The following is a 115,947-nucleotide window of genomic DNA, read 5'->3' on the forward strand; positions in this document are numbered from 1 at the left end:
GTTTTGTTTTGTTTGTTTGTTTTTAATCAATCAGTAACCAAGACTGTCCATAAAGCAAAGATATCTTACAAGGTGAGAATAAAGTCAGCATGCTGACTTGAACAGAAGAAAAATTTTATAGGCATCTAATTTTATAATACACTCAATATTAAGAAAGCAAGACTGAGCTTCTCAACTTCATGAAGTTATTTGCAAGCTTACCTTTTCCTCTTTTCCTTTATTTTGCTGATCCTTTTTTTCCCGGCTGCGGACTGCCTTCCCTTTATCATTAGGATTTCGAGAGGATGGACGGTGAGGGCCTCTGACAGCTGCACTTATACGATTATTGTGACCTCTGCAATCACTGCACTGAGCAGACTGACGTTTTCTGGGTCCTGGCGAAGGTCTAATTAGTTGTAACATATGCAAAAAGCCTCAGTGTAAAGTCACTGGTGAGCACTACATAACCAAATCAAGTGGTTACAAACTGAAAAGCCATTTTGCTCAAGACAAAAATCTGTATGTCAGAAACAAGACAGACATTTTTAGACAGTCACTAAAAATCCATTTTCCCTTTGCCACAAGCTCAGGGGTCGTTTGCTTAAAACAAGCTCCTTGCTTCGTATATTTCATAAATAAAAGTAATCTTAGTATTATGGAGCTTAGGAAAAAAACAAACCAAACCAATATATTTTCTCCTTATCACAATGGTCCTCACTCTCCTACCCAAAGAAATGTAAAGGTTTCTTGGGAATGACAATTTTGTTTTCACTTCCTTTTATTTTCACTTCTTGGGAAAGAAAATATATATGTGAGGCCTACAGCTGTTTGAAACTAAACTACTTTCAGAAGTGTATATGAATAAACCAGTATCGTCATTGGTACTTTGGATTTCCTTTTTGAAATTCAGTTTCTTCCCCATACAAATCCGTTACACTCTCAGACATACTTTTTCCATGGGCCTTCCTAAAATTACAGCATTAATAAGCTATCAGTAAAGCTTAAGTTCAAGGATATTTCTGGAGAACAGAAAATAGAAGACTCTGATTTGGAAAGCATTTACTTGAACTAGAAGATGTGTTTTGACATATAATTCAAGATATATCAGGATCCAGTACCTTTGTAAAAGTTATCTTTAATTGATTCATAGCAGCAAGTTTGTCAGAACTGTACATATCTCTTCAGGGTGAAATGCATATTGCGAAACATGAATATGCTAATGATAAGATCATGAGTGTTAAAGTCTTGTCACTCTTCAAATGGAGTATCTACCAACCTATACTTTTATTTATGAACACTTAGCCACCTATGAATTCCACCCCAATGCTCAAAATAAAGAAATAGTATGATTACACACTTAATTTCCACCTAAATTTGTGAGCTCTGCTATCTCAGTATAGGATTTTACTGTGGTTATTCCAATACAACATGGCCCAAGTTTTCACCATGGCTTTTTCATATTATCACAACTCAATACTTCACCAGCTGGCAAGATAAATGGAACGGAAAGAGTCCTCTCAAGTCTTTCCCTTTTTAGAAACATGAGTTTGTGTATCTCTAGAAAGCTTCAAAACATTAGGAAAGTTCTACCTCCCAGACTCTATTCGTCCAGAAGGTTTGAATGAGATTGGCTAGCAGTGTTCCAAAGTTATTAAATGAGAGAAACAGAAACAGTGTGATCACACAAGACCCATTTCTTTCAGAAAGCAGACTTAAAATAAATCAAAAAAAGTAAAAATGTACCCGTAAAGACTGAAGTTATCCATCTGTGAGAAACAGCTTCTAAGTTCAAAACCTCAAAGAACAGTTTGACAGTACAGCTAAGCTGATCGAATAGTCACTTTCTGTCAAAGTGCACAGTTCCATGTCTGCTTTGCATGCATTCCTGTTGCCTCCTTCATGCTACCACTGGCATGTGTTAGAACCTCCAATTAACCACTTCAGATAGCTAATCTCAGGGAAAACAAAACAAAACAAAAAACAAAACCCAAACAAACTAAAAGCCAAACAAAAAGCCACTAGCCTCACAAAACAATGTCTTCTTTGCCAGTTTAGCGTCCTGAACCAGCTAATGAATGCCAACAAAGACAAAAGTGAAAAAAACTCAGGCAACTGTGGAGGGTAGGACTATCCTTTCAGGAGCAGCTACATTGTCAAACCACACTGCAGGGCCTCGGTTTCACAGACACTAAGCCAGCATAATCTAAAACTACTTCTGAAATAAGCAGACTTGCCTGCAGCTGCTTGTTCCCACCCCTCCCCTTGAGCTTATGCTAGCCTAACTGACCAGTTCATGAAGGAGATCAGGGAACCACCTTGCTACACAGAAGGAACTGAGCTTGGACACTTCTAGATTTTACTGTTACTCAGATAATACTTCTTCATCCTTCTCATATGAGCTACATGCAGAATAATTTTAAAGTTGATGAGAAGACCAATTCAGGAACAGAGTTGAGCTTCCATAGAATGAGAAGTTTATCTTAAGTTTGGGAGGGGAAAGCTTGACATTAGTCAAGCCTATATAAGATAAAAGCCCCAGAACGTTCTGAAGTAGGCTGCCTCAAAATGGCATCTCCTTCACCACAAATGGTGGCAAGCTGCTGGTGTTAAGTGTTACACATTTAAGTTCTAGAACAAAAAATACACAGGAACAGGCTGAAGTCAAAGCACACTTTGCCCTGATAAACATTAATTTAGGTCTTCAGGTTCTCTTACCTACGTTCAGCAGGTACTGGCAAAGACCAGACTTCTGCATCATGAGCTGGTAATTCTTGTTGTGAAGCTTTCAATGGAGTACTGTCTAGTTTAAAACTCTCTAATGTTTTCATTATATCTTTCACATGCTTAGCTTCCACACTTATCTCCTGCCAAACCTGATTAAAAAAAAAAAGTAGATTAAGCACGTTGCAAATAAGTTTGTAACAGTCCTCTGTTCAAGCCCACGTAATGCCTGGATGGATTCCACAAGGTTTCACAAGCTACCTGATTCCACTTCAATAGACAAGAATAACGCACATCAGATATTAAGAGGGTTTTTCTGCCTTCCTCATCACATTTAAAGAATAAACAAATAAATTTTGGATTTAACACCAAAGAGACTTTTGACAAATTTTGCATATTAAACAAGCACGACAGAAAAGAGCGCAACCTAATAGATTGAATGTCAATGAAAAAAAATGATGGTTTGTGCTAAGGATAAATTAACATGGTAGCCACAACTCAGTTTCTATTAAGGATCTGTAAGTCACACTACTAAAACACTGAGAGGGAAATAAGACTATTCAAAATGGCACCAGCCTAAAAAAAGTCAGCATCACAGGGGCACTCATCAGCAAGAAGCTGACAAGCCAGACAGTGCACTGGCTCCCCAGGGCTGTGTTCCATTCCCTGTTTTGTCATCATCAGCGCAAGAAGTCATAAAGAAGACTCAAATAAGTCTATATAATAACAAAAGAGCCTATATATATATAACAGCACTACAGTTTATCAGAGAATGGTGTAAGTATTTTTAGACTTTTCTTTACCATAGGATAGCCAATTTTTGCTACTTTAATGCTTTTCCCTCAAAATGTCCCAAAAAAAGTACTATTTACCTGTTGCCATTTCTGTTGCAGATACGTATCTCTGACAGAGTAGAGGTACTTATTCATTTGGTCAAGAACTCCCTGGTAGTAGACCATCGCAGAGTCATAATTTCCCAGTAAGGCATATTCACGGGCCAGCTTTACATTCTCACTGATCATAACAAGGCTCATGTTCAACATGAAGCTGAAAAAAATAGGAAATATTAAGGAAAAAAAAAATCCCAGGACCAGAACAAATTTTTGTGACTATTTTCATACGCTCATTACCTCATTTGGCATATAAAAATATAGAAGCTGGAAATGTACTGGTTAGAAAAAGGTCCTAGAATGAATGTCATCCATATAAAGAGATAATTGTTTCTCTATTACTAGAAATGAAACTCTCGACTTCATAGAATTGTTCCATGCAACGAAGATTCTGTTGAAAAGCATATACAAGATATGCAGATTTAAATGCACCATTACAAGACACAATTGCATACTCTCCCTCCCTCTTTATTCTATTGTAAGATAAACCGGTGTTTTACTGTTAGCACTACTACATCGTCCATACTATAATGGCCTATGGCTTAAAAACACCCCAACAGACAATAAACCAAAGCCCTTCTTCCAGATGCATTAAGTTTTTTTTTAATTTTTTTACCTTAACATTCCATGCATACAAGTTTAACAATCTGATTTTTGCCTTGTGGGGAACACTATTTTTCCATTCATTTATTTTACAATTCTTCAGATTTATTTAATGTTTCTTCGAAACAAATATCCACCTTCCATGCCCAGCTTACACCTTCCTATCACCTTTGTTTTTACACTTAAAAAGAGATTCTTGAAAAACCTTGAGCCTGCTAAGTTATCACTGAAAGGTAAGGAAAGGCCACAATTAAACATTTAGAGTGTAGCTACCCACTTTATTTAACATATTGTTCAAACCACGCTACTTTTCCCCACCGGTGGTTTTTTTGTTGTTGTTTTGTTGTTGGTGTTTTTTTTTTTTTTTTTTTTGAGCAAACATTATGGACTGTGACCACTTCCACTTTGTAGCATTAGCAGAATTACGATTTATACAAATACAGTAATAAGTAGAAGCAGTACACTTATTCTTTATGATACAGCCACTGTCCATATAGCAGTCATCCTATGTTCTTATTTGTTACCTATACATCCCAATCCCCTTCTTCTCTAAGATACCTGCACTGTCTCCACTTTTCCTGTCTCTTGCATACCAAGAATTTCCCCACTCTTCTTCTAATTTCCTAGAACCAAGCACAGAAAACATCAAAATAAACAAATAAACATGCCTGCAAGACAGTCGTCTTGCTCTCATTTCAGTACCTGTACCCCGTACCAGTAACAAGCAATTGCAGACAAGCAATTACGGCTAAGCCCTGGGATGAAGCGTACTTGATACAGATCAACTATTTAAAGAATGCAAGAGGTACTAAACTCACATGCGCAATAAACAGACTTAAGACTGAACACATTTCAAGACCAGGTCACGGTCAAATTTGGACGCATTTATCAGAGGTTTCAGAAGCCACACTTTGCACACATTAGACAACCTATTGCTAGAATATTAGCTCCCCATTGTAAAGAGGGGCTGCTAAGTACAAATCAAACATTTTAAGACTTCCACTCCTTTTTCTGTCCCTTTCCCAAGTAGCTTTATGCCCAGGCACACAGCTGATCCATTCCTGAGTCAACATCCTCTTCTTTTTCCTTCCTTGCTCCTCCTTCCCCAGTTTCCCTTGAAGCAGACAGCTGCTGTGAAAAGCTACAGCCCAAACAGCAGAACTCTGGCAGCAGCAGAGCTGAAGACAGGCTGCTGACAGCCCACACCCATCCACACAGAAGGGACCCACGGGGCTGAGTCTGGAAACCTGCTATCACAAGAACCTACGCTATATAATCTCACTCCGGCCAGAGACTCGCTGAGCTGGCCAAAACGATGCCTACAAGCTGATACAGTTAATGTGACCACCAACTACAAAGACTACCATATCCCAGTCTAATTAGGCTTTGGAGACACAGTTTGACTTGGGAGTTGTGTTGGTTTTTACCTCAGGAGAAAGAGCCTGAAGATGTTTCTCAACTGCTATATGGATCATCACACAGCTATTACCAAAGTTTTCCCTGCTATATTTAGGAGCAAGCTTTTCCACTCCTGCTCATCCTACCAGATACACCTGTTTGCCTGTCCTGAGAATTCAAACTGATGACTAACACCACCAAAATCACAAGTTGAGCAAGATGCTAATAAATGTTTTAAAAATCAAGTAATAGCAAGTTACTAACGCCAAACTAGATTTTCAAACACAGAGAGAAGAAATAGATAACTTTTTTACACTGAATGCTGTAGAGCAATCAAAGCAGAACAGCAATTCGGTTTAAATATCTAGGAAAAAGAAAAGCTTGTAAGAGTAGTTTTCATCTGGAAATGCGAAAATAGCAAGAATGGAAAAAAAAAAAATCTAAAGAGGCTAAGTCAGAAAGATATGAAAGCTTGGGACCAAAATGACAGTATTGCACATAACAAAAGAGTAAATGTGATTTTCAGGTGAGAGAAGACAGAGAAAGGAAGGATAGAAAAGAGAAACAGACACAGAAGAAGAATGAGCTAATATCTCATGCGGCAGGGGGGAGGAAGGAGAGGGAGAAGGTGCTCACTTAAACTTATAATGCTTCCAACATAACCAAAAGTAGTAATTCCAACAAAAAAACAGGAATCCATCTGTTTCATCAGTGGTACTGAAAATGCAAGAGAATTTAGTTTAAACTAGAAAAACAATTTAATTTGTTGCTTCTTGTTGAGTCATAAGAGCAGAAGAGCTTGAAGTGGCTTCCAAATACAAGGCTCTCCTGTACAAGTGGGGCAGAAAAAGCTGCTGGCTCTCCTTCTGTCTGGACATGCCTCTGCTGCTGCCACTTGAATACAGGTAGTGTCAGAGCTGATACACTAATGTGAGTCTATAGGCTTACAGTACCTGTAACTGAAAATGCCGAAGCAGTTTTAAGACAGGGAAAAAAAAATGGAGTTAGAGTACTAATCTGAAACCAGATTAAAGTTTGCAGCAGAAAGTCATAGTAGACTGTGGCAGCTCAGAGCAGGGTGTAAGACACATGGGAGAGGCATGAGTATACACAAATCCAGAGTTGAACTAGACCCGAAGGAATTAAAAAAACAAACAAACAACCCCCCCCCCAAAAACCAAAACCAAACCACAAAACTGATCCTGTACCACTTAAAAATTTTTAAAGTATTTACAAATATCTAGTACCCTCACATAACAGGATGTCAAAGCAGCAAGGCTGCACTTATCAGCTAGGACCTCTCCATGAATCGTGCCCAGTGAAGCTATCTATGTTCCAACAGCAACTGAAATAGTAATGAGCTTGTAAAGTTTACAGTGAATAGGATATAAGGACAATAACCTAAGCACTTTGCCTTGCAAGTTTAACTCTACACTGTGTACAAACACACACACTTCACCATCAGAATACTCATTCTCTACACTAGCTGTGAGTATAGATCGTCCCCTGAAATTAACACAATAGAAACCCATCAAATTAACCCATCTCTAGTATCAGAATACATTTTATCATTTGTTCCAAGCACCTAAAATACCTCTAGAGTTTGGAACAGCCAAGAGCAGCAGGGGCTGAAATGTAACAAAGGTTCAAGATACCTACAACTTTAGAGAATGAGGTTTTAGAACTTATTTTTATACTTTATTTCAAAGATAACAGGCTGACCATCATCAAGAAAACACTGGGGATACATCATGTTTTCCACAATGACTTTAAGGAATTATCATAAGGAACAAATATAAGTAATTTCGGCTCACATTCGTACATTAGAATTTGGGAAGCCGTAACTGAATACAATACCAATCCTGCTTCACAAAGAAATCCCCAACTTGAAAAAATAAAAGAAGAGATCGATATGCAAATGTTGGGACAGAAGATTAAAGTTGGTGTCTATCAGTTACTACGGGGGACCCACCAGCTACTCTGCAGACCCAGAGAACAGCACAAGCCATACAAGGAAAACACTTCCAAAGAGTCCTTCAGTCCAGCCTTAATGTTTGGATTAAGCCAGAGCTTGAATTTTGGCAGACTGTACACATTTCCATTATTTCAGCCTGCTATACAGGCTCTGACATCAAAGTAACCATGTAAAATTCAGAAAGTTCTCTCAACAAGCTAGAAGAGAAAAAACCCCCCGAAGTCCCAGCTTTCAGGAATCGCTTTTTAGTGATCACAGTGGCCTGTCATCGGACTGCATCACCTCCGAGCTCCCTTCCAGTCTCAGTACTCTTCTTCACAACATCCACTCCTAGCAACATTTGGTATCAACAAGCAATTGTGTTAATTACTTGGGAAACAGAAGAGTTGCCAGACTTATTGGACACTAAACAAACTGGTTCTCATCCACTTATTGTATGTAACAGTAACGGTAGCAAAAGAAAAACCACCAGCAACCACGAACATAAGCATACTTAGCTGTTTAAGCACAAAAAAAAAAAAAAAACCAAACCAAAAAACAACAACAAAAAAAATCATTAGATAGATACACTGTTGGCAGATGCTTTCAAGGCTAAACCTTTCAAAAGACTAAAAAAAAAAAAAAAAAATATTACTTACTCCCCATTTCACAGGAGCTGGCATTCTTTTAGACAGCCAATGTTAAATTAGCAAATTTCTCAGAAAATTTAGAAGGGTCTGCAGCAGAATGGATATCTAGAATTGATACCAACTGCTTCTCTCTGTTTGGAGAGACAACTAGCATAATTGCAAAAAGCTTACTTCATTAAGTTGGACTCGATGATCTTAAGGGTCTTTTCCAACCTTAACGATTCTATGATTCTGTGATTAAGAAAACCAAACAAACAAACAGGTGGAGGGGAAGGGAGAAGTAGGAACCAAAGTTCGGCGTTGGAAACGGTGCCATGCCAGAGCAGCCCACCCAGCCGGACTCCCCAGGGGCAGGCTGCTGAGCAGCCATACACCCGCCGGCAGGCGCCTTTCGACGGCTTCAGGGACGCCACGGCGATGCCCCGTGCGGCTCCGAGCACGTACAAGCTGCAGCAGTGACCTAAGACCGACGAGCACGGTGTAAGAGTCACGGGTGTCAACGACGGCAACGACCGCGGCGACTCACGCCCTGCGAACCAGCGCCGGGTCCCCGGGCCGCGGGACAGAGGAGCCGAAACTCTCCTCCCGCCCGGGCGGAGGGGTGCCCGGCTCCCCTCCGGGCGGCCCGCGGGGCGCGGGCGTCGCCCCTCGCCTCAGGCCGGGGCGGGGGGAGGTGCGCCCCGCAACGGCCACACTGCGGGAGAGGGACGGACATCCCGGCCGCCATAAGGAGGGAAAACACCGCGCGTCACTTACTCCTCTCCAGAGCTCGGCCCCACCGCGGCAGCAGCTCCCAGCAGCCACGACCCCGCCGCTTCTTCTCCCTTCCTCCTCCTCCTCCTCCTCCAGCGGCACTAACCCCGCCCCCGGCCTTGCCCGCCTCCTGCCGCCGCCGCCGGCAGTTTGAAGGCAAATCCGGTTGCGTCACTTCCAGCCTGGCGAAGCGGGGGGTGAAGGTTCGCCCGTATAGGCCGATAACACGTAGGCGTCTTTTTTAGCGTTATTACGAACAGCGATAAGCTTTTTGCTTTTTAATTTTTAAGTAAAAAAAAAAAAAAAAAAATAGGCTGGGGGAATAAGAGCGGGAAAAGAAAAGTGTAATTGCATTGGCCGGGAATCGAACCCGGGCCTCCCGCGTGGCAGGCGAGAATTCTACCACTGAACCACCAATGCTGCTACGAAAACAGATGCTCCGCCTCCCTCAGTTCAAGGTGAGAAGGGCGGACTGCGCCTGCGCCGCCGCGGGCTTTCAAACGGTCGCGGCGGGGCGGGCCCGCCCCGCCGCGACCGTTTGAAAGCCCGCGGCGGCGGTTGAGGGGAACGGCCGCATTTTCAAAGGGAGCATTACAAGAAGCAGAAGTTGGATCAATCGCTTGGCTTCATTTAGCTCTTTACTTTCCATAATTCGCAACGATGGGGTTTGCCAAGTGAAGATGACGTATCCATTTATATTTCCACATCATTCATTGCTTTGTGACAGTCTCCAGCTCTTCAAACTGTTCTAAAGGGTGGTGTTCTGGGAAAGAAAACAGCATCGTGTACCACGGGGCTTAGGAAAACCAGATCCTGACCTTAGAAAGCCACAGGAAACTGTCCTTGATGCTATCCATTTAACGAGCGTCTGAATTTAAAACAATCATTTCTATATTGCTGTTGATGAGTGTTTAAAATTCTAAGTGTTGCTGTATCGCATCACTTGGTTGATTAGAGCTGGAGGGATTACCCTTCTTCCTTCCACAGGTTGCTCGTGAATGAAAAATGGTGCCGTACTTCCACCCTGTGTCGTGTCCCCCCACCAAAGGTAGAAGAATTAGGATATAAAATAGTCTCTGCAATAAGACACTGGTTTCTGCATCAGCAGTTTGAGATGCGCACTTCAAAGTGGACTTTCTCAGAAACAGTTTTCCCTCCTAACAAACATGAAAGCTGTGATATATTGTCATATCTCTCTTAAGGAATAGCTTCACAATACATAATGTGTGCATAATAAATAACTAAGATTTAATTATTTTGATGGAAGAGGCAGCAGAGGACAGGGAAAGAGCACCAATAAATAGAACTCTTTAACATCAAAATGTATACTCTTGAGAACAGGTTACAAACATGAGGTGACAGCTAAGTACAATAACATTACTGATATTAAACATATGCAATTTTTTTGTTAATTGGTAGAGCTGTTGCAGCGTAAAGGGGACTTGGGGGGAAAGGGGTGTGAAGGAGAAGGAAAGAAGAATACATGCATTTGGGCAACTGATGTTTACATTTCATATTTGATTAGCCAAAACAAGAACTTGATTTTCACTTTTTATAAAGATTCATTGTTTGTTTGTTTTTTTTATTACCCCAGCAGGTGTTACACTACAGAAACCGATTCTGAGAAACCAGAAAGCTTCTAAAACTCAGAAGGAATGTCACGGATTACCAGCAGCTGATGATTCACTTAGGCTGTTCACAAGTGCCCTTATTCTGAAGTAACTTTTAAGTAAGCGTCAGTGCAACCATCCACTCACATCCCCTAGGTCAAACACGCAGGCTGCACTAACAGTTCAGTCAGCAGGGGCAGGGAAGCCTCAGCTCCTCAATCATCGGGCACAGAGAGGCAGACAGGACACCTGGCGCTCCTGCACGAAGGGGACGGACGCTCTGGGGCACCGACTGGGAAAGTCAACGTAAAAGAGGCACATTCTGTTCATACGAACTTCAGGGGACCCAGAGATTACGGTCCAAGCCGCCCCCCACCACGTAACCCTATAAAACCCAAACACACCAGCCAGCATCCAGAGATCACATACCACACATGCAGCTGGACTACAGGTATGCAGAGACCTGGCAAAGGGGATGCCCATGTCGTGACAGACACAAATACCCAATACTCCAAGGACCGGTCAGTAACTTACTACGGGCGTGAGATAACGCGAGACTGTTAAGTTCACTAACTAGGCACGTCATAAATGAATAATTTGCTTAAGCACAATTGTGCGGTGGTCTATGTATTTAATTGGAGGATCCAAAAGAACTGACAGTCAGAAGGATATTTATAATACAAAAAAGACATTATATATACATATAAACACATGGAATATATCTATCTATATCTATATAGATATATATAAATCAGTAAACTTGAATAGTGCCTTTATCAAGAGCATCTTAAGGCATTCAAACATTTTACTACGACATTGACCCAATTTATTATCTTTTTGCTTCAGCTGAATTAAAGCAAAGATTAAAGGTCTGCTCTGAAACACCAAAGACATCTGAAACCAAAGCCTAATAGCATCTCGGGTGACAGCAGCATCATTTAAGAACCCACCCACTGCACTGCCTATTAGCTGAATAATATTAAAAGGAGTCTAAATAAATCATTCCCACTCACAGCTTTGCAACAGCAGAAGATACGCCAGTCTCGAAGAGACTTTCTAGCCATATATTCTATAGATTCCATTACAAATTGAGGATAGAAAAGATACAGCAAGAGGGCCTGCCCTAGGATAGAATGCCACTGAATATCAAATAGTATTTACAGTACAGTTACGGGACTATAGAACATTTTATAAATACAATTAATATGTGTACAAGGGCACATAAAAGAGAAATTTATTTTCATGCTTTACAAAGTGAAAGCAACCTGAACTAAAACTTACTGCAGAATTCCACAGCTGCTGGTCAGGGGCTTCTCTTCTCAACTGCCTGTACAAACCAATCCCCATCATAGGTCACCAGCGAAATACCCATGTTTTAAGCAGCAGCTATGAAGAATCTCAACAGACTCTGAACCTACGTATGAAACGTGAAGTTTCAAAACATGGGTAAGGCAATAGCATGTTGGAGAGTTGTGACAGCATTTATGTATAACTAACTTTCTCAGAGAACTTGGACTGTAACACACTGCATTTTTGCAAGGAAATACATAATACTGCAGCATATAGGTGGTAAAATTCAAACAATGTACATTACAACTTCTAACACAAGATAACAGAAAACGCCAGAAGCATCTACCAAATTCTAAAGATGTGAACTCTTCCTATATTTAAAATGGTAAAATAATATTTAATATTTCAGTACTTGCACATGTCCTTAAAAGACTCAATAATTTCCTTGAATAAAAGCAATTGGTTTTGCTTGTATAGAACTGTGGTGTCTTTACAGACTTTTTCTTTTTTCCTTTTTTTTTTTTTTTTTTAAACACATTGGCTAAAGACCAGTTATAGCATTAAACAGGAATATAACATAATACAATGCAGGCAGAGGAGAAATATGCTCAGATAAAAAGGCAATTTTAAGTCAATTTAATGAAGAACTGACATTATTTTCTCTGCACACTTCACAAATGGTAAGGCAGGCTTGATTAAATTACCTTTAACCAGTAATATATTATACTTTACTCCAAGACAAGTAGACCAGTTTTACTGGGATACTTACTATGAAGGAGGATAACATTTAAAGGTTTATTTACATGGAAAACAATCTTTTTTACATAATATATAAAATGGAGTAGTTATACGCTGCAGCCATTTTATAATACTCAAGCTAAATGAAATGCATCTTAAAAAAAACTATTCTATTTCAACAGCTGTGGAACAGGCAGACAGAACATGAATTGTTTTATTAAGCTACAAACCCATTTTCGTTATAGAAAGTAACTAACTACCTGCTTGAGGGAAAAAAAAAACCAAACAATTTTTCGTAACCATCTTCTAACCACGATAAGCATTTCACAGTAGAGGGGTGAACTTCCACAAATGTTTTCTCCCGTGACAAAGTCTGTTTAAGAAGCTTCCACGCTGCCAACTCTCTTTACTGCAGTTCACTCCTTCCTCAGTTACGCCAGTATAAATGATTTTCTGGACCACACTGGAAACCGGATCGCTCCAATGAACACGCTTACAAACCTCCACATGCTAACCACCAAGCAGTTTTTTCACTGACCCGGTATTTAGCACAGTGCTACGGACAGCTGCACTGGCACAAGGAGGGACGCTGAACTGCAGCACCGAAAGGCAACAAACAGCCAGAAGCGCACACGAGTTTCTTAAACCAGCTTGGTGAGAAAAGTAAACTAGTTACTGGCGTTTGCTGCGAGAACAGCTATGAACACCAATTTCATCATGTTTAGATAGTCACAATGCCAGTGCAATGGCACAAATAATAACTTAAGAAAGCAGTAATGCTTACGGGCACATTATTAGATTATCCATCGGAATTCAATTCCAAGAAGGAGGAAATGTTTTAAAAGACATGACGTTTACTAAAAATAGTGCATTTTCTTTACCATTGTGTTAGCCTCAGGAGACAGGCAGAGGGAGAGAGATAAAAACCATAATTCTTTCTGCCTCTCACCGGTGACTCCTGGCCTTGCCTCAGGGAAGCTGCTTAGAGGGCTGCCCCCCTCCCTGCTCCCAGTAGCCCCAACAGGCTCAGTACCCTCCCACCAGCAGACCCAAGGGGATGCCTGCTCACCTGCTGCGGGAAGCTATGAAAACCATCACGCAGAAGGCAGCAGACACAGCCCTAAGGTCCTAATCCCGTTCTGAACTGGGCCGTGAAAGACGGACCACTGAAACTGTACCGACGGCTCAGGTGGACTGGTGCGCGACATTGCTCCGCACCGTCTGTGCAATAGGAGAGCAACTGTTAAAGCCAAGTGAAACTGGTCTCCGCAGCAACAGTCTCAAAAGCCGTAATTTATAACCTTTTCCCATTACTATCTCAAACATATAACAAAGAAACTATACTAAAATTTATTTTTCAAACTAAAAACTCCAACTAAAGCAGAACTGTACACACTTTAGAGTTTGGTTGTAGTCAGAAAATTAAACTAGATTTCAGAAAGTGTTTTTTCCCTAAAGCTCTTTTCCTCTCATAACTATAGGAGAACTGATGACAGGAGACAATCAAGTTGTTTCTGAGTGAGCAGTCCTTCTGCTTTGAGAGTACCAGTCACATGCTGCAGTGTTACCGATGTCAAATTCAATTACTATTTAATAAAATACTAGTTCTGATGCTTTACCACTTTACAATCATGCTGTAGCCAAGACTGACACTTTCTTGTTCCAAAGCTGAGAACTATGCCACTACCACAGCAGCTGGAAACGTTTCACCAGATAGATGGCTCAGTTTTTCCAACACTGTGAATAATTAGGCTAAATACAGCGAGAAGTGAGGGTACAGCAGCCTTTTTTTTTTTTTTTCCCCCTCTTCAGAAATGTATCAGAGAGCTTTATTAGTGTCAAGTAGGTTTTATATTTGGTCAATGCAAGGAAAAACTGTCATTAAAAATTCTGAAGCAGAGATTTGTTTACTAAAATTATTCAGTATATGTACAAATAGATACCAGGCATCATCTTAGGGGGAAAAAAAAATAATCATCACTATTTCCTATTTTGAGTACTTAGAGTACAGAGAACTGATAACAAACTTCAAGTGATACTTTTTTGCACCTAACATCAAATCTCTTCTAAATTAAACAATTAATAATGCTGAAATAAATTAACATTTGAGAAGGATTTCCCCGTATTCTGGGGAAACAAAATGTACAGAGAGGGTAAAAGAAGACACAATTTTCTTAGTGTTTTTTAAAAAAAAAAAAAATGTGCATGTATTTATCCTAGCAATCTTCTCTCAATTCTCTTAAGAGACTTTTCAAAAACTGCAGCTGCAAAATAAGTTTATTTAGTTTTTAATATTTAGTCCTCTACTAAACATAAACCAGGTCACGATTTTGAACTCCTCTACCTGCCTGTTCATCATCATCATCATCATCTGACTGGTGTTCTGAGTTTCGGGAACTACCATACTCATACTCAATAGGCTTTGGATTGTTGTATGGGTAGCCATTGTCATCAAAAAACCTTCGGAAGGTGAACTCATAAAAAGCATGCTCAGGATGTTTTCCATTTTTATACCACCCATTAAGTGTATCATTTCTGTTCCCTTCCTTATCATCATCGCTCCACAATTTATCTGGATCAACTGGATCAAAGTTTGACGTGTCCGTAGGATGAGCAATTTTAGGAATGTAGAAAGCAGACTGCCGTCGTAGATCGCTCGAAAAATCAATTGTTTTAAAAAATGGATGAGCTTTTATTTCATCTGCACCATTTTTGCCTAAACGATCTTCTGGCCCTCGGCAGAGTTTAATAATAAGGTCGGAGGCCTCTGGAGTCAGTTTAGCCTGAGGTGGAATATGAAGTGCAGTTTGCCAGTTGATAACCTTTAAAGCAAAAAGAGGTGTTATTTATTTACAATTTCATAAAAAAGAAAAAACACAGTGAAAATTAAAACAACACAACAACAAAAAAACCAAACAGCCACAAAGTAATCATTCAACATATTTAAGTGTTTTCACACTAGAGAGGGGAAAACAGGAAGCTGCTCTTTCAGATACACAAGGAATATTTTGTCTGGAAATCTGGCAAAATCCAGGTGAAGTTTATTCACATTCCAAATCTAAACTAGAGTCTGGCACAGAATACCCCAGCTATAAACCAAGAAAGATACCATAAAATCCAGCACCTGGAACCTGAGATTAGGCACATAGCTTACAATCTTAAACAGAAGGTGAGGCAAACGACTTTTGATTTATTTGATGCACTGGAAAGATTAACATATTTGGAGTTAAAAAAAAAAAAATCAATACTACACTACATTTGAGCCAACTAGTATCTTGCAAGTTGAATGTAGTTTTGCAAAATGGCACCTGCAGAAGACTGCCCTGGTGGCTTCTCTGAAACAGCTGGGGCTCAGGAAGGACCAATGCCCTGAGCTGCCAATAACCCTGAGCAGCCAGAGTCATCTGCTGCTCCTTCACCTTTGCATGCTGAGCACCTGCAGGTACATCACCAAAGGAAATCCTCTGCAGGTGAGCGGGTACGTAAGCCAAGTGGTGGGAAAAGAACACTCAGATGCTGGAAGAGGAGACGGAAATAAAGTGGAAATAATAACTGGAACAGGTGCAAAAAGTGAAAGGGAACGGCTGAGATCTGAAAAGCGATTTTTAGTTGGCATGTTTACCGTACGACCAGATAAAAGATATGAACGCGATCCCTGAAGTCCCTTTACAAATGTCGTGCACTGCCACAATAATGTAAAGTTTAAAATTTTGTTAGTTTATAACGTGCTTGGATAGAGCAGCACTCTCAAAAGTCACCTCTGATTCCACTGCAAATTAGAAAGACTATGTAAATTTCAAGCCTGCTTTTTCACACTCTTAATACCCGACTTTTAAAGTTACCTTCATTTGTGTTTCCAGTGGTGTCTGTGCCAGGAATGGAGGCTGCCCGACTAACATTTCAAAGAGAATTACTCCAACACTCCACCAGTCACACAACTGTGTGTAACCTGAAATGAAGTCAAAACAAGGTAGTCAAAGCCTTAGAATAATTTTAATCTTGTATTTCTAAGAATAAAATGGTTCACAAGAGAATTCTATTCAATACTTGTTTAAGATTTCCATATTAACAACTATTTATTTTTTGTCAAAATATTATATGCTTGGGAAAAGTGGCCGTGTAAAAAGGTGAAGCAAGCTACCTGAATATCAGTTACTTTTCAAGCGAGATTACAGTACAAAAACGCATTACCTGTTCGTAACAATACTTCTGGCGCAATGTAATTGGGTGTGCCAACAAGGGAATGTGCCAGACAGCGCTGATGCTGACGTGCAGCCCTGCGTTCCAGTGGCTTCAGCCGATCTCCACACCTGCAATTTGCTGGGTCACCCCATTCATTGCTGAAATCCATACTGTCTTGACGTGCATGATCGCCTATAATTGTGTGAGAAAGATGCCAAAAATGAGGAAGATTACCTTAGTTCTTAACTAGTACGAAATTTTCTTTATCCGTTAACATTTCTTGTTATAAGACAGAATCTGTTTCAATTTCAACACTCAATTTGAGAGCTAAAAAGGTCATCAACATCAGGATTTTGACTTTTTGCTTAAGATATAAAATACCAACTTTTGAGGACATTGGGTTTTTAAGTTAATTTTTTACGTATTTATGAGAAAGTACAGAGTTTGATCTTTTCTCAGTTTTTCCTTAACATAACCACATTGCGGGTACAGGGTGTATATTGTTCTTGCTCTTATGTAAACAGAAAAACCCCCAGTATTTAAACCATCAAAAAATAAAATCAGATTTTAAATCTTCAACTTCTCTCCAGAGACTGTGTAACAGCCTGGCCCAAGATACATGATATTTTGATAAAAACATGTCAAAAGTAATCTAAAAATTGTTTTTGAAGGTATGTTCTTATTTTTGAAAATTAAAAATAGGTTATTACAAAATCTGTATTTTATCACTCTCAATTTTTTTTGCTCTAACCTTTTTTTAGCTGTTGTTTTAGGTAATCAAGTAGGATTTTTAAAAGCCTACTTAAACCTTTCTCAGAAATCAACAGGTTACACTAAAAGGCAGGACATGAGACACTCAGAACTTGGGGCAAGGTTTTTAAGAACAATTACATATAAAACATCAGTCCTATCTTCAAAACAGCGTTAGGGCTGTTGTCTATGTAATTATCTTGCTACCGTGGCGATTTTCTCTGTCCTAATTTCAGAAACCACTAATGGGACAAACTTACAGCAGCACAGCTCATTCCTTCTCCCTTAAGGAATCAATGCTCACACTTACAAACCCTCCCTAACTAAACATTGCTTTCTCTAATTTGAGTGGTGTGCAGACATATTGTTTCCTTTCTGAATAAGGAAAGAAATTCAGAAAGGAAACAGCACAATCCTCTTTCTACTCATTTATTATTTAATTCCTTGCAAAGAACGACACGTCGACAAAATAAAAAAGAAACCTTTTGTACTTCTCTTACCACTCTGGTAGTATTTTGAATCGTGGGTCCATCGAAAACCTGTACAGAGCCCGAAGTCAGTCAATTTAATATGACCATCGCGATCTATCAAGATATTGTCAGGTTTAATATCTCTGTGGATGAAGCCCATTTTATGAACACTTTCAACTGCGCAGGTCAGTTCTGCTGTGTAGAACCGTGCCAGATTTTCTGGAAAGACACCCATTCTAATTAGGAGACTCATCATATCACCTCCTGGAATGTAGTCCATTACAAAGTACAAATTGTCCTTATCTTGGAATGAATAGTACAGGCGAACCACCCATTCATTATCAGCTTCTGCAAGGATATCCCGCTCAGCTTTAACATGAGCCACTTGATTTCTGAGCAATACATCTTTTTTCCTCAGAGTTTTTGTTGCATATAAAGCATTAGTATCCACTTTTCTTGCTAGGCAAACTTCTCCAAATGCACCAACTCCCAGGGTTTTAATTTTTACAAACATCGACTTGTCCATTTTAGCTCTTCTTAGCCGAATATAATTAGACTCTTTCTGGCACAACATTTTCCTCATTTGATCTCGGGCTTCTGGTGACAATCCAACCTGTGGAGCAAACAGAAAGAAATCTGAAAAGCGAACAGTACTCTTGATTCTTGGTGATTTTGTAATTACAAGGCTTAGGCAAAGCAAACGAAATACTTATGTACAGCATGGGAAGTAATACTTTAGGGTTTTTGTTTTCCTTTTTTTTTAATTTACACATTAGGATTCTATGAAAACATATAGGAGTGATATAAAACAAAACGTGATCACTTTCAACAGCAAAATGCACAAGGTGCCATGCACCAGAAGGTTCTTGAGAAGGGAGTATGTTCTCAAGCACAGAAAGGGTAATTTACAAACCACTGATTAAAACCCCTGCAAATAATACTTATCAGAGTAACAGCGTGCATCAACTGCCTCCCTGATTCTCTTCGCAGAGCTAAAAGAAGCCAAGACATGCCTAGGAGCAGTAAGTCGCTGAGGGCTAACTAAGGAGCTGCAGTGGGAAAGGCTTCCACTCTCTAGACGAGGTAGAGCAGAAGTCACTGAACTTCTTGACCACATCAGTGGAACTTCAGCTGCAGGAGAGAGTATGCAACTCTCGCTCTCATGCTTCCCTGCGTACCTACACAAACCAGATCCACGTGGCGCTGTTTCCTACTGTCCACCCACACCAAGCGCATGCCTCTGCCACAAGCCAAGACCTGATCTTCCCTCTTACCACATAACCCACCTCTTCCTAACAGGACTTCAGTCATACTCCCTCTACTGCTCTCCACTCCACATACCAACAAGTTGAGCAGAGCAATTTCTTTGAAGTGGCTCGCTTCTCCCCACGGTATCAGTTCTTGGCTCCCATCTGTGCACACACCCCTGTCTTGAAGGGACACCCCTGCTGTTCTGGCCCACACCACTAACATTCTGACAGCTGAAACACTCACAGGCCACACATAGCTCATCACCTACAGCGTGGAAACCCTTATCTGCAAGAACCACGCTAAGCATTCTCTTCGTATTCCAGCCTGGGTTCCTCCTAGTGTACTTTTGCTGGCTTCAGTTCCTTTAAAGTGCCGTTCAATCCCAGTGCCATCTTTCTCGGCAAATTTCAGGCCCTGGAATCAGAATATCCCCTCTTTTTGGTTTTAATGTGAGCAGAATCTTTTTTCTATTCATATTCTTTTCTCTGTGACACTACCCACACACAGGTTTATGTTCATTTCTTCTTCTGCTTTCTGTCAGCATTTTCAAAATCTTGTATGTTCCCTTTCTCACAGCATCTCAACTATTTTATCTGCCTACCTGGCTTGATATCACCATCCTACAGCAATGACTTCCAACTTCAACCTACAATATATTTCCTTATTTTTTCCTGGACATTCTGATCATAAAATTGAACATGGCCAAATTGAATCCCTGCAAACATCACAACTGTTACTCAAGCACTATTCTAGAAGATTTCTATTTCTTATTGTCACATCTTATCGATTCCTGATACCAAATCTTGCTGCTTCCACCTCCTTAATGTTTCAAATGCTTAAGATACCGTCTGCGTAACAGTACTCAGGACCATCATCAGGATTAGGTAACTGCTAGTCTAGGCCTGTATAAACTGCATGTTAATAGATGACTTCTACTTTGCCTAACTTAAAACATAACTTGAAACAAATTATAACATATGTGACTGAGAAAAACAGCAAGATAAAAGATCAATTAGATATCATTCAGTATCTTAAAATGCTTTCAGTACACTATATGTCATCTATTAAAGAAAACACTGTTAGAACACAGATTTCTTACAGGCATCATAACAAAAATGGATCCAAAGGAGATGCAATTAGAAAAATGCATACAAAATGCTTGTCTACTCACATGGAATATCAATTCAGTAAGATTTAAAGGGGGAAGGCCGTCTCAAATTTGAGACAAAATTTTTTGCTGACATCAGACAGGCAATAGTTAGGACTAGGTAGTAGTAGTTTCAAGACTGGATGTGGGAAATCGGTTCAACTCCCTACTCCGAATCAAGAAATTGTCTTTCTCAACACATGACCGCAGGAATACCTGGGCACTGTCTTCCAGGACAGAAACATCTCAAGTTTTCTGTGAATGAACATGCTTAAGGCACATTTCAATGCAGAAGTTCGGACAACGGTGGGTCACCTTCTCAAGTCCCATCTGAACCACGAAGTCTGCTTCAGTACAGCCCCACTTGCACACAAACTGAGCCCCACTGATCAGTCAGAAAACTGGCAAAAAGTATAATCTAGATGGCAACAAAACCCTAGAAGGAGTGAGACCCAACACAGTAATTAATCACTGCAAGACATACAGAGTCTCCCAACACCTTGTAGCTTTACCTTCTACAACCTGCTCTCTAGCTGTTGCATCCTAACAATTTTGCTGTAAAAAATAGCTCCAGTGCCCTAATTTTTCATCTCTTCCCGCAACTCATCTTCACTTTTTCCTATGGCATCCACTAAAATAAATGTTCATCACAAACTCATCATTCCCTGCATTGCTGTTATTTTCCCTAGAACTCTCCTCAGCTACAGCCTTTACCAAAAATTAACCAACTTTGTCAGCTGCACAAACACTCATGCACATACACCTCCAATTAGTTCCAGTCAATGCCAGACAGGAGAGCTTCCTGAACTGATGTACGATATCACACATGTCACTCTCATTTTGGTCCCTTCTTATCTTTCTGCGCCTTAAATCATGACTTAAGTTTCTCTGTGCGGCAAAGACATCTAGCATAATTCTTGGGCAAATTCACACATCTAAATTAAACATTTCTGACACAGCTCCACTCTATTCCCTAGGAAACCTGATAGCATAGAAATATGTCACCTATGCTAGAAATACAGCATCCTGTGAAGGTAAGTATTTCTGCAGGGATGCATTCTGGTATTTTTTTTTCTTTCAAAATTCCTACCAAAGCAGAGAAAAGAAGGGATTTAATACTTGTTTAATCCTCTTAAACTTCCTGAAATAAGTAACGAGCTGGTTTCCCTTTCTCCTTCTCATAAAGACCCAAAATATACTTCACTATTGCAGGATTCCTCTTCTATACCCTGATGAAAAAGGAGAGGTTTGCTGCAGCATAATAGCCCATTTTCCACCCTTCGGCCTGTAATTAAACACCCCAGCTTTAAATCTAGTATAAATATTATAAATTGCATTTCATATAAGAAAAGAGATTTATTAGGGTGTTTTAAATGCACAAGAAAAATATCAAGAAAAGGTGTATCAGTGCTTTCATATACATAATACTTATGCTTACTATGGAACACAACACAGTAAGAAGGGAAAGTGAAATTTGCAAATCAACATGAATTATAATCTTACATTTAAGTACTCAAAAATAGTCAAAATAAATTCATGCTTAATTTTGATGCAGGATTGCATGCAAAGCCCTCTAAAAAGGCATCATGCTATTCTTAATAAATACTGTTGCTCCAAAATCTTACTTGTCTACACAGGGATGGAGGCTACAGAGTTCAGGAAAGCTTCCCACACCTTAACAGTTTAAATCAGCTGTTAGTGGAAGTGAAAAGGAAAGAGAGAAGACTAAGAATGAAGATCTAGAAAGAGTTCCAGGAAGAAATCTTGCTAACATTTACATATTCGTGATTAGGCAAACACTTATAAAACACTACAGCTCACAGTAAGGATTTTCAGAGAGTAGAAAACATGGATTTAAAAAAACAGCACTTCAAGAAAGTGGCATAACTTAAATACATTCTTTCATAGAATAAATTAAAAGGTACATTGTACTTATGTCAAATTTTCAACTACAATTGTTAAGAAATATAAGTAATACATCTCAAATTTCCATTTCTGCAAATCTTAATTTCACTAATTCTCACTGTTTTCTCTTTTGAAATGACGTATGTATACATCAGCTCCAGTTTTTACCCTTTTGATTTGGTTTAGTACAACACTGAAATCCCAGAAATAGATCACTGACTTCATGTAGGCACAAAGAAGTTGATTTTACATGGTTTTGTTGACATCTGTTTTTTATTATCCCTTTCAATTACTCCTTGTTTAAACAGACACCCTTACAGCCTGGATTATAAAATACTTAGGCAAAACGTACCACGTCTCCCTCATTTTAAAATATAACTTTTAAATACTGATTTTTTGGATTTGAACTTAAAAAAACCCTATCGCTACTGTAAATAAACTGCAGAATGTAAAAGGTATCACTGTTTGGGTGACTGTATAAACTCACTAACCAGCCTACCACTTGTCCCTGCTTTGCTACTTGTACCTGCAGTGTTTATTTTTTAAAAATAAAAATATTTTAAAACTAATCATTAAAATATTGTATATAACTCACTCAAAAATCAGGATTAAATAGAACGCGTAACAAAAAGCTATGAGCCATGTAGTTAAATCTCAGTTCGCGCAACAATGATTTTGCTTCTGCTGCCTTATCATACATGAGCCAGATGAGCTACATATAGACACGCAAAAATCTTACTTAAAAAAATTAATTTCTAAGAAGACAATGAAGTACGTAAACAAAGCAATGAAGAATTTACCACAGCTCAAACAAAAAAAATAAAAATAGACTCCAATACCACGATATACCACATGTTCTATTTATCTGTACTATTTAAGCATTCTACAAATAAGACATATTTCTTAACATGGGAACAGTTCTCTAGTCATAGATTTAGAAAGAAGAAAGAGTTTACCCGCATCATTTCATTCTCCAGTTGTTTTTTCCGATGCAAACGCTGCTGATGCGACTTGAGTATATTCTCCACGTGCTGCTCCATGAAGAATTTAAAGGCCTGAGGGGAATAGCTTTGAATGCGAGACTCTCTTCTTTCTTCATCTTTCTTGTTTTTTCTAACAGGAACAGGTGATGTTGTAATTTGTTTCTTTTCTTTATCTGTTGAATCAACACATTCATAATTCCTCTCATTCTCATCCTCCTTGGATAAAATAGGTGGCTCCTCCTTGTTGAGCTTGGGTCCTGTCTCATACAGAGTGACAGAGGGATTCTGGTGTAACAAGTGTTTTGGGTAAGGTGGTGGGGGACCCTGGTAATTTGGAGCCTCTGCAACAGGAGACATAACTGCCATATTTGTCGATGGACCCTCGGAGAAGGGAATGGTCTGAACGGTTTGCACTGGTTGTGGCATCCAGGAAGGGTGAGTGGGCGCTAAGGCAGTCTGTAGCTCTGGTTTTAACACACGCATGCTTTTTACTGGTTGCTGAATGGGAGCTGGCGTTATAGCTGTTACTGTCGTAGCCGAAGGCTGAGAGCTGCTAGAGTGACTCTGCCGATTTCCATGATGGCTGTTGAAAGAATTTGACCGCGCAGGAACGTTGGGTTGCCACGCAGGCATGTCATGCCCATTGCCAGGTGACGACTGCGGTTGCACAGGGGAAGGCTGCGACCAGGACGCAGGTATTCCAGCCACATTTGTATTATAAAGTTCCATGTTGTGACTATTTCTATTTGGCACCATCATTGCCTGAGGAAGGTTCCCATTGGTGTATGCTGAAGGAGGAGCAGATCCTCCTGCCTGCATCTGTAGTGCTGTGGGACTTTGCCTGTTAGTTGGATTCATGGGGTACGGGGGTGGCTGGCGACTCACTGAGTTCCCAGGCACCACATTCTGGTGAACTATGAATTCTGCCTGACAATTGCCGTTTTGCATTCCAGCTCTTCCTGAGGGAAAACTAAATTTGCTGTTGGCAGAACTCTGCATGATTATCGGTTGCCTGCCAATGGGGACAGCGCTCATGCCTCTCTGACCCTGCGTGGAAGAATTTACAGGTGGAGGATTCATAGGTGGAGGGGGATAACCATCCTGCCACGCTCCTGGTGGCACTGGAGAAATACGGGAGATCACGTATTCCATGTTTCCAGAGTAACGCTTTGTTTGAGAGTTTGGTTCCCAGGAAGGAGGTGGAGGAGTAGTTCCCCTTGGAGGGGGTGTCTGTCCTCGAGGAGGCGGAGGAGGAGGAGTGACACTCCTTATCTGTGGTAGAGGCGGGGGATTCACTCTTTGTCCGTTGCCAGGATGAGCCTGAGCAAACGCTGCAATGCCAGATCCAGATAACGGCCTTCCTACATCAGCCTGAGAGCTGGGACTTTCTGAGCGATAAACTACACCGTCTCCCAGGGAAGGGCCGTGCCTCTGAGGAACCAAGGACTCCTTAGAACCCTTCCAGCTCTGCTTGCGGTTAACTGACTGCTGTACAGTCCCTGCTTTTACAAGAAGAAAAACACAGCACTTATATTATTAGAAATTATTTCTATTTCCTGCTTTGAATATTTTATTCTTCTGCATTCATTACTACAGAAATAGGATGGGAATTCTCCAACATAGCACAATCCACTGTATTTCACATGAAAAATTTATCTTTATCTAGTAATACACGGCATGCTATGGTAGTATGCTCAGTACACAGTACAAGAGCAAAAAAATGCAATGAAATTATAGTTTCAGAGTTTTTAGAAATCACTTTTCTGAAGGTGAATTTTGCTTCAATTACAGATGCACTTAATTTTTAATTGAAAAAATGGTAATATGCAGAATTATTAGGCATACTACGTATTTTTAATCATGCATACAAGCAACACTCAGAAGAGATGTTCGGTACAAACATAAAAAAGCAACAGCATGAAAAAACAGGTTTATTCCTGTTGCTATTCCTTCCAGTTTAACACTTATAATAAATGAAGTGTTTTTCAACTAAAATTTAACTGAATGTTGTAAAATCAAACAGCCCACTTACACCCTCGTATGCCTACAGTTCATCCAAAATTGTTATACTCCTTGCATGCAAAATTTGATTAAGTAATTTTAAAAGTTATGTCTTTATGGGTAAAAATGTTGTATAGAGGCAAGAATTAAAACTCTATGAAAGTAAAACTTACAGAGCCAAACTCTACAATACATTTACTTTACAGATGTTACTTTGCATCATATAAACAAAGTAACATGCAAGGAACTGACAGTCCATGCAGTCTTGCTGTGCTTTTTACAATGTTATTACTGAGATACTTCCAAACACATACAGTACTGTAACTGCTGAAAGTCACTATATCTTCAGTAAAAGAATGTGTTAATTACTATCTCTTTGCAGATAACAATGAAAATCATGGCTAAATGGTGGCATTTAGCTAGCAGCTTCACACAAGCACCGACTAACCTTGCTTCACAGACTAAATGAGAATAATGCTGTACTTTGCTACTCTTGACTACTATTTTTCCTCATACCTATATGGTCGATTCAATGTCACTTTACAGAGCTAGCAGCTCAGCACTCAACTTCAGTCAAACAGATGTTCAGTATTTCTGCTGCATTTGAAAGTTACTGTTTGTTTAGGTGTATGCTACTAAAACCCGGTAAAAAAAGAAAAACGTCAAGAGGTACTAAAAATGCGCTTGCATGTGTTAAGAAAGCAATAATAGCAAGCAGTAAAATTCTGACTCTGTTGCTACTAAAGCTATAGTCTGTCCTCTAACTTCTATAAAAACATGAAGTCTGCCTTAAAAATCATAGAAACAAAATCTGGAATCAGGCAGAAAATTAAGTAGAGAGAGGGGTCTTGAAACAGAACATCCTAAAATACAAATATTGTAGCCATATGGTACATAAATACATATACACACACAAAAATAATATATACACACAAAAGTACACATACATAGTGCTGCTGCGTGGGAGAGTGTGTGAAAAGAGAGACAAAAAAATTAAAATAAGAATTCAGTGCTCACCACTGACTTCTAAATGGCACCTGACACTGGCAACAAAATATGAGCATCACACCAATGAGGGACAAAAATTACTAAAAGGAGATCTGAATGCCATTCCTTGTATAAAATGCTTACATACAATACCAAACCCATGCAGTTATAGAAAGAAACACCTTAAAAATTCGTGTCAAACACACCTATCTTTCAGAAGAATTGCATTATATACTTTACATGCTATTTTTAAAAGCAAAAAACTGTATCTCAACATCTCCTCTGTTCCATTGTGCACACATGAAGGAGGAATGTGCTATTTTATATTTTTCACCTCTAAGAATACACGCAGCGAGTTACTGAGTTGCCATGGATACACCTACCTGGCGGTTTCATACCTGCGTTTACAGGTCTTGCTGCTGCTGCAACCATCTGTTCCCGACGAGGATCCTGGTAGCTCATTTTACTTATAAATTCGATGGCAGCTTCTATACTACGGTTGTTAGTTTGTCTAAGAGCTTGTATAACCATATCCTAAAGAGAAAATTACATACAAAAAATAAATCACAAGAAAATGGCAAAAATACCAAAAATCATGGCTCTTTAGCCAAATATCCTCCAGTAATTTTACCAAAGTACATAACTGATGTCTCTCAATCATTTTAAACTAATTTTAAAATGTTTTCTCCACAACAGATCCTCCAAAACACTAATACAGTCTGGATCTTCAGGAAAAAAAAGTTAACTTGTTGAAGCACTATAGTTTGATGAAAATCGTGTCACTTTGCTATTCGTACAGTTTGCTTACATGCACTGATACACACTACCCAGGTAACAGCTAGTTACATGATGACCAGAGGTCCCTTCCAACCTCAGTTATTCTATGAAAGATACCCTAATGTGAGACTCAGAACTTTGGTTTTTGCTCATTTTCCTTCAACTTAGCATGACTTTTTGTCAATAAACATCCATTAGTTTCTCCCTAAGAATTCTTCCTGATGAAGACAACATTATTGGCAGAAATTCTCTTAATTTTGTGGTAGATTTAGGGTCTGTGTTCTTAGAGATCCAAATGCAAGTTTTGATCTGATGGCCAATCCCAGCTCTGTCAATTATGGACCAGTGGTTTTTCCACTGACTTGAATGAGATCAAGGTCAAGCAACAGAGGCAGAATTTCAGAGATGGTTAGAAGTTAGGCACTGCTCTCCCAGTTATATTGCACAGGATTTGTGCAGTTCACTCAACAAATCTGAAACAAATACACAGCACAACTCCCTGTAATTGAGCTCACTGTCTTTAGTGATTTGTTAGGGCCACACTTTGTCATATCGAAGCAATCACTTCAGTTCACATTATGTTTGAACAGGTTACCTACAGACGACAGCATTCACCTCCTACTAAAATCCATGGGAAACCAAAGAGGGCTCACAAGGGAAACAGTTAGTATCAATTTCAAATTCAAACCCACATTTATACTTTCACCATGCCTGTTCTACATTTTTAACACTACAAACATACAAAATTACATACAGCCTTCAGAAACAATAATTAAATTCAGTGAACGAAGCAGAACCTTAAAAAAGGATTTTACAATAAAGAAATACATATAACAAGTTTGTCGCAAGTTTACAGACCAGCTGACATTGTTGAAAAAAGCAGATACGACTTTTGATCTCATAGCTCCTTCGTGAGACAGTTACGTCTGCAACACTTCTACTATTGTAGGCAAGACTGATCTGTTGCAAAGAAGTACATTTTCAGCAGCAGTACGCTAATTAATCATTGTGAAAACAGAAGGTTAAGTTGTCCAGAGTATTTAATTTCCAATTTGAATACACTTCTATAGGACCCATCATTCATTTCTACCTACTGACTACTGTTTTCATCTTAATCAGTTTCAAACCCAAATTTACTGTCTTTTAGCCAAGTAATTCTACAATATATAAACCTAAACCTACAAGTTCACATCACCAAGCCACAAAGACACACAGAATCTCAAAGTACAGAACCAGCAATATTTTAAGAGATTAAATTTAGTTCCCTCTCCCCTAACCAGAGGACCTGAGCAAGAGCCACAGGATCTCTCTCCCCTCTCACTGAAGAACAAAAACCTTGGGCACCTATGTAACATGAAGTATTCAATGTCTTGAAGAGCATCACCTTACACACAACATGAGGACTGCACTTGAATCCCAATAAGCAAGAGAGATTTCCTGTAAGCTATTTAGGGTGTTTAAAACAAACAAACAAACCAAGAAACAACAAAAAAAACACAACAAAAAACAAAACACAATGAACTGCATTCTCCCATAATTACTATACATATATATATTACTGTCTATGTACACACTATATATATACACCTGATACTTATAGATACCTATCTCTCCATTCAGCTTTAACCCTGAATCCTGCCTACTACTTGAGGGGTGGGGGGGAATAACCAGAACATTTGTGACATTCAATATATTAAAAAAAGGAAGGGGGTAAAAAAGCTGGCCAACACACCCCAGCTATGATCCAGTCCATAAAACAATCTCAGCTCAAAATATATTCTCATTTCATTCCTATGTACTATCTCAAACAGTGCCCACCAAGAAGAACGCTTTCCTACTTCAGCTGTATCTGTTCCCGGTGCTGTTCAGGGGCCAATGCCATATGGACTATTGTGGCCACACAACTGTGGGTTAACACATGGCAGAAACGGCTTACGCTGGCACTGTGCCTGAAAAAAGGTCCATATAACCACAGGTGTCCTGGGAATTCTCAGCAGCATCCAAGAACAAAGGGTAGGAGCAAAAGGCTTCAAGATACAAAGGATCCAACAAAAATACCAACTTAAGATACCTTTCTAGGTTATTATCCAGCCACATACTATTCTTCAGTCTGCAAAAATGACTGCAGGTTCGATCTGTAAAAATAGATCTGAAAACTGACCTACTTAAAACAAAAACAAAACCACAACAACAAACAAACAAAAAACCAACCTCAGCAACAAACCACAGAGCAGGAACAAATTATTACAAATCCGTTATCATTATAAAATTCTTACTGAAAACACAGCCTGCACTGTGTATCTGAGTGAGCGAAAGGAACGTGAAAAACCACTATCAGCACCTGACACTGGGACACTGTTGAGGAAAAGCCACTTGATAGTTTTGGAGAAGCTCACTCTTGGTAGAGGTAGATCCCTGCAAATACCAAAGTATCACAGCCAGCAGAACTCGTGAGCTGGTCACTACTACAAGCAGCGCACTCCTGTGAAGGCAATCCCTGTTGTGGTACTGTGCCTTTTTCCTTTGGAAAGATGAGTTCTTTGGTATTTCTTTTTTCAACCTGCTTTTGTACTCAGGTTTACAGAGAAGGCACGAAAACAGGTGTAATTTACTTTGATGTGCAAATCCCAGTAAAAACACAGGAGCTGTAAGTGTATTCATTTTTTATTCCTGGCAACCACTTTTGAGACTCCTTTCACTTATTAAAATTAATTAATGGAAATAAGTTTAGTCAACAATTTAAAAAATAAATTGAACAATTATTTAGTTCCCTGTTCTTATAATGAAAATAATAGTAGAATAATTACTTATGTCCAAGATTTTCAAGAGACTTGACATTTTTGTCTTGAGAGTATACTGCAAAGACACTCTGCAACTGGTATTGTCATGTACCTTGTTATTTTATCTGTATCTGACCAAGCGCATAAAGTAAGGATAGCCAAATTTCTTTCTCCATAAAGTCTGAGCTTCTATAAGCCACAGATGTAAGAAGCTCATTAAAATTCATTTCTGAAATATTTGGTACTGCCTTTCAATCTAGAATGGCCATATTTTATCAACATATTTTATCTGAGCACAATCCAAAATTCCGTTGAGTATCAGAGGCAAAATCCATGTTCTAGAGAGTCCAGTTCTCTCTGCCTAAAGTTATATAAATAATTAAAACAACCTACCCCTACCACATAAGAACAAACTGTACAAGATGCTTAAAAAAGGAAAAAAAAAAGCCAAGCCTCTCCAAATCCTTCTATTCCTCTTCATCCCCCATTATTACCAGTTTCACCACATCCTAATTTCTAATTATTAATTTCTAACCTACCAGATTTTGAAGCTATTTTACTTATATGCTGTTCAAACATTCCATGATCAACACGCCCTCCGACATGTACTAATAGTTTATAGTTAGCAGAACACCAAATCTTGAAAACAAAATATTTCACCTCATCAAAGCCAGCAGCTTGTAAGTCTTGCAGCATTTGTCGATTAACTTCTGATGTTCCTTTGACAGCTGAGGTTGTTTCATTTGCAAAAGGCAGAAGTGAGTTTCTTATCTCCTGCAAAACTTTATGATATGTTACAAATTTGGGGGGATTTCGGCCTTGTCTAGGATCTTCAGATAACATTTTGCCCATGCTGTGTTCAGCTTTAGCAGCATCTGAGGGTTTAGGTAAATTCCTGAGGCTCTCTCGTATTTCCTGTAGCATCTGCTGACTGCTGCCAGTATAGTTACTGGCAGGAAAAGTCTTAGGCCTCATTTGTCTATAACCTTCTGGCTTCTCGCTTCTCTTCATGAAAACATGTATATATGCAACCTCCTCCAAGGACTCACACACCAAAATTCAAGGAAGACTGGCTGGTAGTTTCAGAACTTGTGAAAGCAGCAGCTCTTCACTGCGAAACCGTGGTTCCCGTAGTGCTGGAGTTTGTCACAACCCAAAACTGCTATCCTGTTAAAAAAACAAAAAAAAATCCCATTATCCGTACAGCAGTGAAAAAGTTCACGACGTAGCACTGGTGGCAGTGAAACGTTCAGGTGCAGCACCGCCTTTACAGTTATTAAAAGCATGCTAAGCAACTTCTTCAGGCAGTCTTTACTCAACCTAAATTACAAACTGTGCTGGGCTTCTAACAGTCCATTAACAAAAAATGTTTTATGCGCCTCAAGTCCAAACTGTCCTGAATTGCAAAGGATGTGGACAGAGTGAAGAGGAACTCAGTGCGGTGGACACGGCTTTCAAGAGCAGGTATGAACTGCTGTGTGCGCTGCCCCACCACTGCTTCTTCGCCTTCCCTCTCTGATGGGTGCCGTCGCCATTCGTCACCCGCGTTCTCCCCATCGACACTTTTACAGCTGAAGGTGCCAACTCTGCTATCCCCTTAGCTGGGATATGGACCACACGCCCTAGCTGTTCAACGATTCTGACATCAAGCTCCACGAATAGATGGAAGTGAGAAGGACAAAGTACACCAGTGACAGTATATAATTACCACGTTATCCATTCTTTAGCTGTCACATATGTAAACACTTGCCTAGCTCATCGCACGCAACTTCATGATTTCTTGTACCATCTGCCATTTAAACCTGTCTAAAGGTTCAGTTTTCTAAGGCTGTCACAGTCTCTTAGCTTGAGTCTCCTTGAACCAGTCTTTGTCAATAGTTAAGTAATTTTTAAATTTATTTTACATAAGGGAAGATGAGAGCAGGGGGGGAAAAAAAGAAACAAAGAAAATTTAATCAAAGTTTTTTACTGTAAAATTGTTTAACAACTCAAGCATCAAATTCACTGAGAGCATAGCTGTGACATTTGGTAAGGGAAACAGAACTTTCTGCCAGAAACAAATAAATAACGTTTGCATTTTGAAGGTGCTGACTCATCAGGGAGAGAACCCTGTGTCTGCAGAGAACTCAGATCTCCGCATTCGTGCTGTGCACTACTTAGTACTGTAACTACTGCAACTGGTACGGCAAAGGATGGAGCAACTAAGGTGAAACGCTGAAGAAGTTACAGAGCATCTGCCTCGTTAGAGTATCATGAAATAAAACTTTTGCAGTCTCTACTGCTCCACAGAGGAAGACCAGTTGCTAAGATAGTGCAAGATACAAAATTTACATATTTTAGCACTGTCTTTTCTTCACAGGCAACTAGAAGAATGGTAAAGCTCAACTCACACTGTTCCTTTACTATAATGCAATGTCTAACTGAAATGTTCTTATTTTCTTGTTTCTGTTTCTCAAAGTGTTAAAAATTTGCATTCCTAGTTTTCTGAAGGATTATTTTTGAGGATTCAGATGTCTGCAAGCACCTTTTGTCTCTTGAAGAAGTAGTGTGTAGACAAGTGTTTCTCATATTAGACATGAATTAAACAGGTGTCTAAGTTTTACACAGTCTACATAAAAGTCGCTCTTTCTTCATCCAGGTTTCACTTCTAGAACATTTGCACTGTCATAAACCAATTAATGATTCAGTGATCGAGGAAGAATATGACAAGAAGTTAATAGGAAAAAAAGAACCCTCTAATATACGCGCAAATAATATGAATTAAATACACATGCTACCCACATATGAAGAAAACCTGAAAGCTTGAAGTAGTACATAAATAAGGACTGCGAAAAGAAACACAAGAGACATCCACTTAATCCCATTCTCCTTGGAGAATCACTTAAGAAATAATATAATTTGTCTAATGGAACTATCTAAATCTTAGGCGCTATAACTGCACCCACAAGCTTTCTTTGCCCTGTGATAGGTTTGAAACTTCAAACAAATGTAATTTGGTAGTTATAGTAAAGGTTTTTCCCGCAGTCTAGTACCATACAATTCTTCAGTGCTCACTGAATAAGGAAAAGACCATCAGACATGTAAGTGAATTTTAATAATAAAGGGTGAAGTTTTGCTCAAAGTATTAAGAAATCTAGATTTAGCAAGAAGTACATCATGAGAGCAATTAAAATGTAATTTAATTCTGGACACTTTCAAAGTCATTTTCAAAACATGCCATATTTAAGACCACATGGAAAATACTTTGTCAAAAACACTTTTTCCAAAGAAAAGGGAGTAACTATATTTAGACCATTTTACTAGAATTTAGTTTTGCCATGGATGTTCCTTTTCTTTCCAATAGACGTGCTTCAAAACACACACGTGTTGGACACCCAAGTGTGAGGATATATGCTAATAACACTTAAGAGAATCAGCACCTCCAGAAAAGTGAAACATTTAGCATAAACTCATCCCAAAACATAGGATAACAAGGCTAAATATCTATCTTAGAGGCTTAGTAATCTAGATTACTTGTTCAAATTCAGTGAAAATTAGGAGTAATGACTAGTTCACCATTGGCAGGGTAACCTAGATAAAACAGTTGGTACTGATCTTGTGTCACAAAAATACCAACAAGAGAAGAAAGAAATGTCCCTACGTGAGTTATTCCTCTGAACAAGTCCCAAAGTCCTGGAACTCAGGAGAAGACAGTTGTTTTTGCACCTATGTATTTTACCATAATTTCATCTGGTATTTCAATATTCACTTTATGGTTACACCACGGGTAGCTGAGATAAACAGACGTAACACCTCTCAGAGAAATCAAGGTTAATTTAAACAGGACACTTAAACCATAAATCAGGAGACCTACAGTCCACCACCAAGGGGGAAAAAAATCAGCTTGTGCTCCGATTTCTTTAGGTGCAAAACTGAGAGAAATGCATTTCTTTCTAAAGTGCTTTGAGAACTTTAAGACAAGGGATGCTGTAAGTGTTTGATAGCTATTATTGTGCTGGCAACTGCAGCCTAACAGGATATGGACTAAGCAGTCTTGGAAAATAAAGCTGCACTTTCACATAAATTTTTAGCAGAAGCAGAGCTATACCAGTGTAAACCAGCCAGTCCGCTTATCTCCCACCACCTACTAGCATCAGCGTAATTGTTTGTAAGGCCACACAGAGCGAATCAAGCTAAGGAACTTACCCAGATAAATAGTAACTATTTTTTGGTGGGTTGTTTCTTTTGGCAGCAGTGTTGGGTAACAGCAGTTTGATGTGTATGTGAACTACGGTCTTAATTCTTCCAAAACCCAGCTAAATTGGTCCTCCAGTTTAATGAAGTACAAGAAAGCAAGTATTATTGAATACAATTCACCTTGCTTTACATGCGAAAAGTCACCTCCTCTTACAGACATTTGCACACATTTTAAAGCATAAACTTTTGACTGCTCAGTAAGAAACTGACCTCAATTTTGTACTCCTAACTAGCAAACACTGACTCTATTCCAGCGACCTGAGGTCTATCCCCCCCTTGCAGTTTTGTGTCACCAAATGTAAATGATAGATCTGTTTGTTAATGCAGCTGTTCCACTGATGAAGTTCTCCACTTCCCTAAAGGAGTTAAAAAAAAAAAAAAAAAATTGTCATTTCTTTCCAAAATATGAGGATAAAGTATTTTCCTCTACAGGTCAAACTGCAAAGGCAAAAAAACCCCGTGCCTTTTTACAGTATAATCATGAAAAATTGGACTTAAAAATAGGCATTTGAATGAAAACACAGAATGGTTGCATGCAACTGTCAATGACTTCCAAGTTTTTCTCAGGAAAAAAAATACACAGCTTTGTAGTAGATCTGTAGCATTTCCTTATCTCCAGAAGTTTTGAACATACTTTTAGATACTCATATTTCCAATTAAGTATTGAACACCACCTATTAATCTATTTTCTTTCCCTCTCTCATGTACCTATTCTGATAACTTATTTTATACGTAATCACAACGCTTTATTGCTAGGAAAAATAAACCAAAACAATCAAGAATTTGGGAGACACAAAATTAAGTTTGTAGGGACTCGGTTCAAACCAACAAAAGGAAGCTGTTCTTCAGATAAGAGGTCATTGAGCCGTAAAGCAATTTGCCAAAGGATGCATTTCCAATGCTAAAAGTTTCCATAGGACGAGGAGAAAACCGGACCCTGAAATCGGTAAATAGGCACAACTACGCAGGGTGAGGGGAGACTGGGATGGAAATGACCAGAGGCCAGCCGAACACTGGGAACATTGTGCACTCGCTCTGCTTGTTTCCATCCTTAAGCTCTGCCGTCTCCTCTAACAGGATACGGCTCCTCTCACGGACGAGCGTGTGCTCAGCTGCTCCGGGCAGCAGCGGCGGTCGCTTCGAGCGCGCTAAGAGCGACCCGCAGGGCCCCCAGCGGGGCAGCCGCGGAGCACCAGCGCGTCAGCGGCGCCGGCACAGCCAGGCACCCAGGTAACCCCCACGGCGCGGCGGGGCCCGGCGCCTCGGGCACCACCCACAGCAGGAGGGTGTCAGCGCCGGGATGGCTGCTGCCCGCACGACAGCCACCGCTATCCCGACTCTGTCCCAGGGCCCCGGGACGCGGGCGCCTCTGTCGCCGGGCCGGGACGCGAGGCGGGCCCGGCGCAGCGCTGCGCTGCCCGCGCCGCCGCTCCTCCCCGCGCAGGCCGGCGGGACGCGCGGCCCAGCGCCGCGGCGGGGGGCGGCGGGACCCTCGCCCGGCGGCGGCGCAGGGGCCCAGCCGGCCGCGCCGGGGGAGCGGGTGGCGCGGGCCCCGCCGCCCCTCCCGAGGAGCGGCCGCCTTCGGGGGCGCCGACCCCCGGCGGGGCAACCCGGCCATGCCGGAGAGGGCTCGTTATCGTCCCCGCGCTGCGGCCGCGCCTCGGCCTCTCGCCCCCGGCCGCTCCCCAGACCCGCCACCGCGGCACGGCGGACCTACCTGCAGCGAGAAGGCGGCGGCGGCAGCGCCCCGGGCCCGGGCGCACGGAGCTCGGCCCCGCCCGCGCGGCGACGACCGCCGCGGCCCCCCGCGATGCCAGCAGCGGCTGCTCGGTCCCTCCGCCAGCGCCCGCCCCCGCCGCCGCCGCCACGGGCCTCTCAGTTCGGCGCCGCCATTTTGTCGGTGTCTCCGCGGCGGAGGCTGCCCGGATATGGGCAGCTCCCGGCCGCCCTTGCGCGCCCGGCGCTCCCCCCGCAGCCCCGACCCGGATGGAGCGCGGCGGCCGCCGCCCCCCGCCCCGGGGGAACACGAAAACCAGGTCCCCCGCCGCTGCCGGGCTTCAGGCGCCGCTCTCCTCCTCCGCGGCAGCACCGAGCCCCACGGACCCAGACCGATTTTCTACTGAGAAAAGACGTTTGCCGAGGCTCCGTGATCCCCGAACGAAGGGCTCGTTACGGACCAACAGGCGTAGACCGCCGGGAAGGAAAACCCATCGCTTCTCTGAACCCCGAGACGCATCTCGGCCGTTTTTCTTTTCGGGCAGAGCACTGCACGTCAGGCAGCCTGGGAAGCAACATCCGAGGCGCTCCGAGGAGCCCCCGCCAACGCCATGCGCTCCTCTGGGGAGAGGACGGCCCTGGCCCCAGCGCCCCGTCCCTCTCCTCCAGCCAGGGGCGCAAGAAACGCGGACCAGGTAAAGTACTCTTATCACAAGAGAGCAAGAAGGCTGTTCTCACCGACGTGGAAATAAAGCATGCTCTAAAGCGGTTTTGATGGAAAATGCCACGTAAAACCTTATAACTTAACCTGCTGCTGCCCGAATCCTGAGGGTTCCCTCCGTCCCTCAGACTGTATCCCCAGGACCAGTCCAAATAACGTATGGTTATTTACCTTCCTGCAAAGATGACTACAAGTACACCTGTTCGAACTGACTTAGTAAGTCAGACCAGTATTCTTGTGCAAAACTTTTTATTAAAAAGAGAAAGGGTCCTCTGCAACAAAAGGTAGGTACAACACGAATCATAAACATTAACTTTTCAAAGATTGCAACAGACCAGATGTGACATTTTGACTGTGACAAAAACTGTCTCAAGTTTAGAAAGTCTTATTCTCACACCTGAAAACACAGCCAACCCATCTGTCAATTCTGACCTCTTAACTATAAAAAACACTTTTCTGTTGAGAGAGTTACAGGCACATTATCAAGATCAAGTTTTAACACGCAGCATCCATGATGAAGCTGTAAATAATCCAAAATAATGTTATTAAAATGCTAAGATTCTTACAGAACCTTCCACATTTCACAGCTTTAACAGTTTTCCTTTCCAATTCTCATGAACGAACATAAAAAGTTACCTCCCTTAAATATATAAAAAACTCAGATTAAAAAAACCCCATCTCTCTCAGGTGACATAAAAAGAATTTCAAAGAACCCCATAGTCTGGCCTTCGAATGAATACTTGAAAAATATCTTTAGTAGGGAAAAAAAAATTGGGAGTTTACGTTTTCTTCACTTTGTATGCAGGTGTGTATTATGGACATCAGTTTACAGCAAATATCTTGCCCTAGTGACTACCTGCCTGCTTACCAAAACCAAACAGGCATTGGGGAAGAAATGTTACCCATCCTGGAGCATCAATAACAAGTGACAGCTGTCAGAATCTGAGGTACCTTACATTTCTTCTGCAGTACCAGGACCAAGCTGTAGGCCTCTCCCCCACCCGCTGATAACAGACTAATTAGAGTATCGTTAAGAATGAACCTGACATATCCCAGTAGTTCAAGGTGATCAGTACTTCAAAGGGACACTGGAGTCGTTTCATGCAAAAAGTTGTCTGTTCACGTAAATAGCCTCTGCATCAGTACCATATACTAGGCATGGGCCTAAAATATCTAAACTATTCACAGACAAAGTCTGATTCGGAATTAAGTTGGTGATTTCCATGCGGTCTTTGGTAGGATCGTTGCTTAGCCAGGCACTTACTACAGACTGGTTAATGGTATTGTGGGAAAAATAGGTAGTACTTCTTCCTCCTGAAAGAAGGAGAGGGAAAGAGGGAAATAAGTTCCAATTTAGTTTATATATTCTCAGAATGCAGAGAAACATAGTAGGTATGGGAGAGACATAATGGGAATATCTTTTTACATTTAAATCAGTTTTCAGATTAGTTAACAGATGATGTTGTCTCTTTGGTAAACGAAGGAAAAATAGCTTAAAAAAAACCCCAAAAAACAAGTACTTGAAGTGATTACAGAAACCTGCTACCAGCTCTGTCCTCAGTTAAGACAAATAGGTCAGTACAGCTATGAACTCATCTCACTGAACAGTGTAAGTATCTACAAGTTTTTCCAGCCAGAGACTAAAGCAAGGACAGACCTAAGAACGAAAGTCTGTTTATACAGTGTCTTGCTGTATTTGGGGTATCATCTTTGCTTTAATGACACTTATTCCCTACCATCCCTTCTCCCTACTTACTCTGCAGCAAGCGATATACCTGGATTTGACTTTGAATTTTTTTCCACATAACATTTTACATTCAAACTGAAGTCTCACAGTTTGAGAACTATCATTCAGCATAAAATTAACAAGTGGCTGAAGTGGTGCTAAAGGGTTTATATTTAATATACCTGAAAATACATGGAGTGCCACTTGAATCAGTTATCCTATTGTTTCCCTATATAGAACCAAGCTTTGAATGGCAACTTTGAGGCCAAGGGCAGACAACGCCATCTGAAGTTTCCCCACTGTTTACAGTCTGAAATGGCAAGCAATTAAGCAGTCTTTGTGACTAGAATGTGAAAATAAATGTTTATATTAAATCAGTATCATATCTTTTAATTAAAACCCTGCCATGATACAAAGGGATCCAGTTTCATTCACTGAAAGTTCCAATTATGACCTTGAATAGTAAATTCATAATTTCACTACCCTATTAACATATCAATTATTTCAGTATTATAATATCTGCCTCAGAGACTCAGATAGCAATGTGTCATTTAGGCTGCCTTCATGTCTTCTATATACAGATGATTTTAAAGTGAACACAATCTGTCTTTGAAATACTAGATGTGTCCCTTCACACACTGGACAGAGTACAGCAGATTTCAAAAAAAAACACAAAACAAAACAAAACCCCCCAAAAAAACCCCAAAAAACCCACCAAACCACAAACCAAAAAAACCTCACACAACTGCTAGCCTTATAAGCAGTTTTCCTGAAGCGCCTATCAGCGCTTTCTTTCTAAGAAAAGAAACCAGCTTTTAATTTTCTGTATTAGGATTGTGTTACTAATTGGGTCATGTGAGAACATCGACTTTAATTATGTTGCCAACTGACAAATTCAGTGCAGACTGACTTCAAACATCCTTACCTTGATGAAGAAAAGACGGTTTTTCAGATATGTCTGTGGAAGTATCCCAGTGCCAAAGAGATCCATCTTCAGAACACGTAAATAAGTGATCGGGGTTGGAGGGATGGAAGTGAACTTCCCACACTGGAAGTATCAAACCAAACCAAACCAAACAAACAAAAAAAAACCACTTCAGAACAAGTATCAAGTACTTCGCTCAGTGCGCTTTGGCTAGTGTGATATGGACATGCACTTGCAAGAATCCAGGCCCCCACCAAAACCTTCCATTCTTAAGTGTGTGTGGGTAGGAGACCGAAGACTCCACCCTTAGTTATTTACTGCAGTTTTCCCTCCCGAGGGGGGTGGGGGGTGGGGGGGGGGAGAAGGAAAAAAAAGAAAAGAGAGACTCTACTTTGTTGCCTTTTCAGTACTGTGAAAATTGTTAAAGGTTAAAATCTTATCTGAATTCAGGCATTCTGAATACCTTTCTCATGCATCTTCCCTACCATTAAGTTTAAATCTGCACACAGCACGCATTCCTTCCAAGCACACGCATTATTATTTTGTGTCTAAATAGCACAACTGTGGAAGAGTTATTTAAGTCAATAAAACTTAACATCTCAAGAAATATTTTTACTCCTTAAATATAATTGTGGCATTGAGTCAAGAAATTTTCAGCACAAAATGAATTGCTATCTTGTTCATATGAAATTACCAGGAAAGCAAGCTGTTTCAGCATTGTGGAGGCACTCAATGGATCTGTATGATCTTCAGTTTCCCCTCCTTCCTCATGTTTTCAAGCTTGTTAATAACTGCATTCTTGCTTTACTATACCTGCATACCACGGCATCAATTTCTATGACTATCAATATACCTACCCTTCTAGAAACACAGCCATTCTGATTAAATGCATCTAATGACTCATTGAAGAACTGCTTACTAATTCTAGTTTTAGTTTAGATAGAGTTGGCTTTTACATAAGAACAGTCTCATATACAGAGAAGGAACAAACTGAAGCCAACTGGATGAAGACACATTAAGTAGCAACTATGTGATTGTTCTCTATCGTAGCTACACCACCTAATTATTTACAGAAATTAGAAACTTTTCTAAAAATGCCACCTTCTTCTCCCCCCTCCATTTCAGATACTTACTTTCTGCTTCATGAGCATTTAGCAGGGACACTGGCATAGTACCTTGCCTGATGTCCCATATACTCAGCATCCCATCCTGGCCCCCTGTGGCCACAATATGCTGCTGATTGGGATGCCTGTCCACACAGTGCAGTGGAACTCTGTCACCTGTCCTGCAAAGGAGAAGGAGGAAAAACAAACAAACAAACAAACATGAATTCTTTATTCAGCTTCTATTTTCACCTTCTTAATACCTATGAGTGTTGATGAACAAGGTAATGGTATCGGCTGCAGCTTCAATTCCTGCAGGATCTGGTAACTACAGGCTGAAGCCGCATGACACCTACTGGAAATTAGAGGTATGGCAATAACGTGAAGCTATAATTGGATGAGCATCAGGTTCTGTGCTCTATGGTATACAGGCATCTACACGGTACCCGACAGCTTTACAGGAGTGAGAAAACCTTGCATACAGATAATACTCTAAGTATACCTACAATAATAAGAAGGTTACTCTGAAATTCATGTTACAATTACAGTTTCAACATATACTAAGAGTTGCAAAGGGAGACTGGGCACTAACAAAACCAGGTACCTCAACCACAGCCTATTAACAGCAAAGGGAATTATTCCACAGACAACAGGATTTGAATGTAGCTCAGTTTGTTTTCTCACAATACCATATAAAGCACAAAATTATCATTCAAATGCTAGAAACTTTATATTAGGCCTGTGGAGAAAAACAGATGCAAAATATATTTAATTAGGGGAAGAGAAAGATTTTTGGGTTGAGGGTTGTTTTTTCTTCCTAAAAAGGAGCAAGTGTACAGGTGTGATAGTCCTTCAAGAGTTAAATCATAGAACAGACCACCTAAATACAATGCTCAGCCACAATAGTAATTCAGCCATTAAGCAGCGTCTGCTTTTGGTTATTTAAATACCAAAGAAGTTAAAAACCTTCTAAAAAAAAAAAAATCAATCATTTCTCATCCCACTGTCAAGAAGGTGTCAGGAAACATTTACATCAGATTATAAAGTACTGCATGCTTCTCAGTAAATACGTAAAAAAATTAAGGTCTTACAAAGAAAATATTTGAGATGGCTCATTTCTTTGCTGTCTGAGGTCCCATATTTTTAACTGTCCAATTGAATTTACTGTCAAGATCTCAGTTGTGCGAAGGAAAGTCACCGCATGGAGCGTACTGCTGTCTGCATTGTCTGCAAGAGATGAGGAAAGCACTCAGGTAAATCTACAGAATGCTAGTCTCCATTTAATTACAGCAAAATAACTCTTTTTAGGGAACAGAACACAGCTGCTTAAGCATGGTTACAACCTCTCTGCGTTTTCAGGGGCAGAGACAGACCAGTGTCATGTGAAATTTTAAGTGTTGCAAGGGTACCCTGTGAAAAAGGAGCCCTTGCTTCCTGTATCAAACACTACTGAGACAAATCTGTAAGGAGCTATATTTAATTAGCTCCGGTGCTGAAAGAACTACTTGTTGATCCACAAGATTTCTTTCTATGGTTCCTAAGAAGAGGAATCAATTTAGCCAGGTCCGTGGTTTTCATAAGAGTTTTCTTTATATGCTCTGCATCTACTGACACGAGGCGAGCTATGGAGCGTTTCATAACGCAGTTCTTCTGCACACAAGAAACAGTAACTGGCTGAGAAACGTGAAGCAGTTGCATACAGAAGCACTTAATTCACCAACCTCCTTTAGACCTTCTCCAAGAACTGCCAATGTGATATCCATCCCCGTCCCTAAAGCCAAACCAGAGTTATGCTCTGCTTGTTAATCTTTATAGCTAAATGGCAAAGCTCTTTTTTCAGGTCCTTTTCTCCAGTGCTTCTTTTGGTCAGAATAATTTACAACGTCAAACACTGCTCAGCATTGAGGTGAAACTTTCAAGGCTTTAGGAGAGAATAACGGACACCATATTCTTATAATTTGATTCTGTTATTATAGATAAACTTTTCATCTTGATTATGATTGGGTAACATTGTTAAGTCTACTTTCAAGTTTTAAAATTCTTTGTGTAAGTCCATACTGAAAATATAGGCCAATTTTTTCCTGCATAAGATGCAAACCTTTTCTGATATTGAGACAGACAAGTTTCAAATACCTGTAACCAAGCATCAATGTATGAGTTTTCTGCCTACTATTTAAATGAAAGACGAGGGGAAACTTTAAGAAGAAATGTTAGATTACTGAACACTGAAGTTCTAAATGGTTTAAAATTTTGTGACAGAGTAACAGTAAGTGATTTAGCAATGATAGATCTTTTGGCTCCAAAAGATTTTTACATCATCTCTAACTTTGGAGATTTTTTTCCTACCACGATTGACTATAAAACATATTAACTTTGTATTACTCTTAAATCCATTAAACACTAATAAAAATATCAAGGTACTCCTTTACAAGTATTTCATGAGGTACAAGGGCTCTGTCTTCACATTAAAACATGCTGAGGGTTCAGCTTAGCACCTGGGAAATGTCAAGATGTCATTGAATTGGGAATGAGTACAAAGGATTGCTGACACTATAGAACTCCATCCTGAAGAACCTGGAAGCATCTTCCAAGATGTTCTCTCCCCCTCTCCAACTTTTACTGTAAACCAATCTCTAGTCAATGAGTTCGTGCTAGTCCCTTCCACATAACTCCAGGTAAGCTTTACTTACCAGGTCATAGGTGTGATAGACTTACTTATGGACCATTCCTATTTTAACATTTCCCTTCCAATTTCCAAAAGGGCATTTCTCAATTAATTCATATGTGATTTCTTAAACGTTTATGCGCCAGCAAATCTCAACGCAAAGTCTTACTGCAGCGTAACGCTGGCTGATGCTACAACTACAAAGCAAGCGTTTTTACATAGTACTATCAAGTGAGCACTAAGAAAACTAACAACTTGCATCCTGCGCATTATTAGATCTGTATGTAAGCATCTGAACAATTGCCCAGAGAAAAAACATAGATTTTTTTTTTTTGTGGACATCTGCTTCCTGTTAGTCAGCAAAACATTCTACTCTGTTACCAGAGCACTCTGTGTTAATATCTGTATGTAAGTAAAAATTTAAAAATAAAATAATCCTTTTAAACTAGTTAATGTTCTCACCCCTCAAGTTCCTGTGTTTTGTGGGCATGTGCTAATAAAATCTGCCTCATGCCCTGCTACCCTTTTTTTCCCCCCCTTTCCTGCTAACCTTTTTTTTTTTTTTTTTTTTTTTTCTTTTGTAAAAGCATAGAAAAGCTTCCTACAGGAGTTCTCAAGGAGCTTCACTAAAAGACTGTATGCAATTAATAGGATTTATCTTGTGTGTGTATACACAGCCATGCACACATAAGTACCCCATCTAGAAATCCCAGAGCACTTCCTTCCTTAATTGGCTTATCACTGTGCAAATTCCTTCATCCATTAGAGGCAGGATTTTGCTTGAGGAGAAACACAGGTGCTGTGTCAAATGGAAGTTTCAGGGAGAAAGTCCCAGTTTAATAATACCACTATCAAACATGGTGTTACTGTCCTTTAAGTAATTTCTGCTTTTAAGTTTCATTTCCAACAGATGCTACAAACTTGTATTCTATTCCCATGAGACTAGCATGATAGAAGAGTTGAGAATAACCAAGTTTTGACACCTTTTACAAACATCTCACTCTATCACATGATCTATTACTCTACGAAATACAGAGTTTTTCCATTAAGGGAGAAATTATCACTGTAAGTCATGATATCTGGCAGAAGAACAGGGTACAAACAGTGGTTTCTGCCTCTTGGTGTTCCTTTAGACATAGCGAAATAGTTTTGAATATGCGCAGCATGAGGGTTAATCTTAGTACAAATAGTGAATTCAAATTACCATTTCACTGACCTCCAGTTATGAAGAACTTGGGACACAATACTTCTTGAAATCTAATGATATTTCATGCATACTGTCATAGCATTTAACAATTCTAGCTGAAACAGAAGCCTACCGAGAATGTTAGGCTTGAAACTTCTCCATCAGTTAAAACATTAACTTAGAAATACCTGAATGAATATAGAAATACATCTGAAATACAGTTCAGGTATCTGAAGTCTGGAGGAATACAGGAATAACCTGGAAGAAACACATTCAGCTTGGGATATTTAATTCAATTCTCAAATTACTTCCTTTTTTTTTTTTTTTTGTTATCATTTGAGAAGCTAAACACCAAACAAACCACTCCAAACTAAACTAATTCAAACAGTTACTTGACATACCTATAGTTCTTATTGCACTCTTTTGGTCAGCTCTGAAGAGATTTATTCTACCATCTTCTCCAACAGAGACAATTTCTGGGTTGTTGCAGATGACTCCGGTACATGCTGCTCCACCACAAGACGTGTCTTGATCCACATGGTAATGGGCTTTCTCCCACCGCTGGTTGGCAGACAAAGTCTAAGTAGTAACCAGACATGAAATTCTGCTGGTAAGTAATGATCCTGATAGACCAAAGCTTCCAGAATACTCACGAAACAAGAAACAAGCTCCAGGAAAGCCACACTACCTCACAGGAATGAGAATCTCCTATACAAATAAGAATCAGAGATCTAAATTTTCCTCAAGTCTTGAGCACACAACCCTTCAATTAAACATGGATTATTTCTTCTCTGAACCACCTTTTTCATATGAGCTAGAAATCAGAAAGAACACAATCTGTGTATGAACTGTGAAATGCCTTTCACTAGACTTACCCCTTCAATCTTTCCCCAGGCCAAGGGAAAAAAGCTGAGGCCTTTGCAAAACATAAGGTCAGATTTAGATTTTGATTGCAAGGAATTTAGTTTATTTTAGGTACCACATCAAACTATTAACAGTTATTAGTCTTTATTGTGTCATTGTGAATATGTAAAAAAATCATTACACCCTTACTTTCAGTGATTCATAATCAAAGCAAAAGACTACAGAGTTTACGTATCTTCCCTCACATGACGCTTGTGAGAAGAAAATCAACACAAGTCATTTAGTTCAAGAATGCAAAAACTCTAATAAAGCAGGTAGAAGTCCATTAATACCCTCTCCCTCAAACCAATCTAAACTCTGAAAGCATGTTTTCAGTGAATGGACTATTTGGTTACAGGTATATACTAACGGACACCCCAGTCTATCTGGCTCTGGAGTCTAATTTACGTAGCATGTGTGCAAAATGCTTTTTTCTTTCCTTGTGTGTATAAAGCCAAAGCTTTTTCTAACAGACTTCAAAAAATTATTTTGGTACGCAGATGTTTCTTGCTCTAGCAGTTCTGAGAAATCTTACGCTAAGATCGAAGTGACCTGTGTTACACAGAATAGCAGCTTAAAGCTGCTATTAAAGCTTAAAGCAAGTTACTTACCTGATTATTTTGATGATGACGGAATATAGTTACAGTTCCTGTTGATGAGGCAACCACGATTCTCTCTTGATCCAAAAACTGAAGAGACATAATAAGCATGCTATCAGTTGATGTCAGTACCAAAACGATCATTTTTCCTTTAGAGTAGCCTAAATTATTGGTAGGTATAGTAAAAAAAAACAAACCACAAACCAAACCCAAGTCCACAAACTGACACTGGTTGGTTTTGCCCCCCTTCTTCATAAGAATTTTTTTTCAATCTCAGCATTTTGACAGCTTACTATCCCTTAATTTCTCTTAAGTGACAAGCCCTTAAAAAACGCGGACCTATTCAACACAGCTGTTTTACCTGCATGTCCATAACATCGCCGTTGTGCCTGATGTCACAGAGCAGCTGAGGTTCTCCTTGATATTCACCGCCGAGGCCCACATTTCCAAGATCCCCAACAGACCAAACGGAGATCCTGTTATCCTGCACGGAAACGACACCACCAGTTTTACTCGGAAAGGCTTCTGAAAGTACCTAACAGTAAGCCAGCCCAGGTGCCACGGCCTCCTCGCGACAGCCGGGGAAAGCAGCAGGCCGCAGGCCGCGCACCGCCCCGGAGGGGGCGAAGCGCTCGCCCGGCGGGACAGCCCTGCCGAGCAGCGGGGCGGCCCCCGCTTCCCCGGGGACGCGAGCGAGGCGGAGCCGAGCCAGCGCCGGGACGGGCGGCGCTCGCGGCAGCCTCCGGCCCCGCTCTCCCGCGGGAAGCGGCGGAGGCTGAGGGGGCCGAGGGGGCGCCGCCGCCCGTCCCACGCCCCGGCGGGAAGGAGGCGCCGCGCCTGCGGGCCCGCCCGCCCGCTACCTCGTTGTCCCAGGAGCCGGTGGCGAAGAGGTCGGGGGGCTGGAGCGCGGCGGCGGGCAGGGGCCGCCAGCGCGCCTTGCTGATCTTCTGCGACACGAACTTGGCGCACACCTCCTCCATGGCCGCCCCCGCCGCGCGCCGGCTCCCGCCTGCCCCGCGGCGCGCCTCCTGATTGGCTGCGGCGCGACGGCGAGCGCGGAGGGACAGGCTCGGGGCGCCGCGGGGAGCGCGAGCGCACCCGGCCGGGCCGGGGCCGGGGCCGGGGCCGGGGCCGGGGCCGGGCATGGCGGGGGAGCGGGGCGGCGGCCCGCCCGGCCCCGCCGTAAGTAGCAGCCGCAGGGCGCCAGCTGCCGGCGCTTACCGAGACGGACAGGCCGGGGTGGGCCGCGCCCCGTCAGCCCCGGCCGTTCGCTAACCGGCGGCCGAGGGAAGCGGGCGCGGGAGTCACGGCGCGACGCCCTGCAGGGGCGGCGGCAGCGGGGGTGCCCTGCCCTGCCCTGCCCTGCCGTGCCGCTGCGAGGCGTCATTTGCAGAATCGGGTCCGGGAGAGGAAGAAATAAAGCACTGAATCTACCCGTGCGCTTACCTGTCTGCCCAGCTGGGCCGTCTGCCCCCGGAGCGTTACGCGTCTGGAGCATCTTTTTCTCAAAAATCAATGACTTTTACAGCAACTGATTGTCTCTGGTCTAGATTTGCTTTTAAATATCTGCCAGTCATGCTCTCCTCCCTCTGTCAGATTCCCACCGGTACAGAAGTACAACGATAATTTTTTTGTCCCCAATAGCATGTTAAATCAAACAAGAGCACGCATGTACTTCCTTCATCGTATTTCACTTCAGACCTAACAACTGTGCAATAAAAAGTTCAGAGGTTAGTTGTAAAACGAGCTAACGGCTGACACAGCTACGTTGTCATTTTAGAGGACAGGACTATCTGTCCAGTCACTGCAGTGCAGCAAGGGACTTTCTCACAAGCACCTTCCTGCTTTTTCAGCCTGATTTTCTGCTGCATTTGTTTGAAAGCTGCCACTGCCAGCTCTCTGAGGTTCTGTCAGGTGGACTCAGCAGCATCAGCAGCAGTGGCTTGGGCAAACTTTCCCCTGTGTTATTGCACTTTGCCTGCCAAAGCCATCGGTCAGATTTTTACTATACAGCATTCTCGAGTTCCTCATCAAGTCTGCCGTGCCATTTTGTAATCCTTCAGATGTGATACCAAATCGGTGATATTTTACATGCTTTATGCATCATTTGAACTTCAATTGTGAGGAACTTTTTTTTTTTCATAACCATGTACAGCAGAATCCAACATATTAAAAAAGCTGGATGCTATTGTAGTCTGCCATACTGCAAGCTTAAGCCAGCACGCCGCAGTAGCATTATTATTGTACAGTAGCCAATACCTCTGGTGCCCTGTATTAAGCTGCTAACAGCAATCCTGCAAGTCACTGTCAACTCCAAGGGTATTTTCAGCTAATTCTCATAACACGTGTGAGAAAGGTCAATAGGCAGCCTCAGAATACAGCTACAGACCAGATAGCTAGAAGTGGAAGAGATAACACTTCGGGATTATTGAAATGTTTTATTAGGCAAATATTTTTGTTGGTTACTTTGTGATTTCTGTGTGTATTTTTTCTCTTGTGCTCTTGGATGGTTTCTTTCTTTGCTCAGGATTGCTCATTCAAAAGCATTTTGGAAGTATTAAGGAGAGTAGGTTGGACATAGAGGCTTATTTTCGTTAAGAGGGAAAGAAGAATCACAATTTTTCTTCCCTGTCTTACACTTTTTTTAAGAAAATGTTGGCAGCATGTTATGTGATGGAGGTGAGAGCTGTGATGAATTTAGGGTTGCTCTGTAAACCTTTAAATATATTCTCTGTGTTTGATCACTATGAGTACTGTGTTAGTATGTTGTTTTAGCATAATAGCAGATTTAAATAAACAAATAAAAGGAGGAAACAAACACTGGGAGGAAATATGCCTCATCAAGTATTTCTGAGGTTGTCAAAAAGGACCTTAAATCTAGACAAAGCTGACTCTGGGCATTGGGTCCAAACATATTAGCTGAGACAACAAGGAGCATCTATGGATCATCCTTAAACGTGGCTAAAGCTAGGAGTGTGAGTGAAAGGGAAGAAAACTGAAAGCAGGCCTCTCTCTCTGCCAGAGGTTAGAGGCCCTGGGAATAAAGGCACTTACTAGATCAGTGGAGGTACTAGGGCAGGATAAGGCTAATTCTGAACCCTATTTGCTTATAATCTGCTTTCCTCCCATTATCATTCAACAGTGTTTTCAGAAAGTTATTTGGAGACACCATATTTACTGCTGGTCATAACTCCTGGAGTTCTGCCCAGTTCCATCTCTTGAACAAGCGCAGTCGCTAGGCAGGGTACTGCAGAGCAGATTTAAGAGCAGAGTGCCAGGGGCCTGGGTGCATTCGTAAGCCTTACTTGCCCTCACCTGGGGCTCCCACCTGGGCTGGGGCACCTGCTCCTGGCCTGAGCTGTGTTGTAGGAGGGCCTGTGCCCAGCCACATCACTGACTTGGTGACCGGCTTGACTTGGGGCCTGAGTTGTCCCTTTGCTTTTGCTTGATGGCAAAACCATTACCGTCCCCAGCCCTGCTCTGCTTGCCTTGCTCGGACACCATGGGATGGCGTCCTGCTGTGTGGCATCGTCGTCCCTGGCTCCAGGCTCACCTTCTCTTAAGGGGGCGTCCTGCTGCTCCCAAGCACGGAGAGTCACTGATGTGCCTGGGTCCTTCTCACCTCCTCTTTGAGTGCAGGGCTAGGAAAAGAGGGATGCCGAGTTCAAAATAATGTGAGCTTCTGAAATGGAAATACAAAATGAAGGTACACACCAAACTGGCTTGAGATTACTGGAAAAGAAATGAGATGAAAGAGAGTGATTAAGTTAAAAACAGAATGGAGGCAGGGAGAGGAGTAACTGTAGGTGTAGAAGCCAATTAGTGTGGGGTTTGGGACATAACTGCGGAAATGTTCAGCAGGAACATTTCACAAGGCAATTTCTGCTTGTGGTATGTACATGCAGAAGCAGATGGGATCAGACAGTGATGATCAACTTTTCATATGCTTTTTAAATTCAAAGAACTTAAAAAATCTAATGGGTTCATGAGGTGGGAGGGAAGGGATGAAACAGAAATAGTAGCATGGAGGGGTTTATATATAAATGTATGTAAGTACTGCTAAGGGACTGAGATGTGGGTGAATGTGCAGAAAAGAAGAGAGATCCGACATGCTTAAAATTAGTGGGATCTCCATGTCAGAACAATCAAGTGATGGCCCACTCTGGCTGCGGGCATTCCCGTGCCTCTTCCCTAATAGGGCTGTCCATGCATCAGGTCCCTGGAGGGCCTAGGGAGATGGCTGTACCTGTAGAAGATGGAGGTGCATGCAACTGACAGTGGGCATCCAGGGACCAAGATGCTCACGCTGGTTTGGACAAGTGAGGGGGAAGTGGATACAGGAATGCTGAGTGTCAGAGCAGATGGAGAGGTTCCACGTGAATGCTGATGGCCAGAAAACATATTTTTTTTTAATTTCTGCTTGTCTTTTACTCTAGTGTAGAATGTTTATGTTCCTTTTAGTTTTATCTTAATGGATATGCTCTTAATAAGTTTACAAAATGGACTCATGGCCTGGGGTTATACAGCAGAAAGAGCTAGGGACCCTCATGTTTGTTTACTGCACAAATGGGTGCATCCTGCCGCTATTGGTGCATGTTAGTTTCTCAGCGCCCTTTGAGGCAACTTGGCTTGTCTTAAAGCTCCTGGAAACTTGCAGAGCCAAATGCTGTTTCCTTCACACATGCCTGGTATCCATCCAAGACACCCCAGATATCGCTTAGGAAGGCTCACACTTATGTTCTTGTCATTCTCTGAATAGTCGTGCCAAGAACGTAGCCAAGAGATGGACAATAGGTACATTCAGTCCAAAAGTGCCTGGGCAAGTCTGCAAGTTCCTAGGAGATAAAGGTGGGCTCTTTCTCTGTGCTCTGTGACAAGCTTAACCCTAATTCAAGCTGGTGCTGGTAAGCAGCTTCAGTTTGTATGTAAATGGTTTCTCTTGTGTTTCTGGTCTCCCAAGGGGGTAAGTATCCCTGGAATGCTTTTAAACATGGGCCAGCTAGTTTCTTGCCAACAACCTCTCTATGTGAAAGCAATGCAGTTTGCTTGCATCTGACAACAAAAATTTGTCTTTTGCATTTAAAACAATGAAGTATTTTTGTGTGTGTATTTTTACAATGTCTGTCTGTTCTCTGCATTTGCTGCCCTTTGGGAATTCCTCTAACTCTACGGCTTCTTTCCTTCTCTCCCAGCCCACTGGTTACAACAGGGAGACCTTTTATATTCTGGGACAGGCTGGGAGTCTCTCACGGACCATCGAGCGGTTGCCAGATCATGCTTAGGAGAAGTTAAATGGAGAATACAGAATGAAGCAGCGGATCTGTCTCCAGGATTAAAGGAACCAGATGGGAAAGGTCTGGGAATTCTATGGATGGGACCCGGTGTACGCATTGGGCAACTACCAGATTTGCCCTGGATTGACTGCTCGCCAGAAAAGCAGATTCCCACCTTCACCTCATTTTCTTCACCTGATCCAGCAATGACAGGATGGAGTATATGTGTTGCGTGGAACTGGAACAGGCTCATCCCTCCCAGGATGGGTTCTCGCACAGAAGACGATGTTATCTGTGTCTCCCATGGTGGTATGTTAGGCTGTGTGTGTCCTGGTATCAGGAACGCGTTTAAGAAACAATATGATATTTGAATTTATATCTGCTGGATGATACCTTGTTTCCTCTGACGTTTATACAGCGTACTATTGGTAGGGCCTATCTATTCATAGTCATGTATCACTACTCTCACGTTTCAAAAGAACTGAAACCCGTGCTGCCTGGTACCAAGCAGACGCCGTACCTGCCCCGTTGCGCCTGGTGAAGAGGGAACGCGGTAGCGCTGCAGTCCCGGGCGCGTGGAAGCTCCTTCACAGGGACCAGAAGGGGGCACAAATGCAAAAGTCACCGCGCCGGCGGTGGGTTCCCCGAAATCGTCTGCAACAACGGAGTTCGCTTTCCCTTAAAAACAATAGAAACACGTATAAATAACAGGTGGCAAATGAATATCGGTGGCAAAATTAATCATTAAGGAGTACCCAGGAATACCACATCACCGTAGGAAATTAATTCTGTGGTTTTCCGCATTATGCCTGTAGGCTGCGGGAGGAACCGGAGGTGCTACTTTTCCCTTAAGATTGCTACTTCATCGTGTGCCTGCGCTGGGACAGGGTAAAGGCCACATCGGAAGTACCAATTTGGCGTTTATTAAATTCTGAGTTACTGATTTTATGACGCAGACACCTTTCAAAAGGAATTTTACTTTGTAACTTTGTCCTGCAACAGCATGGCGCCAGGAACGGACCGCTGGTGCTCTCGCAGCGTTGAGCCACGCAGGCGGGTGCCAACTCCCGCAGCCTCCCATCCCTCCCTGTTCCCGGTGCCCGGTCCCACTTCCCCGCCCCCGGCAGCCCACGGCCACCGCCACCGCCACCGCCGCCACCGCCGCCGCCTCACCCCCCGCCGCGACTCCCGCCTCGGGGGCCGCTCCCGCCCCAGCTGACCAATGGCAGCCTCCAACACGTAGGCCTGGCCCGCGCGGGCTGGCCGCGGCCAATAGGCGCGCCCCATGCAAAACGCCGCGCCGCGGGACGGCGATAATTGGCTCCGTCGCAAGGGCGGCGGGGCGCGCGCTGGGCCCCTGTGCGGGGCTGGCGGCCGCGCCGCCGTGACTGGCAGGACCGGGCCGGGCCGGGCCCGCGCCCGCCGCCCCCCTTCCTCCCTACGCGGCCTGTGCCGGCTCCTGTCGCGAGTGGCCAAAACCGGGGGGAGTACCGGCGTCCCGTTTCGCTGGCTCATTCATTAACGGAGCTCTTAGGCTCACAGACCCGTCCCGACGCCCGCGGCCCTGCAACCAAACCCGCGAACCGGGAGCAGCCCCTGAGCCCGCGCCACCGGCGCCGCAGGCTGCAGCCGTGTGTGGGGGGCGGGGTCGGGCCCCGGGCCCGGGCGGCTGGGCTCCGGAGGGCGCTGCCGGCACCGGGGCTCGGGCCACCCACGTGCTCCCGCGGCCCGACCGCGCTCCCCTCCGCCCGCAGCCCCCAGACCCCGGCGGGGCGGGAGGGGGCCGGCCCCTGACGGACGGCGGCAGAGCGGCCCCGCTCCCCCCCGCGCGGGGATCTCCCCACGCGCGCCCCCGGGGGCGACGGGCGCGCATGCGCGGGGGGGGGTGGGGGGGGCAGCGCGGGCCGGCGGCGGAGCGGCGGCGGCCGGAGAATGTCGGGCGCGCGGGGCGGTGGGCGCGTGGCCCCTCCCCCCGGCGGGCGCGCGGCAGCCGCAGCGGCGGCGGCGGGGGGGGGAGGAGGCGGCGAGGAGGCGGCGCCTGTGTCGGCGCTGGAGGTTGTGTCCTTCCTGGGGAAGCTGCTGTGCGCAGTCGCGGCGCTGAAGGCGGCTCTGTACCTGCTCCGCAGGGTCTGTCTGGCGATGGCCTGGAAGTCGGGAGGCGCCAGCCACTCCGAGCTCATCCACAACCTCCGCAGTGAGTCCGGGGCGGGGGCCGGGCCCCTCTCGCCTCAGCCGCGGGGGGGCCGTTACCGGCCGCGCGCGCTTCGCCTTCCCGCGGCGCCCGCCCCGCCGCCAACTGTCAAGGAGCAGCGCCGGCGGGGGGAGGAGGCGAAGGCGGCGCCCAGCCGGGGGGTGTGCGTCTGGGCGTCCGTCCGGGTCCCTCCCGGGAGGGCGCGGCGAGCGCCGCCGCCGTCCCGCAGCCGGGCGGAGGGCGGCGGCCGCTGGCGCAGGGCGGGCCCGGGCTGTTGTTGCGGGAGGAGATGCGGCGGGAGGGGCGGCGCCGGCGGCGGTCCCGAAGGGGAAGCGCTGTGCGGCGGCTGTGGCTGTTGTCAGCCCGCCGCCTCCCCCCCCCCCCCGCCCCGCCCGGCCCCGTTCCCGCCGCCTCGTCCCCGCCTGCCCGTTGTGCGAGCTGAGGCGGGGCCGCGGCGGCAGCCCCGGAGGGCCCGTGATCCTCCGCACGCACCGGGCTCGGCGTCCCTCTGGCTTCGCTCCGGCCGCCTCTGGCGGGCGGCGGGGAGCGGCGCCCGCAGGCCCCTCGCAGGGCGGGCCGGCGGAACGGCGGGGCCGGCGGGCGCGCGGCCACCGGCCTTCGGCCTTTCGGGCCCCGGCTAAGCGCAGCGGGGGCTGCCCGGGTTGGGGAGGGGCGCCGAAGAGGCCGAGGTTGCTCGCGCTGGGTGAAGGGGGCGTGTGGCAGCAGGCCGCTCGTGCGGTCCGAAATGCTGGCTGTTGGCCCCGGCCCCGAGCTGCTCCTTTCGAAGAGGTGGGCTAGGGCCGCTGGGAGAGGAGAGGAGAGGAGCTGCCGAGGTCACAGGCTCACGCTGTCGCCGAGCTTTCCGGTGACTGCCCGGGACTTGGCGTTCCTTGGCCTCACCGACGGCTTGTGCTGTCCCCGTGGTGCGTGTGGAAGGTGTTGGGCGGGTGCTCTCCACTGATGCGCTTCGGTACAAGTCTGCGGGGCCATTTACATGTGATCCCCGCTGAGAGGACAGCGGGATAACACCTTCCCCCTTCAGAGCTTCCATTTTTCATATTAGCCTCAGATTAATCTGTATTAGATACACTTGTAGCATCTCGTTTCTTTGCTCCTGGTCTTTCCCTTCCTCTCCTCAAGTCCGTGTCCTAGACACAAAAGGATGTAGATTTGGAGCCTGTATTATGGCAGTTGTCTCCTATTTTAGTGATGCTGCAAGACCACAGGCAACTTCACCTGTTTGGCCTCCTCATTATTTTGGAGACATAAGAGAATCATCCTTTTTGTTTTCTCCAGTCAGTTTATGTTAGATCCTCTGATCCTGTGGTCTTTTCCAGTATTGTCTTTTTCGCCACTCTTTTGAGAACTCTTCCATCCAGTAGAGCAATATATGCCAAAGTGACTTTCAGTTTCAATGTAAAAACTGCCTATTTAACAAGTAGATAACTTCTCTAGTTACGAGAGTTGCAGTGCATTTTTTGTTTTGTTTGCAACTGTAGGGGCTAGAAATACTGTTTTAGTGGAATTCTGTTCCCTTACACAGCAGGGGAAAACTTTCTGACGTAGAAATGAATGTCAAGCTACAAAATATATCCAAGAAGTGATTATTGCCGGAATTGTCTATGGCTCTGAGAACCTGAAGACAAAACTGGTTTCTTTGTTGAAGAAAACAATGACAGTTTTTTTCAACATATGGAAACTGTTTAGGGCTTTGCAAATAATCATAATAATGAAAAAGCTAAAAACCATTATGGTTAGCACAGAACAATACTAGTACAGGAAGAGGAAAGTAAACTAGAAGTGTTTAATATTGTAATCTCAAAATATACAGTGATGGTAATTACCTGGAAAATTGCAATCTGTGATTTCCCCCTCTCTGTTTTGCATATGTATGCCAAAATATTTTGAGGGATGTTGAATAGTGGCTTGGAAATAAAATGTTGTGTAGGCACAGAGGCTTTTGATCTTGCAGCAAGAGCCTGTTGTTGACCTCAGTGGGACTCCAGTGATGGCGTAGGGCTTTATCAGTGCAGAGCAGTTGCAGGATTGAGACCATAACTTTTAAATAAGAGTTCTACAGGTAAGATGATACCTTGTTGCTAAAGTTGGGATCAAGTTTAGAAGAAAGTACTGTTTTAGATGATATGTAATTCTCTCAGATATATTTTTAACAAACTTAAAAATCATTGGTTACAGAAAGACTAAAAAGTTCTAGAGAATTCCTTTAGAGTAGTAGATCCCTCAATGTATTTAACTTTTTTTTCCCTCTAAAAACAGCTAAGTAGCATACCATTTCTAGCATTTTTATGCGCAAAGTAAGAATGCAAGGCAGATGAGGTTAATTTGACGTTGTCTGAGTGTTTATCTTGTGTGTAACTTAGTAACTGTGTAATTTGCATACTTAAAATAAAGGAAATAATGCGGGTTGTAGTGACACAGTACGTTTTCTTCTGCAGCAAAGCCTGGTTGAGAGGTTCTTGCTCCTGCCCTTACACCACAAGTCTTCTTTTCACTGTGCTTATAGAACTGCTTGTGAGGGAGGCTGTGTTGTAAGACTGGGTCACTTTCTCATTACTCCCCTTGTGAAACACCGAGGTTTAAACTCCTCAGTATCTGTAAGCTGTTGTACTATGGTGGTTAGAGAAGCGGTGAACTTCGTTATGGGTGTAAGTGGGCTGGGGAGAATGGGAGCTTCTTAAACTGGTTTTGCTTCCAAATAAAAACATCAGTGGAAAACTCCTGTCGACTACGTATTCTAATCCTTTAAAACAGCTATAAAGATTATTCTTCATTATAAGGTGTTACTGACAGTTACTAACACCTCTATTTTGTGGCAATAAAGTGCTCTAATTTCATGAAACTGTATTAACGTATGTTCGTTGCTCATTTCACTGTTGCTTTAACTATAGAATTAACTTTTCTATAAAGGTAACAATCATTGTGTTAGAGCAGTGGTATGTACTTTTGTGTATTTGCATGCAGATTTAGACAGGTATTCTTTACAAGTCTTATCTTCGCTTTCGTGTCGTAAAAGGGACAAACTAATGAAGGGAGCCCTGGAACTCTGCATATTTTTCAGTGCATGCTTAGAGACAAGTGACTGAAGGAGGTTGCATGACTTTTTGTTTTGTTGTTTTGATTTTTAGCTGCCTGTTGCATTGTAAACATGTTCTTGCACAGTTAATTTGAGGCATCGTAGATGCACAATTTGTGACATACACAAAATAAACTTGCTTAAAATGCGCTCTGTCTTTCGCAACAAAAATGTGGTCCTTGAATGTGCTGTTTCCATGAGGTGTTCAGTTGCTTTGTTCTCCAGTGGTTCTCAAAACTACTTCTCATTTTAAACAACGCCTTTTTTTTCTCTGAACGCTCAATTCTTCCAGCGTTAGAGCTATTTAAAAAAATATTTTTCATCTTTACAGAGTAATTATTTCAATCTTCACTTCTTCCTAAATGAAAATAGTTGAACACGTGCCTTCAAACTTGAGCAGACTTTCCCCCTAAAATATTTAAATGAAGATCTTTTACCAGATGACACTTCTAGGAAACTATCTAAATGTAGGTTACTGCAGGGTTAGAAATCATGCTAAACGTAGAAATAATTGACTATGTTTAAATATATAACTGTGACTGGAGTTTTTTTGTTATAACTTACTGTATAGGGATTCTGAGAAAGCAGGAAAAGACTGGGTAATTGATGACTTATTTACTGTTACCTTGCTTGGTTGAAGATCTTTGGATTCTAAATCTGGATCTTTTTTCCCCCTCTCTTTATCTTCAGTTATCCACCTTTCTCTTCTCTCACTATTGAGTCATTTGGATCTCCTTCTGTCTTTCATATTTGGGCTCTTGCTGAGTCCTGTTACTTTACACACCAACATCTTAAAAATCAGCTTTTCTTCCCTACCTGCAGAACTGAAAAATTGGTCCCTGTCCAATTCACAGTCCATCAAAGTTAATTAAGTTTCCTTATCATACCTCTCTTTCTCTCCTCCAATCAATATGGTGTGCTGCCATATGATAATCTTCCTTTCCTTATTTCTCTGATAATGTTGTGGCAATGGTGTTATAACCACATATACATGCTTTTGAATCCACATTTCCAGGTGAAGGTGAATTAACTCGACTGTGGCTAAAGTGCTGCATAATGTTGTTAACCATCTGTGGGCTTGTTTCCTGCTACACTCTTTCCTCTTCCGATAAACTTTTATCACAAAAGTTAGCAACTGTAATTGACGAGATACCACAAATTCCATAGAATTTCGTGCCTCACTTGAGACCAGATTCCTAATTTTTCGGTGTGAATGGTTTTCCAAATCAGTATATATTCAAATATTGTCAGGCTTTGCAGATTCTATTCTTAGACATGCTAAAGGTATTTCTCTGAGCATTTCATTATTTAGATGTTGAATAATTAAAAATGACATCTTGGCAAGTTTCATCATAGTGAAGGCTTATCTACAATGAATCTGCACCTTTGTTGCAGGTTTCTAATTGCTGAGGACAAATCTCCTTGGGAACTGCCATGAATGTGAAGGCATTGAATATGGCATTGCTAAGCCTAAGCTAGGTTCAGCAAGGACTAAACATTGCTTTTGTTTTGTTTTTTCACCTGCCATGTCATCTTCCTTGGTTTATCCAAATCTTTTCTACATCTGGCTAATTTTGCTCAAGGAAGAGTAATGTAACTTGGATGAACATGAAGAAGGGAAATGGCAATGGAAAACTAGACCAATAAAAACCACTTAACCCAAATTTAAGACCTCCACTGTACAAGCAGTTATGCTGCCTGTTGTGTGCATTCAGCGAACACACTTCCCTTCAATGTATATGTTGTATTGAGGCTTGAGTGACTAAGCATTGTAATCCATGGCTGAATAGTGAAACAGTTGAAAATGGAACCTTTTTTTTTTTTTAATTAAAAATTAATACATCCACTGATACGTTAGTTTTAAGAATACCTAAAATTCCTTAAATTTAGGTAATGTCTCAGGTAGCATAGAGTTGAAATCTGTGATGCTATATTTTGGAGCACTGAGGGCTTTTTTTATTATTTTGTTAGCAAGTCATTTGAATAATTGCCTAAAAAAGTTGCCACAAGACTTTTTTTTTTTATTAGTGATTTAAGTATTTTTTTAGTGATTTGCCCATGGCAGTGAAGTGTTTTGAAGGAATTTCTACACCCTTGACCTCCTAAGAGGGAGGCCTTCACGTAAATCAAGACAACTTAACATCCCAGAAAATAAGAAATGTTAACAGAACGGAAAAATAATTTTAAAAACATTCATCACATTTTATCTGTGTGTAAATTAATATTGTGTTCTTAACTGGTTCTTTGTTGTTGGCATGGTTTTTTTTCCCCGTAGTGTTAGGCAAGGTGTTGATGTAACGTTAAAAACATCCCAGTTCTTTCTCACAACAACCCCAAAATTCAGTGCAACAAAGTCCATGTCCTCAGTTGTCCAGGAAAAAAAAGAGAGCATGTTTATGGCTGCTTATTTATATCACAACACTTTATAATCAGTTATTTTAATTTAAAAATGTTTACTTCTTTTGCTTGATTGAAGATTTTTTTTTTTTGTCTCTGGTTGGGTTTAGTGGCATAATACTATTTTTTCTGGTAGCCTGAAGCTGCCTAATAATCCATAGTAAAATGGAAATAATTTTGCAAATCTGTCCCTGACAGGTGATTACCGTTGCTTGTGGGCATGTTAAAAAGAGGGAATCGTCTAAGTTTTAGTTTCAATATAACTCCAAGCTTTTCTTTTAATGCTACTGTTTTCTTTCATCCTGGTGTAGTACTAAGAGCTATTAGTAAGCTTGGAAAGAAATGCATAATGTTTGTGTTCTTTTGAATGATTGTTTCTGTGAATATAATACCTCAGTCGTGTTTGTTAGTGTTATGACAACACTTTTTTTCAGTAAAAATTTTTCTTAAGACTGCTACAAGATGAGGTTCATTTTATTCATGTTTTTAATTTTGATTTAAATTACTAAATTTTGGCAAAAACAGAGTAAACTCTTTCAGAGCTTGGGACCCGTAAATTTTTGGAATGACATCTCTTCTGCACTGGTTGACTTGCAAGTTATGTTTTAAGACTTCAGAACCTGAATACTGCAACATTGGACGTGTGCACAAAACAGTTTTAAATGCTTGCACTGTCGAAATCTAAAAGAGATGGTCAGATAAATATAACTTTAAAAATTCTTCTTTATTTCTGCTAGTATGACAGCTTTGTGTCATTTTGTCCTAGGAGTCAGGGTCACGTTTTGCTGATCTTTTGATCTTCCTCAGCTTTTGCATAGTACTAGTGCCTGTTTTAATGAAACCACCTTCATAACAGATTGTTCATGTGCTCGGGCTGCTGGTCTTGACAGCATTGGCTTTTCTGAAAACAGATGAGCAAGTGGTTGCGTGGAATCTGCTCAGTAAGGTGTAAGATGTGCAGCATCTGCCTTTCTTTTAAAGATCTGCTAAAGCTATTGAAGTAGCCTTGCCTCAAGCCTTACTGTGAGGAGAGTTGCTTATCTATCTCCTATCCAGCTAAGTTTATCTTAACCTCTGCAACAGTTTTTAGTCATTACTGATAGTTGTTGCTGCTTTGTATTGAACTCTTCAGTTTTGACACTCCATGTGATTTGTAAGTGAAGTTCAGCCTTCTCAAATGTAGAGGGATCAAGGTGTGCTAAGAGGTGAAGGGTCCCTCATCTGCACACAGGCGTGAAAGTTTATTGAAAAGTGCAACTCTGTGTTCTGGTGGGCTGAACCCAACCTTAAAAGTCACTTTCTTCTTTCATGTACTCCCAAAAGTTTCTTCACTCAGCTGCTGATACAGATTTAGACAAAGTCAACATAACCATTTTGATAAATATGAGTACATTATAGATGGCTTTTGTGATAAACATACGCACTGCAGGACTATGAGCAAAGCACTAGCATGCCTTTCCCCACCCCCAGAGAAGAAGATGGTTAATACCAACTTTGCAACATTGGCCTACAGTATACAGCTGTGGTTAAATATGTCTAAATTAGTCATCTGCAGACTCTTAAATCCATGAAAATGAATAGAGAGCTCATCCATTATACCAGAATGCACAGGTTGTTTTTGAAGGTGATTGTTATTAAATAGGGAATGAACACTCCCATAAAGTAGAAGTGAAATTTTGGAGGGTAAGTTTGTATTTAACTGAGCCTTGAGGCTGTGTACTAGTTTGTTGTGTTGAACCTAGCTTTTGGTTCCCATGTGGTTTTACCTCTGCGTGTTTTGAGTAGCATTTACATGCTAATTTAATATTTTTAAAAATATTTTATTTTTGGTTTCTGCCTCTGGGATTTTCATGGGATTTGATCTTTGTTTACTTTCTGGACTCTAAGATTAGTTCTGATGGACCCTTACTTTCATCAGTCTTTCTGTCATCGTGTCTCTGAATGACAGACTGTCAGCTGATTCTTTCCAGTTAGCTGTATGTAGCATTCTGTTTGAATCATGTATTATTGTGAATCCAAATCATAGTGATAACAGACATGCAGCTAAATGTTTGGGGCAGATACTCTTAAATTATCAGCAAAGCACAAGAGGCTTGTATGTATGAGCAGTTTAAAAAACACTTGTTTGCAAACACCTACTTTCAGTTTCTTTAGCACAAAGAGCTTTGTATGTTTTGAGGTCAGTGTCCTTTATTGGATCTTGGGATGCTGATCCATCACTTCTTGTCCAAAGTGCTTTCTTTGTGTTCATGGTTTACAGTGAAATCTTCCTATGCTCATTACTTAAATAAAATTCTATTAACTGAATTGCTTTCTTTCCCATCTTTTTTTCTTCCTCTCCCCACACAAAAAGACCCTGACCTTAAAAACATCAGTTGATCAGCTGCTTAAAACCAACTAACTTGACATTGCTTGAAAATCAAGATACGGTTCTATTCCAACCCACTTTCCTCTTGAAAGTTGCTGGCTGGTTTGCGTGGGTCAGATGGAGACATCTGGAAATTGTTATTTGTCATTTGAGTAATTTTAATCTACTTGATTTCATCTTTGGTAGTATGGAGCTGTATGCATTTTGCATCATGTTTTAAGACCCCTGTATGATTTAAAAATATCACTGTTCTGCTGCAAAGTCACCTTCATAAGTGAAGTACTCTGCAGTGGTTATGGAGAAAGTAACCCGGGGAGAAACTGAACTATGTGGATGCTGGAATAGTCCCACAGTGAATGGTTCGGGGATCTGCACAAGCATTTTGTTTATGTAAAGCCAGCAGCAGGAGGTGTTTGAGTAGCTGTTTATAGTTTGTATAGTAAGCTTGTGTGCTGGATTTTATCATGTGGCAATGAGACATCCTTTTTCTGATCTAGAAGCTAGTGGTGGTGTAAATGTTGACTGCTAGTATTTTATGGTTTGGTTGGAAGCTTGTTTGATCAACAGTCAGGATACCATCAGTGATGTAAGCAGTTCTTTGAAAGATAAGCACTTCAGTAATGCATCTGTTGCTAAATAAGAAGATAAGTTGTTTACTTGTTGCAAGACCATGGTGTCTTTCCAGACTTTTAGCTCTTTTTTCCTCTCTCTCTGACAGCCAACTGCCCAGTTTCCCAGGTTACATTCAACAGTGGTATATTTCCACCTTCAAATCCAAGGACTGCTCTGTGAGCTCTTTTCCTGTTTTCATGGTGTTATTTGTGGAAAAGAAGCAGACCAGAGTGAGTTTTCAAAACATGCTCCAATTATGTCAAGTTGTCATTGCTGCAGCCTCTGCACAGAGTAACTCTTGAACTCTGCAGGCTGTGCTCCACTCTTAAGTGGTTACTTTTCGGCTTCAGCCCTTTGAAGCTTAGGAGTTGTGCTGATGTAACTCTAATAAACAGAGTTTACTTTTGATTTTAAGCTGTAAGCTAGTGTGTTTGTGTATTAGCCTTTGCTTGTAAACGCTTTATAATTTACCATCTGATTTGTTTGCAGTACTCATTATCAGCGTCTTGAAACCCAGCAGTCTCCTCAAGGAGAGTCTTCTGTGTACGTTAGCATTGGAAAGGATAATCAACCTATGTATATTTAATTGTGAATTATTTTCCTGCAATATATAGCTTCCTTTTAAGATCTAGGCAATGTTTTGCATTGGCATTTTATTAATAAATAATTTACTGTTGATTGTCTTGTTTTTTCGGCACTTAGAGATGGCATGAAATTAGAATGTCTTCTTTGCAAAATAAGCTTTTATTATTGGCTTTTTTAGGGGATATACTTGTTTTCTGGACTTCGTTCAGAATCTGATAGAGATTTGTTCTAGACAGAATTAAGATCCTGGCTGTTGGTCATCTTGGGACTGACTGCTGCAGGAAGGAAAGGACTTTCATTGGAGTTCAGTGCTTTGCAGTTGCTGTGTTTCTCTATATTCAACCATGAGACTAAGAAAAATTCTTTTTGTTATCAACACGGAAAAAGATACTACAAAGTCAATATTGACTTTACTATTTAGGGCTTGATTGCTTTTCTTAATTCCTTCCCAAAACTTGTTGTTCGCTCCATTGTATAATAAGCAAATTTGAGAAGCAGGCTTAATCTGTCGGGGGGATAATGTGATGTCCTGTAATTCCACATTCCTAGCTGAGAGGCTGTATTTTCTATGAAGAGGGAGGATTATTCAATAATTGAAGTATGTGGCTGAGCAACAAGATCCAGCTTCTCCCCCTGGTTCTGCTGGGGGCTCTGAGTATGGGTAACTTGCTTAACTTCTTACTTACTGATGAAAAAGGTGACACTAATCAAAGACAGTCCAACAGTGAGCAAAGAGTGTTCGCTGAATGAGAGCATCCTGAATGCTCAGAACTTGTAGACTATTAGTAGCTACTGTTTCCAGGTTTTTTTTGGTCATTTGCCTGTCAGTGTAAGCATCACACTTGATAAAGTTATACGTATGTTGGCTGAAACAAAGTACTTTGCATTGCACAGACATCCCCAGACAATCTCTGCCATTGAGCTCTTATACTCTCATTAAACAAGTTGGGGGAAGAACGGGTAAAATATATAAGTAATAGAATGGAGGCAAAATAAAATTTGTAAATGCTGAGAGGTGAATTTACTTACTGATACTCTAAGGAGAAGGATGACAGGAGCAGATGAGAGAGGTGGCAGGCATGGACTTTTTGTAAAAAGGAGAAATGGATTATGGGTAGCGTGAAGGTAGAGGTTTGGAAGCAGCCTGCAGCCACAGCACTCCAGAGGAAGTCCCCTGAAAACTAGAGGAGGTTTTCGGCCTTACCATAGGGCCCTGCAGTTGCTCTCGCCAGCTGGAAGCTTGATCTGCGTGTTCTCTGCATGGTTTTTTCTGCAAGGCACAGAAGGAAAGAGCAGGTGGCTACCTATAGCTTCTAGCATGTATGCATCTATCTGCACGATACACAATCTCAGGAATAAATCGCTATTTTAGATCTTTCCTGAGTCTTCTCAGCTGCTGCTTTTTGACCTCCCTTCTGCCCCCCAGAACCTTTATCTCTCTGCTCCTGTTATAATCAGCTTTGATTATTCTCCTGCCTCTTTTTTTTTTTTTTTAAGTACATTTATTTTAGAGATACTAATTTCTTGGTAATACCTAATGAGAACTGAACAGAAAATCTTGTTTGTTTGTTTGTTTCTATGCTTTGTTCACAGAACTGATATACAACTAATTCTGAGTGATCAGGGGAAAATGTGTGGGTGTTTTTTTTTGTTTTTTTTTCCCCCCCTTACTATCTTATATTGTCAGTGCCAGTGTGTTAATGGATTGATTTGTTTGTTTTCTTTGGGCTACCATTTTGCTCAGTAAGTAAACTTATGTACTACTGCAAATGCCTGCTGTCTCAGGTTAAAAAACTTGCACTGAAATGAGGAGGTTCCTCTAACTGGAACTGCAGTATACAGTTCTAAATGAAGTCAAAGCACAGGATATGTGTAATGTGTGTGGCCTGTGAGGGGAGCGTATACTTTTTCTGGGATTTATCAGATATAGAAATAAATCTAAGAATTTTTTTTTTTTTAAGAATTGTTCTTTTCCTTAATAATTTGGTAGTGTATTCCTACTGCAGTTCTGTTGGATACTTTGTCTTCAGACCAAAAAGCAAAATGTTTTGGGGGGTTATTTTACTCTGTGAATTCAAGCCTCTCTTATATAGGATAACTAAATCCTGGACACAGGTAGTAGATAAGAAAAAACAAAAGCAAATTCCATTATTGATAAGGGTAGTTGGGAGCACACTGTAAACAGTCAGGGAAGCCTCTGCAGAAGTCAGCCCAGGGCTGGGCAGAGGTGTGTTAGTGTTGGTAGTACTTTAAAAAAACCACTGATGCGACTTCAGTTAGGACAACCTTACAAAAGCTCCTTAATCTGATTTTTATGTTACTGCATTTTGGGTTAGATTTTAAAGGTACTCAACTTACCTATTTTTTTTTCCTTTTAAGTATAATTTTCCAACTAAATCTTCCTTGTTTAAAGTAAGTAGTTCAATGAAGCAATCCATTGTTGAAATTTCAGTATTTTGTAGTTTATACTGTGTCTTTTAATGCAAGTGATTAATTTCTTCCATTTGTTTTCTAGAGTTTTCTGTTACTCATAAATGTCTCTTCAGAACTTTAAAAAAGAATTATCAAGGTTAAAAAAAACTTTAATAAAATTGCGAGGCAAAATGGCTGCACTGCACAGTGCTTCTGACATTTTATATGCATGTGCATTTACATTTTATTTTGAAAAGTGAACAAAGATTTAAAGTGTTTTGATATAAAATCTCTTTGGCCTCAGTCTGCCCCAGCATAAGAATTCTGATTCTGTAGGAGTTTCTTTACAAAAGGATTTTTTTCTTTTGCCAGCACAAAAGAGAAAGAGATCTTGAAAATAAAATACTGAGCAAAGATGCTGCAGCTTCACATTTCTAACGTGCTTTTGTATATTTTTCAATAATTACTCACTTATATAGCGTCTTAAAAACATGAAGTATATCTTGTTTGGTGTGTAGAGTAATATCGGTTTCTTACTGACTATGCTTTCAGGAATATCAAAGGTGTGCATGAAGTTGAGTTTTTCTGGGGGATAGATCTTTGCAAATGGTCTCTACTGTTTCAGAAAAGCATCTGTAACTGCTGGGAAAGTCTTGTTTGAAGTTCACTGGCTTAAGCATTGTTTGATCTATAGACCACAGCTTAAATTCTAGTATGATGAGAGTTAGAGTGTTAGAGAGGGTAAGGTAGTATAATTTCTCACAGCATTAGGAATATATTCATGTATTTCACATGCTCTTGCATTGCAGAAGAGAAACAATGACTTCAATTTTATTTATTTATTTGTTTATTTATAGAAAATGGAATAATCAAATCAGACAAGGTATTTGAAGTAATGCTGGCTACAGACCGTTGCCACTATGCAAAATACAACCCTTATATGGATTCTCCACAGTCTATAGGTAAGAGCATCTTGCAAAAATGATTGTGATTGTTCTAATTTGCATAACTGTGACTGCGTTTGTCATATATGTGTTAAGAATGTGAACATAATTTTTTAAATTTGGAAGCTTGTTTTGTTCTTTATCAGTTTATTCAATACCTTTTAACTAAGTTTCAATTTGTTATGTAATGCAATTGGCATACTTGGATACGTGAAGTAGACATGTTCTTTAGTCAAAATTAATATGCGTAAATATGTATTTATTTTTTAAACCACAGCAATTTGTGGTGCAGTGATGTTTAAATACTTAAAAATCATTTGTATCCAGTTTACATCAGAAACAACCTCTCTCTTTACAGAAATGACTCAGTTAGGATCAATGTGGAGTTTCTTAAACCTTTACATGAGATTTTTTTAATATGAAAATAGGCTTTAAATGGGAAGATCCACTGACAGGGCAGTTGTTTACGACAGTTGTTTCCCATACAGATCCCAGTTTTATCTTTCCAAGGCAGGAGAATGAATTATGCAAATGTACTAATTTCTTTTTTCTTGACACCCCCCACCCCCCCATTAATAGTGGGTGGTGAGAACTATGAATTGTAATGGGATTTTATTATTTGTATAGGGAGATTATTGAATTTTTGCTTTAATAGTGGGTGGTGAGAATTATGAATTGCCTTAGGATTTTATTAGTTTTATAGGAAAATTCAAAAATCTTTTAAGATACATACTCAAAAGCTTATATGTCTCCACAGAAACAAATATAGGTGAGTGTTCATCCATGTTTTCTCATAGGTGTGTGATGTTTGCAAAATAGATGAGGTTATTGTCTCCAGAAGTTCTGTGGTCCCCACCACATCAAACTCAAACTAACAAATCCAGGTTTTTACATAGGGACCGAGTGGAAAAAGGCATTATGTTATTCTGGGAGACATTACTCTTCTGAATTCAGCATACTTGATCAAGCTAAGGCAATATAGTTACAAAATGGAGATGGTAACTGAGATCAAGGATAGAACTTTTTTTTCCTGTCCAGAGTTGACATGGCATACCTGTCAGATGATGTACCTTAACTCACTTCTGAAGTAGAGTACTTATGTAACCATTGGGGGGGTGTGTGTGTAGTGCCCTGAATGAGGGTGACAATTAAGGTACTGCATTTTACAGTCAAGATAATAAAGATCGTAAGGTTGTCGTCTGAATAACGATCAACATGTTCTTCCATTCTCTTGTTTTACAGGTTTCCAAGCAACAATCAGTGCTCCACATATGGTAAGCTTTAAACTTATGTGATTAGTATAGGTGATTTTTACAAACATCCAAATGCTTTTGAAATAAAATATTTATCCTAGCAAATTTAATGAACAGTTGATTGCAGCGATGCTGTTGTGAACTGGCTAGTAGGAGGGCACAGAGAAGATCGAGCCAGACTTTTCTTGGAGGTGCTAGGATGAGGGGTAGCAGACAAAAAAAATGCAACATGGGAAATTCTGATTTGTTTCTAGGGTGAAAAGAAAAAAAATCACATTGAGGGTAGTTAAGCACTGGAACAGGTTTTGCAGATTGTGGAAGTTCTGTTCTTTGATACGCAAGCTGACTGGACAGGGCTCTAAGCAGCCTAATTTAAATTACCCCTGTGTTGAAAGAGGGTTGGACAACAGGATTTCCAGAGATCCTTTCCAGCCTAAATTACTCTGACTCTGCAATTTATAAAAATGCAAGAATTCACGAGTGGATAACAGTGATTTCTGTGGTATGGTATTGCTGTAATGCTTTTAATTCTTTGGACAGGGAAAAAAAAATATTGTACTGAGATGCAGGTTTTTTGCCAAGTGGTTTGAGACCAGGGCATTCATGACTGAGCATTAAGAGGGGATTTCAATGCATAAATCTAGCACAGACATAATTTTTCTGTGTTTCTTTGAGATGGAGGATGAATAGAAGCACATATTTTGTCCTTGCAGTGTTTGGAAAGTGTCAAAACATAGTAAGTCTGCTGCTCTTGACTAAAAAATACCTAGTTGGGTTAGAATTTACCTAGTTATCAATATAAAAAATTGGGGATTTCATATAGAAATATTAATTATTTTAGTCAAGGAAAGATAGAGAAAGAAGTACTGTGGGTAAGTGAGAAAATAAGTATTAATTATGTTTTCAAAATTTTAACTCGCTTAAGTCATTATCCTTGAATTATCCTATGCTTAGCACTAGTAGTATATGAAGTGTTAGAGCAAAAAGAAAATGCATCCTCTAAGCAAATGTTAACAGTAAGTGTTCTAACAATAAATGTTCTAATAATTTCTGTTTTCTGGGTGTGATGGATTAAGCTCTAAGAGCGTTGTAATGGCTATCTCTGAAACATTAAAGAACAAATTGTTTTTTTAGTGTGTGACCTAAGCTTAGTTTGTGTACTAGTCCGCCACGTAGGAAAGCAAAACTGTTCACAAAGTGTGTCTGTAGACTACTACATTTCCTATATGAGCCTGGCTATCTGCCTTTGTTTAAGACAACCTCTTTTTCCTACTGTTTGATTCAGCAAGTGTGCAGGTAATACAAGAGGTAGTTCTAATAGCCATTTTCCTCCAAAGCTGCCTTCTTCCTTACTAGCCTCTGTCCCAACATATTCCAGTGTATAGAGCACAATGATAATCTAAATTCTTTATGGGCCATATACTGCTGGAACAGTAAGAACCACCAGGCCTGAAGAGAATTAAACTGATTTATGGTGTCTCTCCCAATAACTCTATCTAAATTGAGTGTGCTAGAAGCTTGAATGGTCAGATGAGTTTTTCTCTCTCTCTCTCCCCCCTCTCTCTCTCCCTCCCCCCGCCTCCCCCTTCCCCCCAATTTGTTGAAGTCAATGAAATAGCAATGATTATATCATGTAGTTAACTCCTGCCCCCTTTTTTGTAACAGAAAATAATTCTGAAATTTCTTACTCAAATCCTCAGTGCATTGCCCAAAATCACTGAAGAAATGAACATATATTGGGTAAAATAGACACTTAAAATATTTTTAAGTTTTCTGTCTCTGTCTCCTTCTCTTAGCATGCCTATGCTCTTGAACTTCTGTCTGATCAGTTACATGAAGGAGCCAAAGCACTTGATGTAGGATCTGGAAGTGGAATCCTTACAGCCTGCTTTTCGCGAATGGTGAGATACTTAGTTTAATCACTTGACCATCAGAACTGCTTGAACTGCAGCATAACTCTGCGTTAAAGGCGGGGCGGGGGAAGCAGCCTTCATACAGTGGACTGATGTAGATTATACAGAAAATGATTTACTCTCCTGGGTGTGATTAGTACCCATTTCTTACCCTAGCTGACACTAGATGGTTGAATTAAAGGGTCCAGTAAATCGTGTGGTGGTGAAGAAACTGCCTAGAAGGGAAGCTGTTTTTCTTGATTACATTTTATTGGTTGCTTTACAGCAAGGAGGAAGGAGATGTTTGTCTTGTTGAGCCCAGTTTTTACATTCTCTTGTGTGGCTATGACTGTTCTCATTGTGATCAATTGTCATGTCTTACTGCTATGATGAGAGCTTAGTGAGACCTAAAAGAATCCTATTTCCATAGGAAAATGTATGTATATAAATTGTCTTTTAATTTAATCTCTTTTTTTTCTTGTTACTATATTGTGTGAGCATCAGTACAAGTATCAATTTAATCTTTTCTAAGTTGGATATTAATTTATATTCTTTTTACATCTTTTCCAAGTAACTTAATCTCTGGACAGTTCAACCTATATGTAAGGAACTCTCTGTGGTTCCACCCTATCTTGCATCAGGAAATAAAGATGAAAAAATGTGTTTTATGATGGCTAGTAACTACAGTACTGTTAGACTAATTTATGTAGTGGAATGTAATCAGTTCTTCCTTCTCCATTCCAGGACTTGATCATTGCTTTATAACTAGCAGAGGCCTTCATTAAAATGCCAACGAGATTTTTTTTTTTCTTGTCTTTGTGAGAAGTTAATTTGGAATATGGTGATGCATATGATAAATTCTCATATGGGTTTTTTCGCTACTTAGTTTTCTGTTTTCAAGCACTGATCTGCTAGAGTCAGCGATCGCTTCTGGTTTCCTGTGTTAAGAATGAGATAAGAATGTTTAGGACTGGGCAATGCACTAGCAAAAGTATTTAGGTTTTTTTTAAGTGCTAGCTGTCATATTTAAGAAGAAAAAAATTGTAGTTGAAATAAGTTAACCAAGCTGCAGTTCAGAGGAAATCTTAAATGTCACTTATTCAACTTTCTACCTATTTTTGGTCTAACTTTGTAGTCAATGATCAAGTGTTAGTAGCATGCATGGGAACTCCAGTCCTGCAAGTGTTAAAACTTTTGTCAAAGTTACATGTATTTCTCACTAAAAAGTTATGAATGCATAGAGGAATAGCCATTTTAGATAAGACCTGTGATAAGATGTGGTTGTGCACTTTTTTCTTTTAAAGCAGCTATGTAAGAATAGCTGAAAACATCTGCAGAGAAGTCAGAATTACCACAGAAAGGAAATCTCTTTCCAATTTTGCCGAAGTTAATCACACAATCTTTTTATTGCCATATGAATGTCACGTTCCTCTTCTGAATCCTCCTTGGTGGTATGCTGTGGAATGTCTTACAGACACGTGTTTTGTGAAATGTTAGATAAATGCTTTTGTTCTGTTTGATAGCATTATTACTGTGCAATACAGATCTGGCTTCATCCACTTGAATGAATGTAGATAAGACAATAAGTACTGCTCTGACTTTCTTTCTCTGTAAAGTTCTTTCTAACAGTAACAAAAGCTTGAAAGAAGTGTATTATAGGGAATGATGGTAAAGTGTTTTGCTATCAAAATTCAATTGAGGATGTGCTAACTGGATCATGTGGATGTTGCTTCTCAGTCTACTTGATCTAGAGTGAATAGCTCACATTGGCAGCACAAGTACCTGAGTGCACATTGATGTCGTGACGGCTTTACTCCTACAATGATAATCTAATTTGTGGTACTTCTGGGAAAGCTTTATGTTTACTTAGACTAGTAAAGCATCTTCAAGACTTTTGTTTGCGTTTTCATGTTAAATTGCTGTGATAAAGTTATCTACATAGCATATAAACTTAAACAAGTTTATTCACTTTTAAAGGTTGCTGGCAAATTAAATTAATTGTAGTTTTCATCCTGTAAGTACTGGAATTATAAAAACAGTGGGGTATATTTTTGTTCCAGACAGACCATGGAAATCCCCAAAATTGTGCCATTTTGCTATTGTCTCAATTGCACACACTTCAAAGTTCCAGGGTAATAGAGGTAATTGATGAGGACTCAGAAATAGCATAATGGACTGTGACATGGAGCAGGAGGTTCTCTTACTTTATATCGGGCTATTTCATGCTATGACCATTTTGCTAAATTTTAATTTCTGTGACGTTACCCTTTGGACTATGCTGGATCTTTTGTCAGCTTCTGATACAACTGACTGCCAGGCATTCATCCAAATAGTAGCCTGGGGCTGTCATGGCGAAAACTTGCCATGTGCCTTACTCTGTTTCAAAGGCTAGGCTGGTGGTCTTCCACTTGAAAAAGAAGAGATAACACTGCTCTTTGGGTGTGTTTTAGCACAGGACTTGTCCATAATAAAACAGGAAAAAAAAAAATCACTGATATCGATAACCAGTTATTAATTTTCCATGTCTTAGCAACATTGAAATGTAAGATACAGAAACATAACTAAAGCATTCCAATGTGTCCAAAGACAAAGTTGTATGACAACATGGGCTGCTAGGACATACTCTGCCATTGTGTACTTTGAGCTGGATCCTGTTAAAAATGGTCAGATTTTAAGATTTGGATTCTTTCTCCAAAATTTGAATATTTTTTCTGGAATAAAGACACAATTCCAGAAGAAATACCTGTAATGGAGAAGTTTTTGTTAATAGGCCTTTTTCCCCCTCAGAATACATGGGTCTTTTGTGACCTTTTGTGAGTGATGAGCTCTCAAAAGTTCCACTCTTCCTGTGGAAGAGAGCTGTAAATCTGAAAGTAGATTCATGTATGCAAGGGTAGGTGGAAGGTAGTTTGTTCCTGACTGTTAATTGCTGCATTTGCTTCTGAAAGAACAGGACTCTTGAGGTAACTTAGAACAAAATGCATGACTTACTATTTTCCTTGAAGTAAAGTCTTCTCTAGAAAAACCTTAATCTTTAAGTTTATTCAGCATGAAAGGAGATTAGTTCTAGTCTTTGTCCTTGAAGTTGTTACTTTCTATTGCAGGTAATGCAAACACTCATGATCAAATTTAACTTCTAAAAATTCAAAGAAGAAATCTCGACTGATAGTATAACTTAATTGAATCACATCTCAAAAAGATGACTAGAACAAGCATTCATAAGACTGTACTGACAAACTTTAATTACCAGTTGCTTCTAGCAGTCAGGATGTGTCATTCTAAGCAGTAGTTTTAATAACATTGGGAAAATATACTACCACTTTACTGTTTTTGTTTTTATTTGAGAAATGGGCTAAGGACATAGAAATACTCGTACTATAAATAAATAAAAACTAGCAGAAATTATTCAACTGTATATTTTTATTCCAGGTTGGTCCCAAAGGACAAGTTGTAGGAATTGATCATATCAAAGAACTAGTAGATGACTCAATAAATAATGTCAAAAAAGATGATCCCACATTGCTGTCTTCAGGAAGAGTGAAACTGATTGGTGAGCATCAGACTGATATACTTACTAATTAAACTGATATTCTTTCTAGCAGCTGGTTGAAACTGACTGGAATTGGATGTGATTAAAAATTCCAATTTAAGAAGTCAAACCAAAGAAAGAAGAGCCAAATGAAAATTTAAAAATCCAAGTCATCTTTAGGCCTTTGGAAAATATCATCTTCATACAGTTTTGAGAGTATGACTTCTGGAAATCTTAAAGAATATGTAGTCATTCTGTTAGAGAATCTTAACAGAAGTGTTTTCCAGTGAAAATACTTTACATGATGAAGGTCTGACATGTTAAATTTGCTATTTAAAATTGGGTTTCAATGCACAACTTTTCTTGAATAAATGTACTGCCATCTGAGTGTTTTAACAAAGTCTTCATACTTCTGATATAGTAATTGAGAAAGCTGCACACAAAGAGTCGAGTGGAAAAAGTACTAGATTGGCAGTATGCATCACTGAAGTTTGTTTCACTTGTTTTTAAAAAAACCAGTGTTTGTGTGTTAGGGAAGTGATTAAATGACATCAAACTCCTTTAACTCAGAGTTACTGAGAGGAAATAATGCTAAAATTATACAAGGACAGTGAATTCTTTTAAATAATAATTATTTGACTAAAAAGAAAAACTTTTTTTTTGTTTGTTTGTTTTTTTGTTTTTAGAAGATGCAGAGCTGGCAGGAGGAAAGCATTCCCTTCATTATCATTCTGTTTGTTAGGTTTAAAAAGAAGTTGAAGGTCTGGATTATTTTGAGTTTTTTTCCAAAAGCGCTTGGAAAAATGATTATTATGTGATGTTTGGCTCTTGCCTTAATTATCATTTTGATTCTTGGTCTTTTTTTTTAAAGGAGGGACTTTTCTAAATCTTTTTTTAAATAAGCCAATCAACACAAGTACTTGTACATGTGTATAAAATGCAGAGTCCCTCACTGAAAACACTTACGCCTTAAACTCTCTTGGAAAAGAAATTATAGTGAGACTATTGGGGCTGGAGAGGAGGAATGGGGGGATAATTTTCATTGTTGCTGTACAAGAGCAATTTGGACTTACGCTTCTGGTTATACCTGAAACAAACTCTGATGCTCTTGGGAGTCTAGAATTCTAAGTAAACACGATCATCTATATTATGTTTGACTGTAGCAGGATGACTAAGATACTTCTGAATAGTTCTGTTGTGAGGTACATTTTAAAAAAAATAGAGATGGATTAGTAGCACTTTTGTGAATTAGGTGAAGAACAATGTTGCAACTGTGCTGGATTCCTGGGAGCTCTTTGATGTGGAGCTAGAATCCAGACAGAGCTGTTTTTTAAAAGAAACAAAAAAACCTCAAACAGCCCCCTGTCCCCAAACACACAAACAAAAAAACCCTGAAAACCCAGGGCTGATTGGTGATGGGAATGGTATGAATTAAGACTAGGTAAGTCAGTTACTGGCTTTTGACAAATATGCTTCAAACATTCTCCATTGCTTTGTCACACCTCAGATACGCCATAACTGCATTTCAGAAGCATCAGCATTATTTTGGGGTGTCTCAGTAATAGAATTGCACTGAGAACTCGGGAATAGGTATACTTAGGGTATATCTGTATTAGTTTGTGGGGTTTGGGCTTTTTTTTGGTGTGGTTTGTTTTGTGTTCTGTTTTTTCTTAAAATCAGGAGGGTGCCTTTGAGGTGAATCTCTCAACTGCTTCCACTTACCACATTTTGGCTCATGTGAGAGTAGTCCTGGAGAGCACAAACTTTGATTCCTTTTGAATGAAATTAGACTGGATTATGTGCTCTGAGAAGCAACCAAATATGTTTGATATGTTAATGGATATTAAGCCAATAAGACTAGAACTAGACCAGAGCGATCGTTCTGAAATGCGTATGTTGCATGGACATCAGGTTCTCAGCAAAAACTGTTCTGCCCTACAGATCTGCTTCTATTGTACAGCACTATTTGCTGATGCAGACATAGCTAGAGGGAATGAGGGTATTATAACCACAGTGCAGTAGTTTTCTTCTGTTTCTGTGCTCATGCTACAACTCTGTGTGAAACAGGTCTGTGTAGAGACACTGAAGGCTTGAGTTCCATGATCAGCAGATGAGGTCTAGGGTCAAAAACAAGCTAAAAAATCCTTTTATGTCAGAAAGTCCTGACACTGCTTCCCCCCTTATCACTACCCATCACTCACCACTGTGATTACTTCATTAACAGGCTGCATGTAACTGGAGATCTCAGTAGGATGGGTGATGTTATTCAGCATGTAAGCACAAGCTCAAAACTTGGGCTGCTGTTTCCCCTTGGACATTGAATAATGTAATAATTTGTATCACATTGAATATATGAATGCTGACTTAACTTTTTTTTTTTTACCTTCTGGATCTCTGAAAGTATGTTCCCATTATGGGTGGATATATACCTGCCTGCTGTAGCCAGGAGAATTTTTGTGGGTGTTAAAAGGGAAGAGCCATGCTGTGCTTGATGTATATAAAGGAGCATGATTTTGTGTGTGCGTGTGTGTGCTGATTCTGAAGATGGTAGCTTTGGTTTGGACTATTGATTCTAAGAGCAAATAGTTAGATGTTCTGGGTCCTTTTTACCACTGTCAGTGAAGTGATAAGATGTGCAGAAGACACGTTCAGACTTCTCTGGACAGCACACGAGGTGCATTTAAGTCTTGGAATACATGCGTTCTTCAGAAGACAACTTAGCAGTTTCTTTCACAGCTGTTTCTGCAACTTAGCAATCTCTTCTGCTTTTGCCAGCTGTACTGGAGATCACTGCTTCTAATGCCTACTGCTGCATCTTAGGGAATGAGGGTTTGTCTCCCTGTGTAACTAACAACATGCAAAGCAATATCTGTACGTTTGAGCTAAAGAAGTCTTTCTCCATTGCCTTCTCTGATGGAACAGTGGCTTGATGCAGTAACACAGCACTACTTCCTCTTTAGAGGAGGTGTACACTGCTACTAAGCAAATACAAATTACATACTTAACTGAATTGAAGTGGTTGTTCCAAGAGAACCCACTCTGGCAGAGTCAGAGAGATTAAGCCCTGGAAGTACTGGAACTTTCATCCTCATTACTGGCCACAGTAATAAAAGCTGACTTGGTGGAATTGGTATTGATAGGCATGAGTTCTCTTGAAGCATTGGTAGTTCTTGCTTGGCAGCTTCTGCCTGTGGCCATTGGTTGGAGCTTGTGCTGGTCAGAATTGATGATACAAGAAAATAAGTCACTGAGCTTTAAAGGGCTTCTCAGCTACTAGTGAAATATGCTCTCTTCTTATAGTCCTTAAGCTTTGGGTGTAGAAGGTCCTTGCAGGGTCTTGTTTCAGGACCTAATATGAAAGATGACAAACTCCCCAATTTTAATCATTTCAAGGAGCTGTCCAGATCTTCCTATACACTCTTGGATACTTAAGGGTATTGTTACTGTGGCCCTCCCTATCACTGAGGTCAAAATGAAACCTCCTATGGCTACCATGTATTCTTCCTGCCTTGTGAGTTGTTGGAAGGTAAAAAGTTCACAAATTTTCAGCCTATGGCAGGGGCTTGGAACTTCTTTTTACTCATTCAGCCTTTTAATTAACCTGTGATAATAGTGATTGGACAGGAATCAAAGCTCAGTCTGAAGACAGGAAACCCAAACAACTACTTCTGCTGAGCAGAGGACTATGGTTCATTAGCCTCCTTGCTTTTTCTTCTTGACTGATTACGGGGACTTCGGCACTCGTTGAGTGTGAATTTATGGATGGTTTAGCCTCATTTTACTACTTCTGTTCCTAAATAACTCCAGAGACAGCTTGCCTATCTTGCTCTAAATTTCCCGTTGGTTTCCTGTAAGTACTGTGGATACCACATTCACATAATTTTCTTTCAAAACTTAACTCAGGGTCTAGTTTAGTTTGCCACATTTCAGTGGCTTAAAAAACCCAATCTGTTCCCCTTTCATCATGCATAACTGAGATGGTATGAGACATCTGTGATAGGGTGCTTCTCCATGAGTTATCCACCAAAGCTGAAGCTGTATCGGCAGCCCTCTGAGTAACTTAATTACTCCTAACATCTTCCAAGCAGCCACCTGGAGCTTTAGCCACAGGTCTGACCTGGCTACCCATGTTAGTCCAGCAATTGTCTGCAGGAAGGGTAGTGAGACCCATCTTCTGGCAAAGGGGGACGCGTGGGGATTAGCGTGGTACTGCATTAATGTGTGAATGTAGGTGTGGACTTTCGTTCCAACCCGTAGTGCAGTTATAGATGCATAGTCCATGTGAATACTTGCTTTGTCTTTTCCTTACCTTTGGAGTCTACTAATATGTGCTTCTGAGATTTAATGCTTTAGACTTATGATTTGCGTTATATTTAGGAATGGTGCGTTTGAAGGCAAGGCAAAGTAAAAGCCTATGTTCTAAGAGGGTAAATGAGGGGAAAAGTCACCTGCATTGGAATGGTGGGGCATGTAAATACTTACGTGGTCCACCCAGAAAAGATACTTGTCTCCAAGAACTTTTGTTATAAATCCATGCTTTCTAACTTCAGGTGCTTCAGTAATATTTCATATCTTTTATAAGTGTGTGTGTATGTACATATGAGGGTGTTTTGTTGCATCTATTTTACAATTGTGTTAATATTTTTAAACTGACTTCATCATGTTATTAGCGCTCAGCAGAATTTTAGTTGAAATCTGAGCATAGCCTTTTATCTACCTATAGATATGGCAGATCAGCTGTTTTCTCCACTCCTTTTGAAAACATTAAAAAAAGAAAGTGTTTTCTTGCAGTGGGAGATGGAAGAATGGGATATGCAGAAGAAGCTCCCTATGATGCGATTCATGTAGGAGCTGCAGCACCAGTTGTGCCCCAAGCAGTAAGCCTTTATGTTTTATGTGTGTGATTCGGTAATCTCTTAGCTGTAAAGAACATTTTATGTACGTATATACATAAAATACTTGGTAGACTTGCACTGCTGGGAGTATCAGTGGGCAGGGTGGTATTACTGTATGGTGTGGTTTTTTTGTTTCTGTTATAATTGGGCTTCCTGTTGGTTTGCAAAAGCTGTATGTTGTAATAACTCTTCTCTAAATAAACATATTTTAAAATGGTTTGTGCACAACCCTCTATTACAACAATGAACTTGAGCATTTTATTTAATAAATTAATTTGCTTTTATCAAACATTGAATTACAAAATTTAAGTATTTGTTTCCCAGGGTCCAAGGCATTGATCCTGTTGGAAAAATACAGACAATGCCATGCGTTCGTAGCTTTCAGAGTGGGTACTAGGCAGCTCTTACAAGAGAAGCTGAAGAGTAACTAGGGACTTTAGAGTGTGCATACATGAAGTCCATTCCTGCAGATAAATTTTTTTTTCTCTTCCTTTCATCAGGTGAATGGGAATATATAGCATGATTTTAATATGCTAGATACCAGTTAAGTTTCTTTAAATCTGAATTTTAGTGAGGGGTAGTGAAGGACTGGAGGTTTGAGGTGCTATAGACAGGTTAGACATTTCCAGACGTTGGCCATTGTTTTATTTTTTTGTTTTATTTTGGGGTGGGGGTGTGTGTGGGTGTTCCAAGCAAAGTGTTGACAGATGTCAATTAAAAAGGTAATTTAAAGCTTATTAGTGAATGAAACAGTGCTTAATTATAACTTCTGTTAGTAAGGGATTAAGATTTTTTTCATGGTGTCTGGGAAGTACTGAATTTTCCTTGAGACTACTGTGATTAGCTGCCTTCTTTAATTATGAAAGCAAAAAAAAAAAAAAAAAATCCAAGCATTTCTCTCACGTACTCTGTTACTTGTCACTTACCTTAGTCATATTCATATATTTTAGACTAGTTTCATAAAATGCTGTTCCATTCACAGAATGAAAGAGGAGCTGTTGGGTAGTGAGTGTATTGTAGACAACTTAAAATTATTCCAGAAAGATAAAAAAAAAAAAAGTCACAAATCTCAAATCTTATTCTGGGGGCTTAAGGGGAGATCAGTTACCCCAAAAATGTTAGACAATGGGCCTGTACTGATGCACAGTAAGTATCAAACAGTTAAAACTGGCAGTTTAAAAAGATAGAATCTACTGTAAAAATAATTTGATTTACGTATTTTTCCCCTCTTATGTAGAAGCTAAAACTGCAGCCAACCCAGTGAATCCAATTACTATTTTACTGTGTTTTGGAATTATATGAAATTATTGTGAATGTTTCTGTCATACCAGTTGTTTACCATGTTATTGTGATACTCTCATTTTCAGTGCTTTTTCTATTTTTCCTAATTGAAGTAGTTATCTACTGCATAATAGCAGATAGATAAATTGTGGCAAAGCTATTAATCTAATGTAAGAAACTTTGGATCCAGCTTCTCTGAAGTGGCTGGTTACATTCTAATTTCTGTGTTGTGTTCTAGCTTATAGATCAGTTAAAACCTGGCGGAAGATTGATATTACCAGTTGGTCCTGCAGGGGGAAACCAGATGCTCGAACAGTATGACAAACTAGAAGATGGCAGTGTCAAAATGAAGCCTCTGATGGGAGTGATATATGTGCCTTTAACAGATAAAGAGAAGCAGTGGTCCAGGTGGAAGTGATTTTCTGTTCCGCTTACTTCTTCCACACACATGCAAGGTGAAAGGGTGTGAATTTTAAGCAGATAGACTGCAAGGCCTGCCTTTGTTGCTGTCATTGCTTTCTGCTCCTCCATACCATGAAAAGTGACTCAATCTGCATTTCTACATCACCAAAAGGAGGTTATGCTAAGTTTGAGTTAATTTAAAAGCAGAAGAAAAATATTGCATGGGTTGCACTTTGTCTCTTTTGGATATGTTTTCTTTAGATTTTGGTGTGTTGAAGTTTCTTATTTGTTGTTTTGAACACCGTGTTTTCTAAATTTAAAATGACCTTTTCATGAACTTTTTATGACTAGCTTGCCCAGTAATTAGGGTAAAGTGTAAAATACTACTTAAGAATAAATATTGTTTTGTCCTGTAAGTTAGTGGTAATTGGATGTTCATTTTTTATTTTTCTGAAATGTCACAAATGAAGAAAAACCTTTGTAAAATCCTTTTGGGGGAAATATAGATAATCTTGTGAGGACTTTTCCTTCAGCCTCCCAAGTAGCAGAAAGTGGAGGAGGTAATCCCTTCTTCCCTAAAGTATAAATGTAGTTGAGTAGTGTTCAGAAAACTTTCTCAGACATTATTAAAAGTCTGTCATGTGTCTCTGATGGGGATGTATTTGTGTTTGCCAACACAGGAAACTCTAAAGGCCTTTCTAGAGCTAGTAAACCTTCCAATTTGCTGAATTGAGTGGCCAGTAACATAGACATAACACAGCTGTCAGCTTAAACTGTGCTAGGCATTCGTATGGGAATGAACAAAGCAGCAGTCCTGTTTTGCTTCCTGGCAGAAAACGCTTGTGAATGTATTATCTGCATTAATGAAGTGCATAGATGTGTACTGAGTTCTGAAAACAACTTTTGAGCTTTATAACTCCTAAATTTAGATTTTTGGGGTTTTTTCCCTTGATATTTTGGAGTATAGCCTGTGATTTGGATACATGAATACTTAGAGTTTAAGCTATCAAAATGTTCATAAAAAGTACAAATAAAGCAGTTTGCATTACTGCTGCCTACTGAAACCTCATTTCAGCGTTTCTTGGATTACTGTATAGCCACCATGTACAAATTACTCTTAGAACAGCTTTAATGAGTTACTGCTTAGTTCAAAGCTTGGGAAGCATGCTCACTATTCATGTTTTGTATTTGTTATGCAAATTAATACTTTGGCCTCGAATATTGCCAGTATTCCCTCAGCATGGTACTTGGGGGTTTCCTGCCTCTTGTAAGGCTTTGGAAGTCTTGCTTTGTGGTCGGTTTCCTCCTCTGGCAAATGTGGTGGACTTTATTCGTTTGGAGTCCATGCTCTGCTTACTCCAGAAAAGAGAAGTATTCTTCTTAAGCCTTCCTTTTTCCAGAGAGGTTTCATAGATTTTTCTGCATTTTCACCTGATCTGCTTATAGTAGCAGTTGTGTTTTTTCATAGCAGCAACATATGTTCTTATAAATTAAGTTTTTATTTATTGTTTATTGAAGGGTTTCTGGAATGACAGTGGTTATCCTTTGCTGCTGGTGAAGGTGGTGTAGTGTATTAAGGACTAGAATTCTAAGGTCTTTGCATCTCTTCTGAGCAGTTTTGTACTCCGTTTTCTCTGCTAGCTCAGGAAGAAGTAATAGATTGTCTTTGGGCCTTCTTTGATCATGAGTATTGGGGGATTCTTTTCCCCAGACTTTCTTACCAATTCCTGTTCTTTTCTGAAATACTTCTTGATTTTATTTATTTTTAATTTAAGTGTTAAGAATGTACATTGGTGTTATCAGAAAAGGTAAGTGCTTAGCCTGAAAGGCTTGATCACTACAGTGGTACAGAGGCTTTTTCTTGTTATCTACATTTAAATTTGGTTCAGACTTGGAAATCTCTGTTAAAGGAAATCTCAGAAGTCCACTTCTTGTGATGTTTGTTTTTTCTTTAATTGTCCTTTTTGTGATCTGAAGAAAATTCCTATACCCTTCTCAAGGATAACTGCCAGTGCACTGCTGACCTTACAGGAGGTCACAACTGTCTTTTTTGTTGGTTTTCCTTATTGGTGAGTTCCAAGTGTATGGTCAGCCAGCTGCTGCTAAGGAAACTCCTAATAGTAAATCAGTATCTGTTATCTATGCTAGCATCAAAGATGAAAGAGATATTTTTTTTCTGCACTTCCTAGATTTCAATTTACTTTTCCTAAATTGTTGACGACCTGTTAGCAGAGATCAATTAGAGACTCCTCTGAAAGAGCATTTTTAAGTCTTTCTGTAGTAAAGAGCTGTAGTGTGTCAGACTCTAGTTGTAAATCTAAAATTCATTGAACAGTCATCTTTTTTTAGAGTAGCTCAAAAATCCTGTGTGTTTAGCTTGTCATTCTTAGTTTACATTATGTTACGCAATTTCATTCCTAATGCAGGTAACTGTTTTATCATGTTAAGGATTGATGTCCCTTCACAAAATACGAGAAGATTCCTTGGATTTTGTTAAATTGGTGTTGTGGTGCTAAATAAAGAATCTTACTTTGTGAATATTGTTGGATTTCTTTAAATTTAGTCCATAATACTCTAGTCTGGGTTGAGCTGCAATAGTATTTTTAAGCTCCCAACATTAGTGAGAATCTTCTCAAATGTGTCTCCATGAGACATTTGGAAGTAGAATATGCACCGGAACCCTCTCTCTGGTACAAAATGAAATGCATTAGTGTACCTGAGCTCCAGCAGTTGGTGCTCACTTATGTGATTATGCTGGTAAGGATGTTTATCCTTTCACATAAAACTTCCCAATTATTAACTAGGTTTTTTTCTTGTTGATAAGTAGGGAGGATAGACGACCTCTTGTGCTGCACAGCTGAAAACACAGCTTATTGGCTACCTTATTGGCAGGTCTTGTGGAAATTAGGATCTCTCTGGTTTTACTTCTCTGCGAGAGTTCACTTACTACTTATATGGGGGGACAATTTAAAGAGAATAACAATGTAAGGAATGCTTAGCAATGAGTCTGTTGCAATCATGGATTATATTTCCAAACAGGCAGCTGTTTTAAAAAGTTAACAAATTTTTTTTTTTTAACTTAGAATACTACATTAGTAGAAATTATTTATAAATGTCATGCTAAATTCATATTTGCTGATAAAATACAAAATTATAATGACAGGATACCCTTTCTGAGCAAAAAATGCAGTGACTAGACTGGGGCTGTTACTCTATCCCATTTTCCTGTACATAAACCATGATTAAGGAACCTTTTGGAAAATGTATTTATTAGGAAATATTTTAATATGTTGCTGCTTAGAAACTCTTATTCAGTGTTTCAAATGCCCCTGACGAGTTAGTTGTCTAATTTCAATTGAAATTAACAGGAATTGTTTGCCTAGAATTCCTTTCGGCTATGCAGACTAATGATTATGGTTGAAGCTTTTTATTTTACTTTGGCAAAAAGAATCTCTGCACAAAATATTTTAGGTTAAATTTAAAATTTATATATTATGTAAAAATGCATGTGATGTAACTGATATAATAGGTTGCAGAGAAAATTCCTTTTCTTTGTCATTTTAACCTACTCTCTCAATTTGATGATTTATCATAGCAAATACTAAATATTTTATAACAGCACCGTTCCAGATTAAAATGCTATAAGTCCAAATATTGCATCTAGTTACCTTTAAAATTATAAAGGGAGAAATAATTGGCTGCTGAAACACTGAGTAGATACTGAAATTCAGAGTGTAGCCTAATATGAATTAGAAATACAGTGTCCATCATGACAGCATATTTTTCATAGATGAATGATGTATCAAAAAGGGACAGTCAAATGCTGCCTAATGACAAGAAAATTGAAGTGGATCAAAGAGAGTGAGTTACAGATTTCAGATAAATTTATAAATGCTCGTTCAAATATTTAGTTTGAATGCCTTCCACCAAAGAGGTGGAGACAGATTGCAAAACTTAATGACTTACCTGTATCCCAAACTTCTGTTATTTCTTATTGTTGATAAGATTTGTGATTTTTTTTTCCCCCCCCCCATAATGAACTCTGACATTTACCTGAAATGCTACCTATTAGATTTTTCTGAGAATGTTTCTTAGTTTGTTGTTGGATACTCCCAATCGGAAATGTGGAATATTCCTGTCTATGTTTTTGCTGCTAGGAAACCAAAATTTTTCAAACTTTCTTAAATTTATTTTTAGAATAGTAATTTTGAGCTAATGACTTCTGAAATTTGCTTTAACTTGAGCTTATAAAGTTGCTTTGATGCCTCAATTGACAATATTAGATGAGTGATGCCCTTGGTAGAATTCCAAGCGCCTGAGAAGGACTAGTGTGATCACTTAAAACCTAAATATATGTACTGCTTACTAAGCAGGAGCTACTAAGCAGATCGGAAGGAGTGCATATATGAAGGTGGAGGGAAATTACGTGAGTTGTGTAAGAATCACAGCAAATAGTCATGGCCAGAAAAAGGGAGAAAAATACAAATTAATTAGTAGCTCTTTCCTATGGCTCTAGAGGACAACAGGATGTTTTTAATGAGGGAACAGCCGTCGTCTTTTGAGTCTCCTTTTAAGCTCTGCAGCAGGATAGATCTTTTACCACTGGGAGGATAGGCAAGTATTCTGGTTTTTAGCAGTAGTTGAAACCTGGTAGATTTCAGAGCTTGGCAGCTTCTGATCCATCCAGCTGAAGTTCAGATCAACTGATGCTGTTTTGCAATGTGTGCTTAAGTCTGCAAGCTGTTCACGTTAGGTGGAAAGCTGAGAAGTGTAAGCAACCTGAAGATCTAAGGCTTTTCTGAAACTTTATAGGATATATATATATATAATCCAATAGTGCACTTATAAGCTCAGCTTCTCATAACAGTAGGAAATAAATGCTGCATAATTCTAACACATATATCATGGATTGTTTTGGGCTGGCATGCTGTTGTTAGATTAATGAGTAGTGAAGAGCAAGTAAAAAATCTCTTGAGGGAAGCTGATCCCCTTAATGCAGTAAATGTTCTAATAAACAGAATATTAAAATCTTTATTTTGAAAGTGACATCTAGGATAGAGTTAACTAACAGGAACATTATTATTTGGTCAGGAATAGCTTAAAGCAGTGCAAAATACTGACAATTAAAACATTGACATGTTAATATGACTTACATGAATTCTAAGTACAAATACCATTTTGTAAAAGAAAACACAAAAAACACTTAAATACATTAAGTGTGTTAGCAACGTTATGCAAAAACCTTGCCAATGTCTGTGGCTGGGTAAAATTCTCATGTTTAATAGTTTCAGAGTAAATACAGAATTTTTCTTAGGCTTACAATTTCTTGAGGATCTAGGTTGGGTTTAAGGGATTAAGAATTATTTGTCACAGTAAAAGGCCAGGCTTTTACAAAGCTATGAGAGTATATGGTAGGAATTGGGATGAAAATCACATCAGCAATTAGGCCTATGAGACTAAACCAGCAATAGCCGTGGTTGTTACTTACATGTGCTTTTTGAAGAGGTAAATATTAACTGATGATGCAGCTCCTGGAAGCATTAAGGATGAATGAAATACTTGTCCTAAATTCACCGGCACTGCATTTTAAACTGAGAATCAGATGTTAATTTATTTTTATCTGTTTAAAGTAAGCAAATACCCATTCTGTGAAATAGGCAAATATGGAGAACTTCCAAACCTTTGGCTACAAACAGATTTTTCTTCACCCCTGCCAAGATGTGGTGTTCTCCCATTTGCTTTTTTTCTGCTTTCTGTAATTACCGCAACACTGAAGCTGTATTAGTACTTGACTACTAGAAGGCAGTGCAAAGTGCAAAGAATGCAAATATTTATCACTAACAAATCACAAGGTTTGCATCCCAGCTGCATTAGGTAGCAAACTAGTCATTTAAGCACCAGTTGCAGCAGCCTTTTCAGTTGCTTTTAAAATGTTTTGCACGCTGTCATTCCATGCTATGTGATTCTTGAAGGATAATGCCTTTGTAACTTTAAAGCTTTTGCTTGTGTGCATGTAGCACTGTATTTTTGTGGGTTAGTTTGCATGATAGCTGGAAATACTATCGTGTATTGAGCCAGCAATCACAGTAGTGAAGTCTTTCTTAATTCAGACAGTGTTTGCTGTGGCTAATGAGGGAGGTGCACCTGCTAAAAGAAAAATTGCAGCAAACTCATTGTGAGTTTATAGATTGTTTGTGCCTTGGGGCGGGGTGCGGAAGCAAACACTTCTGTTTCAATTTTCCAACATGCATAATGGCACAGTGCACAGCTTTCAGATTTGATGGACGTTTTGCATTAAAGTTAATGCTTTAGAAATATTTAAACAAATCACTAATATATGACAATTTCACTGTTGGAATATGGGTTCTGTGGGTTTCCTGTTTCAATGTGTATTAAATGTCCTGCAGGAACAAAAGCCTGCATTTTCTAGATTCCTCATAGTGATTTAGAGAGACCTCTTGATGCATCTTTTCTCCTGCCTGAATCTCCTTTTAACACGCACACGCCCCCCACCCCTTCCGTAACCTAGTCCCGATTTAGCATAGTTCCTTCAGGACGTGAGATTGTGTTCCGAGCTTTGTTGAGAGACTGCGGCTGAAGCTAAACTTGCCTTTCTGGCAGCTACAGATAATGTTTTTTTGCCAATACTCTGTCTAGTAAGTTGGCTTAGTTGCTTGCCAGTATGTAGCCAACAGAGTTTGGATGACAGGTAGCTGTGTAACTAGCTGTGTGCTGCGGGCGATGTTCATGAAAGCAAATGATCCGTTGTAAAATAGAGGGACCCATATTTCACAATACATCGCATAATAGCATGAGATGATATGGGATTGCTGTTGCCTTTCCTTTGCTTTTTTTTTTCTTTTTTCTTAAATGCTTGAAGAGACTTCTGAGGTTTTGCTGATGTGCTTGAGCACTTAAATGTAATCTGATTCAGTATCAAAACTTTTCAACTATGATTTCCAAGGGGAGGAGAAACATAACTGCATGTGTTTTCTTTCTACAGGGATGAATTGTAAAAGCTACATCATCTTGACCCAAACATAGTGTTACAGTGGACTGCTCATCTCCAGTTCTAAAAGCTTTTTGAAAACCAACAGCATTGCAGCTTGTTTTGGACTTCGTTATACTGTTGTTATCAGCATGGAAAAGCGTGGTGTTTGTTTTATTTTTTTAGATGCTCAAGGCAAATCTGATAAATGGTGGAAAGTTTTATGTGGGCACTGTTTTATTTAACATGCCTTTATTTTACTTTCATCTGTTCAAAGTGAATTTCTGCAAAACTGCAGATAAAGACCTATAGCTTGTGAACTCTAATTTTGATGGGGGTACTTGAACACTCACTTCTCTCAGCTCCTGTGTCCCTTGGTAAAACTGCTTCTGTGCACCTTACGACACTACATAGGTAATACCAGGTTTTCTGTGTTCAGATGTCTGCTAGATGCTACTAAAAGGAGATGAACTTCCTTTTTAAGCTTTTGACATGGTGTCATAGACTAGCATGTAGTAGATACAATCAGCTGCTTTATTACCTTAAAACCAGGCATTTGTATATATGAAACTTCAAGACGTCAGGGGTGGGTGGCCGCTCTTATCAAACGTTGCTGTTCAAGTTGGATATAACAGACATGATTTTCCCTTTCCTTCTAAAATTAATCAGTGGAGTCTTGAAATTCTGTTTTGGTTTATAGCTCACTACTGATGTGATGCACATGGATTTAACTCCGTAAATATGATGTAAGCTGTGTCCCAATCACTGAAGAGTTTATGCAATGCTGCTTTGCCAAATAAAGTTAAAAGCAAAAGGGGGGTTGTGTGCTTGCGTGGAAGATTAGGATCAGTATGTAGTAGACTACTGAGATATGGATTGCTAGATTCTTTATTTAAAAAAAAAAAAAAATCCACTTTGGTCTTGAAAGAACGTTGGTTTTGGCAAAGCCATTTGCTGTATTAGCATTCTCATTTTTCTAACTGGGCACCCAGGAAAAATTCTGGCTTTTTAGAAAGTGAATTCTTAATTGCTATACAAGGAAAACATGATATGTGCAGAAGGAATAACGAATCCTGGACTCCTAAGTAGAGATAGATATGCAATTCTTCTGTTTTCATATAGAAGCATAGTTGGAAGGCTGTAAACCTTTTTTCTGCCCCTGGTTTTCTGTTTCGGTACTGTAAAATGTCAACAGCAAATTGCAAAGCAGCACAGTAAGGTGAGCTGCTTTGGGCAAGGAGGGAAGTGTGTCTTGAGTCATCTTGTTCAGATTCAAGCAACCAGGAATTAAAGTAAACAGCATGTTATTGTTATTTTCTTTTTTAATGGTAAAAAGTATTATAGAATAAAAGAACTTGTATAAAACAACCCATAGTGATCACTGCAAAAATATATTTGACTTTTTGTGGTGGAACAGCAATAATTTTGTGATAGGATTAATCCCTGAAAGCATAAAGGTTAAAATGCAAAGGGCCTCTGAATATGAAAGAGGAACATTTTAAGTAAACTTCCTTTTGAAGGTCAGCCCCATCCTATTCCTGTGTAAAAGATATGTATTGATTTATTTAGATGTTTGGAAGTTAATGTACCACCTCCTGATCTGACTGCAGCCTGGGAGCACATGCACAAAGATTAAACTTAAAAAGAATTAATATAGCCTGTATTCTAGAAAATACAATTCAGAAAAACCCACTTGCGTCTGACAAATTTGTACTAACCCACAATCAACTGTGAATCTAGTTCGTGGTGTTGAAGTGAAATATCTTAAATGATGCATGCTAATGTTCAACCTTTTGGTCACTGTATCATTCAATTTGAGTTCAGCTTTATTTACATCTTCTCACTAATTTAATCAGTTAAATGAAAGATATGAGCTCGACTGTATCCAAATTCTTGTCTCTGGACACAGTGTAATAAGCTAGCCTAACTTGGAAGAGGTGATAAAGCTGAGACCCGGCGACAACTTTTTTGGGGAGAACCACTTCAGGAGGTGTAAGACTTCAGGGACCAAGGCTGTTGGGATTAGTGCACCCGTTCCACTGAAGGGGCTGGTGATAGTCAAGGTACTCGGACAGAAAGGAGTCTCCAGGAGTAGCATTTAGGAATTGGAAAATGAAAACCCCTCCACGATGGAGCAATGGTTCCGAAGTAAAAACTTCTTGGAGAAGAGGACAAGTTGAAATGCAGAAGATTTGAAGAGCTTGAATAAATGCTGTGTGAACTGTCTGGATTGCTACTTTGCCAAATAAAACAAATTGAGAGGAAGCTGTATCTCGGTGTCTGGTTTTGTTTGTTTGTTTTTAATCTTCACAGGACTTCACATGTCCAAAAAGAAAGCAAGCATGTATAAAAACAGTGGTTTACTAAATGACCAGAACGATGTCTGTTCTCAGTTAATTAACGTGTTGCAGCATATGGCAGTAGTTACCAGGCCTGGTAATACCATATGGAATATAACTGGAGTTTTACTTGGCTGTTTGGAATTTCTTTTAGTTCACGTCTGTGTGTTTTGGGGGACCGGCTGCACGCGCAGTGTATGAATTCTGCCTGCCGCCTGAGGTTGAATCCAGCTGGCTAGGAGTGTGTGGTCTGCCACTTGCGAGGATCAAAGTTTATCTTTTTGTAAGTGGTGCAGTGATGTTTCGCTGGGTTGTCATGATCACCTCTAAGCCAGAGCGACTTGGGAGAACAGCTTGGCTGAACAAGCGACAGTCACTCGTCCGCTTGTTTCCAGGGGTCAGGCAGCAGCAGACCTCCAGAGTCTGCGCAGAGGAGCCAAGAGCCCGTACCTGTATCTTGAAAACCCACAGACAGCTGTGGGTGCTGCACAGAGAAGAGCAGTTTGCTGTGCCGTACGGATGCTTTCTGTTTACGTAGCAGGAATTGCCTGTTTATTCACTATTTCCATTCAAACTAGCCAGCTAACTTGAGGGCATAGAGACCATTACACATTTCTTTTTTTTTTTTTTTTTTTTTTTTCTTTTGTTGGAGGGGAACTAGTGCACAGAGGGTGTGCGCCAGCGCTGCTGGTCGAGGCCACCGGGATGATTCCCGAAATGTTTTGTAGTCAGCAGGCTGGAAATGGGCACTAGCGCCTGGGGCGGGGGGCTGTGTGCGGTCGGCTCTGGAGCGCCCAGCTGGCAGCAGTTCTCTCTGCGTGCGCAGAGTTTTTGTGACCGGGTGACAAGCTCCAGGGTTTTCGAGTGTGGAGGCACTGTGGAATTAACCATCAGCACAAAGAGGTGAACTAAAATGCCCCGAGGAAAACTCTGAACTAACGTCGTCGTTCCCGCTGGAAAGAAGGGTGCTAACCCATTCTTACAGCAGCGGAGTTTTCTTCCTTTTACTTGTTACTGTGCCCTAGGATGTGCTGCGTTTGGTTTAAGTGCAGTTCACAGAAAGAGGATATGATGGCAATTCCTTCTTGATTTTGACATGATGCAAAGGATGAGTAATGCAAACCAAGCTTGTGATTTGTATCTCTGTATTTAGATGATTTTTGAGGTGGAGCACATTATGATGCAGCTAGAAAGATCAATAATACTAATTGCCTTTGTGGAACCCTTGTTCTTTGTCCCAAACAATGTGGAAGAGGCGTTCTGCTGAAGTGAACGAGCGGGGGTCCTGGCTCGGCAAAAAGGCGTGATGCGGTGATGCAAGCACGCTCTGCAGACCAAAACAACCACTGGACACAAACCCACGGAGGAGAAGTGGTCCCCAAAAGGCAGCATGTGTGCAGAGGGATGCGGGACATGAGGAGGTCTGAAACTGGTCTTTTGCACTTCAGGACGTCCAGACTTCACACATCAGGACGTGTAAATTAGAGTTTAAACGCTGTGGTGGTATACAAGAGGTGGATTCAAGCATGGGGTTTAAGTTGGTTTTGTGGGCTCATACAGTTTGCCGTTGTTGGCTCTATTTGAGTTTCTGTCCCGTCTGCTCATAATTGTGACAGGCTGAAGACCCGTTGTGGGAAGCGCACAGACACTCTTAAGGTATCATAAACCCCTTTGCCTTTACTATAATCGATAGGCACTTGTGTGCTCGGAGCACCCGGTGGTGAGGTCTGGGTTTCCGTGCCTCAGCCAGGTCTGAGGAAATCAGCTTGGACTAAAACTTGGCCTTATGCCGACAGAGATGCTATAAACTTTCCTGTACGCGTCCCGTTTACCTCCCACATTTCACGCCTGACATACAGGGCCGCTTTCCCTTCCAGGTGGTAGCTTCATACGCAGCCCAGATTCGTAACGCAGCTGATGCGTTCTGAGGTTCCCTATGAAAGGCAGCTATTGTTCCCTCGCGCTCTTGGCGGGGCGTTAATGAGATGCTCAGCAGAATGTGCTCCGGAACTAAAATCATATTTCTTTAAATTATGAATTGAATGGACATAGTTATTGCCGAAATACGTGTGCAGGAGCTCCAGCTGCCGGTTGAAAATTGCCTGAAAGCTTGAGGAAGGAGAAATGCGAAAAACTCACTTTGTGTCTCATCACACCAAACTTGAAAACTGGAAAGACTTAATCCCGTGCCTTTTTAACAAAACTGTTGTAGCAACAAGAGATTATTTTCATAGGGATTGTTGACAGACTTCCTCTGAGATCTCACTTTGATCTTTCCATTTTTCTTTGTCGTCCAGCCATTTTCATCATATGCTTCTGAGGAACTGACCGGCTACGTAGTCTTGAAAACGTTCCCTGAAGCTACTGAGAAGCTGAAGTCCTATTTTCAGCCATGTTTAGGCATATGTTTGCATCTCATGTGTCTTTATTATGAACAGATTAAGTATCTTGTTTACCGTGTTCTGCCAAATCCTTTTTTTGCTGTAATGGAGAAAGGGCATCTGAGGTTAATCAGTAACTTTTGTTTCAGGTGCCTTACGGACTAGGAGGATGCTCTCAAAGGCCTCTGGTCAGGGAAATGGGTGATTCGGAGCATCTGCTTAGACCAATGCTCTGATCAGAGCTCTGGAGAAGCTCGTCTCCTCTGGCTGTACAGGCAGCCTTGGGAAAGTCTTCTCTCCTGCATGGAATTAGCCTTCAGGGATGCTTTCCCCGTAGTCCCAAATTTCCTTTGTGCTGCCTGCTTTCAAGTCCTTTCCAGTCCTGCACCCATTCAAGTTTCCTCCTCCCTCTAGATCTATGTTGTTCAGTCATTTGTTTTGAATGTAGATGTCTTAAATGCATCTCTCTTTGTGCATTAGGATCTGGTAGTTGTGAAGAGCTATGTTAAAATTTCTTGCTCTGCCCTTTTTAAAACAGGATTAAATGTTTCTGTTGGCCGAGCAGCTGATGGCATCCTTGCAAGCTGTGACCCTCAAGCCTTCACAGCCTTGTCTGTTTTTTCTCAGCCTGCTCAAAAGACATTTTTCATTGATTTATGAGTGGTTTACGACTATCAGCCAGGAGCCTTGCAAATGCAAAAATTAAAATTCTAGCAGGTATCTTAAAAAACTTGTTTCTGAACGGGCTTCTTGTCCTGATTTCAGTCCTTCTAGACTCCTCTTTGTGTTTCAGAGCTCCGGTGCAGAGCGCAGTGCTCAGCAAGTGTTTCTGTTGTCGCACAAATGTATTTGTAGCCTTACATTCTCACTTTCTGACTTGTTTTGTGTAACTATGAGTTGAAAAATATATAGCAAAGTTACTTCTACATATTTTTTTCCCTCTAAATATTCCCTGTTTATAGCACATTTCTCTTGTCTTACTCGGGTCAAGCTGATTCTTTCATGGGCTCTTCTCTTCCATACTATTTATTACGTGTTTATTGCCTCTGTCTGGTCTTTATGTCCATCAGCTCTCTCTGAATCTTTTCTAGCTTTTCACTTTGCTTTTACTCTTTTAGCTTTTGCCATTAGAAACCGAAAAATCCCAATTCCTGATGCTCATGAAAGCAGCAAGCGTAGACCTCAGTGATGCCTGACTGTGACTCCTGCTGGGGCTCACTAGAAAGGCTGGCTCTGGGCTCTGGGGTGGCCCATTGCTGCTGCTGTTGGTTCCTGCCTCTGACTCGCTCTCTGGGGTTTGGGTTTGCAACTCTTACGCTTTATCTAGGATTTAAAAAGCAAATGGAGCATCGCACTGACCTACTTCAGCCTTTTTGTTTTGCAAATGTGCTTTTGGAGCTGCCCCTGCTATAATCCTGCAGTGCTATGGAAAGACTACGGCGGGGATGTGCAGGCTGGGATCCCCTGCACAAGCGGGCAGCAAGCAGCCCACGTTACGGAAAAAAACTGACTTTGAATTATGGATAAAACTCAGGTAAGTATTGCTTGTTACTTTGAGATAATTTGTACCCTTAAGTGTACGTAAGTTGGTCTGAATGGCAGAACTACTGAAAATATAGAAAGTGGTCTAACTGGAATACATATCTTGATCAACATTAAAATACACTGACAAAACAAATTGCAATGACCTCTTCTAATACACAGAGGAGTAATATCCACAGGTCTATGCTATCAGAGCAATCAGTATACTCTGCTTATCTGTCTATAGCATGCTGGTAGCAAAAACAGGTGGACTGAGCCTATTCCCAGATGTGTCAATAGGCACACGTCACTGTTTCGGACAGGAAAACCAGATCTGACAGACCTCAAATAAACAGGGATGATTTTCACACAGAATATCTGCCTTCTGCTGCAGGATAAACACTGTATACAACTCCCCAGCTCCTGAAGTTTGCATGAGAAGCCATGAAAGCAGTTAGCAATTGCAACCATGAAGGCGGGGTAGAAGCGGCGCCTGCTCCGAGCGCCCCTTTCCCATCGGAGAGAGAGCCCCCACCTTGGGAGCGGCTGGGAGGGGGCTACAGAAGGGGCGTCAGCAGGAGGCGAGGGCCGGGAGCAGCCTGGGGAGGAGGGGGCAGCACCCCCAGCACGCCAACACGGGTGTCTCGCCACAGCTTGTTCTGCTACTGCTCAGATGTGCTCTGGCTCAGTAGTTCAGTATCACTTATTTAAAGTCAAATAGCATGAAAGGTATTAAATGAAAACACATGTTATTGAGACCAGTGTGTATTAATTGCAGGAGCTGCCAAGCCAATCCGTTATTTTGCTAACTTTGTCTTGCTCTTCATCTAGCAGACGATGCCCAGGCTTTCTGGTAAGGAGCAAACTTTTTTTTAATTTCGGTCCAGCTGTGGAGTTTGCAATTACTCGAGAAGTAACGGGCCTCAGGCTGGTGGTCTGCACAGCAGCAACTGTCGCCATCTCCCCTCCTAGAAAGAAGAGTCCCTGGGAAGACTGGCAACTATAACATCGCGACAGCTAAATCCTGTGCTGCGCTTGCTGTCTGCTGCTCTCGCTCTAGCTCTGCTTGGAGGTGTTTATTCTTGGCTGTCGTACGCGAAATGCGCGGAGGTTGATTCCACTCGCAGCAGCACAGCAACAAAGCCTGCTGGCGGGTAAAGCCACGGGAAAGCTGAGCAGCTTCTCGCGCCACGGCTGTACTGGCTGGCTTCTGCTCCGGGCGGGATCTCGCTGTCGTCCTGCCCGGACAAACAAAACCAAACCTTTCGGTTCTCCTGCTGGCTGCGTGCCGGAGCAATAGGTTTTGGTAATAGGAGCACTATAGGCACAGTGAGAAAAGACTACTCTTCTTGCTGCTATGGGAAGATGGTGAAGGAGAATTAGATATTTAGTTAAAACCCCAAACGAATTTCAATGATGAGAAATAATACCCCAACCAGATGAGCATCTTTCCTAGAAGGCTGTATTTAACATGTGGTCTTTTGGGTCTTGTGCTACTTGCCGTGCCTGCTGTAGGCGGGGGTGGAAGAGAGGCTGCGCTCCCAAGTTAGAAATGGGCAGCATCAGCAGAAGGTCTCCTGGACCCGACGTAACGCTGAAGTACAAGCAACCAGACTTTGCCTAAGGTGGCAGGAGGGCTCTGAGCAGGGAGCACTGGCAAGGGGGTTCCACGGGCGGCTGGCACAGCCAGCTCTGCGACCGCGGTCCTGTGCAGCTCCCGCGCTGCTTGGGAGACAGGTCGTGGAGGCAGACGCCCTGTTCTTCTCAGTCTTCCTACAACAAAGCATCTCAACAGCTCCCCCCACCATAGATGTTCCAGCTTCTTTCAAGGCTGTTTCACAGAGAGGAGAAATGTACTTCTGTCTGCTCTCATGCTATGGTCTCATAGCACAAAATTTAGGTGGTAGCTGAAAATAAAGGCAATGCAAGAAATATAAGAATAAAATAGGTTTATTAGAGCTATTTTACATAAAGTAATCAAGACCGAGCAACTCGAAGAACTATTTGTATACCATGGCAATATTCTTGCTGACTCGAAGTTACTGAAGTACAAAAGACGACATACAAAAAGATGCATGCCTCATTTGCCTCTGGTTTTATTGGGACCTGTGATGAACGTGACATCCTTAGACAGTCAAACAAGATAGACAGCACGGTGTGTATATATATATGTATATATAACATGTACTGTACACATTTTACTGTTAACACATCTGAAGTTCACTCACATATCAATTACTTGCTCTAATTCTACGAGAATTTTGCTGGGGTGAGGGCAGGTCGCCGAAGCTTTCAGGCTTTGCAGGGAGCTATGGGATAACCAGCAGGAATCCTGCACTCCGGCGTCTCAGGTAAAAGCCGCTGCGTGCTGCTCTCTCACGCTGTGGAGGGTGTCGAGCTAGGGGTGGAAAAGGCTGAACAAGCCCTGGGCTCCGGGAGAGACATAGCTCTGGGATCGCCCATGACTGCTGTCGAGCACTGGTAAGTCCAAACTCATCCGCTGAGGACTTGTATTTTTTCATTTTAGCATTTAGTAAGCATGACTCTCTGTTAGCTGCGCAGAGGTTTAAACTACGAATGAAAAAAGATGCTTTGTTCCTTAAATCCCAAATTCCATTACAAAAGCTGGTGCTTAGATAGCAATTGCTTTTAATTAACAAAGCAAGACAAATTCTTTAATGAAAATACTCCCAGTGCATCAGGTGGAAAGTACACAAATCAGTCTCTGCTGGACAGTGAAGTAACGCGTTGGTCTGGAGCGTCCCGGTCCCCAGAGCGCAGCGCAGCGGTGGCAGCAGTGAGAAGAGCAGGGTGGCACAGGCTTCCCCCTACGCCTTGGCCAGCGCGGCCGGGGCGGCTGGGCCCTGGCTGCTCCAGCGCCCGGGCGCCGGGGCACGCTCTGCTGCGGCCCCAACCCCGACGGCTGCGGGAAGGGCAAGGGCACCCCGCATCCAGTTTGGGGTGTCCCCACCTTGCCGTGTCTTCTGCACAAGAGCCAGCTGGAGCTGCTCTCCGGAGCCTGAGCGCTTCTTATTTTCTGAGCACGGGCATCTGCCCACTTTTTTATTTTATCACTGAAGGGGAAGAACATGTTCCTCATCTCGTAGGCTTCTTCTACACTTGAAACTTAACTAAAGGTTTTGGTCCTTTCATAGAGGCAGAGGTTCGTGGACACAGGAGAAAGGGGAGAAAACAACTGACCTAAATCCGATTTTTAGAGATACATCCCATTGATGAGGTAATCGGACTCTTCAGACGTAATGGGCCGAGCTTTTTTAAGCTTCTGTCTCACTAAACGCAGTCTGCAAGCAACCATAAGCAGCAGTAAAGCAGTGATGGCCAAGCCTAAGGCTAAGGGTAACACAGCACCTACAACCGAGGTTAAGAGAAATTACACTTTATTTAATACAGCAAGAAACCCGTAGAGAAAACCTGACATTTTTCTTTAAAAATACAGCTAGTCTATCACTTAGATGCTAATATCTGGAGCAACTCATGCTGAGAAACTAAACTGTATGATCACACAAGTTAGTAACAGTTCAGAATATGGAAATACATTATCCAGTTCTTGAAAATGGTATCTGGGTCTATAGCACCTGGCCGAAAAACAAACATGATTCAAAATGAATCCACATGGTCGGTCTTACCTGTTTCTGGGACTGGACGACCACCTCCAAGCTGATCTCTCTTTGGCACAATTATGCCATTCCCATTTTTATCATCTGTTCTTTTCCCTGAGGAACTGTTATCTGCACAAAGTCAAGCAAGATAAATGAATATTACAGCTCAGTCACTCAGGAAGGCTTATCTACAGGACACTAGAATTAAATAACGTGAAAGCGCTTAAGTTTAATAAAAACAGTTCAAGAACTTCTGACTCCTATCGTATAACTTGAATTTTTGAAATAATTTGAAACTAAAGCTAAAATGTAAATGCAATTTTGCATCGCAAACCACAGTGCATCTCAAACAAACCCAAGTGGGCCATTTTTCCACTAAAAAGCAGACAGACGTAAATTCTCTTTTACGAACTTCCATAATGGGGTATAGACCCATCTGACCTAAAACATTATGAAAGCAGTTATATATAGGTGAAAATGAGGCCATTTCAAGTTATGTTGATCTCTACCCTTGGAACTTGTAAAGCAGGAAAAGCACAGGTTGGCTACACAAATTAAAAAAAAAAAAATTACAAAATTTTGCCTGTTACCTGACACATAGAGGTGCAGAACTTATGTACTTGGAAAACATAAAAATACGTGGGGAAAACATTTCAAGGAGGATGACTTGTAGTCGCTTCAGCTTTGTGTAGTAGAGAAGATGGAGCAGAGCATTGTAACTACACGAGAAGAGCCAAGGCATAGTTTGCTGCCAAGAAGCATTCGTCTTGGGAGGGGAGGCGGCTGCAGTTGTGCTTCCCGGGAGCAAAGAGGAACTCGGCTGGGACTCCCGCCTCGGGACCTCCCACTGAAGTCCTACTCCGATAGCTATGGGGACACTTCGTGTAAGAGTGACAGCTTAATCCACCAACACAGCCTCGCAAAAATCAGAAATACGCTTATGTTTTTAACTGTAATGACTGGTTTTTTACTGATAAATATTGAAGGGCACTTTGTGCTGTGATGTATTTGCTGGCAGCCCTTGGAACTGTGACAATGCCTGTGGAAACATACTATGCTACAAGATCTGCAACGTATGAACGTGAAATGCTGTAATTGGAATTACATACAGTGGTGGGCGTTAGGGAAGTGTTTAAGTCAATTAGCTTGGAGCATGACCCACGCGTAACTCCCACCCGCCACCACCAGCTCCGAAGCGCTGCCGAACGCGTCCCTGTCAGTGGCAGCAGCAAATACACGCAACCGTTAATTAAAGCTCAAATTGTTGCATCGATACTGGCGTGAGGTTAGTGCTAATGTCCCCACTCAGGGCACAACACAGCCTCCCGGGCTCTGGCTTTATTGCCCTGCCATTACCGCTAGGGCTGCATAAACCCTAACTTCCCCTGCCAGGAAATGCCTTACAGACAAGCCGCAGCCCTCCCCCTCATCCAGGCTCCTTAAGTTGTTCTGGCGTGTAAACGGGACCTAAAGAAATCCTAAGTGTAAACTGTACTGGCTTTAAGGCACCTGTATGGCATCAGAGCTGTGCAAAATAACCTGAATGTAACTGAGACCAAAACCAGCAGCTGTTTTCTGCTTCTGTCTTCCCTAAATGAAATTAAATGAGTACTTGTCTTTATTTTGGAAATACCCAGAAGACGTCGGCTTTTCTTAAAGCTGCTCCAGCCTGTATGACAAGGCTACATCTGAATGCCTGTTTTATAAATTTGTTTCCCTGCCATTTCAGTAAAGGGAATATTTAAGTCAACTGCTTGTAAAGACATTTGGCAAATATATCTGGAGAGAAGTTTAGCAGGAAAATTTTGGAAGGGCAGAAGAATAACAGAATCCTGTCAATAAAGCTTGTAGGGTTTTAAGACTTGTGGCTGTTCTTACAGGACTGGAGGGGCTATCAGAGTCAGTGCTGCTCAACGTCTTATCTGTTATCAACTAGAAACTAAGAGAGATTTCCCCAAACAGGTTTAGGAGCCTGACATAAAGCATGTTATGTGGGTTTTGTTTCGTTTTCACCTTCTCTTCATTTTCTAGTCCGTGCCTAAGACATTGCAATTTATAGCCCTTTCCAGTTAGCCTAAATTAGAGATCTAGGTTATGGCTACTGCTGTCAATGCCTCCGCAGCAAAAACCTGACTAAGGCTTGGGCACTCAGTCAAACGTTGTAATCCCAGCCCTGAACCGTACTGCACAACAGCTGGCACGGGCAGCCTGGGGAGAGGCAGAGACCCTCTGCCAGGGGAATGCAAAGCTGTTATGGTGATTTATACACTTGACTCGGCTACGCTGGGGAGTGCAAGTCTTCAGGCTGCTTGTGAATTCAACCTGTCTGCATGACCATGTTTGCTAGACTGGCTATTGCTGCTTAGAAACCAGCCCGCTGCTCACTCCAGCGTGCTTTGCTGCAACTACAGTTTTGCTGTATTCATTTACAAGGGCAGCAGTGCCAGCACATGCAGCTGGGCTTGAGAGCTTCCCTGGAAAAGGATGCCGGGGCGCTTCCGAGGCAGCCATGCAGAAACGCTGCGCTGGCCTTTGGCGGAGATGCAGTCTGGGTTACTTCGCTATGGAGGTATGTCTGCAAAGGGAAAGGGCTCCTCTATTGACATCAAATGCCTCTTCCTGCATCCGCGCCCAGCTACGGGAGAAAATGTTTGGCCTTCCAGCTTGGGCAAAAGTGAACCATGAGTCTGCTGCGGAAGACTCCCCGCCTGAGTGCCTGAGGAGGTTCTCTCTAAGTTGGGCTTGGTGTTCCCCTGGAGTCACCTGCTGTAGAGGAATCCCACTGGAAAGGCAGCAGTGTGGAACAAGATTCAGCCATTGCCAACAATGACTGACTTTTGGGTTTGTTTTTTGGGTTTTTTTCCCCCTCTTTACTGTGAATAGATCCCCTGCTAGGTCAGGTAGAAGTTTTAAACAGTCCTTACCTCGGACTTGCATATTTTCATACTTAAGCGTAAAGCCTTAAAAAGCTTATATCAAGTCAGAGCCAAGCATGAGGGGCTACCGGAGTAAAGAAAGCAGGTTAAGGGAAACTGGGAACAGAGAAACTATTAGGGGAAATGGATTCTGGGACAAATTTCCCCTAGTATCACCCTCGTAGGCAGAAAGCTCATATTCCGGCTGCAAGGAACTATCCCACAGCCCAAAACATTATAGCTTAGCCCAGCTCCTTTTAAAATAGAGAAAAGATAAATATGGTGGTACTTGACAAGGAGGTCCCTTTACTGGACATCTTTATTGGATGCTCAGAGATGAAAGCCGCTTATGGGGCGGCAGAGTAGCAGAAGGGACCTGTCTTTATTGGTACTGTAACCACCACTGTAATAAAAACAAATGCAAAGAAGAAAACAAAGCAACTGCCCAGTCCTGCAACTTCTTGGGAAAAACTTCTGTTCTTTAACAGCTGAAAGCTCCTGTATCATCACGTCTAGCAGCCACCTGGAATGTGCCACGTGCTGTCTCTGCTAGGTAAATTACCCTTAATATTAACACCTTCTCTTGCTCCGCCTTGCAGTCACTGGATCTAAGAGCATCCCATTTTCCTTCCTGGCTTGTATTTCCATGATGATCTGCAAATGCCAACTAAGAAATAAGACAAACATAGCCCTGAATGGAGCGCTCTCAAGTGAAAAGCCGGAACCTGTGCTGCCGCTGTAAAGCCATAGCCCTTAATATGTATCTTAAGTACACAGCTTTTCACCATGTTGACATTAAAATCATTAAAGCTTATTTTTGAAATTTATTTATAATAGTGTATCAGGAGCCTGGATGCTTGCAAAGTCAACTCTAGGCTAACAAGCAACATTATTGTCTTGGTCCAACAAAGACCTTGCCAGTGCGACTGGGAGGCACAGGTTCTGCCTTGGCACCAGCAGCGGGTCCGGCACTGTCTCAGGAGACAGTCCATCCCAGAACAGGGTTTCTGCCAGTGGAATTGCTGAAATTTTGAGGCGGATGGTATGCAATTATTGCTCTCCTGAACACTTTTCCAGACGGGCTTCATGGAGCTGCTCCAGTGTTTCTGTGTCTCTCATTTTTGTAGCACCTCATTTGGTCTGTAACCTCCTTGAGATGGCAGTGATGGAGAGAAACCTAATTAATGGATCTGGGTGGTTTTTTAGGAATAGCCTAGATGCCTGTCTCCTCAACTCCATACAGACTGTGGTGCTTGCCAGTGGGGCAGGACTTGAACCTCTCTGGGCCCCTGGGGAATCATTAACGTCCAGCATGTGACGCCTGTGGAGTTTCAGTGTCTGCATGAGAAGACAGCAACTCGGAGCAGATTTTGGCAGCTGCCCTTTGGACCCAGGCACCTAGCACCTCTTCATGTCCCACCACACGCACCCTCTTTGGAACTGATCCACAGTTTAAAAACTTGCTGAGCTGTTTGCTGCTTTTCTGGTTAAAAGTATTGGGCTCCTGGATCAGTAAGGACTGGGTCCTTCTGTTCTACAAGGAAATACTTAAGTATCATTTAACTGAAATTAAATTCTGACTGAGCCTTGTCAAAAGAGCAATGTTGAAGCCACAAGAATTAAAAACGGATGTGGTCAGCTGGAAATCTTGCCTGTTTAAAATTAAAAAGATTACAACAGCTTCTGGTACTACACTAATCACTGAAGCCGTCACATTTTTTGATTTTATAATATTTTTTTTCTTTTACTGTCTACTGCTATGCAAAAGGCTACCTTGAGAGCAAAAATGGTGCAAGTAAGTTACTGTGCAACAGGTAAACACAGAAAATGACTACGCAAAAGTGCCATGCTTTTCCATGCACTTCCAATTATAACCTCTGATTATAGGCTGCCGAAGCTGGTGACCCCAATTCTGGTTTTTCTTCTGGATTCACAAGCCCAATGGTTTTTGAGACCTACTTAGCAGCTGACTTTCCATTGGGTCCTCCAGTGCCCTTTGGCAATTTGATGTTTAGTTTGGGTAGCCCCGTATTAGGTGTCACTCAGGACTACAAGTGAGAAGGGTTTGGGGCAGACTTCAGAATTTTAAGTCATTCCAATAAGGAGCACCAGTCATCTACGCTGCCAGAAAAGGGGGAAACATTTGAGAGAGGATTTTGCTATCAGTTCCTACACATTCACTGAGGCAGTCAAATTCTTCCACAACGTTGTTTTTGCTCCCGTTGTGGTCACAACAGATGAAATATAAGCATCTGAAGAAACATCAAAGTGCCAACCAGGGAAGTGCCCTTCAAGCGAGTCAGGAGCAGAGGGCACTAGTCACTGCTCTGTTCTAATAAGAAAATAAAGCTGTTTATCATCAGCTGCACCTCGGGCAGCAAGAATCAGTCTGAACTCTGATGAAATAAAAGTGGGAGGTCTCACACTCATTTTAGGCTCTGTGCACGCAGCTTTGCTTTCATTCAAGTCCCATTTCAGGTCATTTTAATTCACCAGCAAGAACCATTTTCATTTTAATTCACCAGCAAGAACCATTTTCATTGCAGCTTCTGCAGTTTCACCAAGGCAAGGGTTGGTGACTCTACCTGTAACATCACTGCACGCTGACTCACAACAGGCTTGCAGCCACTGCAGAGAGTACTACTGGGGACCTGGGCTTGCTTGTTACCAAAGACTGAGCCTTCTCTATAGTGAGAAAAGATTTCTCCTACCCTGAAGACACACTTCAGAAAAAAGGTGCCCATAATAATCAAGATATTACTTCGGGGGGGAAAAAAAGTCATCAGTTAGCACCAGGAGAGATGCAATTACTCTTACCCAAGTTGAACAGTACTTTGTTATGTTCTCCTGAAGGTGCCCCCCTACAGATTTAAAGAGCCTTATACATCAGCTTACACAGCTGAACCTGTGGCAGAATTTGTATTTAGCTCACTGCACGTTTTGTTCCTTAAGACTGTATTCTTTTCTTAACATTTCTACATTTTAACTTTCTTTTTGCACCTGGTAAGAACCAGACTTGACTTTATAAAGCAATACCTAGTTGTAACTTAATTATTACAAGCTTCTTTTGCATTTTGTCCATTTGCAAATTTTTACTCTTAGCCAGGCACCAAAAGACAATTTAATTAAATTTAAGGTGCAAGACATTTTCTTCCTCGAGAGAGAAAGATTTATTGAAACTGGTTCATTTTAATTCTTACCTGGCACAAACCCACTGATTTGTTTCTTTAGTCCCTGAGAAAGCGATTGGTTAGATGTGTCTGCATCCACGGAAAGCAGCGGTTGATTTCTGGCAGTGGCTTTCAGGGTGTTTTCTGCAGAGAGGTTTTCATCTGTGTTTTCTGTCAGACCTACAGTCCTTTGCTGGGTAGTGCCAAGAGCTGCGTGCGTCACCGTCTTCCGGCCCGGGCTGACTGTGTCAACAGAAACAAAAAATTTTTATATAGAATTGAAGGGAATGGGAGTGTTCTGGTAGAAGCCCCTGCAATATGGGCCTTGGGGTAGGCTAAACAAGCTCATCAGGTTCAGACATATGATGAAATATGAGTTCCAGATACATAGCAAGTTAACAATTGCCCACTGTCCATTCTTAAGCAAGAGTATACACATAAACCCTAAAGTGAAATCCAGCAACTGAAACATCAATGAAAGAGTGGTTAGCCATCGTGCCAATTCACCTGCTGACGATTTTTGTTCACTTAGCTAAGGATGGGCACATACTGAGGATGACTAATGAAAGCGGACAGAACGATGGTGAATCAACTGGTTCCCCTCCGTGCTCCCGTTTCCAGTGTTTCAGATTCTTGCAAGGTGCGTAACTGCACTCTGAAGCATGCCTCTGCGACACCCTTTCAGACCAAGACCAGGGTCCGTGTTTCCAGAATCATCACGCAAGTAAAGAACTCATCTTTTAAATGTTGAGAACTTTCAAAATCAGTCACCTGGGGACCTTTGACAGCTGTGATATGCTTTGAAGAAAAGGGAGTTAATTTCTGAGCGTCTACTGTCTGCGGACGTTAAACCTTCCCGTGTGCTATTTCCAGTGAAAGGCTCTACGGCGGGCGCAAGCTGCTTGCTCACGGGGAGAGAGGCCACTGTAGGGGCATCATTCCCCTTCGGTCATTCAGGCTGCCGTTACTTTCACAATCTACTCTCTGGCCCAACGCACTTACAGTTCTGGCAGAAAGTTTCATCCGATCCATCAGGGCACTGCCTCACGCCATCGCAAGCAAACGTGATGTCAATGCAGCAGCCATCATCGCACGTAAACTGGTAGCGAGAGCAAAACCTGACACAGGCTGTTGAGAAACAGTTCCCAAATTACCAAAAGAGAAATCCAAGCACTAAATACTGAGTCAGTGACTCAAAGCTGCAGCACCAAGGGAAAAGCAAAATCACACTATGTCAGGAAGGACCACAAACAAGGCAGAAAGTTCAAGGAAGGCCAGGCTCAGCTATATAACGCTATATTGACACAGAAGCCAATATAGCTAATAGCTGTTCCTGGCACCCTCATCACTATTCTGGCAATCTCTTTACTACAGGAATACTCAACCTGGAGGCTGTTGCACCTTACACCTTGTGCAGCACCCCTACAGCACTTTAAACTCTACTGGCCTAACCTGAAAGGAGATCTTCCCAGGCTTAAAAGACCCAGGACAGTCCTGAAAATAAATAAATGAAATCTCTATGGCTGTAACTGCATCTCTCCAGCACATAATTCCTACTACCTACCCATTCTGTACTTCTGACAATATCTTATTTTACATGCACACATATGGACTATATGGGACCTTTTATGACATGTTTTCTGCAACCTAATTAAAATACTAAAAGAACGATCATCATTTATTTACATCAGCAATGTAAATCCAATACAGCACATGCCAGAACAGGACTAAGCACAAGGTCTCACAAGTGACCTTCACCAGAAAAAAACGATTGCTGCCTGCTTTAATATTTAGATTCCCCTGGAAATGGAGAGTGTCCCTGGACATTTCATTATGCATACTCAAAGCTTTCCTGAAACCCAGTCTGACCTTGTAATTGTCAAGTGTTTACATCTGTGCTTTTGTCTTTTCAACAGCAGTGTAGTTCATGCTCTGTAAAGCACTATCAAATTCAGTGTTTGGTTAATGTTGTAACAGCAAATCGATTTGCATAAGGAAATCACAACCTTCGGTGGTTATCCTGCTATGGTCCAAAAAGCTGTGCAATGCTAAGGAAAGTATGGCAGGAACACAGGTGCTTATTTAAAACCCCTAAAATCATACTTAAAAAATGCATCTCCTAAACTTCAGCACTAATAATAGCACCGGTTTTGCATGCATTACGGCACCGTGGACTCGTTTAACTATAGCAGTAGCACTTGAATTGCAAATGGACTTGGGGAATTAGAAGAAGAAAAAAGGCAGCAAATCCTCTACCTGCTCCACCCAAAAGACAACACAGATACCCACAGCAGCAAATAAATAAAGCAGCAAACGTCTCTGGCTGCTTTACCTGAACTAAACATTAATGAATACAACTCTATCATCCATTACTGGAATACAGGCATTACTAAAAAGACTCATAACAGGTTTTTTGTAATACCAGTTTATTGCCACTGGGACTACCTTCTCACATAGGGATACCGCACTGGTGCAGAGCAAAGTTTTTACTGGTTCAGCTGAACATCGTCATGATGCTAGTTTAACCTTTACTTCGTGCCAGAGCAGCAGATCTCTATTAGCAACTTGCTAACTACAATGTAATTAGAAGTTATTACATTAAAGAGTGCAGAATTGACAGCCCCTGAAATCTAACTTACTTTCTACCTTTCATGCTTTTTACATGTTTCTCGAGCTCAGAGTTCAAAATGATGGGTCAATCCCAGTTTCAGTTTCCCCAGTAACATAAGGCTTCGATAATGACCATTACACAGAAAAGCTTAAACGCATGAAAACAAGAAACCGTCCCATCTTTTAGACTACAGACACAGGCCAATATTATTATTAGTTTGTGTGTCACACCTACTATTAACCGCTTTTAACTGGGTCTTCCCTATAGCATGAGCCTTGTCACGTTCCACGCACCGTCTGACTATACAATGAACTGTTACGATGTGCCTGATAAATATGCCAGCATTTCGTTTTTCCAACCCTGCATGCTTATTAGCAAGAGAAGGCCGAACTTTTAAGTGCTTGAAGGTATTATTGCTCTAACAAAACAAGTGATGCTTCCTTCCTGAGTTTGAAACAGCAATTCAAAACTGAAAGAGACGTCCTTATGTAATGAATAAGGGCAAAATAATGCACTAGAAACGGAGAATAAGATTTCTGCCTCTGTAGGACCCTTGCTCTGAACGTCATACCCCGAGTGTCACATACACAGGCAATGGCTCCAGTCATTTTCTCACCTGCTGCAGAATGAACCATGGGCAGAACGGTCACAGAGACGTTGTCAGAGCTCCGCTGACCTGCTGTGTCTGTCACAGTTAGCTGGAAAATATACCCGCCTTCCTGGAGGTGAGAGAGTTTCAGTGTTCCGGGCTGTGGTACCTGATTAAAGAAACACAGCGGGGGGAAAAAAAAAGGTATAAAGGTATAAGCCAGCCCAATCAAACATGTGTATCAACCTGTAATGTTTTGGTCTTTTTTTTTGCATCCATTTGTAAAAATAAACATGCTGGACGTTTACGTACTGTTTTTCATGGTACACTCAATTACCTGGAGCTGCGGATCTTAGCACTGGAGAATAAACAGAACCATAAATTTAACTCAATTTTTCAGTAGTTAGAAATGTAGTTTTAGAGGGTAGGCAGTAAAATATTTTGCTCTCTGTCGAGTTAGTCTTTAGACAATATACATGTATTCACAGAAGTTACTTTTGCTATACATTGATTTATGATAAGGTGACTGATAGCATTGCTTTATTAATAAGACTGCCCACCTCTGTCCAGTATGGCATGTAATGTAGTCACTGGCAACTTTTACAAATTGCCAGACTGAATTTTTCCATGCCCCACACTGAATGTCCATGCCTGGCTCTGAACCGCAAATAAGTTCATCTATAGTGAGTGACCTAAACATTAGGTTTCAAAAAGTCATGTGAGAGAGGAAGAGATATAAACAATTTCAATTGGATTAGGTCATTTAAAAAATAGTAAAATAACTTATTTTATGATCATTTAAAACAGGTGCCAAACTGGCATTACTAGTACAATGGTCATTTAGAAATAAGTTTGTATAAAACGAGTATGGTGCCTGTAGCAAATGCTGAACTTTTCCTAACCTTGTGACAACTACTAGTCACAAAGAACTCCAGCTGTCTGAGAATTCAGTAACACATACTTCAGTAACTACAAAGACGCTCTACAGGTTTATTGGACATGTAGTATATTTTTACAAATGAAGCACACAGGGCTATCTTTATAAGTAACTGAAAGGTACCTTAAAAGCCTCTGTGACTATCTTTAGTATTAAAACCAAAATTCAGTAAAGACCTTAGGTTTTGCTTATTTAAAGTTGGTTTTCACACCTAAAAGAGAACAGGAATTTTCAATAAATATAATAATAGAGTCCTAGACCTAGCTTTATAGCAGGGTGTATTGATAAATTAATTTTTCTCACCTGGTAAGTGAATTTCCTAACTGAAATTTCTTTCCTTTTCTTGTTTATCTGAATGCACTCAGTTATCTGATCTTGCTGTTGATTACTCCTGATGGAGTATATGACACCTTAGAATTTTATTCTTTATTTTATTACAGAAATAAATATGCTCTAAAAACCACTTGCTGCCGTTAACTGTGGCTGCTGGGAGACCAAATACAGTAGTTAAAACTCATGAGCCATGGAGTCCACCTCTCTTCTCAGTGCAGAGCCCGAGAAACACCACTGACTTCTGAATACATCGCTGCTCCTCCTGGCCACCTCTGTGCGTTCCTTTTCACCTCCGTCCTGCCCTGAAGAATGCCCAACTGCACCTGCTTTCTTATGAACTTTGGCTCAAACCAGACAGTAGATTTCCAGATAACAAGCATTTAAAAAGCCCAAGAATTGCCTGCAAGCGTCACAGAGTTGCGCAGCTACAGCATGTGGGCAGCAATCTGAGAAGCACATTATCTAAGAAGCAATAATCAGTCACAATAGAAAAAAAATTTCCACTGGCTTCCTTCTACAATATGATAAGATCTCTTTATAGCAGTCCTTCCCCCTCCTGCGCCTTCTATTTATTCTTCGGTACATAAGTGTAGTGCAACAGCTGCCTTTTATCTTATTCAAACACAGCCCCATTCTCCCTCGTAGCTAGGGATTCATATATAGCTCTCTAGGAACAGACGATATGAAATCCAGTAACTTCAGGATAGCAACTAAAGTACTAAAGATAGCAACTGAAGATTGTACGAATAATCACAATTACTAATTCAACTCTAAAAATTAAATTATCGTGGATAATCATCAGGGTACACATCTGTGAGAGAAAACCCTGCCCATCTGAACACAATGGAAAAGTATCTATCTAAACATAAACCTGTGTCAAGATTGTTTTCATTTATCAAATAGAAAGAAATCACCAAGATTAATGTTCATTTTGCAGGTTTACATAGATATAAGACTCGTCTCCATTTTATGGAGTGCCTCTGAGTAAAAGTAAAAACATGAACTTTAAATTTTTTAATTAACTTCTAATTTTTGTGTTACTCTAGATATATTACTACACCAGAGACAAATTTAAAGAGTATTTGATTGCTATTTACAGAAAATAATGCTGCAAAGGGTCAGATTAATAACTCTTGATAATAAAATGTTCATTTTATCCAGATGATATCTAGCAACAATTCTTAAAGCTTCATTCAGGTCTTTTCTATGTATTATGCTGTTTGCACTCCTTATGAAAGCCTTTTGACTTTTTAACTTTCAAGCCAATAAAATAATAAATGAAGACAAACAAACACACAGTGGTCTTTGACATAGTTTCAAATTGTGATACAGCCTCAAGTAATTCAGAACTGGCTGACTGTAGCCACTTTTCCACAGATGTGGATCTTGCAGTAGAAAACTTGCACAAGTAGGTAGCACTGGCTTAACTGATACTTTTGAATACCCTACTGTGTTTTCTGCAAGAAGTATGCTTATAAAAAATTACTTGTGCATAAATTTCAGTAACTATTCACCAGAGAAACCCAACTGTCTTCTTACGGTTCATCCAGCAGCATGTTTCCTAACCATTTTCAATTACCTACATGCTACCTACGCTGCCCTCCAGGAGACTAAGGAATAACCAATTGCTCCGTTGAGTTTTTCCATGGATGACCATTTTAGGTTTCAATGCATTTAGCCAGCTCTTTATGCTAGGCAAAACTCTGGCTTGCTCCATCCTTACAATTCCTGAGTAACTTTGCTGATATTGGTAGTTTGTCCAACTTGTCTTTGATGCTACTGAGCTGAGCAGACATAAGCAGCAACTGTCAGGTACTGCTCATGGTGGCACGGGTACACATGGCCTCTTGGGTTTTGGACTATTCCCGTTGCTCATCCTGTCCTGTTTAAACTCTTCCTAACCATCGGCAGCATCTCAGCAACAGCAAGGTCTATGGTCAACACCCCTTCCCCTTTAACATGTCTCTTCTGCTCTAGGTGGAGTCCCTACTGAGCCCTGAATATTGTGGTCTGGGAAGAAACTGTGAGTAGACTCTATGGGTTTGAGACATTTTTCCTTTCCTTTTCTGCTTCTCCTAGAGCATTCACAAAGAAGGGCAGGATGGAGAATCCCTCTCATGACGGTTAATTTTAAGTTGAAACCAAATTGCAGAGATGCACAGAAATTGTACAGATGCAATAAAACAGCATCTCAAGATATAAGGTCTATATCACACATTTCTTTGCAGTTTCTCCATAAGCACTGCCAGAAGACTGTTGGTGAAAATATCTTATCATTTTAGTAACTGACTTACTAAAGTGTCTCTAACCTGGATCACAGAAGCCGAAAACCAAGTGCAGTGAGCACACACAATGGCAAAAGAGAGCAGAGCCGAAATATGGTAGAGTATTAGCATTTACTTGTTTGCTACTGGCTGTCGCATGCCACCCTGGATACAGATGAACCGTATAAAACACTAGAAATAATCACTGGAACAATCCCCCCAGGGAGATGGTAGAGTCCCCATGAACGGAGGTTTTCAAAATGTGACTGGACAGGGCACCCGATAATCTCATCTAGGCTCCCTGACCCACAAAAGGTTGGGCCAGATGATTTTTTGAGATCCCTTCCAACCTGGGCTGCTCTACGGTTCTCGGAAATAAATGCTCAAGTTGTACAGTCATCCTAATTTTGGCACCTGGTAGCCATATCCATTTGAATATATCTAATATTTTTAGCTCTACATTTAAAACTGTGCTATAATGAACACAACGATCTGCAAATGATGGGCCATGTGCAAGGCTGCACGCGTACCTTCATTTCAACCGATGAGTCACCTTGCAGCAGCGTCCACTCGTACTGCACAATTCCATGGTCATCTGAGCTTTCTCGGCCATCCAAAAGCACCCACTCGACAGGTGACTGCAGCACAATATCTTGTCCCGCCTTGCACCGTGGAGGCTCGTCGTATTCTTCTTCCATTAAAAAAAGAGAAGGTCAGTTATTTTTCAGGGGAAGCTGAGTGATTATTTATATAAACCATGTTTTTTCTTGGTGAAGGTATTGATTCACCACTGTGCAACTTCCTGAAAGACAGGACGTGTTCATTAGTGCACACGTTGTTAAGCGAAGTAGTATCTACTTAAATTTTAGTCGACTCTTCAATATTCAGTGATGTCTTCAGGAAGTAAATGCTACATTAGGAGCACATGGCAGAGAAAACCTCTCTATGTACATGGATGTTTCACTAATACAACAGGATTCTTAGCATGTTTTTTTTTAATCTGAACTAAGGAAAATGGATTGCAATATGAATTACATACACACATATTCAGACAGCAGTTACTGCACACGTTTTATAGCAATCTGCATAACTTAATGCTCTTTTAGTCTCTTTTTATAATGCATCATTACAGGCTCACAAGTCTTACTTAACATAAGCTGGCATCCTGGTGAAGCAGTGCACAATAACATAATGATTAAAAATAATCAGAAATGGCCACCGATTTTAAGTGCCTAATTTAAGACACTCAAAGCTTGATTTTCAGAGTATTTAGGATTCGTAGCATTTTGCTATATTCAAAGTACAATTCCTTTTGATTAAAATTGTGAGTACTAAGTACTTTCGCCAATCCGACCGCAAGTTTTTCAGGCTAGACTAACAAAACCCATGGTACGTTAAGTGACGTGGCCTGTGAGAAGTGGCTTAAGTCATTTGCTCTGCAACCTTCAGGCAGTGCAGGGAAGAGAAATGGATAAAATCTGGTTCTACAAGTCAGCATTTGACAACTTTAGCCCCAAGATCGTATCTTTCTGCAGTTCCCTGCCCAAGTTCAATTCCTTCTCTGGGCATGCGATGTTCCCAGCACCCTGAAGTGCCAGGGTGCTTTCTGCTCTTGACCTCTGCAAAAGATATCCTGTAAAGGAGATGGATGTTAGGCTCAGAGCAGCAGCTACTGAACACAAGGCTGTAACTTCAATCAGCGTGGGCAGAGCTGCACCAGGGAAGAAAAGGCGCTTCCCCGCCAGTGTAGTAGGGGTTCTCCCTCGCAGGCGCTCCTCTCCAGTTTCAAGAACTCGCATCGAAGGCACCGGAGCTCGTTGGAGCAGTGGGACAATTTTTTATCACTGACCAAACAGCAAACTTTCCATTTCTTGTTTTTCTCAGAAGTAGGCAAGGCATAGAAAATTTCAAGGCAGATGCCTTAAGTTAGGAAAACATACAAAAAACCTGAAAACAGGGTCTAATAATAGAAAGTATGAAACAGTTCCTGCTCATCCAGCTGGCACAGGAAGCTTTGCCTAATTTGTATACGCTCAGTTCTCAAAACCAACTACATTTAAAAAGCAACATTTAGGTGAAAAAAAAAAAATACTCATTGTTAATAAACACCATCATTGTGGTGCCAAGGCAGCTTTTATTTGGCATATGTGAGTTACATACAGTATTCACATGATTATTTACTTTACCGGTCACTGTCAAAAAGAGACCGCCCTGGGTCTGAAACAGCACAGCCCGTCCTGCCACATCTACCTTGGAAAGTGGTTTCATGTCACCTGTCTGGTTTCAATGACTCGGCCAATGCCCTGCAGGGGCAGAGAGAGGAGCCCCACTTCCCCTGGGCCCTAAGCAATAAGGATCTTCTCTTCCCAGACTAACTTCATACTCCAGCAGCCTGAGTTGCAGTGGCAGGACCACTTCACGCTGGGGCAGGTCACATAAATTCATGCCAGCTCTTTGCTAAAGATGAGTGAGGGACCACACTCGGGCCTCTGGTCCCAAAGGACGGAGGCACCATGCCTTTGCTTGTAAGATACCAGAACATGCTCAGAAAGGTAAATCCATGGCAAATCAGCTTGTCTCTTGCCCTAGTGAAGAAAAAACTGGCCTGAGAGAGACCTGTGCCATGGGAGGAGACAGCCTCTTGAGCTAAAGACTCTTTCCACAGCATTATCCTTACAGTGAAACACCTCCAAATCTGGGGAATACATGCTTCTAAGAAGTCAGCAGAAACAAGCAGAGAGACATACTCAGGAGCCACTTATAACCACCGCTCATGGGAGTAAAGGACTATCAGCCAGAAGTTAGCAGAAAAATCAAGCTCCTAAAGCATCTTTTAACTTCCATTTCTAACGATTATTTAGATTGAGCATAAATAAGCAATATGAAACTGATCTACCAGAGCAACACTCTGAGATGCTGCAGCTGGCTGCTTTCTAGAAAAGGGGCTGCAACTTTATGAGCAACCCTTTTTCCTTAGGGGAGAACACAACAGGCTTCATTTGTTCTGCTTCCTCCATCCTTTATACAGATTTGGCCTGCCAATAATGAAGCTGCCAGCCAGCTGTCTGAATGAAGGCTTTGTTATAGAAGTTTTTTTTACTACCGATTCCTGAATTTCTTTGATATTAGTTTACCTTTGTGTTGAATCTTCCATTGCTCACCACTAGTGAGTATCACAGAAGGAAAGTCAGACATTTCTGGTGAGGCACTCAAGTCCTCTTTCTTTCTACATCAAGAATTTAAAAATTTACCTAACGAAGGCAAAAAGGATTACCTCTTCTTTCAGTATAGGCATATGAGGTTTCATTGTTAACCCAGCACAAACTGCCTGGAAGTGCAAAGTAAATCCACAGCTACACCAGCACAAACTGGGTGCAAAGTGAAGGGCTCGGATTTACACTGGAACGTTCAGTCGAGAAATTCATCCCACTGCTGACTGTTCTGGAAGTACACAGAGATGCTCTTGATCTGAAGAATATGTACCTGTCATTAACTGCTCCCAGAATTAAATAGGCAATTGGTTTTGGTTTACTGAAGATTTTTAACATAAATGAAACCACAACACGCTAGAGATCACTGTGTACTAATGCTCAGAAATATTTTGGAATTACAAATACACCGTGTTTATGGATAAATGTTGCTTTGGGATTATAGAAAAGAAAATGGTATTAGACTGAACACCACAGTACTCTTGAAAAAAAGAAGAACAGGTAAAACGTCATCCCCTCGTGCCAGGAAATCTTGAAATGCAAAGCTCTTTCCTATACTCCCTAAACTCAGTCATGGGGTGACATAAGGGAAAAGAGCTGTATCTTCATCATCCGGTGATACACTGCTGTGCAGATTAATTTTTCAATATGTAATTCAAGAATGCAGTGGTAACATAACATCAAAGAGCAAAATAACTTAATCTTAATTTTATCTCTCCTGGTCTATGTCACGGCTGACAGATGTTTGAATAAAAGTTCATCCTCCTTCATGGCTCTGCTTCAGCTCCGGTGTAATTGCATCAAGATGTCATAATCCCCTGTTTCCGACATCACCATCACCCACAAGGCAGACTTTTAAATAAAGCCAACAGGACGCAGAGCAATTTGCAGATTAGGAATTGAAATTGCCTTGCAAGCCCAGTGCTGACAGTCGCAAAAGCTGCCTAAAAGGCAAGGTGTTCAAGAATTCAAGAGGGCAAGGAATTCAAGATTGCTAATAGGTAGAGTATCATTTGAACAGTAGTATTATTTATATCGTGCCATAACTGCACTCTACATTAGGGCCAGCTTTCAATGGAATTAAGGCAGTTCAAAATGATGAAGGACATTTGAAGATATTTTCAAAGGTTTTCAAAGAAGCCTAATTCTCTGACTTCGATGCAAAATCTAGTCTTAAGCCTTCTATCTTGCAAGTGCATACAGGGTTATAAAATGCAAGTACCCAAAAGCTGCTACAGAAATAGTACTGTGGATCTAATACTTCCCCCGTTGAAAATGTCAAAATCATACCTTGGGTTTTTCGGGCATCTTACGATCATCGTTATGGCCACAGGTTCCTCCCTACAGCTCCCTAGCTTACCTGCCCATGCACTTTGCAAAAAAAATATTTAGGCATCGTAACTCCTCTAAAAACTGAGCCCCTGCTCTCTCTTATCTCCAGGGGATTCCCATCGGTGTTCCCATAAAGCAGGCAGGACTGGAGGGACCTCAAGCCGGAGGCTGCCCCTGCTGAGGGAGCAGTAACAGCAGGCGCCCGGACGCAGAGCTTCCATTCACACCACCACGCTGCTTCCTTCACCTCGCGTGCGGTGGCTAGTTCACTTAGGTCGAGATATAGCGCTGAAGAAGATGAAGAAGAGGACATTTAGGAAAGTATTGTCAACAGAAGGTAATGAAATGAAGACAAAATGAATTCAGATGCAACTGTGTAACTACGGGAGGTGGGGGAGTGCAAGTAACTTCTTTGGAACAGATGCTAGGAAACAGACTCCAAATTTAGAAATTCAGACTTGTTTTCATCTACAGCTGCTTGCTCTGGATGACGTTGTTCTTAAACACACGTCGGGGCTGAACACGCTGCTGCTTTTGGTGCGGCCCAGACCCCAGGGGCGGTTGTGTGGAGTCTCCGTGCTGCCTCTGGATGGCCGGTGAGATGTCCGTCTCCTCTTCAGCCTAGCTCTGAACTTCTTAGGCAGGAAACATTCTGAGTCAAGTCGATCAGAAACCCACTCCGGCGATAACTTTTCGGCAGCACCCCAAGGAGCAGGGCACACTCCTGCTCGGCTGCTGCGCAGACCCCTCTCAAGCGCCCGCAGCAGCGTCTGGCGCAGCGGGCACCGGCGGCTCGCGCTTTCCGGGGCGCCCAGCGGCCCCGGTTCCCGGGGACACCCCATCCGTGCGCCCGGGACACCCCATCCGTGCGCCGGGGACACCCCATCCGTGCGCCCGGGACACCCCATCCGTGCGCCGGGGACACCCCATCCGTGCGCCCGGGACACCCCATCCGTGCGCCCGGGACCTCTCCGCTGCCCCCGGGGGCGCGGGGCCCGCCACCACGCTCGTCCCACCGGCGCCCCCGGCCCCGCCCGCCCGCCCGCCGCGGCCGCCCCCCAGGCCTCTGCACCGGCCGCGGCGGCGGCGCCGGCTTCTCCCGCGCTCGCACAGCCCGCAAAGCCCTCGCTCCCTCTCCGCGCCGGCGGCAGCAAATGGCGGCGCCGCGGCGAGCGGCCCCGGCCGGGCCTGCCCGCCCCCGCCCCCGGGCCGGCTGCCGCCGCCCCCCCCGCCGCGGGGCCGCCGCTCCCCGGGCCCGGCGCCGCCCCCCCCGCGCGAAGCCATCTTGGGCCGGGCCCCGCGGCCCGGCGGCCCTTACCCGGCGGCGGGGCGAGGCCGGCGGGCCGGCGGCTGTAGGTGCTGTAGCCGCGGTGCGGGGCGAAGCGGCAGACGGGGCGGCCGCGGTGGGTGCAGTTGAAGAGGTAGCAGCCCAGCTCCGCCGCCGCCGCCGCCGCCCCCCGCGGCCGCGCGGGCCCCTGCACCACGGCCAGCGTGCAGCGCGGCTCGGCGCAGCAGGCGTCCAGGCACTGCCGCCAGCCCGCCGCGGCGGCGGGGGCCCGCAGGAAGGTGGCGCCGGCCGCGATGGAGTCCTTGGTGCGGATGATGGAGTCGGGCCTGGCGGAGAAGCTGCCGCTGCCGCCGCACCGCTCCTCGCCGCCGCCCGTCGCCGCCGCCGGCGGTCCCGGCTCCTCCTGCTGCAGCTGCCGGCGGAACTCCTCCAGCAGCGACTCCACGCCCGAGATCTGCGAGCGCAGGTCGGCCAGCGGCGCCGCGCACCGCCCGCCCGGCAGCACGGCCCGCCCGCCCAGCGCCGCCAGCAGCACCAGCACCAGCGCCGCCATGGCCCCAGGCGGCGGCGGCGGCGGCAGCGCGCAGGCGGGAGCGGGAGCGGCGGCGGCGGCGGCGGCGGCGGGAGCGGCGGGACCGGCTCCCCCCGCCGGCACCCGCGAGCGCGGCGCGGGGAGGCGCCGGCCCCGCCCGGCGGCACGAGGCGGCGCGGCGGCGCTCAGCACCCGCCGCCGCGAACAGCTCCGCCGGGCGGGGCCGCCCCGGCCACGCCCCCGCCCCCCGGCCCCGGCCCCGGCCCCGCCCCGGCGCGGAGCCCCTCGGCCGGCGGCGGGGGCCGGCGCTTCCCTGCGTTAACGCCGCCGCCTCCGCTGCCAACCGGCCGGGCGCGCGCGCTGCTCCCGAGCAAAGGCGTCACGGGAGCCTCTGCGCGCGCCGTGCGCCGCCTGCGCGAGCCCCCGGGCGGCGAGGCGACACCTGCGAGTAACCGGGGTGGGCGCGCCCTGAAAGCGCTGGTGGCGGCGCGGGGGCGAGGGAACCGGGCAGAAGGCGCGAGGCTGCGGAGGGCTCCGTCCCCGGTGGAGCGTTGCTGCGCGGGCGTTAAGGGAAAAAAAAAAGCCCAATAGCCAAAAAGGTAACGAGCAAAGTCGTGACATCTTCAGTTCCAGCAAAACGTCCCAGGTGGGATCTTAACCACCCGCGGCGGTGGAAAAGAGCCGCTCGTGCAAGTTGTTGAAGTAAAGGCTAAATGAGTTTGAGAGAAACGCTTCCAATTAAAAATCCTCAGTTTTGCATCGGTCACAACTTCTGTTTTACCATGAACTGAAGGCCTCGCTGATTCTGTGACACGAATTAACAACAACAAGACCTCCCTGAGAATCGGCGAACCTCAAAACAGCTGCCTTATTTTTTTTTTTTTTTTGGTCGGGTGAACGGAGCCTCGAAGCACTGGCATGGCACGCTGAGAGCTGTCTGCTAGCAGTAAGAAACAAACCTGCTGGCGCGTAGCGATGGTGGCGGGCTTTGCGCCGCAGGCGAAGGGGCGCTCTGTGTGTTTGTGCTTCAGTAAGGAGAGGTCACGCCGTGACTCCCTGTTTCCACGCTGGCTTCTTTCATTCTTGGCAGCGTCTTTAAGCAGAGACTCACGCATTTCTTGAGTTACTGGAAGAGTCTTAGTAGCTGCGTCAAAAAGTGATCGTTATGGCAGGGCGTTTTGAACATCCTTC

General features: G+C 41.8%; 5 protein-coding genes and 1 long non-coding RNA gene across 13 annotated transcripts in view; 1 reads left to right on the top strand and 5 right to left on the bottom strand.

The window, feature by feature from the left end:
* Positions 1-9,036, bottom strand: part of KATNA1 (katanin catalytic subunit A1) — a 19,763-nt gene extending 10,727 nt beyond the window's left edge. For 2 of the 3 annotated variants that reach the window (XM_082307262.1, XM_082307264.1), the window contains exons 1-5: positions 8,952-9,036; positions 8,367-8,655; positions 3,573-3,747; positions 2,695-2,852; positions 202-385 (exon numbers count right to left, since the gene is read on the bottom strand). In XM_082307262.1, coding sequence (XP_082163388.1) covers positions 202-385; positions 2,695-2,852; positions 3,573-3,747; positions 8,367-8,371 — 522 coding nt within the window. In that variant the 5' untranslated portion in view covers positions 8,372-8,655; positions 8,952-9,036. The remainder of the gene's footprint in view (positions 1-201; positions 386-2,694; positions 2,853-3,572; positions 3,748-8,366; positions 8,656-8,951) is intronic. The other variant, XM_082307263.1, reaches the window with a different exon arrangement.
* A 5,203-nt stretch (positions 9,037-14,239) lies between these two features.
* Positions 14,240-35,960, bottom strand: LATS1 (large tumor suppressor kinase 1). Of its 5 annotated transcripts, none has more exons than XM_082305279.1 (8): positions 35,773-35,960; positions 30,480-30,986; positions 26,661-26,796; positions 23,248-24,776; positions 18,019-18,601; positions 16,778-16,960; positions 16,429-16,535; positions 14,240-15,408 (listed from the first exon to the last, which is right to left on the bottom strand). In XM_082305279.1, the coding sequence occupies exons 2-8, from the start codon at positions 30,828-30,830 to the stop codon at positions 14,893-14,895; spliced, it is 3,405 nt and encodes a 1,134-aa protein (XP_082161405.1). In that variant the 5' UTR covers positions 30,831-30,986; positions 35,773-35,960; the 3' UTR covers positions 14,240-14,892. The 5 variants fall into 5 exon arrangements, with proteins under 5 accessions (XP_082161405.1, XP_082161402.1, XP_082161406.1 ...); XM_082305276.1 differs by having other exon boundaries at positions 26,646-26,796; XM_082305280.1 differs by having other exon boundaries at positions 23,248-24,773; positions 35,773-35,959.
* An 822-nt stretch (positions 35,961-36,782) lies between these two features.
* NUP43 (nucleoporin 43) lies at positions 36,783-46,661 on the bottom strand. The gene is made up of 8 exons (XM_082305282.1): positions 46,460-46,661; positions 45,961-46,083; positions 45,612-45,689; positions 44,499-44,676; positions 41,338-41,473; positions 40,277-40,428; positions 39,144-39,266; positions 36,783-37,806 (listed from the first exon to the last, which is right to left on the bottom strand). Exons 1-8 carry the CDS (start codon positions 46,577-46,579, stop codon positions 37,592-37,594), a joined length of 1,125 nt encoding a protein of 374 aa, XP_082161408.1. The 5' UTR covers positions 46,580-46,661; the 3' UTR covers positions 36,783-37,591.
* A 654-nt stretch (positions 46,662-47,315) lies between these two features.
* Positions 47,316-53,077, bottom strand: LOC309587267. The gene is made up of 4 exons (XR_014227537.1): positions 52,988-53,077; positions 51,393-51,550; positions 51,048-51,202; positions 47,316-49,281 (listed from the first exon to the last, which is right to left on the bottom strand). It is a non-coding gene; the product is annotated as an uncharacterized lncRNA (long non-coding RNA).
* PCMT1 (protein-L-isoaspartate (D-aspartate) O-methyltransferase) lies at positions 52,805-87,974 on the top strand (the record flags this gene model as incomplete). 2 transcript variants are annotated; one of them, XM_082305284.1, is made up of 8 exons in its annotated part: positions 52,805-53,066; positions 65,389-65,493; positions 66,718-66,749; positions 68,525-68,629; positions 72,050-72,170; positions 76,941-77,026; positions 78,564-78,780; positions 85,731-87,974. In XM_082305284.1, the coding sequence occupies 7 exons, from the start codon at positions 52,805-52,807 to the stop codon at positions 78,741-78,743; spliced, it is 891 nt and encodes a 296-aa protein (XP_082161410.1). In that variant the 3' UTR covers positions 78,744-78,780; positions 85,731-87,974. The 2 variants fall into 2 exon arrangements, with proteins under 2 accessions (XP_082161410.1, XP_082161409.1); XM_082305283.1 differs by having other exon boundaries at positions 78,564-78,733.
* Positions 87,975-95,170: 7,196 nt separating this feature from the next.
* LRP11 (LDL receptor related protein 11) lies at positions 95,171-114,777 on the bottom strand (the record flags this gene model as incomplete). The annotated part of the gene is made up of 7 exons (XM_082306292.1): positions 95,171-95,325; positions 95,604-95,705; positions 101,692-101,904; positions 102,664-102,789; positions 104,889-105,030; positions 108,926-109,086; positions 114,255-114,777. 7 exons carry the CDS (start codon positions 114,775-114,777, stop codon positions 95,171-95,173), a joined length of 1,422 nt encoding a protein of 473 aa, XP_082162418.1.
* Between the last annotated feature and the right edge of the window lie 1,170 nt (positions 114,778-115,947).

Source organism: Platalea leucorodia (assembly GCF_965183815.1).
Source record: "Platalea leucorodia genome assembly, chromosome: 3".
Taxonomy (NCBI): Eukaryota; Metazoa; Chordata; class Aves; order Pelecaniformes; family Threskiornithidae; genus Platalea; species Platalea leucorodia.

Excerpts from the sequence above, each read along its gene's own strand:
- LATS1 (XM_082305276.1), bottom strand. The coding sequence starts at position 30,830 with ATGAAGAGAAGCGAGAAGCCAGAAGGTTATAGACAAATGAGGCCTAAG. Across the intron at positions 24,777-26,645 it reads CGCAGGTATGAAACCGCCAG|CAGGGACTGTACAGCAGTCA; the intron begins GTAGGTGTATCC and ends TTCTTGTAAAAG. Across the intron at positions 16,961-18,018 it reads TTCAAAATACTACCAGAGTG|GCGATCATGCACGTCAAGAC; the intron begins GTAAGAGAAGTA and ends ACACAATTATAG.
- NUP43 (XM_082305282.1), bottom strand. The coding sequence starts at position 46,579 with ATGGAGGAGGTGTGCGCCAAGTTCGTGTCGCAGAAGATCAGCAAGGCG. Across the intron at positions 45,690-45,960 it reads GCGATGTTATGGACATGCAG|TTTTTGGATCAAGAGAGAAT; the intron begins GTAAAACAGCTG and ends ATGTCTCTTCAG. Across the intron at positions 40,429-41,337 it reads CCATCTCAAATATTTTCTTT|GACAGGTGACAGAGTTCCAC; the intron begins GTAAGACCTTAA and ends TCTCCTTTGCAG.